Below are 144,179 nucleotides of genomic sequence, written 5' to 3' on the forward strand. Positions count from 1 at the left end.
TATACATGTTGATGATGATGTGTAAAACCTCGAACATCAGTATGAATAGTACAAAAAAAGAGATATGCACGATTTACTAGTGTATAGAGAAGTGTAATAAAAGGTAAAGGAATTATTTCATTTCCCAAGTAATTATTTGACCAATTAAGGATGACATCGTAGATGTTTAATCTAAGTTGGAAAATTTTATTTTGGTCCTAGTCAACCCAGTATCAATTTTTGAAAAGGCATGGTATTTATGCAAGGACATCTTGCAAAGTTATATATGTTGTAATGTGATGCAAATTTATTTGGAAGTTATTTGCAAAAGTTATGAATGTGAAGTTTTGTATCATATACAGAAGTGACTTTTTGATAACTTGATTTTGTGATCCCAGATTGACTTAAGGATAGAGATTAGTTGAGAGAAGTTACAACATCTATACTTTTATATTTGAGGAACTTAAAATTAAATTACTTTTTTGGGCAGTGAGCTCTTCTTGTAATTGAAAGTGCATGTTTGTGTAGTGAGCTCTTCTTGCATACATTGTACCACAACTCCTAACATAGTTGGAATCTCCTAATAGGGATTCAAAGTCTCATAAAAAGGACTCATATGTACTGAATGAGTTTCTAAAATCCTAACAAGGTCCATCCTCTAACAACGAATATTTATATTAGTACATCATCTAGTGGGTATCATCCCCATCAGGGTTTTCCCTTGGCTAGGGTTTTTCTAGTTAACAAAATATGGTGTTATGAGTTCTCTCTGTGCATGGTTACTTTATTGTTCAGCATTACTTGTTTACTTTCTTATGTATGGTTCAAAGTAATAAATAATATTAAGTTGGTAACAAAAGTTTTTAGAATATTGATTCACCCCTTGCTCTTAGTATTCCCTATTTCTAACAACTTCTCCATCTTCATTTAGCTTATTTCTAAAAGCCCACTTTGTACCAATCACATTTTTATCCTTGGGTCTAAGAACAAGCGTCCAAGTCTTATTCCTTTCTATCTCCTCTATCTCTTCATTCCTTGCTTCAATCTAACTTTCATTATCCAAAACATATTAAACATTTTGAGGTTCAAATTTAGTAAGCAAACATGTACCTTTCAATTTTTTTCTTGTCATTGTACCATCAGTTTTGTCACCAATGATCTACTCAGGTACATGGTGCCTTTTGAAATATCTTGCTAATATAGGTACTTTGGATTTAAAACTTATTTCACAAAGCTCAACATGATCTTCAAGCTCGGGTCCCATTGTATGTGACTCAGGTCCTTCTAATGACTCGGTAGCAACTTACTGTAACTCTATTGATTCTGACTCAGGTCCTTCACAATATGACTTAGGTTGCACTAGTTACAACTCAAGTGCTTCTAGAGATTTTGGGGACATGAGAGGTGAGTTTTGGTAACTCCCTCTTGAATTTAGCAATGTATTAGGTTCATAGTACATAAACCTTCTGTAATCCTCAAGTTCTTTGTTTCTCTCTTCGTCATTATTTTTTGTAAACTCATCAATCTTCACATGTGCACTTTCTATGATCTTATGAGTAGTTAGATTCAAACACTTGTATGATTTACTTCTATAGAAGTATCCTAGGAATATTCCTTCAACACTTTTGACATCAATTTTTCCTTTCGTAGAGTCCTTCAGGATATAACATTTGCTACCAAATACTTTCAAGTAACTTACATTAGGTTTATAGTCATACCATAGTACATAAGGTGTTTGATTTTAGTCTTTTTTTAGTTGTACTCTATTTAAGGTATGAAATTTTGTACTGATTGCTTCCTTCTAGTATTTGATTTCAACATTCTTTTCTATCATTAGGGTTCTTGCATAATCCATGATAGATATGTTCCTTCTTTTTGCACTATACCATTTTGCTGCAGTGTACTAGGGGCTGATACTTGTCTTTTGATTTCTTTCTTAATGTAGAATTCATTGAATTCATTAGAGATGAATTCACCTCCTCTATCTAACTTTAGACATTTTAATTTCTTTCCTATCTCTTTCTCAACTCTAGCCAGATACCATTTAAACTTTTGAAAAGCTTCAAATTTTTTTGTTATATACATTATAGTCATAATTCTAGAATAGTCATCAACAAATAACATGAAATACTTAGCTCCACTCTAAATTTCTATTACACTAGGTTCACAAAGGTCTATATAAACTAGCTCCAAGACTTCTTTTGATTTATAGTTCTTACTTTTGAAACTAGTCTTTCTTATCTTTCCAATTTGACAATTTTTGCATAGACCCATATTAGGTTTCCTCAAACTAGGAATACCTCTTACTCTTTTTTTCTTTCTTATCTTGACCAAATTATCAAAGTCCACATGACACAACCTTTTATGCCACAACTGGCTTTCTCCTACTTGATAAATGAAACATGAACTTTTACTAAGATCTAGGTAGAATAGGTTACCTTTTGTTTGATTACCAGACCCAACTAGATTTCCTTTTTCATCTAGTAGCTTGTCTTTCTCAATCATGAATTCTACCTTGAATCCAATTTTATTCAACTATGCCACACTTAGTAGATTATGCTTTAGTCCTTCAACCTAGTAGGCATTGCCATAGCTAAGCTCATTTGTTAGTGAAATACAACCTTTTCCTTTTATGCAACAAGGTTCATATTATTTCCAAACCTAACACTTCCACCATCATATTCTTCCATATGTTCAAACCTTGATTTTTCACCAATAATATGGTGAGAATGACCACTATCATTAATCCATGTATCATTCTTACTAACATCAGAAATAAGTGCTATCTTATATGACTCAACATCTGATTCATCTTTTACAACTATATAGACCATTTCATCATTATCACTACTATCAAAATCTTTAGCCATAAAACAAGATTTCTTACCTTTTTTCTTGTAGTCCTTGTAGCTCTTGAATTCCTTCTTGCCTTTGAACTTACTATTTTTATTTTCATCTTTTCCTTCTCTATTTGGAAACTTTGTAGAAATGTGATCAACTTCTTCACATGAAAAATAGATTAGAGGAATCTTACCTTTGTACTTTCCTCTTCCTTTGGAATATTTCCTTCCAAGTAATGCTTGAATAACTCCAAGACCACTATCAAAACTTTGTTCCTCTTCTTCACTTTCAAATTGTTTGGCTTTCTATTTTCCACCTTTCTTCTTGAGTGAAAGCTTGGCTTCAAATATAGACTCAATACCTTTGGAACTAGGAACATAGTTATCATAGTTATCCAACTCAAAAGTTGACAATCTTCCCACTATCCAAACTTATTTTATTATTTGGATCACTTCTCATCTCTTGAATAGAAGAAACTCTAATTGTATAGATAGGAAGAAAGGTTTTGAGTACCTTGCTTACAACTATTTTATTATCAATGTCTCCTCTAGATGCTTTGATTGCACTTACATTAGCTTTGATTTTCTCAACATATCTTGCAATATTTTCATCCTCTCTCATCTTCATTTGATCAAACTAGCCTCTAAGACTCTTTTCTTTGGATCTTCTTACATTATCATCACCTGCATATATATCCTTTATTTTGGTACACATTTTATCAGCAATAGTGTAGCCTTTAACCTCATCAAATTCAACATAGTTAAGAGAAGAAGCAGTATCAATCATCATGATGTTATGATCTTTATTTTCAACAATCTCTTCAACTATCAATGTTCTAGTAGGAGCCTTGTATTGATTATCAAGATATTTCAAACTTAAATCAATGATGGTTTCCAATTACAACCTCATAATTTCTTTCCATGCTGCAAAGTTGTCTCTATTCAACTTAAGAATCTATCTTCTAGAAGACATCTCGATCTTTAGCTTAGGTCCTTGAAGCCTTCTCTACAAGCACCAAAAGCTCTAATGCCAATTGTTGGAAATATAAGATGAGTAATTGAGAGGGGAGGGGTGAATTAGTTACTATAAAATTAATCCCAGATCCCTTAGATGTCAACACAAATCAAAACATAAACTCTGATAAACTCTATTCTCCTATAACTCACCAAACACGCAGGCACTCAGTTTACACTAGCAAATACTATAACTTGGAAAGTACTAAAAAATAAAACTAACTTGGAAATAACTAAATATATTGATCTTTAGAATGCTAACTATGACTAACCTTAATTTAACTTGGTTGCCTACACATAAAGTAAATTGAATGAACACAAGTGACACCAAGATTTAACATGGAAACCCAATTTGGGAACAACCACCAATTAAAACTAGTTACTAATTTTAACTATTTTTAAGTGAGCCTCATTAGGAGCCAACCTTGTTAAAGGTTACAAAAAACACTGTTAGGTATGACCCTATTAAAGGATTTAATCACCCTATTAGGAGTGGCCTTTTTAGAGGTCTCGAAGACACTTCAAGTAGAAATGCCACCTTGTTAGAGGATTTACAAATAGTTGTTAATACAACTCTATCAAAAGATTTAGATCACTACTACAATGGTTAGAGAGTAACAATGAGATGAATTGATTTCTAATTATAGTTCTCAATTGTAGCTTCAATACTTGATCCTTCTTGGTTGAACCTATCTTTCCAGCTCCACAAGGATATTCTACTTATCTTTAAAATTTGCTTCCTCTAAGCATTCTTTTTCTTCACACTTATCTACATCCAATCCCACAACTTGACTTGACATTTATATCTTATACATTTTCAAGTTGGCTTGAATACAAATTAGAATAATTAATATTCATCTCCTTAGTAGGCCAAAACCATCAAACAAATTCATTTAACTCAATAAACTAAAACAAAAAAATCCTTCATTAGCCAACCTTGCTTAGTAGACACTAACCAAAATAGTTTTTCCTTCATTAACCAAGTGAGCTTGGTTAACACTTTTTTTCATTCCAACTTTATTTTTTCAAGTTGGCTTGAATACAACTTAGAATAATTAATATTCATTTCCTTAGTAGGCCAAAACCATCAAACAAATTCATTTAACTCAATAAGTTAAAACACGAAAATCCTTCATTAGCCAACCCTGCTTAGTAGACACTAACCAAAATAGTTTTTCCTTCATTAATCAAGTGAGCTTGGTTAACACTTTTTTTCATTCCAATTTTATTTTTCTCCTAGGTGAACTCAATAGACACTACCATCTATGAATTCTCTTTGGTAATTGAGTGAGCTCAGTTAACACTCGTTACCTTCCAACTTTCCTTTGTCTCTCGAGTGAACTTGGTAGACACTAACTTCTAAACTTGGGCATATATAGGAATGCTCGATAGCCACAAAGAATAGTCTTCATCACCTGAGTGAGCCCGATAGACACTAACTAATGAATGTATGATATTTTTTGTAACATCAAGAACAATATACAATTGATCAATTATATCAACAAATTTTATGGAATTTCAAAGACATTAATGCCTCTAACAAAAGGTATAGGATCAAACAAAATATTGATTCTATGAAGGTAGATATAATCATGCTTCAAGAAAAAAAATTTCTTAAGAGAATTTTGAAAAGAAAATTACCAGATGGACAAAGTGGTCCTCTTTACATTCAAGTTTCTTAAGAGGTCTTGGTGTCCTTTAGGATGCCCAAATTATTCAAGGACAACTCATTCAGCAACAAAATAATTGGCAGATGATGATGATGTCAAATTTTGATACCTCTTTCATTTTTTTTAATGTGTGTGGTCCCACTTCAATACAAGATAAACTTAGAGTTTGGGAAAACATCACTCATATGATTTAGTTGCAAGATTCCAAGAATGTCATCCTTGGGGGTGATTTTAATGTGGTTTTGTGTTAATAAGAGAAAATAGGAGGTATTAACTCACTCCTAAAAAATATTCAAGATTTTTCTTAGTTTGTGGATAATAACAACCTTATGTATATTGAACCTACTCAAGGGTCATTTATTTGGACAAATAAGAGGGCTGGATTTGCATAAATTGATGTTTGACTAGACAGATTTCTTTTATCACAACATTGGAAACTTCAAAACTTGGATATAAGCTTAGAGTTTCTATCTATACCTTGATCTAACCATTTTCCAATTTCACGTAGTATCTCTCAATCTGATAATGGTGACAACATTCAGTATCATTCATCTTTCAAATTTGAAAGGATGTGGCTTCAACATCCTCACTTTTTGAATCTTCTAAAATAATGGTGGGTAAATGCACCCTATGTAAATGGATCTAAGATGCACCAATTTTCCATGAATTTGAAGCATACTAAAAGCCTCATCAAAAAATGCAATCAACACATCTTCAAGAATGTATTTACACAAAACGAAGAGGTCAAATAGAAATTATATAAAGTTTATAACAACATAATTCAAAATGACATGAATGAAGATACTTATGTAAAATATAAAACTCTTCAATAAGAATGGAAAGAACTGTGTAGCAGAGAAGAAGTATATTGGAGACAAAAATCAATTTAATTATGGTTACAAGAAGGTGATAAAAAATACAAAAAATTTCCATGGTTTAGCTAATCAAAAGAGAGCTGCTAAGACATTCTTTGAAATCAAGGATGTAGTTATGGGGAATCTCATTTCAAATGCACAACAAATTTGTGTAGAAGGGGTAATTTTTTTAAAGAACCTCCTTTCCCCAACCACATACCCTTCACCTTCAGATTCCCAAGTGAATGAGATCTTAGAATCCATCTAAAACTTGGTATCACCTCAAGAGAATGCCATGCTTATGGCCCCCTATACTAGCCAAGAAATTCAAAATGTGGTTTTCTCTTTCCCCCTAGATAAAGCTCTAGGCTTGGATGGACTTATTGCACTCTTTTTTCAAATCTACTGGGATACTATTGGTTGGTACTTATTAGCTATGGTTGAGGAATCAAGGAAAAATAAGAATATGCTCAAGTACTTCAACACCATGAATATCACAATAATACCAAAAGTTAAGGATCCAAAAACATTTGTTGATTTCAGGCCAATATCCTTATGCAATTTAGCATACATGATCATAACCAAGGCTATTTATTTAAGGATGCAACATGTCATTCCTTCCATTATTTCAACTAAGCAAGGAGGTTTTGTCCTAGGTCATAAAACCATGGAAGGGGATTTGGTGGCTTATCAGGTCCTTCATTCCATTAACACTAATCAAACCTCAAATTTTGTGATCAAATTAGATATGATGAAAGCTTATGAAAAAGTCTGTTGGAAGTTCTTATTTCAAGTCCTACTTAAAATGAGATTTTTGAAAGGCTTGTACAACTAGATAAAAGCATGTATATCAGGAGCTTGGTTTTTTATCATAGTAAATGGTAAACTAGCAAGATTATTTTCTTCAGCACAAGGAGTTACGCAAGGGGATCCTTTAACTTTAGTATTGTCCATCATCATGGTTGAAGCATTCAACAAAACTATTAAATTTTAGCATGAGTTAGGTAAGTGGCAAGGTGCACATATCAATGGCAAAAATATCTCTTTCACACACTCCTTATTTTTTGATGACACCCTATTATTGGTCAATCACAAGTCCAAGAGGCTCAACAAATAAAGTATTCTCTAGAACTATATTATGATGTATTAGGGTAGAAAATAAATGTGTAAAAGTAAAAAAAATACCTTTTCAACACTAACAAAGTCCTATTTGATAAGATAGTTTAGATCTTGGGATTTTCAATGGATTTCTTGCCATCTATATATCTAGGTATACAATTCTTCATGGGATCAAATAAAACAAGTTATTGGTTTTTAATCCTTCAATGTATACAAAGAAGAATTGTGGATTGGAAAGCTAGATGATTATCATTATCAGAAAGAATCCTTTTTTATCAAATTGGTGCTTTTAGTAATTCCAAATTATTATCTAGTTGTTCTTAAGGTCCATCTATTAATTCTACTACAAATCCAAAAGTTGATTAGAGGTTTCCTTTGGATAGGAAATATGAATGAGGTAAATAAAATACCCCTCATGTACCTCCAAGATATGGCACACATTCTTGCAGTTGGAGGAGAGGGTATACATGATTTAACAAAAAGAAACAAGGTTTTTGGTGGTAAACTAGTATGCAAAATGTATAGTAAACCTCAATCTACATGGTGTTAAATTATGTAGCAAAAGTATTTGGATAAAATTGACTTGTCTAGAATTTTGTCAATGTTGGATCCCCCAAAGGGCTCGATCATATGGAACTTTATGATATCTTCAAGAGACATTATTGTTAGATACATCACTTGGGAAGTTAATAGTGGGAATATGGTTGAATTCGAAAGAGACTCATGGAATGATCAACCTCCATTATCTAATTGCCATACTTCAAAAGATATCATAGCAATTTTAGAAGCTCATTGGGGAACACAAGTTAGTCATTATGTATCAGCAGTCAATATTTATTTAGGAAAAGTCATCTAGAAGGATCCAAATCAATTACCAGTAACACAACAAGACATAGATTCTCTTCGTAGCATCTTGGAAAATAAACATGCCATTTTTTAAGAATCATGTTTTTTTACCAAAGGAAAGCTACTTTTTATGGTTTGTAATTAACTATAGAATATTGCCAAGTGATGGATTGGCTAGACTGCATATTTCCCCACCATTCAATTATCTACTATGTAATGCATGTTAGGAATTGGTGGACCATCTTCTTGTGACTTGCCCTTTTTCTCATTAGTGTTGGACATTTATCCTAAAAAAATAAAATTATAGTACTCCACTTCAGCATAATATATGGGATCTTTTCCAAGAATGGCTGGTTCTTTAGCCAAATTCTCTATTTGCCAACTTATGGAAATGTGTCCTAGATCTAGTCATATGGGCCATCTAGTGGGAAATAAATAAATGTATATTTAGGAAACAAATTTCTCCTATTGATAGGGTCTAAGAAGGCACTAAAAGATCAATTTTAGAAGTGACTAATGTGAGTTTAGGAAGATGCAAATTTAAACCTATTGTCACTTCATGGGATGGTAGGATGTTGCAAGAATAGAAGAATTTATTTATCCCATTTGGATGGTGTGCAAGTAAGTTAGCCACAATGCTAGTAGATCGATTTGATGTTCATTGGTATCCACCTATAGAGGGTTTTATGAAGCTCAATATTAATGGAGCATCAAGAGGTAATCCAAGAATGTCAAGACTAGGGTCATATATCTAAGACTTCCAGGGCAATGTAATTCCTCTCACTACCTCCCCTATACTTATTGGTACTAATAATATTGTTGAAGCACAAGATCTTTTTGTAGGACTAATTCTAGCTAAATAGGGAAATCATTGTCTCTTGCATATTGAAGGAGACTCCTCAGTCATAATTAACACTTACATCAATAGGTGGACACACTCTAGGTATATTAAATACATTCTAAATCAAATTTGGTGGCTCCTATAGTTGTATCAAGAGGTATGTATTTCACACATGCTCTAGGAAGGAAATAAGGTTGCAAATTTTCTCTTGAACTTGGGATGTGATGGATTGGTCTTATCTTCTCTAAATATGATGAATATGATTGAACAACATGATGATCTTAAAAGATTCATTATAGTAGATAAGGTGATATGTCGTTATGAAATCCCTTAGCTCAACCATGATACGGTAATGATTGGAAATGCTAAACTCATAAAAGTGACAACTTTGGGTCTTTTTTACCCATATCATTTTCCTATGTGATCTATGGTAGTAATAATGCACAAAATTATAGGTATGTTGTATTGAGATTAGAGGATAATCATTACAAAATTTTCACATGGCACTTCCCACTTCTCATGTACCAAATTTCCTATTTTGTGCCACTTCACTACTTGCAATTAATGACATTGATCTTGCATATCAAAACATATTATTGTTCAATTGCCCAAGTACACTCTCTACTTGTAAAATAGTTTTCATGTTATATTTTGGTAACAATATATAAAAATGTTGACACCAATGGATGTTTTTGCTATTTGCAAGACCTTCCATAGGTTACATAGGTTGATCTTTGAAAATAATTACTTAAATATGGATTCCACCAAGTCTTGAAGAACATGTACTACCAGTGCAAGTAGATAATGCAACCATGGAAATGATGTTTATCATTCACTCTCCCTCCGTCCATTAGACAATAAAGCATGTAATTGTGGAGGAAATTCTTTATCCATCTTCGAAGCATTTTCTCTTCCCTTCAAACATGGTGTCAATCTTTCTATCCAATGCTATGGATATAATGCAATCACCCCAACTTATGCTATCATTAGCCACCAAGGTCATTAGGCCTCACTTTTTTGCTAATAATTAGCTTAAAATTGCCATGCAAAATTATGACTTATAAGCAGGGTACACTTTAGTGAGAGACATGTTCTCACATTCCCAACTGTTGCAAAAACATGAAGTTTTGGTTAAATATGAAGTGCTTTAAAGAGCCATCAAAAATCAAATTCCTTCACATATGATGTATACATTACAAGTCATAGCTTGGGCTCTTGGTTTTTAGTTGGAAGACCAAGTTAGAAAAAAGGGTATGATATTTTGCACTTAATAAGGTTTTCAAATGCCCCATCCATCCAATGTTCACAATAATTGTCTTCAGCTAGGTCAATCGATGCTCTCTGTGTAGAGTAGAATGTATGGCATTATCATAAACTGGAACATAAGCAGGGAGGTTTTGGGCTCCATAAACATCCTTAGAGCAATGTAAAGTCTATGTTAGGATGGTCTTTAGAAAAGATGGTTGATCAGTGTAGTGGTTGGGACTCAGTTGTGTCTCCACTAAGAGCTTCTATAGGAGGTTTAGCTATAGGTTTGAGGCAAAATTCATTCACTTAGGTCACCATTACTACTGGCTAGATTTCAGATGTGGGTGACAATGTTCACACAAAGTAGGTCACTTGGGATTGTGTTGCAATGGAAGAATGAAAATTTGAAGCATTGACTTTTTTATTTTGGTTCTTTGCTTAGTTATATGTTTAGAGGTAGTATATACTTCATAATGTAAACTGGTTTCCTTTTGACATCTACAAACTATACCTAGCATGTAATATTCGATGAATAAATTTTTTTTTTGTATTAAGAGATGATTCTAGCTTTTCTTCTTGATTCTTTCCTAGTCGAGCTTTTGAATAAGTTTTATTAATATAATATTATAATGGCTTGCCCGCTTTTGCCTATTAAAAAAGAAACATCATGTTTATTTGTAAATATTACTAATAATTGTTTATATTATATTGATAAAATATTTCAATTAAAAAGCATTATTAAATTAAAAGGATCAAAACTAATATTAATCTTAAAACATAAAATCAAAGGCAATAAAATGACAACCATCATAAAAAAAAAAAAAAAAAATGATAGGAAGGAGTGATTGTCAAATTTGAGGCCTGCTCATAATAATGAGATACAAATGTGAATTCAAAGTATTGAGGATAGAGGACATGAAAAGGGTGAAACCAAAATTATTAATAGGAAGTTTAAAGTTATTTTTCCATGGTAAAAAAAGTGCAAATCAACTACAAAAGACTAGAATTCATATGGAAATGATAATCCAAGAAAGGAAATTTGCAATAAAAATCCTAATTATTGTACACTTTAATTACTAGACAAAAAATACTTCAAAAGGGGGGTATTTAATTGAAATCATAACTCTCTTCTCATAAATTCAGCAAAATAGAGCTTAAATAGAAAATCTTCTCAGGTAAAAGATGTTTTCATGGGCAGAAGAGAGTGATTTCTTATTTTATATAGAGGCAAAGAAGATCAGAAGAAAGAAAAGCCTCACATTTAGAAATTTAAGCCAGTGAGCCTTAGTATAATAGAAGCTTTTTGAGGTTCCGGCTATAGACTTCCATCCATCTTTAGGGTTTTGGCCTACAACCTTTGTGCTTACATGTCTAGGATAGTTGTAATGGCCTAATTTATTTAGAAATATAATTTATATTTAATTACATACAAATTTATTCCTAAGTAAAATAATAAAATATACTACTTTATTTTAAAATATAAAATATTTATAGTTGAACTCAATTTTTATCTTCATACAATAATAGAGCTAGGGAAACCCCATATTTATTAAACATATTCCATTATGAAAATGAATGTGACATGGTATGCTTCACCCAAATGCTTCCTTTGAAAATTACAAATGAAATAAGATATTCTAAAAAAATAAACATGTAAAAATAATTAAACAAGATTCAAGATCATCAATGTGGCATTAAAAAAATGTATGGCAAAATGGGTTGAATGAGAAAAATTCTAGACACCTTATGCTCCATTGAGAAAAGACACATGAAAAAATAGGTGGATGGTTTTGATTGAAGCAATAGACATAGGGAAAGGGGGTGAAGAAGAGAGGGGAAAATTGATAAAGAGAGGTAAAAGGATACCTAAAGATAGAGATATATGAACATAGAAAAGACAGATGGAAAGGAAGAGGAAAAAATTTAAAATAATATAATAAGATGGAAAGAAATAGGCAGAGATGGTGAAATAGATTCAATTTTAAATTCTTGATTTAAAAAAGGCTAGGTTTTTAGTTTACTATAAAAAAAAATCATTAGAGAAATAGGGAGAAGTAGGGAGAGGAAGGGATAGTGAGTAAGATGAATAAGGGAAAGATAGAACAAAATTATATATGTAAAAGGATTGATAGAGATGAAAGAAAGGGATGGAAAAAGAGAGGGTGTTGGAATAGGAGAGAGGATGGGGAGATGAAGAGATTGAAAGATAAAGATTATAAGGTGATAGATATATACATAGATCAAAGACAAATAGGAAATGGAATATAGATATAGATAGGCTAAAGGTAATGAGATGGGAAAGATAGAGATGGGGAGGGAGAAATGTTTGTCTATGTGTATGTATGAAAGATAGGGAGGTAGGTAGAGAACTTGTAAGTTAAATGAGATATATGGACACAAAAATGGAGAGGGATAGAGATGTTGATCTCTAAGTCATCTTGCTTATTATTGTCAAACACTTTGTCATTTCCTAGGTAGATTTGATCTATCATCACTAGGATAGAGCCACCCCATGAAGACCAAACAATCATGGACTTGTTTATATTTTAGTCTAATTCAAACAAGAATTAGGTTATCGAGCACCCATGTATGGATTGAGTTCTTTTTTATGTTGAGTAGAGTTAGTAAATACTGAGCAAAGAAGAGTTAGTTTATATTTCATTTTATAGACAATGTTGAGCATATAGATGTCAAGAGACAACATGAATATTAGTTGTGATCGAGTGTTAAGGTATTCAAGTGCCAAGTAAACTAGTTTTGGCATATGTGTTTTTGATGGCATTAACACTTATGTAAACCATTTTGGTTGACATCTATATATGATTTCATCATTGTAGAGATAACTACAAAGTTGTTTCTACATTTTTTAGAGATCATTGTTCCCTATGCAAGGTGATCAACCAATCAAAAAATTGGAAGGACTAAGTGGAAAAAGGGAGAAATCTAGATCAATTTTTATGATTTAGAACCTTCTCTAGATTTTTATTTAAGGAGATTCCAAACCCTAAATCAATGTATGTGAATGAGATATGAAGGAAGGATTGAAGATTCAAGTAGATGAGAAAAAGAAGGCTATGTTTAATTAGAACTAGAGATCATATAGAGAAACCTAGTTGTGAAAGATAAAACAAGGCATGCTAGATAATGAGATCAGATCAAAATTGAAAGGAGAATATCTATAATCTAGCACTAGAGTGCTAACTAAAGGATTAGGTATTGATACATTCTAGCAAGTGAATTAGGGTAAATCTCTTAATAAAGTAGTCCTAATAGGCCTTTTCAAATCTCCTAATAGTGTGCTTACTTAGTTGTAAGTTTAAATCCTTGAATCAAGGTAGATTGAACAAATATTATAAGTTATTAGAAAGGTAAACCCCTAATAGGTAGATTACTAGAAGTGGTCAAACATTGTAGCCTTAATAGGAAAACTTTATTGTTGTTGTAATGAAGTTGTATGGGTGTCATCCCTACCCTAGTTTTACCTTCACATTGGAGAGTTTTTGGGTAACCAAATCTTTTGTGTTATATGTTTATATTTACTTCCATGTTTATGCATGTGATGGATAGATAGGTCTATGTTAGTTTATGGTTATATGATTCATGTTACTGATATAAGATGAGTTAATGGTGAAAGAATTTTATTTTTTTCAAAGAGTTAAAATATTTATAGATCATGATTCACCCACCCCCCCAGTATCTTACTTTCTCAATAGGCTTCCAAGAATTGGCATCAGAGCTTTTTTCACTTAGAAGAAGTCTAACCACTTGAGAGATAAGAGCTTGGAGATGGAGGATTATAAGTTAGCAAAGACAATTAAAAATAAGAAACTTGACATACAAATCATACTGAAACAACTTGAATCAGCAAGAGAGGAGTTGAAGAAATCCTTAAAGAGAAGAAAAGAATCAGCTATCCAATAGAGTTACACCCTATATCAAGAAGAAATTGAAGGACTACTTGACAATGTCAATTATAGTTAAAGTGATGCAGCAATAGAGGACCTATTGGAAAGAGAGAACACACTGAATGAAGAGGTAAGAGCACTAAAGAGAGAACATGAGATCTAGTTAGTAAGATTGTGTGAAGTAACTGAGAAGAAAAAAAAGCTAGAGAAGATAAAGGTCATATATCTACAAGACTTGATGACAAGAATAGTGAATTGAAAAGGCTTACTCAAAACAAGTTTTATATGGCCAATAGACTACTCCTTACAACTCAAGAGTTTAGTAGAAAGGATGCAAATATTGCTGATTTGAAATTTGAGAATGAGCATCTAAAGAATGAAGTAAAATGTGAAAATGAATTCATTGAATGGTTGAACAAACCTAGAGAGATTGTGAGATATTATGAAAAGATGATTAGATAACAAAGAAGAATTCAAGATACATTTGATCTAGACTATATCAAGTACCTAGCTAAGGAAGGATAATCATCAAAGAGAGGAGAGAAAAGAAATGAAAACTCAAAGGGAAAACCTACATACTATCATTGTGGTAAGATGGGACACACTACAAGCACTTGGAGAAGAAAGAATTGTAAGCAAATCCCTAAACCAAAATTTAATGAATACTATTTTAATTACAAGAAGCAAGGGATGAAGCATGTGAATGAAGGTCAAAGGCTAGTAATACACCTGTTGCACATAGATTTAAAGGTCATTGCTACAATTTTTAGAAATATGGACATAAAGCTCATGTAATGCCCTGCCAAGGGATCCAAAGAATTAATCTAAAATTTCACTAAGTTTGCCAAACAATTTTTTTTAAAACATGAAATATAAACCATTCACAAATTATACATAGTAACAGAAGCAATAGCAACAATTCAAATGAAAGTAAACATAACATACATAATAGTTACATTCTTTAAAGATCCCTTAACGTTGTATCACATCTAAATTAACTATTCATCTAACATCACATCCTTAGCAATGTTACATCCAATGTTCTTAAAAAATATTACAAGTGTCCTTTTTTGTAATTACATTTTAGATTGCTCAATCATCCACTGTACATGTCACAAGGTATGAAAGGCTTGAAAGAATAAACATCCATCATAAAAGATAACCATATATCACAAAACATAACTAACTAAGTGCATGGTTCCTCCCAACCGTAAATAGCATCATTAGACCATCGTGGATCCTAGCCATCCCTCCGTGCATAACATTCCAAATCACTGAAGAGATAATCGGTATTAACATAGTAGGAATGTCATGCCTAAATCATACTACATCAAATATAGAAAGTAATCTAACATGCAAGTAAAGCATAAGATAACATCATCTAACATATACAAATCATCTATGTAAGAAACATACTAGTAAATACATCCAATATAGGGTATATCATCTATCATAATGATCTAAGAATAGAATGAAGATAAATACCTACAAAGAATGCATCATCCACAGTGTCTCAGACAAATCTCAAATGATAAGAGTGGAAATACACTACCATTCGACCACGTGGTACCTAAGTGGTCAACTCCCACCGTGTTGAGGAGATAATCTCAAGTCCCAAACAGGCTATCAAAAATCACATAGCAAAGATACTCTCTAAGTCCAAGAATCCTAAAAGTATACTAACTCAAAGGTTCCAACACAAAATTGACATCTAATTCCTAGAGGCACACAATGACATGTAGGAAACCTACTCTGCAAGCAGGAAAGTGTCATCGTATATATCATGTACAAGTTACCCTGGCAGTTAGCTAAAGTCTACGGGTCCATACTGATCCTCATGCAGCCACTAGTATCCTCTCATACTGACGAGGAATATTATGGAATGCAAGGTCACAACCATGCGTTCTCTCTACTCCCATCCTAGTCTATACAAGCACTCGTGGCATGGGCGAGAACCAAAAAAATTATCTTTTTAAGTTCATTTTATCCCCATTTAGTGTGTAAATGTTATCACTTATTAACAAAACTTACAATGAGTTACCCTGGCAGCCACTTAGGGCCTCGGCCTCCATTGTAAGCCACTTCCCGACACTACAAGTAGATAACCTACCCTAAGCTCATGGAATCATAAAATCACCCCAGTCCTATACAAGCAACTGGAAAGAAATACCAAAAGATAATCCATACAAAGAATCATCAAATATCCACAATAAAAGTATCAAATCTCCATGAGCATCTAAAAAGTATCCATAGAAAATCATGACTACAATAGTTCTCTAGTGGCAACTGAAGGCATCACTGATAATCGTAATAATCATTAGTTCTCAATAACCAAAATATATCTCAAAATAAATCACAATATCCATTGGTTCTTAACAAGCAACCAAGAATATCTCAAAATCATACTGATCGAAGACTCCAAAATGGTTGAGTCAAAACATGTCACAACATGACATCATCAAGAAATAAATCAAAATTTCAGTCCCATCATGGTGACTAGAAAGTAACCCAAGGATAACTGATTGATGACTCAAAAATGATCAGCTCAAGTGTCTCATTCATAATAATCTCAACTATAACAATCAGTAATTACAAACATCTCATAGAGCATTCCATCACATAACCATGGTTGGGTTTATAAAGATTAAGACCAAATAAGATCAATATGCCATCACATCTCATAACCCCCAAGCCTCTGGTAACAACCTAAGACTAGTCAACAATCTAGTCAACCCAAAACCCAAAACAAGAAGCATAGAGAATACACAATGCAAACACATGTTTTGGTTTACTAAAATCACATAGTTGAATTAAGTGTAGAGCTTCAATTTTCGTTTCAAGTATACTTCAAGTGTCTAAGTTTAATCATTTGACCTACAAGTCAACCCATTTGTTCCTCGATAGCATTATTCTTTCCATCATTAAAATAATATTTTAAGAATAGCTGAAGGATAAATATTAAATCATTTGACACTTAACAAAATCATTCACTTAATTTTGCTAAGATCAATGTTACAAATTGAATGACTCTTCTTAATGTTACTTCAACTTTTAACATAAATCAAGGATCATTATTCATCTAAATTATAAGAAAGCCAATTACTAGTCTTCGAATAAGAAGATTATAACTTTATTAAAATAATCAATTTAATCAATCAATTAACATAGGTACACCATCCATGACCTATTAACATTCTAATAGTTCTCAATTAAATATTACTAAGTCTCACTATTGAAATATCTAAGGTCATTATTCAAGTCATGAGAGTACGACTTGTCAACTTTGATATACATACTTCACAACTTTGCTAGAGGAATCGATATTAGCATATCAATTAAAACTTTATTACATAACTTAATTATTAATTAAACCTAATTAACTCTAATTAATTTAATTAATAATTACATATCCATGGCAACGTTCCAATTAATATCAGTTGACTAATAACTAACTATAATTTTATAAGTTAAAAGTCAACTATAATCTAGTACACAAATATTCATATTCATAGTTCAATAATAATAACTTGTTGATATTTAATAACAAGCTATATTGGGAATCTTATTAATAAATTTATAATGACCACATTCGTCATTCTTTCAATGAATACTAATATTCCCTTGATAAAAAAATTAAAACTCTATTATCAATTAAATCTAATTAATTCTATGATTAAATTAACTAATAGCCATGTCAATAACTACATGATTATCAGCTGATAATAGTTCATTCATTAAGAGTCAACTATGTATCATTCCATCAATGTTCAAATTATTACTTTACTAATAAAAAATTATAATAAATCCCCAATATTAATATCTCAACTAAATACCTCCTATGTTGGTTGATAAATAGATTAATTATACTTCTTCTACTATTAACTAATCTTAATTAAATTAGATTAGTTAATAAATCATATAAAACTAATGCATAAAAATAAGATTCTACTAAGGGAGAATTGCAATAATATCTTTAATTCATTCCATGCTTTGATATATTATTTTGTGAATTTTAAGCATAAAGAACTCTTGGTTATGAGAAATGGAGAAATATCTGTCCTTGAATAAAATAGCCCTAGTACGAGGGCCATATCTCCCTAATGAACCATTGGATCGGGCTAAAATTGAAATATGTTGGAGAGTGCCAAGTTTTAGCAATTCTGACTAGAGCGATTGAATAAATTTGATCACAATAAAAAGTTATGAATGACTGATTTCGGGTCTATTCAAGGGGCAGTGACAGGGTAGTTTGGGATGAATTAAGAATTTATCCAAAAATGTAATTGTTCTCTAAATTTACCCATTCATCCATCTAATAGGTTTTTCCATACGCATTTGAAAATATAATTTGATAGAAAGATTACATCTAACCATTCAAATTTTTAACTTAGAATTTCTATTTTAATTTCAAATCTTGTCTATCTAATTTCACAATCTAATTTCTTTCTTAAATTGAAGCTAGGGTTTTCTAATGAGTTCTCTATTGATTTCTTTTGCAACCAAATAAATATATATCTAGATTCCAATTTCAAATTACAGATTCAATCATAGAGAAGTTTCAGACACATATAACAGACACGATGAAGACAGGAAGAGAAAGAGTGCAAATAGAATATGTGATTATCACGAGTGCACCTAGACACTGATGCTAATTTTCCATGCCTCATAAGTCCATAGAAAGTCCCTTCCTTCTTCTCATACACAATTCCTCCAAGATCCAAGCCAACCGAAATTCTCACGTGACTAGAAGTGCTTGAAGAAGCATAGAAGCATGTAGAAACATATGAGCATGTAGAAGCATATGAGCTTACTCAAATGCATGTAAACTTTGAAGCTTGTCCAAACACACTAGGAGAGCCTCTATTTAAAGGCCTCTAAGATGCATCTAGAATGTGTCTAGAAACAACTAGAAGATAAGCAAGACAACTAAGCAAGAGTCTTCTCCAACCTTTTAGATGAGTCATAAGGTTGTAGACACCATGTGCTCAAATAAAATGCTAACTCCTAAGTGTAGACAACTAGTGCATTCTTAGAGTGCAACTTCTGTGTTGTCTACATGACAACTCTCGAGAATTTGCAAACTCCTATGTGAGCAAACATTAAAATAATGCACAATCATTAATATAATATTTACTTTACTCTTTTCAATTTAATTAATTTATTATTAAATCTTATGCACTAACTTTAATAATTCCACTTATTCTTATCTTAATATATTTATATTTTAATCATGTGCACAGATCATGCAACCTTTAATCTTTTAATAATTTTAATATATTTTCCACTTTTAAATTTCATTTTCAAAACTTAATTGCTAAAATATTTATTAGCTTTAATAATATTATTATTTAGTCATTTATTTAAAAATGAACTCCAAATATATTATTATTAAAATAAATATTGTCAAATTCCAAATTTAAACTTATAACTTTTATCTTCAAATTTAATTATTTTATTTAATTAATTTTCTAATTAATTAAATAAAATAAATATTAAAATATCATATTAATTTTCCATTAAATTAAACCATTAATTAAATCTTTTAATTAGGCTTAATTAATAGAAAATACATCAAAGACTCATAAAATAAAATACGAAAAACCCATCATAGCCAAAATACATACAAAATCAAACCAAGGGTTAATATCACGAATTACATCATCTGACGTATTTGAAGGGTACTCAACTCAGATACTTGTCCTAATTTTCAATTAGGACAAATGGCTTAAAGGGGTTGGGATTTGGACTTGAGAATTATCTCCCCTCTCTTATCATTGAGATAATGTGATAGGGTATGCTCATCTTGGCAATTCAGGGAAGTTGATACTTGGTACCTGCAACCTGCATAAAAACCATGCATGTACAAGCACAATATATACTAAACTAAATAGGCAATGGCAGGAAGTGGTGCATCATGTAGATCCCGACTAGCAGGTGACTACGACTCCCTTCCTTAACCACATCAGACACGCCATTCATAAGAACAAACACACACACCATACAAATGCAAGTATGGGGTAAGTATCCATAAGAAAACACATGTGATAATAAACCATCTAACTAATCATCATCAATAACTACAAACACTAAAATAATAATCATGCATACATGAAATATAAAGTCTAAGTGATCTCATCACATAATAAACTGAATCCATAGCACAATATCTGATAGTCTCAAAACAATGCTGCTAACCATCAACATGAGACTAGCCCCAAAAGAGCTTGACAATGATAGAAAAAATATGACCTAAGGGTAGGCACTACATCTCAAGAATGTAGATCCAAGGCATAATCTAACTGGACATCCAAGAAGAAAAGGCATGCACCTAAGAAAGGTAATTCATATAACTAGGATTACAACATTTTGGTACCAAATATAGACCCAATGATCAAATTTTTGATTTTTGGTCTTCAACCCCTTTGAACAATGGTTTGAAGTGGTTTGAAGTAGTTCGAAGTGGCTCATCTTGCAGGTTCAACATAGAAGTCTAGTGATTTGAAGACCAAAGGTTCAAAGTTCAAATCTTGTGTTTTAGATTTAAGATATTAGGATTCAAGTTAAGATTCAAATCCTCAATATGAAAATTTGAGCACCATTATTAGATCCATAAGCATGAGGTTTGAGGTTCAAGGTTTGACACAATGTTGTGGTTCAAATTTAGTGAATTCATGGCTAGTTCAAAAATGTAGTTTTGAGTTCACAAGTCTAAAGGATCGAATGTTTCAAATGTAAAAGTAAAGGTCCAAGGTTTGAAATGCATAGTTCAACTTCAAATTTTAGTGGTTTTCTTTAGTACAATTGGTGCATTCGGGTTTAGGAGATTCTCTTATTCAGGTTGAATGGTTTTGAATCATTTTGATCGAGTTTTCCTCACTTCACCTTGATTCCATAGGGCCCAAGTCAGTTTGAATAAGTTCAAGATTCTAAAGACCAAATTCAAATTCAAATAATTGAAGATGTTAAATCCATGAGTCATGTTTCCTTCTGAAATACATCAGATTGGCAACTCTCTGTGATTGTAGTGCTTCAACCTTGCCTAAAGATCAATACAAATGGATAGAACTTGATGACCCCACCTCCATAAAATGAAATATCATCATAAAAATAGTTTTAAAGGTCTATAAGATGCACTTTGAAAGATAATATGCACAACTTTTGACATGAAGGAATTTCAAAGAATCCTCAAATAATAGTGGCTATACAAGAGGAAGTTCTATCCTCTTAATGGAGCTAGATATGCCTATGATGAGTGGCATCCTACCCAATATGAAACTAGAGATTAAGTCCACAATAATGACATGGTATGGATCTCCTTCAATGAAGATGTCTAATTGATATGGTGAGGCATAGAGGAGTTAGCCACAAATATCCAAAAACATAGACAAAAGTGTGTGCAAATAGTTGTTCTGCAGATCATTAGTGACATCAACATTAAGGATGAAAACTCTACAAGAAACAAGAGTTGAACTACCAAGTATGATAGTGTGGACAAAATTTCATGGTACAAATCCATTGATAGCATAATTGACAAGGTTTTTGAAGTCCAAGATGTGTAATAACTTGTATTTATTGAGCAAATTCTTGGGCTTGTGTATGGAAGCTCTCCTACAAAGTGAAAATGGACTTGTGCCAAAATGGTTGTATGGATGCCTGGGTTTGAAAGTGGATAAAAGTTACAATATGTTAACAATTGATGCTTGGAGATATTAAAAGAAATAACTTCTAACCATATATTCATAGTGCATGGTGTTGCAGAGCTCTCAATGATTGGTAATGTTAGAACCATTAATCATCCTATTCTTTGCCAAATGCAAATACATAAGTTGATGATGTCGAGAAGAAAGAAGTATAGTTGAACATACACTCAAATAGGGGACCATGACAAAGACTTCCTCAAGAGGGTGGATTCTCATACTCCCTTCTAAATGAGACTTATATTGTGTGACCACAACATGTCAAAGGATTGAGAAGAGCCAAGGCATATGTTGCCAACACATGATACACATTGAGGAATCTAAAGCTATTCATGTCTAAAGTGGAGTGGGTGTTGAACAAGTTGAGGTTGATAGTTGTTTATGCTCCTTGTGTATATATAAAGGGATGCTTCACAAGAGCTCCACAGACCCTGATGAAATAGCTCAAGTTGCAGTGGAAAAATAAAGAAACTCGAGCCATGGATCATAAAGTATTGGATATAGACATGATGGTAGAGAAAAGTGGATATGTTGATGCTCGATAGTTCAAATTCTACCCATGAAATGCTATTGATATAAACAAAATGCATCAAAAAAGTTTGAAGCTAGAGTCTATGCAAAAGGATAGAATCAATGATGTCAGAAAGGCCCAATTCTTTATAAGATATCTAGTATTATAAAAAGTATTATATGAAGAAACTTGTCAAATAATTTAGAGAATCTTTAAGGGGATTAGTTTAGTGATTGCCACCATAAGATGGTGCAAATATGAAAGATGAAATTTAGTTATCCTCAAGATTCGGTTATGAAACTAAATCTTGGCCGGTTTGTTAAGTTATTTATTCCAAAAAAAAAATTGATGAAGGGGGGTTTTAGCTTTCAGATCCTTTCTTTCCCAAGACTTTGTGCTAGAGAAGAGATAAATTTTTCTAGTTTTTAAAAACAAAATTGTGTTCTAGAGTTCCACTATTTGGGTAGACTGTGTGCTACGTGAGAGGAGGAATATTGATTGTATGAAATGGGTAGTTTTTTACTATAATTAGAGATGCCTACTTTTATCTTAGTTTTCTTTTCTAGTTTCTTAGAAATAATTTGGTTGTCAGTAGCACATTCAAAAAAAGTATTGTTTTTCAGTTGAATAAGGATTTCATAATTTTGAAGATTGTGTGCTTCAAATTTTTCTCACTCTAAATTTAGGTGCGAATTGACATTGAATAATGGAATTGAATTCTAATAATGTATTCATTTATTGCAAGGGCTATTCTTGTTTGTTTAATCTTTCTTTTTATTCTTGAATGCATATTGGGTGTGAAGATTGTATGCTTCCATTACTATATGCTTCGTATTTCCTTTCTTTCTTAGTTGTAATAATTTTCCCCCTATCCAAGAATAGTGTGGGTAGCCTTTGATTTTAGGTTAAAAGCTTTCTTAAACTTTATTCATTGTAAATCATATATGGGGAGCTATACCTAGATAAATTCAAAGGGTACTTATGCTTTTCTATAGCAAAGTGACCCATCTGTTAGTGCATCTTTAGTCTTCCTATCTAGGCTTTGGGATTAATTTGTGTTTATTTCTTTGGACGACAATCTGTTCACTAATAGATTTTTGGCAACTTTGCTAGGGAACCAGAAATGAAGATCAATATTAATATTTGTTTCCTCAATTTTTTGATTATCTCTATGAGTAGGATATTTGTGACTCTATAAAGACCATGCTAAATATAAAAGTCATGAGAAGATCAAGGTGAAACTCTTCTCTCTTAGAACTTTATCAAATGGATGATAAAGTGTTATGCAAATTTGTGGACAGTTATAAATAAAATATTTCCTAGGTAGTCAAGAATAATATAAGTTTGAAAGATGATGCCAAGTCTTGGCTATTATGGAGAAGCATTTGTGCCAGATTCCACAAGTTGAAAGAGTTAGAGGAAAATAGAAAAATTTTGCAAGTATTTCAGAAAAAATTATCCCAGTTAATTGAAGAGTTGGAGGTTGATGAAGCATAAACTTCAATTATCCAAGTTTCACCCATTTACTTCAATCACCTTTTCATAAATGACCAAGAAGTCTAGCTAGAGTTATTCCAGTATCATGTTGATCTAGTTTCAATAGATGAGAGTATATGTGACAATAGTGGAGAAATACCTCAAGAAAACTAGACATGGGAGAACAATAACACTTGGGCTGAGAGTGAGAATCCTAGAAGCAATGATAGCAAAAGAGAAGGAAATCAATCTTGAAACCAACTTAGCCTATGGACAACTCATTGGGAATGTTAAATGTTATCATTATTGATGAAGAAGAGGAAATGTTTCATAATAAAGAGAATCTCTCCAAATATGTTCCAGTTGTTGATCTACATCTGGTTGAAAGTAAAGAGTTGAAATCTTTTCCGCCATGCATAGAAGATGAGAAAGGAGAATATTCTCCTATTGTCTTTGAAAAGAAAGAATCACTAGTTGAATATGAAGATGATAAGTTTCAGCATGAGACCTTCATTCATAATGATAAGAATGTTGAAACAAAGATAGATCTACACATCTCTAAGGTGGGCAGTTTTCAAGAAGATGATCATCTTGCACTTCTAGTGGAGGAAATCTTGTTTCAACCAATTACAACAGCAACAAGGAAGAATGAAGAAAAGTATGAAAATCTAGAAGGTAAATCTATTTGGAGTGAATTCAATCCACTATTCTTTCCCATGGGGTTTTGTGAGAATACTCCTATCAAAGAAAATCTTCTATTTCAGCCTCAAGATTCACCATTAAATGATGAAAATCTATTCAATTCTTCCATATTAGAAAATATTGAAACTTTGATGGAGGGAAAAAAGGTTGGAATTAGTTCTCAACCTATTGGTGACTTAGTTAAGACATTGGATGATACTCTCATTTACAAGGAAGAAGAAGACATCAAATGCATATTTTTATCACCTCTAGGAAAGGAGATCTCTCTTTGGACAATCAAGGTATGAATACAAAACAAGTAGGTTGCAAGAGTTTTTTGGGCGAATCATTTCATTCTTTTGGATGTGATTCTATGGAGGATATTTTTTTGAAATCTAAAGATGCATTGGGAGAAAAGAAAGATCAAATATTTTACATATTTGATGATGCCCCAATTCTTGATAAAGTTGGAGAAAACTTTTATGATAAATTTGATCCCATGTTAGATGATTTCTCTATGTTTAATAATGTGAAGCATGATCCACACAATGATGAGAAGAAGTAGATCATCGTAGGCAATAGTCCGGAGGCTAATGAAGAATTCCCTAAAAATTGTTCTCCCCAATTCAAAACCTTTCTTGATTTGAGAAATAATGTAGAAAAGCCATTTGAAGAAGAAGAATGCTACGATGAGCTTTGGTTGTTCATAAAAGAGTATTGGGTTGCCAAAAATTTTTATATTGTGAGTTTGAGCTTCAACATTGAAGAGATTACAAGGAGGTAGTGGTCTAGAGCTGCTCCATTAAAGAACAACCTATTACTACAGATGGGCTCTTACTTCTCCTAGATAATAAATGGCTTCACATGAGTTTTTCTTCCTTCTGTTTCTCATGGTAGGTTCTTTTCCTACCTTGGTATACATTTTGTAAATATGTTTTTGGTGTGTGTAGTGCTAGTTTGAATAACATACAAGCTTTGTGCTTGCTAGTAGTTTAGGTATTTTGGTTAACTATCTTTTTCTCTACTCCCCTCTATCCTCTCTACAAGTAGCTCCCAATTTTCTCTTCTTGGTGATTCTATCACCCAATGGACTAGGCACTTGTATTTTTCTAGAGATTGCTAAAATTCTCTATTTTTGCATCAAAAAAAGTCCTCCAGTTAAAGTCCCTATTGGTACCCAATATAGACCTAGTGATTAAATTTTCAAATTTTGGTCTTGAACCCCTTGGAACAATGGTTCAAAGTGGTTTGAAGAAATTTGAACTAGTTCAAAGTGGTTCATCTTGCAGGTTTAGCATGGAAGTCTAATGATTTTAAGACCAAAGGTTCAAAGTTCAAATCTTGTGTTGCAGATTAAAGATGTTAGGTTTTTGATTAATATTCAAATCCTCGACATGAAAATTTGAGAACCATTATTAGATCCATAAACATGAGGTTCAAGGTTCAAGGTTTAACAAAATTTTGTGGTTCAAATTTAGTGAATTTGTGGCTAGTTCAGAAATGCAGTTTGTGAGTTCACAATTCTAAGCGATCAAATGTTTCAAATGTAAAAGTAAAGGTCCAAGGTTCAAAATGAATAGTTCAACTTCAAATTATACTGGTTCTCTTTAGTACAATTGGTGTAGCTAGGTTTAGGAGATTCTTTTATTCAGATTGAATGGTTTTGAATCATTTTGATAGAGTTTTCATCACTTCACCGTGGTTCCATAGGGCCCAAGTCAATTTAAATTGGTTCAAGATTCTAAAGACCAAATTCAAATTCAAAGATTTGAAGATGTAAAATCCATGAGTCATGTTTCCTTCTAAAATACATCAGAATGGCAACTCTCTACAATTGAAGTGCTTCAACCTTTCCTAAAGATCAATACAAATGGATAGAATGTGATGACCCACCTCCATAAAAAGAAATATGGTCACAAACATAGTTTCAAAGGTCTATAAGATGCACTTTGAAAGATAATATACATAAGTGTTGACATGAAGGAATTTTAAAGAATCCTCAAATAATAGCAAGTTTTCAAGAGGAAGGTCTATCCTCATAATGCAACCAGATATGCCTATGATGAGTGGCATGCTATGCAATTTGGAACCAAAGATTAAGTCCACAATAATGACATGGTGTGGATCTCCTTCAACAAAGATGTCTAATTGATATGGTGAGGCACAACGGAGTTAGCCACAAATATCCAAAAAGATAGACAAAAGTGTGAGCGAATAGTTGTTGTGGAGATCATCAGCGACATCGACAATAAGGATCAAAACTCTATAGGAAACAAGAACCAAACTACCAAGTATAATAGTGTGGATAAAATTTCATGGTATGAATCCATTGATAGCATAACTAACAAAGTTTTTCAAGTCCAAGACAAGTAATAACTCAGATTTGTTGAGCAAATGCTCAGGCTTGTGTATGGAAGCTCAACACCATAGTGAAAATGGAGTTGTGCCACAATAGTTGTATGGATGCTTAGGTTTGAAAGTGGATAAAAGTTACAATATGTCAATAGTTGATGCTTGGAGATATTAAAAAAAACAAATTCTAACCATATATTTATAGTACATGGTGTTCCATAGCTCTTAGTGATTGGTAATTTTAGAACCATTAATCATCCTATTCTTCACGAAATGCAAATGCAGAAGCTAATAATGCTGAGAGGAAAGAAGTATAATAGAACATACACTCAAATAGGGGAACATGAAAAAGACTTCCTAAAGAGGGTGGATTCTCATTCTCCCTTCTAAATGACACTTATCTTGTGTGCCCACGACATGTCAAAGGATTTAGAAGAGCCAAGACATGTATTGCCAACACGTGATACACATTGAGGAATGAAAAGCTATTCATCTCTGAAGTGGAGTGGGTGCCAAACAAGTTGAGGTTCATAGTTGGATGTGCTCCTTGTGTAGATATAAAGGGACACTTCACAAGAGCTCAACAAATCTTGATGAAATAACTAAAGTTGCAATAGAAAAATAAAGAGACCTAAGCAATGGATCATAAAGTATTGGATATAGACATGATGGTAGAGGAAAGCAGATATGTTGATGCCCGATAGTTCAAATTTTACTTGTGAAATTCTATTGATATAAACAATATGCATAAAAAAGTTTCAAATCTTAAGTTTATGCAAAAGGATAGAATCAATGATGTCAGAAAGGCCTAATTCTTTATAAGATATCTAGTATTATAACAAGTATTATACAAAGACACTTGTTAGATAATTTAGAGAATCTTTAAGGGGATTAGTTTAGTGATTGCCACCATAAGATGGTGTAAATATGAAAGATGAAATTTAGTTATCATAAAGATTCAGTTACAAAACTAAATCTTGGGTTTGTTAAGTTATTTATTCCAAAAAACTTTAATTAAGGGAGGTTTTGGCTTTTAGATCCTTTCTTTCTCGAGACTTTGTGCTAGAGAAGAGAGAGCCATTTTTCTAGTTTTTCTAATTTCTTGTTATCCAAAGTTCTACTGTTTGGGCAGACTAAGTGTTGCATGAGAGGAGGAATATTGATTGTACGAAGGGGAAATTTTTGACTATAATTAGAGATGCCTACTTTTATCTTAGTTTTCTTTTCTAGTTTCCTAGAAATAATTTGATTGTTAGTAGTAAATTTAGAAAAAGTATTGTTTTTGAGTTGAATAAGGATTTCATCATTTTGAAGATTGTGTGCTTTAGATGGTTCTCACTCTCAGTTTAGTTGTGAATTAGGATTGAATAATGGAATCAAATTCTACTACTATATTAATTTATTGTAGGAGTTGTTCTTGTTTGTTTAATCTTTCTTTTTCTTTCTGAGTGCATAGTGGGTGTGAAGATTGTATGCTTCCATTGTTGTGTGCTAAGTAATTCCATTATTTTTCAGTTGTACTAATTTTCCCCTACCCAAGAATAGTGCAAGTAGCCTTTTATTTCAGGTTAAAAGATTTCTTAAACTATATTCATTGTAAATCATATATGGGGAGTTGTACTTAGATAAATTTGGAGGGTTCTTAGATTTTTCAATAGTGAAATTACCCAATTGTTAGTGCATATTTAGTCTTCCTATCTAGGCTTTGGGGTTAATTTATGTTTATTTCTTTGGAGGAAAATTTGTTCACTAACACAACACATGGCATAACTATCATTATTGTGGTAGGTATGGTCATGGTGTGGTAAATTGCATAAGTACACATTTCAAAGGTAAATCTAAGAGTTGGATGGATGAAAGTTTAATTTTCTATAGTTTTCACAATATTGGAGATATGAGAAATAACTTCAAGACCTAAGCACCAACACCTATAAATGAAAAAAAAAGGGAAAAATAAAAGTTGATGTAGAAGAAACAAGGAATGATATGAATACAACTTAGAGAAAGAAGTAGTAGAACTAGTGAAGATGAGGTCACCAAATCCAATGGATCAGATGATCACCCTACTTCTAACTAGGCAAGAGGTATATAAGTAACTCTACATTTGAATGCTACATTATATACTAGTTTCTAACATAATATGTGTTAAAAGGCCATGTATGCATAAATCAAGATTCACTAGGAAATTTTTGAAGAAAGAACCAAGAAAATAGTTCATATGCATTATTGATGCCAAGGATCACTATTCGTGTCTTTAGTGACCAAGTATTTCTATGTGAATCAAGGTCCCCAAAAAAAAAAAGTTGATATATTGACCAAGGCAAGCATGGGAATGGTAATGATGATTGAGTGGTGGACTTATCTTAGTGATGGAAGGTGTTGGAGTTTCTTTCTATGTTGGAAAGGAGACAACTAATTTACTTTGAACCCAACACTAGGATCCATAAGACATATACCAAGCCTAAGGAATACCTAAAACCTATACTTAGTAGGGTTAATCTTAGCTCTAGACCAACTTCAACAGAATCATAAAGCCTCTCTACACTTTAGGATCTACAAGGCCAAGGCGGGTACACCTTAGGGATGGAAATGACTGATTATAGCTATTCTCCTTTAAAACTCACTCATTTGCCCATATTTGTTTTTTCAAACCTGTCTGCTATAACAAAAAGTGGTCAATGTTCTTCTATATTTTCCAATAAACTCCCTAATCACAATAGCTAACTATAACTTAGAAGAAAGTTATTACAAATAAGTAATGACCAAAATATTGATTCTTCATTAAATAAAATAGAAAAAATATTTTTTTGATTGATATAGGTATCATGCAATTACATAACCATATTAACTTGCATCTAAATTAATTGATCAGTACCTTATCCATTGTTATAGAGTCAAACTAGTAACTTTAGACCTATTTAATTGACTTGCAATTAAATTATTAGTAGTTAACCTATAGTTTTGTTCTTATTATATCCCTCTCATAAATCCAGAACCCTATCTATTCTTGAAAAAAATTACTTATCTCTTTGAATTGAAGCAATCAATAAAAATATACACAACTTATGCAAGTTTCATTGAAATGAAAGAACGGTGTTCATGCAATTCCAAGATTACAGATATACAAAAATGGAGATAAAACTTAGAGACATAGATATGCAGAACTTTCTTTGTATTAATCTTTCTTTAAAACAAATAAAATACTAGTATAACTTGAAATATAATTCAAAATTTGACAAACTAAATCATTCAATGTTTACTATATTCTTTGATTTGAAAAGTTGAATACAACATATGATTTACAATACTGGACGGATTGTGAGATAGTAAAAACAATAAATTATATAGACTCTGGACACTCACTCCACATCTTGGAAATCCTTATATATAGGATTGCAACAAGCTTCGAATGGGAGGATAGGTGTAAAAATCCATCTGGATAAAAACAAGAGGCAAGACCTCTAAAGAATTACATTAATACATTCCTGAGCAGTCGAAGAAAAAGTAGGAAAGTGGTTGCAAAAAGTAGATGACATTTATGGTAGTAGCCTTTTCTTTAAATTTTTTTCTTCTTCCATCTAGTTCTATCTTCTCATAGTTACTCTTTTGTTATCTCTATCTAATCATCTTATTGGGATGGTAGAGCCTTTATAATTGCTACAACTTCTCATATGACTATATTTGTGTCTACATTGAGCCAGGAAACATCCCTAGCAACATTTAAATCTTATATATATTTATTCCACTTAGAATCAATAATTTCCTTTACTTCTCCTAAGACTTTAATCATATCTGATTCTATCCTAAATGGAAAGTCAATCAAATCATAGACATCAGTTACATCTATCTCATTATTGTAATAGGCTACAAAATGTGGATGTCTTAAAATATCCTCAAATGAGGAAGATCATTCCTACCATTCTTTAAACTTTACACTAACATCTAAAATACAAGAAACAAAATTTGGAATCCCCACAGTAATTATTTTCATTTTCCCTTAGATCAATTGTATCTTTCTATTGAAAAAACCATGCAACTCCCTTACCCTATTTACAATTTTTTTGGTATTAATGACTATTACCTTGGGTAATTCCTTTTTTGGGGGTAAAATAATGACCAAATTATCAAAAAATTGTTCATAATGCCCCCAAGTTGTAAATAGAGGGGATCGAAGTGCTAATGGATCTGAGCATTTGAATTTAGCTCCCTACAGGAAAATTTAACTACCATGCACAATTTGTGAAACAATATGTAAGACACCTATTTTGTGCATTAAGAAATTTTGAATTTTTCTAATTTCCACCTCCTTAGTACCATCCCACTCATGAATGTCCATTTGTTGGGCTTCTCCCACAATTTCTATGTCAACTTCTATTTGGGCTTCATGATCTTGTACTTCTATAACAAGCCTAGCCATAATTTTCAGGCTCCTTATTTCTTCCTCCATGTCAAGTATTCTCTTCTCTAGGACATAAGTCCTCTTTAATTCTTCCTTATACTTTTTCCTAGATTTAATGGATATACTGTAAGCTACATACAACTATTCATGTAATGTATCCATTTTTCTCTTCCCCAATAATGATGTTGTATTCATCAAATTATGGATTTTGTCACTTGATATAGTAGTGACATTCTAGAAAATTATATTCCCCTAGGGGCACTCCTTTATTTCTATGAGGGTTGGCTTATTATCCTCATGAGCCATGCTCCATATTGACATTGTCTTGTTAATGTTAAAACCAAATCCCTATAATTCACCAGTGATATTAGTCTCTTCAAAAGAGATTGACCTCTCTTGCCTCCTAATTTGATCCAACATAAAGGAGGAACTAAGTTTCCAACCAGGAAAAAGAAACATTCCACTTCTTATTACTAGGGTTCTTTCTTTTTCAACAGTGGGACTCTCATTTTTTGGATAGTACTCCTATAACCTCTGTACTAATTCTCCAGTCTTCTTAGGCAAGTCTCCTAGTTGTAACTATAGGGTAAGCTCATTTTATTTTACCTTATAGTGGAATGACTTAAATTCATCAAAATTTATAAATTGGTCATCCTTCATAAATTCCTCTACTTGGATTATCCTTTCATGCAACATTTGAATATGCAATTCAATTAGATTGGGAATCTTTTCATGCTCTCCTGCTTGTTTGATCAAAAAATTATGTCTAATGGTTTCAAATAATTTTGATCTTTGAGGAAAAAATTGCAATGACTTTCCTCTGAACTTGTTAGGGATCTCAATTTTATTTTTCTTCTTTTTCCATTTAGCCCATGAAAATATTTCTGGGTGATCATCTTCAAACTCTATAGTTATAACAACCTCCTACTGAGGGGATTGGGGTTCTGCTCTATCTCTAATCTTAGAAGGCACATGTGCCATTATTTCATCAAAACTATTTAGGCACCTATTGTACCTATCTAGATATGGTACATAATGGTTAAAACCCTTAAAGGATTGGTATGTTGCCCTTATGGATTCTTCTATCTTCATTATTCTATACCATTTCTGGGTCCTATCTCTACACACTTCTATCTCTAAGTAGTTCATGATGTAATCCTCTTCCCAATTTAGCTTGCTTCTAGGAAGAGTTTACTTCCTCATCTATTTAAGGGCATGCCTCACCAAATCATTTGGGTCATAGGTCCTAGCTAGGGCATAGGGAAGTTTGAATTTAGCCATACATTGATCTATCTCCTCTATAGCATCATTCCTTATCAAAAAGTCACCTATTTTTGCATTCCTTTCTACAAAGGAGCCTTTCTTAATAGTAGGGCCTAAGTACTCTTTTTTCATCATTAGAAATTGCTAGAAAAATTCTGACTGACCTAACCTCTAAGGGATATATCTAGGTAATACACGAGGGGGCTATGGACATCCAAAATTTCTTATAATTGAAAAATTCTCAAATAAAAACAAACTAGCCCAACCATGGCTAAGTACTCGATGGTCTTATGAACATCCTCACTCCCGTAGGTACACTTTCATTCACATCCATTAACATATTTGTAATTGGAAAGACAAAATCATTATAGAAAGAAACAATACTAGCATAGGGATAAAACCTTTGCTAGAAGTGAGTCCACAACTACATAGGTAAGGTTTCTCCATTCTCCTTAGTGGCCTCGATGAATTCTAGGTTGATATGCCCTATATTCTTAAAAATAATAATATGCATCAACAACAAATAGTGGAAAAACCTTAAGTTTCCCATTTCTCCCTTTTGAGCTGCCATAATATCCTCTTGATGATGTGTTCAGCAAAATCATAATAGACATTATTATTTGAATTGTGGATGTCTAATGCCATGATATATATGTAGCCCAGGGTGCTCATAGTGCCATCAACTCCTACCACCTTTTCAATCCCCAATATGATATTCTTGAAATACTTGCAGAAGAACTCCAGGGGCATAAGATTCCCTACCTTCTTGGGAATTTCACCCTTATCCTTCCTTGATTTAGGAATCTGCCCCTTCATGATGGTCCTAGTAAAGAAATTATTAGAATTCTTGAACGTTTCATTCATCTTCTCTCTCTCAATTTTCTTTGTGAGAGGTCCTCCTAGGTCAAAAACCTTAACAAAAGTCTCCTTGTCCAGCTTGCAAAGGATACTCATATCCTTTTTGTGGAAAGATTTGGTGGTTGGATTGTAAGATTTGAGCAATGCCTTCATTAGATCAACATCAGCTATCACCAGTGGCATTATCAACTTTACCATCTTTCTAATCCATGGGTTATAGATTGGTGACTTTTCAAATCTATTCTAATAGAAATACCAAAATAGATCATTCCCATTCATCGTAGGTACAATGATGTGTCTGCAGAAGGAGTATACATCATTAAAGTCATGGGTATTCAAAATTTGAGTATGTGAAGAACCTAGGAGGAAATACACCTGCTCTTCTACATATAGAGTTTCCAACTTAGGTTTTTCTTGTTCAACGGCCTTTGAAGATTCTTCTATATCGACTTGGGCAATCATCTTGCCTTCTTCCTATGCCACGATGTTTGCAACTGAAAACTTTAGAACAATCTCTATCAATATTGGCTTTGAGAAAACTAAATATCTCTAAAAACTCTACAAATTCTTGGCACTCAAACTCTTATCACTGATTTATGCAAGATGTTGTAACTCAAAAGACCATTATATCAACTATTAATGGGGAGAAGGCAATAGTGGAGCATTTATGTCTCTTTATGTCAACACATGTAAGAAATTTCAAAAGCTATAAAGTGTAAATAAACAACATGTACAACTAGTCTTTCAATAAATTTATGCACTTTTGATAGGACATAACTTTTAAATCATAATGAGGCTTCTTAATAGTTATTTGTTGCTCTAATATTTTATCCTTGCGACCCAATAAGATCTCTTGTTCATCATTCTGTGGTCATTTTCTGTCTTAACATTCAACCGCCAATGATTGGACAATCACAACATTTCATTCTTTCTACCACTTCATGGTCTATCTTTATATTTATCTACTAACCATGCAACTAAGCACCCACAAGATTTGACCCCTTATATAACTTCAATTGCATGGTCGTTGCATCTCACTAACATTTATACTTAATATTAGTGACCATGTGATTGTCCTTACTTCATGAAGTCATGCCTTCACAAGCCCTTATGTGTTTTAGGCCTTTGCTCTTGCAACCTTGTGACTACTTCTTGCATTATAATTATTTGAGACCTTGCAGGGTCATAGTTTGTCTCAATTGATAAAACAGATGCCTGGCGACTATGTGAGTGGAGGGCCCCTTATTGAGTTTTAACTTGGTCAATGCTTCGTGGATTATCCTTCAAACTTTATCTCTAACATTATGACTAAATGATCATCATGTTCTACTTTGATTTGACTACATTACATGGTTCTGGTCTAGTTATAACTTGTACTTACTAACCATGTGACCACACAATCAAGTATCTCTTAACTGCTCTTGCCAGGTCATAGTGTAGTTTGAAAATTTGTCTTAACATCACGACTAAGAAATCACACTAACCTTCCATTATACTAACTATTTTGCTAGGTCACTAAATTAATAACCCTCATCCTTTTTGACAATACAACTTTGTAAAGAAGAATCTTATACTCTTTACAACAATGATCATCAGGTTATAACTTATCCCCTTAACTACTTAGCTAACATCATAGCTATGCAATTTAAAATCTCCTTAACCCTTTCACTTGGTTGTGGTCAAAGAACTAAATACTTGACCTTACTATGTGGCCAAGTGAACAAACATTTTTAACTTCATAATGACCTTCCATGGAAAAGATATTGAATGTGTATTATTTTCTTTTATCGATCAACATTCCTTTGAAAAATGGCCCCACCTACCTTTTGATTTTTCAAAGCTCTTCATTTTTTCACCTAGAGCATGCCATGTTTCAACCCTTGACTAGTCTAACTCTTCTCTATATCCTAGGCCCATCATGCCACATGGAAAATTGTCATGCCCTTACAACCCTAAGCTATGATTACTAATTAACTCCTACAAATACGCGATCAACTACATTTTACCACTTCACGACTTAAATCCAAAGTCAATGTTAACTTCATGTAATCATGTGACTAAAGACTCTTTGTGGGCCTTTAACCATTTTTTCATAGTTGTGGCTAACCTTTAAGCTTTATCATCTAAGTGCCTAATCGTGTGACATAAGCATTTGCATAGTTGCTGCTAAAACTTAACATAACATTTTATTTAGGTGACCACATGATTGAGGCACTCATTGACTACTTCACTCAATATCGACTTAATAAGAGCTTAAGTTCATAACTCTTATGACTTAGTGACTAAAGGGAAAATATCTACTTCGTAGGGTCATGCCATTTGATGCTACAGTTTGATGAAGAGCTTTGACCTTGTGACTAACCTTAGTCACCCGATTGCACACTTAAAGTTTAATGAGCTCTCATCCAAACATAAGAGGTTAAAATAAAAATACTAACCATTTGAAAATTTTGAAAATTTAAAAATAAAAAGGAGCATGGATTTAAAAAATAAGGGTTTTCTAGGGTAAAGCACCTCTTATAAAAATTTAGGGAACCCATAGGTACTAGGTATGGGTAAAAATTTATTAGAATTAAGGTTATCACTAGAGGATGAAAATAGGATAAAACTGACCAAAATTCAAAATATTTTCACAATATTTTTTTAATATAAATTAAGCATAGTGAAAATGAGGGTTAACAAAAGGAAGGTATTGCGAAATTTGTTTTATGTTGAGATTGAGAAAACTATATTGCACCCACCATAGTATGAAGCATTTATTGAAGATATGATTCAACTGTTTGAAATTATATATCAAATTTTGAAGATTATTTTTACTCACAAAGCAATTGGATAACCTACAAACCAATTCAAAGTTGATTAAAGAGATTTGTGTGATTCTATAGCCTATCAACAACAAATTATGGAGAGAAGTACGTAAAGTTTTTGAATTGAGTTCAATTATCTTATGAAGTTGTTTAATTATTTTCAAAACCTTAGTTCAAAATGGCATCATCTATATCCTCTAGTGCAAAGGAATTTTTAAAAGAAAATAAAACATAGATTGTGAGGAATGATCAATGCCCCCTACTAAAATTAAAGGCATATTTGAAAGTTTTGATGAGTGGAGATGCGTTAGGTATATTGTCATGAATTCCTCCTAGAGTTATTATGGTGCATGATATTTGATCATATTATATGTGCAAGATAGGGGAGATTGGTATTTTGAACTTAGAAGTACCTATAAAAAACTATGTGAGAATGGGGAAATAAAAGTGGAGAATAAAATTTTTGCTAAGAAAGGGCTTACCTGAATGGATAAAGGTTTTGTTACGTAGGGTACTATTTGAAATAGATAATATAATTGAGAAGGGGGAAGTGAATAAATATTGTACAAAAAATTCCCCACAATTGAATATTGTTAATTACTTTATAACTTGCATATTAAAGTAAATTATTGGTCATTTTTGCCTTCCCACCAAAATTGTCACATTTTAATGTAAACATATTAACATTGACATATTTGAAAATCCAAATAAAATGGTGCAAAAATATTTCATGATTATGATTTATTTCCTAAGTGACTACACACTTTAATATTCTGTAGGCTCGCAATTTTACCTATCATTAGATCTTCCATCATTGACGGTTGTCATTATGTCACTATGCAAATATGTGAGGGAGTTATTTCATGTGACATAGTGATGATTTGAATCTAAAATCAATGGATCCCCTTTCCTATTAGAACAACCAAGCAGTTGTCAGTGAACGTTAGTATTTTGTTGGTTTCTCATTGGCCAAAGGTATGACTATGCAAGGCATGTGGGACAGTTCCTTTGTGTAACTTCCATGCCATTAGATCAAGGATCATCAAGGGTGGTCACCTTATCATTATGTGTACTTCCACATCCTTTATTTCATGTGACAAAGTGACATCACACCATGTGTCTATGTGGGTCTGAGCTTCTTTGGTGAGTCAGATTGAGCTGGCATATGGTGGAATTTTCATTTGTTGAGCCTATGATGTGTCTATGTCATGGGCCACATATTCTTAGTTTATAACTTCTACCATCTGATGTAAATAGATAAATGGTGGTAATTTTATCACTAAGGTAAGTTGCTCGATACTTAGTCATAGCAAAAAAGTGATGAATGACATGCGATATGGTGGGTCTGTTCCTATTTTGTGGGCCGTGGTGTGATGTGGATGAAGTTTCAAATAGGTTGACAAAGAACCATGTTTTTATTGGTTGGTGCACTTACAGGTTAGATATACCTTCAAGGCCATTAGATGGAGGAAGATCAATGCCTCTCACTTTATCACTAAGGAAATTTGCTGAATATTTAGTCATGGAAACATAGCGAGGTCATGCCACATGTCTCGATGGGCCCAAGTTAAGTTGACATCATAGTTGAGGTTGACAATATTATAAATTATCATGGTTAAGTTTGAAGGTGATGTGGTTAGTTAAACATGATATGTTCAAGGCATAAAGACTCCATGAGGTGGAAAAAGGAAATGATATGGTTGGTCCACATGGAGGTTTTTAGTTATGTAATCTAGTTGACATACTGACCTTGCTAATTTTGTGAGCCAAAAATGAGCAAAGATTGGGTTTTCTTGCATGATCTGATCTTTCTGATCAATTTCAACCACACTGAAGAATAATGCTAAATTTTAATGACATAGAGGACACTCTTCCCACTATTTGATCGTCCATTTTGGGGAGTTTCAACATTGATTGGTGCCATTTTTTCACTTTTGGGTTTGCTCTAGTCAAGGTTTCCATGATTTTTATGACTTTGTAAGTGTACCAGATCAGATCTTTTTAGATCACCTTGATTGTTCCTTGATCAATTAATGACAGTAGTTGTAGAGTCACTTCAGTTAAAAATATCTTAGTTATGCCTAAGTTATAAAGGTAGATTTTGTAGATTGTGTGTTGATCTTTCTTTGATTCTCTAGTATTGCTTCCATGCACACTACTATCATTTCTCATGCTTGTGAGCCATTGTAGTCTTCTTCTAAGTCTCTTTTAGCCATCAACACCTTGTGCAAGATTTCTTTGCCTCTGGATAATTTTTTTGTCCATATTCTAAAAGTTGCATGATTGTATCTACTTTTGAAATTTGAGTACCTATTAAGTGAAGGATCCTATAGAATTCTTTGTTTGTCTAATCTACATGTGGTTATTTAAATAAGAAAGGTTTGAATCTATAATTGTTGAGGTTATAACTAGTTAATGGTGCATTTATGGGTAGAGATAAGGTCAAACACTCTATCTTGGTGCATCACCCCTTAGGTTAGAGTAGGTAGTATTTATTTCATGCTTTCCTTCTCCCTTTTCCTCTCCAAATATAGTTAGGTGCACCTTGATAGTAAAGGAAGCCAACCTTCTCTAGAGATCATGCTCACAGTTCAAGTCCCATAGCTTGGAGGTTATTGCCATGTTTCACAAGGTTGTCCTTAAGTAAAAAATTTGGACAAGGGTACAAACTTTTATGACAACATAAACCAAAAATGTTAAATAGTAAATATAACCATGCACATAAAGAACTCATAAAACCATTATTTGTTAGCTAGGGAAACCCTAGCCAAGGAAAACTCTAGTAGGGATGATACCCACTAGATGATTATCTAAACAATAGGATCCTATCTAAGATATTGACCTTGTTAGGAGTCTATGAAGTACATATAGTGTCTTGAGTCCTTGTTTGAGGAATAGGCCTTGTTCAAAGCCTCAACCATGTTAGGAGTTTCTAAAACTATTTTAGGAGTTTGTAGAACAATTACAATGTATGCAAGAAGAGCCCACTACCCTAACACGCAATTATACAATTCAATTCCTTCGCAAGATAGGTACACATACAATACTTGCTTTGCTACTATAACTCACACATTCTCTAATCTTACATCAGATTTTGCATTACATAAGGCTCACAGATAGATCTCACAATAGCTCACATGTCAGATCTAACCATGCAACTTCCCCCAATATTTGTGCAAGATACTTGATCTTTACTTATACCTTGTACATTTACAAAACTCTACATTGTTAGCCTTCACATCTTCACATGCTTGACATGATATAAAATAAATTATGGAATAATATTCACATAGTTTTCTCAACATAACTTAATAATTATTTCATAACCAAAATAATTCCTAAAGTCACAGAGCTCTATTTATTGCTATGCTTTATTCTCGAATGTTAAATACCTGCACTAGTATTTTAATCATAACTTGCATCATACTATCCATACACACATGCACACTGGTACACACCATCATGATAATGTCACAAAGGTTCCTTCAACTACACATAATATAACCCTTAGTGCATTGTTCATACTCTTAAGATCTGTTCTATGTCCTGTTGCAAACTATCAAATACTTAGACAATTTTCTATCTCTATATGCATAAATAAAATAATGAATACATGTTGCCATAAATGACAACCATCAAGACATATAACTAGCCATATTTCTAACAATATTCTCCTTTTTCATTGATGAAAAGATTTGGGAAAATTGGCTTAGTCCCAAAATGATGTCATACATAACAAAAAAAAGAAGTAACTCCTCAAAAATTACCTTCAAAACATAACAATTTTATTCATGTTTTGATGCATCATTAAATTCCTTAGCACTCCTTTACATTGATACATACATAAGCTCCCCCTTACATATACATTTACATCTATAAAAAATTTCCTCTACATAATACTCCCTCTTTGACATCAACGTCATAGGTGCCAAAACTGTATCACAAAAACTTGTTGCCTATTGTTGATCATCTTGTCATTCTCGATAAGCAATCTAAAAAATCAATATTTAGTCTATCAAATTCCTTCCATTTCCCTTTGACTATATCTGATATATTGATGAGTGCACAATGTGCATGGGATGACATGTCAACTGTGCTCAAGTCAGTATAGGAAAAATTTTCATAGGAATTCTTTGCTGAAAGTAATTCCTCTAATTGCCTCTATAGAATTAGAGCTTTGGGTGCTAGATATTCTTTAAGAATAGAGAATCCTCTAATTACCTTCTCTTTCTCAAATTCAATGCCTTTGATAGCATTGTGGATCTTATCAATCTCAATCTTAGAATCTTCAATTTTGATCTCTAATTGTTGCAATCTTGTAGTGATTGTCTAAAGCTCACTCATATGGACTTCGATCTTTGCATACAAATCTAATAAGTAAGTTTAAGATATTGTGCACTAGCCATACAACTTCTTACCTTCATCTAAGGTGTTCCTTAGCTCCTTTATAGAAAAATCTAATTTTTTCATGTCATTCCTAACATTTGTACATATTGTGTCTAATAATGATGCATCATGCTTTGTCTATTCTTCCATTGCTACTACTTTAGCTAAAGTTGTGAAATTCTCATCAAAGGTTTTCACAACTCTTTTGCCTTGGCCTACAAGTCTAGATTTTCTACAATTGTGGACATTTTCTTCTACATACACTCCAAGACTTCAACAAGAGTTTTCTCCAAAGACTTAACAATTTTATTCTTCTCCAATAACTTGCTCAAGGTGCCCATCAATTATTTTTGATCTTCATCATTGAATGGGATAGATATTGTTGTTGATGTTACAACTATTGATACTACTAATGGTATAGTAGTCTTTATCTTCTATTCCTCTTCTTTCTTCTTTTCCTCAGCCTCTTTCTTCACATCTTCTTCTTTCTTCTTCTTTTCTTCTTCTACTCTCTTCTTTTCCTCTTCTTATTTTGTATTCTTTTACTATTGTTCTTTTCTCTTCATTTTCTCTTCTTCTTTCTTCTTCTTCACCTCTTCTTCTTTCTTCTTTTCCTCTTCTTTTCTTCTTCTTCTTCTTATTTTCTTTTCTTTTCTTCTTCTTCATATTCCCTCTTTTCTTGTTCTTTTTCTTTTTCTCTTCTTTCTCATCATCAAAACTAGAATAGGCACTGATATTACTAATATTGCCAACAATATTTGCTCCATACCCTACAAAAGGATTCTCCTTTGCATCCATATTTATGTGTGTACTATCCACTTGCATGGATTCAATATCCATAATAATGTGAGGTGGTGATAGTGTCTGTTGCGTCTTCTCTACTTCTTTCTCTTCCCTAGAAGGTGTATGGACTTCCACATATACTAGAATAATAGCTCTAGTATGCCACTATTACTCCCTCTGAGGGTCTTGCTATTGCAATATGTGTTGCTTCTAATAATTTAGACTACCCACTATCCTTTATCTCTAGTGTAATTCTCTTCAGCTCATTGAATTCTTATATTGACATGCTAGATTCCTTGAGGATGAAATCTATCTCTTTTTCTAATTTTTTCTTTCTCTCTTTTCTATGGAGCTTAGATTCTACTATCCTTAGTCTTTCATCATATGTTCCCCATGTAGGACATTCTATGTCTTGCTTAGATTCGAGTATGATTTGCACATACCCTTCTAGCAATTCTATGCTCTTCTCATAGCCAATAAGCTCATTATACTTCAATCCAGGTATCACTTCTTCTATGCAAAGTGTTTTTAGTCTCCACCATGAAGCATAAATTATCCTTATATTTTTCCACCATAGAGGGAGGTATCCTATACCTCAATTTCATCTCAAACTAAAAGTTCTTTAGCATCCTATCTATATCAATGTCTTTGAAATCCTTAGGCTTGGATCTATAGCATTGAGTTACCATCTCCATTATGCACTTGTTGCTATCCCAATTAATTAATCCAAGAAAATTTCTTGTAATATAGAAGAACAAATGAGTCAATTGGGACTTAAATCTAAACATTGCACTCTTCATTTTCTTTATCTTTGCAATATTCTCTAATAGTTGCAATATGAAAATGTTGCACAAATTTAATTTCCTTCTTTCAATAGCCATCACATATGCTACATGAAGAAATCTAGTTGGTACAAAGTTAACCCTTGATCCATGGTTCAATTTGCACCCTAAAATCTTATTCAACAATTTGACTCCTCTTGAATAGGATCAACCTTCATATTTCTTCCATGAAATTTGGTTTTCAAATTCATCTTAACCATTTTCCTAGTGATTCTCTCATTAAAAAAAATTACAACCTTCATTTCTTAATCTTTTGACCTTGTGAATTAGGTTATTGTCGATGACAATCTAAACATCACTCAACTAGAACACATCATCATTTATTCTACTCAAAATTATTTGGGTCCACTCATTATTATTGAATTTCATGTAGAACATATACTTTAGTAAATTCAATCTTCAAGGTGTGCATATTCAAACTTCATAGATAACATCATTATTGCACATGACTCCTAAGTCCTTGTCAATTTCATCATCTCCTATGCTCTCAATCTTACAATGTATATAACTCCTTATATCTTCTACATGTAACACATTGTTTGGAACTTGCAAAAATGTGCCTATTGGATCATCTAATAAAGAAACAAATGGATGTTTCTTGAACTCATGTCTTGGTCTATAGGGATAAATTTAAGAAACCCCCTTTAGAAAAAAGTATAAAATTTTGGCAAATCGAACATTAGTTTTGGTTGAAAAATTTAATTTATATTGGTGAATTTTTATTTTTAAGTACAAATTGTTTTAATTTTATTGGCAATTATTTTATAATCATATGAAAAATTCTATAAAATCTGAGCAAATCTTTCATTATTGATTAATTTTTTTGAAAAAGGTACACATACCTAGAAGCAATGATTTTATTATTATTATTATTAAATGGAGCCTAATTAATTATCGAACATTAATGTTAAATTTAGCCCACTTTTATCATTATAGTTTCTCTCCAAATTATTGGATGGTGGTTTGAGGGAAGCATCCCTATTTTTTTTAATCATTGGATGATCCTAGATCAATGGCCTAAATCCTATTTCAAGCCAAATTTTTAAAAGGATACCAAGTTTTAAAGAAAGTTCTCAAAGTAAAGACACATGTCCCCAATCAAATCTATTTCATGGCAAACTGATAAAGGATAAAAAAATTCATGAAAAGTCTTTAGAATAGAGACACGTGTCAAATCTACATACTTAATCTATGCTATAACTTAAATTTTTATCAAAAATTGGTGAATATGACCATCAATTAAGAAAAGCCTTAAAAATTGTAGGCAAATATAGTTAAATTACTACATAGAAAATTAGATTACATTGGTGTCAGTAAAGTATAGATACTTCTATATTATTATTGGTGATTAACCTAAGGATGGGACCCAATTTTGGTAAAGTACAAGTGACATGGACATCCCAAAAGTGCAAAAACATTAGCCAAATCTGGGCTCCCCAATGAGTGAGATTAGGCAATTTGTGAATATTAGCCACTAAAGTTATCCTTGGATGTTTGTCAGTAACATCATATAGTCTTTGACTAGCCATTTCTCTATAACTATAAATACTACAATAAACTAGATTCAATACTCTATAAAATACCTCAAATTCATGATTTAGATCTTTTATAACTTTTGACTTCACAAAATTTACTTCACACTTCAATATATTATCAAATCGCTCTTCAATCCACTCAAGAAACTTCACATGAACAAATGGTACATCAAATCTTACTCGTGATCCTCAAATCATTACAAATTAGATTGTGCATTAAATGTGTGGCTTATAATACTATCTTTGTTGACTAGTGACCTTGTTGTTACAATTCCCACTTACTAAAATCATATCAAGACTTGCACACTAAACCATAACTTCCTCTCTATGTCTTCTACCTTCTATTAACTACACAATCTCTAATTCACTCTCTAACATCAATTCTAACCAAATGAGGCTCTACTACTTTTGGAATAGCTTAATTTAGATAGTTTGAGCCACAAATAATTTGTGACTTCAACTTTCCATTAGGTGCATTAAAAAATTTCTCTTCCAATATTTTATGTGAACTATCTCGATTAGAAGCCTTCACAAATGCTTCTTTGAATTCATCAACATATTTCCTAACTGCTTCTTTCTGACTGTTGTTGCTTCCATTTTCATTCCTTCTATTATTTCTATTGTTTCTCCTTCTATGATTAAAGTTCCCTTTGTCCATTCTACAAAATCTTGTTGTGAGTCCAAATTTATTGCATAATTGACATACAGGTGTATTTCTCCTCTGATTATTTCCATTATGACTTTTAGGTACTCTGTAATTTCTTGCAATTTGTCCAGGATCGTTCCATTTGTAAAAAAAACTACTTACTCTCACCATTAGGTTTCTCTCCATTATTAAATTTTCTTTGAGATCTACCTCTTCCATTACTTTTAGGGTTAGTATTCCTAAACATACTACTTTTATCATTATTATCAACAAATTTAGGTTTCTTGCATTCTACTACCTTATGTCCATAACCATGACAATTATAACAATAGAAATTAGTAATAGGATTAAAAAGCTTACATGTGTAATCTCTCTTCATATGTCCAACTTCATTGCATATGAAACGTCTACCTTTGAATTCATGTCTTAATTCTTCAACTTGCTCTATTGTTCTAAGTTCATCAAGTTTCTCTATCAAATTAATTTTCTCAGCTTCATCAAACCACTTAAACTTATCTTTAGGGATTATTTCTATAGAATCCAGTTCTATCCCAATCTCATATTTCTCTTTTGACTTCTCTACAAGAAGATATCCAAGGCTTATCTTGTCATAAGAAGGTCTTTGATGAAATATTTTTCATCAATTTTCGCAGAACTCAAGTATAAAGTTTTCCTAAGTACTATTTTTCTAGTGTCAGCTCTCCTTTCACAATTATGTTATATTTTTCCAACCCTACATGATCTATTTTAATAGAATCTAATTCATATGTCATTTGACTCAACTAGAATCTAAGATCTACATTCTTAGATTTTAGATTAGGTTCACCCTTATTGCCACTATTCTTAAGAATCAACTTTAGTACAACAATTTTCAACTCATGATTCAAGATCTCATTGTATTTCTTGAGATTTTATATATCATCATTATCACTAGTCTCTACAAATGGTTCTTTGATGGATTTTACAATCATCAATTTTCTCTTTCATTTTTCCAATGTAAATGTTTGCATATTTATATCTATCTTCCAAGTTATCTCTTTCTTTAGTAAGAAGATCAATTTGCTTATGGGCTTCTTCAAGATTCTTCTTCAACTATTACATATTCATGGGATCTTACTTAAGCTATTACAACTCTTAAAAGTAACTAGGCTATGATACCAATTGTTAGAAATAGACAATACTAAGAGGGGTTGGGGGGAGTGAATCAATATTCTACAAAATTTTTCCCACAACTAAATATTGTTAATACTTTATAAATTGCATATGAAAGTAAACCAACAATTTTGAACAATAAATATAAAAATGCACATAGAGAACTCATAACATCATTATTTGTTAACTAGGGGAACCCTAGCCAAGAGAAAACCTTGGTGGGGATGATACCCACTAGATGATTCACTAAACAATATGATCTTGTTAAGGATATTGACCCTATTAGGAGTCTATGGAGTACATATAGTGTCTCGAGTCCTTGTTAGAGGACTAGGCCTTGTTAGAAGCCTTAACCCTATTAGAATTTTCTATAACGCTATTAGGATTTGGTAGAACAATTATAATATATGCAAGAAGATCCCATTGTCTGAACATGCAATTATACAATTCAATTCCTTCACAAGATAGGTATACATATAATACTTGCTTTTCTATTGTAATTCGTGTTTTCTTTAATCTTGCATAAGATTTACATCACATAAAGTTTGTAGATAGTTCTCACAATAGTTTGCATGTCACATCTAATCATGCAACTTCCCCTAATATCTGTGCAAGATAAGATCTTTACTTATACCTTACACATTTACAAAACTTTGTGTTTTTGGCCTTCATGTTTTCACACGCTTGACATTATATAAAATAACATATGGAATAATATTCCCGTAGTCAGCTCAACAAAACTTAGTAATTATTTTGTAGCCAAAATAATTCCTAAATCCTTACAGCTCTATTTACTACTATGCTTTGTTCTGCACTATTAAATACCCGCACTGGTATTTTAATCATAGCTTGTGTTGTGCTATCCATACACACATGCACACTAGTACACATCATCATGATAGTGTAAAAAAGCTTCCTACAATTATGCATAAGCTAACTCTTAGTACATCATCCATACTCTTAAGATTTGTTCTTTGTATTGTTGCTAGTTGTCTAATACTTAGACAATTTTTTGTCTCTAAATGCATAAATGAAATACTAAGTACATGTTGCCATAAATGACAACCATCAAGACATATAATCAGACATATTACCAATAGGAACATGACATGAAAATATGGTTGCAGAATGGGCCACCAAAAATAATGAAAGCAATAATTTATCGAGTGACAAGGTACCCTACCCTAGATCAAGTAAAAATCATGTAATGCTTAGCCATAAATGTTATCAAAGAATAGACAAAGACCAAATGGAATGACCAAGGAATGTTTATAGATGGCACTAAAGATCTTTTTATTGAATTTTCATTCTATTTAATTTTACACAAATACTATCATTCAAGCTAACTCAATAGTGTATCATGCATTGTAGTAGACTTGGGATATAAAATTGTGAAGAAGGACCATAGTTATGACCTTGACAAGCTACAAGTGATCCATCTAGCTGAGAATCTTGGATTTTTCAAGAAGGATAAAAATAGTTCATGTAATTTTGGATCACTCCTAATGTCTATATTCATCTATGTGCAAAATTCATTCAAAACTATTGGAGAAGTTGTGTGGGATATGACCAAACCAGTAACTGAGAAAATCAATGATTTCATTGAACAATTGGGAGAAAATTTTGAAGCTACTTTGATGAGTTCAAAGGAAAAATAAAGAATAGAATGAGGATCCCTAAGTTAGTTTCTAATAAGTATTATGATGGAATGTATTTCATGGTGGGAATTAACTACACTTATGCACAAATTGTATTACCAAGGGTTCCATGGTTGAGAGCTATACAATATGAGGTAAATGTTCATGAGATATCTAAAGTAGTAATATCCTTTTTGTTAGAAGAAACTAATAATAATATCAACCTATTTGACACATATGATAAAACTAAGATCAAAATGCTAAAGAAAACCAAAGTGCCCAAGATGGATAGGAAAAGGAAGAAAAGGATTGCAGGTCTTGTAGGTAAACTTGGAGAAGGACCCCTACAAATTAGTGAAGGGAAATGATAAGATGAGAAGACTAATGAGGATGACTAAAAAGATGAATTAAAATAAAAATATTTAGTGGTTACCGAGCCTAAGGGAACAAAATAGAATAAAATTATGATTGTAGATTGTAAGATAAAGAGGAATTTGAAGAAAGGTGTTATACCTCCCCCCTCTACACCACAAATAAGAGTAACAAGACTAGGATCTAAGGCAACATCTCCTATAGCTACCAAGCCAAAGAAAGGGAAAAAAAAGATAACTAAGCCAATTAAGGGAAAGTCCCCACCAAAGAGAAAACAAGTAACTAAAATGACTAAACAGGGTCAGAAGAAGAAGCCAAGGAGGAAACTCATAGTTATGCTTGATGATGAAGAGTGTTGGTGTAAATAAGTATTTACTTATTACACTTTACTTAATTTTACTTAGGTCAATGCATTATTTAATAATTTATTAGGTTAACACTTAGGAGTTTGCATACTTCTATGAGTTGTCATGTTGACAATACAAAAGTAAGCAACTCTAATTCAATACATGGTGTCTACAACATTGGAGTTTTCTTAATTAATTGAGTTGTCATGTAGACAAAATAGTTATACACACTCTTAATTAAGCACATGATATCTGTAACATAATTTTACATGCTACACCTTTTTAGGCTTATCCTCTCATCATTGCACTTACTCCTATGCTTAATGGAGGATAATCCACTCTTGGTGGACATGTGTTTTGTTTATAAGACTTACCAATGTGCTAACTTCTAGACATTCTACAAGCATTCCAAAGGCCCTCATATATAGGCACTCCTAGTGTGTATGTACATTGTACAGAACATTGAATGATAATAAATCAATTTTGGATATTATTATTCTAGTCATACTGTGAGGCCTTGCCTCGACCCATCGTAGCACAGTGTTACATTACTATTATTTTGATATTCATGACTCAAGATGTTGGGACTTTATCTGATGCTCAGAACATACTATACTATTTCATGTTGTGTGATGTTACTTTCAGATATATTTGATGGTTGTCATTTAATGTTTCATGTATATGTATCTTGATGAAATCAGTAAATGTAGGATTGAGACCTTGATTTAAGAGATTTTAAATGGTTAAGAATTAAGCATGATGAAGAAACCCTTATTGATGTATGTTTCAATTTATGTGAATTTTTGATACATATACATATATGTACATGTGATTTTTGTGGGACTACTAATGTGTGCAATGAGTGTGCAGATATTTTAGCCGAGAAACCCTGTAGAGGAACAAAACTGATCTCTATGTGCTAATTTTTGAAACCTTATTGTTCGTAATTCACGTATTGTATTGTGAGATGTATGTATGCATCTTCTGGTGTTCAGTGAATGTTAGTGTTCATAATTATGTTCTTTTAGTGTTGCTTGACACTCGTAAATTGGTTATGTTCTTCAGTTTTCTAATTTGGTTCTTAATCAAGTTTAGTCATCCCTAATCTGGATTAGTGCTTAATCTACAATGTTAGAGTAGTTAGATGGTCCTATTTTATTCTGAGATTTTGTTTGGCTCTAAACCCTTTTCCTAAGGCTTAAAAATTGAAATAATTATACCCATAGGGTATGGGTATGGGTTAGGGGTCTTTTCCAACCCCTAAGCCCCTCTTTTTGACTTTTGAGGTCACTCAAAAAGTCTCTTTTTTCCTTTGTGCGAAAATTGACCATGGTTATCTTGAGTTACCCCACCTCACCTCCACTTAGTGTTTAACCATAGTGTGGGTAGAGTTAGGAGTTTCTAGAATTGCAAGTGGGTGGGGGAAGTTATTGATCCCTTTGGTGGTTGAGTTTGAAGCTTATTTAGAGGGCCTTCTTGGTCTAGTGGAGGTTGTTACCCAATCTCTACATTTAGAGAGGAGTTCTTGAAGATTGAAGCAAGGAAAGGGAAGCTCTACTCAAACTTATTCTTTCTCCATTACCTCTTTGTGAAGGTAGGAAATTCTCATCTCCCTCATTTAGTTTTCATGTTTTTTCATGCTTATGCTACCTTGTTGTTGTTTCAATGTTTGTATATTTGTGGGTATGTTGGGAAGATTTGAAAACCATGTTATTTTGGACGTTTTCCTTTCATGTTTATGTTTGCAATTTTGAGATTTTTCTTGCATGGGTGTTTTGGTATTACTCACCCTTGGAGAGGGCAGAAGTGATCAATTTTGGGAAAGGTTTGTTTAGTTGGACTCTAACCAGTGTAGAGTCTCTTCTCAGGATGAGAAGAGGGAGAGAGGGTAGGGTGTTATGGGCCCCTACCCGTCAGCGCAAACCTCGTATGAATATGGCATGTTTAAATGGAAGAACGAAAGTTCTTGGTTATAGCCCCGATTGTGCATCTATTGGGTTGTGCTTGACTTCTCCTGGTTGGAAGAATCCACCTTTCCCTAGTGTTGATTCATTGTGGATCTTATTGTGAAAACCTTGTATGTATATGCATGTTTGAATTGTTCTTGGTCATGTTTTTGGTCACATGATCAGATTTTGTTCCCTCCATGGTTCTAGAATGAGTTGCAGAAAACATTATAAATTCCTTGATGAGTGTCATGAAGAAAATTCAATTTAATTGTTGAAATTTGGGATTGATATCCTATTGTAAATTGTATTTCAAACTTTGTTGTAAATGGCAACGAAATCGGGTTTTCTTCCTGGTTCTTTCCTGCATGAGCCTTTGAATCAGGTTTGCCAATAAAATTGGTGGTTTGAGTATCATTGGACATCATGTGACTTAATCGTGATTTAAATTTAGATGGATGAATCTCAAAAAAAAATAGGATGGAATTTATGATGTTCAATTTGGTAAAATTTCAAGTTTCCTTTTATGTTGAAAATGAAAATTATGATCATGGATGTAGATTTAGGTTGCATGATTATTTGAATCAACAAGTATTGCATTATTGAATAAAATGGATAATTTATATTCTTGGTATGTTAAGGTTGTAATTAGGCTTTATGGATTTTCATTTAAAAGAAATTATTGACAAAGGTCGAATTATTCCAATTTAAGATTTATAGGAGATCAAATGATTTTGGTATAAATGTTTTAAACCTATTCCAAAAAAAATACACCTTAAAAAAAAAAAATATTTTGCTTTCCTTGTAATTTCTATACTTAGAAAAAATTTCATCAAAAAAAAATGTGTGTTGCAAGAGAGTAAAACTCTCTACCTTTTGTATGGGAGAAAATTTAAATGCGTCCTTGCAACAGAGAATATTCTCTAGAATATTCTTATTTTTAAAATTCAAAATAAAACAAAATAAAAAGAAAATATAGATATTAATGTTTAAAATATCAAAAGTAATTAAAAAAATATATATCTATACTTATCTTACCTTTTTAACATCTTTCTCACCTACAAAACTTTATGAGTTTATTGCTTACCCATTGGCCATGGACGTCAGTTTAGATTTGATTTTAAAAGTAGTTATGTCCAATCTTAAATCAAGGTTGTCTTGATGGGAGGGTGACATCACCCTGCCACCCTATCCCATCCCCATCTTCCTCCATTTATAGCACTCAGTTTGGATGGTAAAACATTTATGTTGGGGGGAAAGTTTGCTTGTGTCATAAGTTTAAATTGGCTGCCATCTCCTTTCCTTCTGAGCGCTTCCATGTTTTGGATGGGAGTTATATTGTCCTAGCATAAAGTAAGCAAGCCTCATAAATTTTTAAACTTTTTTCATTCCCTCCTTCCTAGGCATTGATGGAGAAGGTGCAATCATGAAATGATGACATCATTCAGCCTTACCCCTCACGCAGGTCGATGCATGTGATTGCCTTTGATTTTGTTAACCTTGCTTTATGTTTTTTTTTCTCCTCCTTTATTTCTTTTCCTTGCTTGGGAGGTGCAGATTTTGTTGGGCCTGTCTTAGTACTGCCCACATACTTTGACTAGGGCTGACAGGACTGCAGTTTGCAAACCTTGGTCCGTGGGTCAGCTTAGGAATTCCGCCCAGGCGTGTGGGAAGGGAAACCCACTTGTCAAGTGGGCTAGGTTAGTTAGGGCATTAGGTTAGTATAGGTGTTAGTATTAGGGTTAGTTTTAGGATAGTTTATTTTGTTAGTTAATTGTTTTATTTAAATTATAAGTTTTTTTTAATTTAGCATTTTAGTTATAAGTTAGTATTAGTTAGTTGTAAATGTATTTTTTTAAGTTATTAGAATAAATTGTAGAATTATATTTTAGTTGTAATGGATGTTAGTTGTTATTTTATTAAGATTAAGATTAGTTTTTTAAAAATTTATAAGATCTAGAATACTGTTTAGATTTATTATTTATTTATTTAGTTAGTTTAGTAATAGACTTAATGTATTAGTTAATTAATTTTATTTTATTTTTCTTAGTAGTTAGCATTTTTTTAATTTTAAGTATATAGTTATAAGGATGATTTAATTATTGTTCCTTTTTTTATGAGACCTTGATCAGATACTCTCAAAATAAATTGGAATGCACTCATTTAATTTGTTGTTTATAAATTTGCACATTTGGTGGAAAGATAATGTAATAACATAACTTTTGTCCACATCAACTTAATAACAAGAGTAAAATTTAACAATGTAGAGAACCTATGCTTTAGCTGTGATCACAACCTTATCAAGTTTGGAGCCTTTTTAATTATTAATCGTTAAAATAAAAAAAATTGTGTTCTTGCCCTCGTAGTTTGGGCATGACACATACCTTGTTGGTCTATTATTGTGCTTGTGCTTGAGTTCCTTGATCTTGGGTGATTTTTCCCTAAGAAAAATTCTTATTTGGTATCATAGCTATACCAAATTCTTACATGGTATCAGAGCTAGGGGAATCTCTCTTCACATTACCATTTGAGACCATTTTCTTGCTTCACCTCTCTAAGGACAACTTGACCTAGATCTAGAGTATTATAGTCATTGGGAGTGTCCATAGCTAAAGTAGACCACACCATTATGTCCAAAATATCAATTTGGTGAAATTTGACTATAAATTTGCCTACCCTAGGCCATAGTTAAATCTAAGGAAAAGTTTTTTTGCAAATCAACACCCAAAGGGCCAATTTGAAAATTTGGTATGATCATTTTAAATCTCTAAATTTAATTTTTAGATTTACATATTTTATTATTTTAGTCTCTGCAATTTCTCTACATTATTTATTGGATTTGCACATTTTATCTAGAAATTTTTTGGCCATCAGGCAAGTAGGAGAGATTTTTTGTAGGTGAAGATTGGAGCTTGTTGGTGAAAATCAAATATTTGCATCGTATTCAAAAGGTCAAAATTCCCCAAAATTGACTTTTGTTTCACCAAAATTGGACATCTAAGGTGAAATCTAGAGTCAATTGATTTTTTGAGGTGCAGTGGTAGCAATTTAAAAATAATAATTGCAGATGTGATTTTCAAACAATGATATCTCTCTCATACAAACTCTTTTTTGCAAGCAATTTTTTTTGTTTTGGGGTAGAATTTTGTGATCTACACATTGGTGTAGGATGTTTGAGCTCTCTATTCGTGAATTTTTTTGCAAGTCACAAATCTCAATTTTTGCAAACTCAAATGCTTAGTACAGGCTCATTTGGACACATTTTTAGGTTTTTTTTTTTGAAAGTGCTTAATTTTTTGTCTACTTTCTAGATCTGCAATCATATTATAGGCTTGTGTGGACAGAAATACCACTTTTAGAAATAGATCCATTTTTTCATTGTATTGGTTTAATTACTTTTCAAAATTGTTGTACATCTAAGCTACAGTGCTTAGTGATAGATTTTAGTCTCAAAAGGTAGTTGTAAACATCAAAATCAAAAGTCCACCTTGTACATTTTGACAAGTGGCCTATGTACAAGCATTATCTATAAAGCACCAAATCTTACATTGTTTTTTTTTTGCATTTTGGGGGATACATTGTTTAGTACATCATGGATGAGGAAGATTTAATTACCTTGTCAACACAAAACTATAAGTAGTGGAGTCAATTTGTTCTCACTTATATTAGTCAGCATAAGGCATTGCCATATGAAAAAGGACTTTCAAACAATGGTGACACTGGTTCCATCATTTGTCATGCCCTCTTTCTACATATGGATATTGAGGTTATGGATTCACTTGATCACATGAAGTCAACTAATTTATATGATATTTGGATCTATCTTTGGGAGATGTATGGAGATCCACACATTCCTCCATTTCCAAAATATCTTTTACCTCCAATTGTAGCTACATCCTCTCTAGATGAGATCACACCTCTTCATGCCCCTATTGCTACTACTAATCTAGTCCTAGCCATAGATGCTTCTAATTTAGTGCAGTAGGAACCTCCATGTCTTCCTACTTCAGCTTCATGGGATGACTTCCTTCCAGATATTGTAGGTCTATTTTTGGAGTCTCACATTGAAGATGTGGGAGACATCATCAATATCATTCATCTTCTCTTTGTTGAGGTGAATACTTCATCCATTGCCATAGTGATAAGTCTAGCACAATAGGGTACACCTTGTCTTCTAATTCTAGCATCAGCGGATGACTTCTTGATAGATATTTTAGGTTTATTTGTAGAGTCACATATAGTAGATTTGGGATACATCTTTGATGATCTACATCTTCTCTTTGATGAAGCAAAAACTTCTTTAGTTGTCATTAGGGCTTGCTCTATCTCTCCTATCCATTCTCTACATGATCAATCTCCATAGGTTGATATGATTGTTCATCCTTATGTACAATAGTTGTAGGAGGTCTCTTTATCATTTGAGGAGACACATGGTTCTTTGGGAAAGCTCTACAGTCATCATTGCTAGATTTTCACTTCCTCTTTTTAGCAATATTAGAAGCAATGACCATTAGCATCAATATAGGGATAGTTGAGTAGGTTTCTAAGACACCATTCATCATCGAGATTCTTTCTACACATAGGGAAAGCATCTCACTTGTACATTTTCCATTGTTTTTTCCAAAGGGGGGAAAATATCATCACACTTACTCCTATGCTTAATGGAGGATAATCCACTTGTAGTGGACACGTGTTTGGTTTTAAGACTTATCAATGTGTTGACTTCTAGACATTCTACAAGTATTCTAAAGGCCCTTATATATAGGCACTCCTAGTGTGTATGTACATTGTACAGAACATTGAATGACAATAAATCAATTTTGGATATTATTATTTTGATCATACCTTGTTGGTCTACTATTGTGCTTGTGCTTGAGTTCCTTGATCTTGGGTGATTTTTCCCTAAGGAAAATTCTTATTTGGTATTATAGCTATACCAAATTCTTACAAAAAGGATGAAGGAGAAAGAACAAAATTAGATGATATTAGAAAGTTTTAAATTGTTCCTAGACAACCTCCTCAAGATATTGATTAGGTATGTGACAATATCAAAAATTTAGTAGAAATTTCAAGATTCAAATAGGTTAAATATGATTCTTTAGAGAGGATTGATAAATAAAAGGTAGATAAAGAAGTGTTTGATATGATGATAAAGTTTAACTAAACACCTATAAATTTAGGAAAGGAAATCTATAAAGAATTATAAAAGATGGACACAAACTAGAAATGGTCATTGTCCACTGAAAGGTAAATCAGAGAAGCTACATTAGCTCATACTACGAAAAATTTAGGGAAGGCACAAATGTCTATAGCCCTAAGGTATTTTTCCAAGAAGTTTGTGCCCAAGATAAGGTCTTATAAATTTTTGAAAAAGAAAATAGAAGATGTAATGAAAGAGATCACCTTAGTTTGGAAGAAGGCATTTGGGTTATTAGTTCCAATAATAGAAGAAGAAAAGGGAGAAGATGAAGTAGAACTAGAACTAGACAATAAAGAAGATAATGATGAGCCATATAATCTGGATTAACAAATAGGAAGAAAGGTAGAGGAAAGTGATCAACAAGATATTGTCACTATTGAAGAAATCCCCAAAGAAACAAAGACAAACATTAATCTCTTGACTGAGGAAGAACTCAAGAATGAAGCATTCATTAATGAAACCTTAAACACTCATCTTCCATGTATCAATCCACTGAGAATGCACCAACTATGGATTCAACACCTATTATTCCATAAAGAAGAAGGAGAAGAACAAGATAAATTAGATAAATTTGTAAGTGATTCCTTGATACGTCACATTTAGGGAACTAAGGAGGCTGAGCCATAAAAGACCGAGTCTCAATAGAAAAAGAACAATATAGAATCCAATCATTAGTAAAATTTCCAAGTGTAGTGCCCTATTATCTATCTAAAACATTAACTACTACCCTTGAACAACATGTTATGTCTACTCTAAAGGGGATTGTAATAATAGGCCAAGATATGTCAAGGCCGAGTACAAAAGTGACACCATTGCAAATCAAATTGTCGAGCACCAACACACCAAGGTAAAAGAAAATGAAGAAGAAGGTTAAGTCACCTAAAAATTTGACAACATTAGATGAGGCCATTTTAATCCCAAAGTATGACCCTTAGACAATAACATGTGATAAAATGAAAATATTGCAAGAACTATTGAAGAGGAAGACAAAGCAAGAGGAACCAAGAAGAGAACATTAACAAAGGTAGTTATAAGATTTTTTTATTGAAGCATTTTAGATTCACAATGTTAATAACCAAAATCCTATCATAGATTGATTAGCTCATATTGTTGAGAAGGTCAACAATGATGATATTGAGGCAAGTAAGAAAATCATAAGGTGGTCTGAGAAGAAATTTGAGACCAAAGTTTTGGAGAAATTCAATTAGAAATTGTTGTTAAAAAGGTTGAACTTTCCACCCTTGTACATAATTTAGAGGAAGTTATACAAAATATTAATTCTTTGTATAAGAATATTTGTGATGTAAAATTCTTCGCCATGGAGAATCAATAGTCTATTGATAAGCTTTAGTCAAATTTGAAGTCAACTAGACATTCTTTGAGCATGGGCACAAGTTCAAGCTCCATTCATTTCAATATATGTAATTTTACACATGGGAGATTAGATGAGTTAATGAATAAAGATTACAACATAAGAACCAAATTGATTTCTATTTATTCTATGTTGATACCTCATTTGGAGGTGATATAGATAGAACTTTCAACTACAATGGATTTAGTCTAGAGAGATCCACATCTATCTATAGTTGATAGTTTAGTGGATCTAGCTACTCAAAAGAGATCAAGATACAAGTTTTAGATTCTATCAGATCATGATGGGATCATACATATTAGCTATAATTTTACAGATTCATAAATAATTTTTGGACAAGTATAATTTGACCCCAACAACTCCAAAGCCATTAGTGACAAAAAAAAAGGGAGAAATAGTAATCATGTCATATATTCAAAGGGCAAACAAGCAGAAGGAAGGAAACATGATTAGATGAAGCTGAAAGATCAAAGATATAACAATGTAATGTTACTAATTTTTGTAGAAATCTACATATGATGCATATAGTGAATTATTTATGGAGATCGAGTCATAGTCTAAGGGGGAGTGCTATTTTGTAATTTTGAATGTAGTGATATGTCTTGGCAAAGTGTTTGGGCTACTAATATCAAAGGGGGAGATTGTGGATCTCTGATTCATGTGGCCTATTAGTGTCAAACACTTAGTCATCTCCAGGGAAAATTTGGTTTGTCATCATTGCGACTAAGCCACCTAATAAAGGTTGAACAATTATAGACTTGTTTATATTTCAGTGTGAGTCAAACAAGTCTTAGGTTGTCAAGCACCCTAGTATGGACTGAGTTTCGAATTATGCCAAGTATAGTAAGTAACCATTGATAAAAGAAAAGTTAGTTCATTTTGAGTTTCATAGATAGTGCTAAGCATACAAAAGCCAAGAGACAACATGAATATTAGTTGTGATCAAGCATTAGGGTATTCAAGTGCCAAGTAAACCAATTTTGGTATATGTGTTTATGTTGGCACAAACACTTATGTAAACCATTTTGGCTGACTTCTATATGGAATTTAATGATTGTAGAGACAACTAAGAAGTTATTTGTGCATTTGGTTAGAGATCAATATTCCCTATGCAAGGTGATCAACCAATCAAAAAATTGGAAGGATTGAGTGGAAAAAGGGAGAAATTTGGATTGTTGATTATGATCTAGCACCTTCTATAGATGTTTATTTAAGGAAATTCCAAAGCCTAAATTAATTTATGTATTTGAGAGATGACAGAGAGATTGAAGAGTAAAGAGTATGAGAAAAGGAAGCTTATGTTTGATTAGAAGTAGAGATCAGACATAGCAACATAGTAGTAAAGGATAAAATAGAGCATATTAGATAAGGAACTCAGATTAGAACTAAAAAGAGACTATATGTAATCTAGAATTAGAGTGCTAACCAAAGGATCAAGTACTAATAAATTTTAGCAAGTGAATCAGGGTAAATCTCTTAATAGAGTGATCTTAATAGGCCTATTCAAAACTCCTAATAGAGTGCTTACTTAGTTATAAGTTTAAATCCTTTAATCAAGGTAGACTAAATAAGTCGTATAAGATCTTATAGGGAAGAACCATCATAGGGTAGATAACCAAAAGTGATCAAACATTGTAGCTTTAATATGCACACTTTATTTCTACAATAGTGAAGATTTGGAAGTGTCATCCTCACACTAGTTTTAGCTTCACCTTAGAGGGTTTTTGGGGAACCCAATATTTTGTGTTACATCTTTACATTTTCTTTCATGTTTATGCATGTCATGGATAGACGATCTATTTCGATTTATGGTTATATGATCCATGTTACTGAAATGAGATGGGTTAATGGTGAAAGCATTTGATTTTTTTCAAAGAGTTAAAAGTTTTATGGATCTTGATTAACTAGCCTCCCTCACTAGTATCTTACTTTCCCAAGAGACTTCCAACAAGACATCCTTTAGTATGTCTTGATATGATCATTTGATATATTTTTTACTATCATACTAACCCTTGCAGTCCTCAAAGGTGCAAGTGCCAGTTAATGAAATTGACAAAAAGTTTCCTTAAAATAATGTAAATTGCATTAGGTTATGTTACCTCTTTTAGCCTAGGAAAATAGTAACATTCTATTTTTTTACATTTATAGACATAAAATAAATAGGGTTCATATTTCCCAACTTATTCATATCCTAGTTAGAGATTTGGAACCTACAAATATTCAATGATTTAGTTGTACTATAAAATCTAATGTAACAATAAAAACAAAATATTTTGGGTTTCATACTAGAATGTTAACTTCATAAATTAATTGTATATAATTCTAACTTTTGTGAGCTGAATTTATTCAATGTTCTAAATATTCAAAAGCATCTAAGATGTTGATCAATAGTTGAAATTATCAAAAAAAAAATTCTAGCTGCTTACAATTAGCACATGAATTCCCAACACTCCAATCTATAATCAATCATTGATGAAAGAATACATATCTACCTATACAAAATGGGTTTCAGATAATGAACTACATTTTCTTAACCATGTAAAGAGAAATGATGTAGACCAAGAGATATAATTAAATTTAGTTCTATATTTAATTATGTTTAAATTTTAGAATAATAAAAGAATAAAAAGAGAACTTGGAGAATTTGTGTGTCCTAATTTTTTAGCTACATATCTTCTTAGGCTTTCTTTTTCCTTCCTTTCTACCTATATATGTGTTTATTTTTCTCCCAATTCTAATTTTTAACCACTCTTCCCCCCCACTATGTCCCCCAGAGGTTAGTTCCCACACCTTCCAAATTGAATGCAAGATTTAGTTGAATTAAACATAAACTATTAGTATCAAGTTTACCACTATTGGTTGCAACAACCACTATTAATGTAGAAGTTGATGAAAGCCAACTTCACAACTCACCAAGATCACCTACATGCAAATAACTTACTAAAGAGAAACCAAAGGAAGAAGGGTAGAGCTTGGAGAAACTAAACAGACTAAGAGAACAAATATTTCAACAATGAAAAAAGAATTGCTATACAGTATGATATGCAAAAAGATAGAAAATTACAATAGTAGAGCCTAAATATAAAGGCCTCTAGGAAGCTTCTAGAACAAGCTAGAAAGTGCTAGGAGATAAATGTGACAACTAAGCATACATCCACAAAAGGTGGATTATCCTCGATCGAGGTGAGAAGATAAGTATGAATTAGATAGGAACAAACTCTTGTATTGCCAACAACTCCTAGATGACTACTAATAAATAAATGCATTTATCCCAAGTAAACTTAAGTAAAACCATAAAAAATAATTATTTACTCTAACACCCCCTATTAAGTGAAACTTAGAGGAACACACTTAAGCTCAAAACAACTAAGATGAAACGTAGAATGGGTCTTGAAAATGAAGCCATGTTAATTACCAAACTAAAAATGAAAAGAAATCTCTATAAACCAAAGACAAAGGAGAAAACCTAGTGGGAAAAAACCCCTCTCCTTGAAAACCTAGTGAAGGACTGAAGAAGCCTCTAAGTAGAGGAATGTCCCAAAAAATAGGAACAAAGAGAAGATCATGAAGGGCATCATTGAAGCATGAAGAAGTTGCAAAATTTATCAAAAAGAAGCTACTGAGCTAAAGATCCTCCATGAAAAATAGAAGGCACGAATTGAGAGTGTTTGTATGGTAGGTGATCCATCTCACCAAAATGCATAGGTAGCCAGCCACTACAATCACCTAGTATATAGGATCAAATACTAAGTACATAGCTAACTCTATCAAACCATCAAACCAAGGAAGTATTAGAAACAACAAAATAACCACACCTCCCCCCCACCCCCCTCAATGTAGATGGGGTGAGGTGACAGGCAACTGAAAAAGTAGGTCAAAATCCTATGCAAAAAGAACCAAGAACAACAAGAGAGAGTAAGAGGTAAAAACACCTATAAAAGCATGTGCCACTAACACATCATAGGGAAAAAAAGGAAGAGGGCACAAAAGCAGCATACAACTATCGCCCACATGGAACTTTATAAAATAGTGCGAGTACAATTGTCTCAAAAAAACATTCATGAATCTAAAATGCAAGAGTGGCACTTTATCTCAGTGCATTTGCATCAAGATGGTTACAAATGATATCAACAATGATCAGAAAGAGAAAAAAGTTGATACAAAATATAGTATAGCACAAAAGAAAAGATCCCATTCCACTGAAACAATCCTCAGTCCTGGAACACCCAAGATATCCACCATAGAGAAAAAATGCCAAAAACATGATAGAAAGAGCAAGGGGAAAAATTTGAAAGAAATGACAACATTTTTGAAAAGATGATAGTACTAGCTTTTCAAAAATATAACATTTTCAAAAAAAATGGAGATGGAATGCATAAGATAAGCTTACCGAAGTGAAAAATAGAACATCTAACTTTGACTATAAAAATAGGAAAAAAAAACTCCATCAAAACCACAAAATACCTACACCAATGTCTCCATCTCATAACTAGCTTTCTAACACTTCTTTCAGATCGGAAAAATACCTCTGTATGCTCAAGTTATGGCCAAAAAATTGTGAGTAGGTCAAAAAGGGACCTGGAGAGCTTACAAATGTTCTTATGTAGTGCTGACATCATGCTGATGTCAAAATTTCACCTGATTAAATTTGATAGACAAGGGGTCATTGCAAAAAAAATGACTACCATGTGGTATGTTGGCATAAAGTTATTTTCCATTAGTGACAACACTCATCTCATAGTTCTAACCAAGAACTGAAGACACAGTTCAAAATCAAGCACTGAAGATACAATCCAAACCGAGTGAAGAAGCACTTAGTGTTAACCAAGTGAAGATGCATTTAGTGTTAACCAAGTGAAGATGCACTTAGTGTTAACCGAGTAAAGATGCACTTAGTGTTAATCGAGTGAAGATGCACTTAGCATTAACTGAGTGAGGAAGCACTCAGTGATGATCGAGTGAGGAAGGACTCAGTGATAACCAAGCTTAGGAGGTTAACGAAGAAGTTAGTTTCTACCGAGTTCTAGGCAATGTTGTATGACTAGTATGAACTAAGCCCGTACCTCTACCAAGTGCATGACGATGCCGAGTAACGTAGTGGATGACGCATATCAGAAGGTCATCAAGTTTGTCTGAAGAACCCAAGTTTATTTTACTATTTGGTTGACTCAGTTATATTTTGTTTACTTGTGTTTGGCTGACCTTGCATTAATAATTATTGGAATGGTATATATATGTAATGTATTATATCATTCAATATATAGATACAAGAAAGATATACAAGATATAGAATATTGCACAAAAGAGGGACATAAGATATGATATGTGAATTCATCAGCAGTAAAGAATACTCAGCAAGGTCTACAAGAAGTAGAAATGATTTCATCAATCACAGAAGGTGATCTACAATAAAGAATCCAATCAAGTTGTAAGTTGATCTATTGGTTCATCCTAACAGGTGAATCATTCTTTTTAATCCTTTAACAGGGTAGACTTAACCGTCTTTATTCAAATCTCCTAACATAGTGCATACTTGTAAAGTATGTTTGTAAATCCTCTAACAAGGTGGATCTAGCAATCCTCTGTGCTCCTAACAGGGCAAATCATCAGAAGTGATCATTGTAAGCCTTAACCGGCCAACTTCATACTGTAGTAACGAAGCTTTGTGGGTATCATCCCCACCCCAATTTTACTTTCTATTTTGGAAGGTTTCTGGGTCACCAAATCTCTGTGCATATATGGTTTAAATGTTTAATAGTTCTTTTATGCAGCAGGCTAGATGAGTGAAAGTTGTATATGGTTATTCTGAATTGACTTAAAAGTTTTATTGTTACTAATTCACCCGTCCCCTCTCAATAACCTATTATATCTTGAATATTTCCAACAATTGGTATCAGAGCTTTTTGGTTCTCAGGACAAAGTTTAACAGCTTGAGCAAAGATCTAAGTTATGGAGATATTCAGACTGGAGAAAGTTATTGAAAATGAAAAGTTAGATCTAGAAATGGCCATGGTTCAACTCAAAGAAGCAAAGGAGCATCTTTCTCAATACCTAAAAAGAAGAAAGGAACTTGCAAGACAAATGAATGACCATCACTATGTTGAAGAAAAGATTGAAGATTTGTTACCATCAAGTAGTTTAGAAGAAGCTGACAAGGCAATCAAAGAACTTCTAGAAAAGAATGGATCTCTACAAGAAGAGGTAAGAAAGCTTAAAAGAGAGCAAGAAATACAGTCAATTAGGCTATGTGAAGTTTTGGAACAAAGAAACAAAGCACAAGAAGAATTGGAAGATAATCAATCCCATCAGTACGAAGACCTTATAGACCAACTCTCTAATGCAAATGAAGAAATCAAGATTCTCAGAGTACAAAATGAAAGTCTACAGAATGATTTGAGAACTGAGAGACAAATCAATGAAAGCTTGGAAAATGATCTAATCTCTAAAAGGAAAGTCAATGAAAGAATGATGAAATCCCAAGTAGATATGAATCAATTAAATCAACAAAATGAGAAAAATCTTTATAGACATAAAGGTAAAGCTAGTCTTAGATACAAGGAAGAAGGTGAATCCTCCAAACAAGGTGAACAAAGGAATCAAAAACCCACTTGTAATCACTATGGAAAGTTAGGTCATACATCAAACAAATGCTGGAGCAATGGAAAAGCAAAATTCAATGGTAAATGCTTCAATTGCAATCAGCATGGTCAAAAAGCAAATGAGTGCAAAGAAAAACCAAAATTTGAAGGCAACTATTACAATTGCAAAAAACATGGTCACAAGGCATTCCAATGCAGATCCAAATCATTCAATCCAGCTAAACAACTTGTCAAAGCCATATTTGGATGGGACTACAACACCTGGTGCAGATGTCACTATTGTGGAGAATATGGACATACTGGCATAAATTGTGCAAGACATCATCTAAGGAAGAAGGACACTACTGTAAGGTGCTATACATGTACAGAACTTGGTCATATAGCTAGAAATTGCATGAATATAGAAAGAATTGAAGATGAGAAGAAAATCAAAGCAGACAACATTCGGAAGCAAATGAAGCAACAATGGATTCCAAAAATTTACCGAACAAGATAAGTCAAGCAATGGCAATATCACTCAAGAAATGAGTGATTCCACCATTTTCGATTAATATTCATAAAAGAAAGTATGGAACTGCATCCTCCAAGAATTATCCTAAATGGTTCCATAGGAAGAAAGATGTTTAGAATAGTATTCAGATACACTTTGATCCTAGACTTAATCGAGTTTGGTCGGGTGCAATAAAGTTTTACTTACTGAGTTATATCAATCGAGCAAGGTTGGTTTGTGACCTTACTGAGTTAGGTCAGCACATTAATGTTTTCTTTTGATCACCGAGTTGATAGTATCTACTGAGAAAGTGGATGACAACCTATCATTTCATCTACCGTCGTACCAAGCATTTATGATGAATTTTTCATCAAAAAGGGCAAAATTTGATCTCATTCTTCACTACGAACTTAGAGCTAAGTTATCTTCTGCGATTCTAGAGAAAGCTTAAAGCAATTTCGAGCAAATTTTAAAAGGGCATAGAATTAGTTCAAAATTTCTCTTCACTTACTGAGCAACAATGGCATCTGGAAGTAGTAGCTCCAAGGCAAAGAGAGGCTCAAAAATGCTAGTTAAAGGTGTGGAATGGAGGGCGCCGAACTTCAAATTGGCACCAGCAATTGCAGAATCACTTGACCCTAACAGTGCTTAGTCTCAAATTCCTCCAAAAGTACTCCTTATAAATGACATTCGCTCTCATTTCAAATGTTCCATTCAAGAACTTGGAAACCTAGAAATTGATAATGCCCTAGGAGAAATGAGCATAGATGGAAATTTGAAACCCGAGCATAAGCATCTTGAAACAAAAGGTTTAACCCACATTTCACATTTGCCAAGGAATTTTCAAGTTAAATGGGTTAGGTATGTACTCAGTCAGGTTCACAATGGGCAATTGTGTTTAGAGCAACCAGTGCTTATCACAAAGAAAATGATTAGCAAGATTACTGGCCTTCCCATGTTCAGCAAATGTAAGACTACCAAAACCCTAGGTTGGGAAGAACTGCAAAGGTTAACCCAAGCAGAATGGGATGGTAGAGGACTTAAGCTCAGTATAGTAGCTGACACTGAATTAAGATTTGGTATTCACGTCATTGCTCATAAAATTTATAGTTTGAGCCATCCAAACAGTGTACCTTGTGAAGCAATAGATTTAGCATATAAGGTAGTAAAGAAGAATGTTGAGTTTGATCTGTCTAAATTGCTTTTGTCCCAATTCAATAAAAATATGGAAAGCATAAGGACGTCAAAGAACAACTCCTGCAAATTTGGTTCACTTTTGATCTATTTATTTTTCTATGTTCAAAAGTCTTTTCCATCAAAAGGATCAGTAGTATGGAGAAAAGATATTCCCATTCTTTATCAAATAAATGAGTTCATTGCAGAGTTAGGTGAAAATTTTGACAGTTTTTTGATAATTACTTTGAAGATTTTAAGGAAAGAATGAACAATAGGTTCCGAATTCCACCTAAACTGGTCGAGGAATACAAAGAAGATGTATGCTTTATGGTAGATTGTGACAAAGTATACATACAGGTAGTCAGGCCCCGAGTTGCATGGGTGAAACCTCTTCCTTATGAGGTCAATATTGATGAAACCAGAGATATCATAGAAGCACTGGTGAATGAACCAGTAAACCCAAAGCAACCAGTCTTTGGAACTTATGATGAAGCTAAGGCCAGAATTGAGCTTTCAATCAAAATCCCTCAAGTCATTAGCAAAGGAAAGAGGAAGATTGCAAAGCTAAAAATAGAACTTGGTCCTGATGATTACTGAAGGGAAAGGAGAAGATGATGAAGAAGAAGAGGAAATAGAGTCAGAAAAAGCAGAGGAGCCTCAATGAAAGAAAGGTAAGGTGATTATCACCAAACCTAAAAAGCAAGCTACTGTAGTCTTCTCTAGGAGAACAAGACAGGGGAAGAAGGAACATGTACTTTTCAAGCCTCCACTCACATTTGAGGCAAGGTTGAAGCAATTAGAAGAAGGTACTAGCTTCACAAACATCAAAGAATTGAAGTTTGAGACAAGAACAAAATAGGAGAAAATGCAAATTGAGGAATTGGTATTGAATAAAATGGGAATATGGAAATACTCTTCGGAGGAGATTGCCTCTCAGATCCCTAAAGAGCTATTGGAGAGGTTGCAACCAAGATGGGAAATTACAATCAAAACTATCAAGGATATCTTTGAGAAAACCCTAAAAAATCTCCTACTGAGTCTCACTGATGCAGAAGTGAAGAAATCACTGAAAGATCATGAATGTAATATGATGATTAGATTCCACACTTGTTTGATACTAATCAAAGACATTGAGCATGTTGTAAATGATGCAACAAACATGTGGAAACATATCTACCATCTACATAAATCCAGTGAGGATATTGTTGAAATCAAGGACAATGATAGCAGTGATGATGATGATATTGAAGATATTCCAGGGGAACTGCATTCAATGATGATAAATGTTGAGGAAGAAGACAAGGAAGATGAAATGGAGGAAGAAGAAGTTGAACAAGCTAAGGAAGAAGATGATCCTGTAAAAATTGCAGCCAAAGTCATTACATCTCTTCCGCACTCTCCACCTAAAGTAGCTACATCAACTGTGGAGATAGCTTCTACTGGTGAGATTGTGTGCACAACAGCTTCATCAATTGCTTAATCTTCACCTGTCTCCCCTTAGCTCCGGGTACCATCTATGCAAGTGTCTACCACTTCATTAACCAAGCTGCAGCCATCTTCATTGACCGAGTCATCATTAGCTGTAGTAGTAAGTTAATCAAGCATATCAACTTCTACTACAGAGTGTACAATAAGTGTACCCACTGGTACTTCAATTTTGACAATTTCATCTGCTCCAATTTTTGCATCTGTTAGTTCTCCCATTCCAACCTGTACATCAATCTTGGGAGGAACATCAATTTTTTATACTGTTAGCACTTCTCTCAGTCTTCCTCTAGTTAGTCCTATTCTAGTTTTGTCAGCCAGTCCAGCCTCATCAACTATTGTTTCAGTTTCAAAGGAAAAAGGTGAAGTCACTGCAGGAAAAGCAAAGAGATGCATGTTTTCTAGCAAGGCAGTGGATGAGGAAATAGACTTGGATAAGGACATTTTCATTCCTAAGATAGATCTGGATAATGCATCAGTCGATGAAATGAGAATGATCAGTCAACTATTAGATCAGAAGTCAAGGCAAAAGCAACTGAGGCATGAAAGAGACCAGGAATATAGTATTATTGAAAGTGCTAAGAATATTCTAACAGAGGCTATAGGTGTTGAAGTAGATTCTACTCAACACATTTTGATTCAGTTAGAAGAGGCTGTATATAAATTCAACAAGGATACCTCCGGCCAAGAAAAATTGATTGAAAAGGTAGAGAAGAAATTTGACAATAAGGTGCTTGAGCACATTGCTCAGCATATTGCATTAAAATAGGTAGAATTGTCTATAATTTTGAGTGATTTTGAACATTATTTTAACAATGTAACTTCACTTTTTGGAAAACTTTGTGATGTTACCAAGTATACTAAGGAAATCAAAGAAAAGTTGAATAAAATTGATGAGGATATGAAAGTCAGTGCCCAAATGTTGCAGCTTGACCACAGTTCAAGTTCATCCCATCATCTCAGAATACGATTTTTGTCAGAGAAACGGGAAGAATTGTTGAGAGAGGAAGCAAGGATCAGGTGTACTTTGATTGACATCCAAAATGTGATCCTTCCTGTCATGGACACAATGCAGAAGCATATTGCCCATTCCAAAACATTGATTCATGACAAAAACTTCTCAATTGCAGATCATATGATTGAACTCTCTACAAAAGTTCAAATAGCACTCTCCACAAGCAAAATTTTGCAAGAAAATTGGGATAAGACATTGGCTCTTATTCTCAAGGTACATTCTGATTTTATCTCTCATTTTGGAATCTTTGTGTAAATATATATTGTTTAATTTGGCATTATTGTCAAAAAGGGGGAGATAGCACACTCCAAGAGATACTTGTGCAAGAAATATGTGTAATGACTTGTAAATACTGTGCATATTGTATGGGGGAGATACATGTAAGAAAGATATGTGTAATAAGACTTGCAAAGATCAATTTTGAAAATTCAAACTTGTATGTCAATTTTTGCACATAAACTTTGAACCATAATTGTTTTTGTCACTAATGCCAAAGGGGGAGATTTTTGGCATAAAGTTATTTTCCATTAGTGACAACACTCATCTCACAGTTCTAATCGAGAACTGAAGACACAGTTCAAAATCGAGCATTGAAGATACAATCCAAACCAAGTGAAGAAGCACTTAGTGTTAACCGAGTGAAGATGCACTTAGTGTTAACCGAGTGAAGATGCACTTAGTGTTAACCAAGTAAAGATGCACTTAGTGTTAACCAAGTGAAGATGCACTTAGCATTAACTGAGTGAGGAAGCACTCAGTGATGATCGAGTGAGGAAGGACTCAGTGATAACCGAGCTTAGAAGGTTAACGAAGAAGTTAGTTTCTATCGAGTGACATTATATCTACCGAGCCACCAATGGTTACCGAGTTCCAAGCAACGTTGTATGACTAGTATGAATCGAGCCCCTACCTCTACCGAGTGCATGACGATGCCGAGTAACGTAATGGATGCCGCGTATCAGAAGGTCATCAAGTCTATCTGAAGAACCCGAGTTTATTTTACTATTTGGCCGACTCAGTTATATTTTGTTTACTTGTGTTTGGCTGACCTTGCATGAATAATTATTGGAATGGTATATATATGTAATGTATTATATCATTCAATATATAGATACAAGAAAGGTATACAAGATATAGAATATTGCACAAAAGAGGGACATAAGATATGATATACAAATTCATCAGCAGTAAAGAATACTCAGCAAGGTCTATAAGAAGCAGAAATGATTTCATCAATCACAGAAGGTGATCTAAAATAAAGAATCCAATCAAGTTGTAAGTTGATCTATTGGTTCATCCTAACAAGTGAATCATTCTTGTAAATCCTTTAACAGGGTAGACTTAACCGTCTTTATTCAAATCTCCTAACAGAGTGCATACTTGTAACGTATTTTTGTAAATCCTCTAACAAGGTGGATCTAGCAATCCTCTGTGCTCCTAACAGGGCAGATCATCAGAAGTGATCATTGTAAGCCTTAACCGACCAAATTCATACTACAGTAATGAAGCTTTGTGGGTATCATCCCCACCCCAGTTTTACTTTCTATTTTGGAAGGTTTCTAGGTCACCAAATCTCTGTGCATATATGGTTTAAATGTTTAATAGTTCTTTTATGCAGCAGGCTAGATGAGTGAATGTTGTATATGATTATTCTAAATTGACTTAAAAGTTTTATTGTTACTTATTCACCCCTCCCCTCTCAGTAACCTATTATATCTTGAATATTTCCAACAGTGGTAGTACAGTCTTGACTAGGTGGCCATGTGGCAGGTGCCAACATGGCACCTATGCCATGTGGTACACATAGGTTGTGCCAACTGTACACAATAGAGTTTAGCCATAGGGGCAGTGGGTTGGCAGCCTGAAGGTGGTGACACTGGTAGAAGTGGTAGCCAACATGCAGATAGAGATGGCACCATGGAGGCAAGTGGCAGGCCAGTGGGGTAGTGGTGGCTATAGAGCGATGATTGTGTTGTGGCTATGTCATGGTTGCACTACCAACAGCAGCAACACTCGAGCTACACACTAGCCATGTGGTGGTAGTGTTGTGGTGGCATGGTGGTGGTCATTGGGTGCTACGCTAAAAAATAATTTTCTATGAAAAAATATCTATATAGTCTATACAACCTCCCAAGAGGGAAAAACATTTTTGTTAGAAGCTACAATCACCAAAAATAGAAAGTTTTATATGGATCCTAATTGTAACATGCCTTTTGAACTCAATGGCTATGTTTGTTTAGGCCTAAAGTGCTCTAAAAAACTGCTCTTCCTCCTGATTGAAGAAAAAAATACAAACAAAGTGGGGTTTGTGTCTCCAAATTGTGGTTTCAAAAATCCTTCAAACCAGGAAGCAGCAGCGAGGCTCTAATACCATCTAGAAGTTGATGAAAGCCATTTTCATAGCTCACCAAGATCATCTACATGAAAATAACATACTAAAGAGAAACCAAAGGAGGAAGGCTAGAGATTGGAGAAACTAAATGAACTAAGAGAACAAATATTGCAACAATGAAAAAAGAATTGCTATACAATATGATATGTAAAAAGATATGAAATTATAATAGGAGAGACCAAATATAAAGGCCTCTAGGAAGCTTCTAGAACAAGCTAGAAAGTGCTAGGAGATAAGTGTGACAACTAAGCATACGTCCACACAAGGTGACTTAGATAGGAACAAACTCTCGTGTTGTCAACAACTCCTAGATGACTACTAATAAATAAATGCATTTATCCTAAGTAAACTTAGGTAAAAATGTAAATAATAATCATTTACTCTAATACTTAATTCTATGAGATATTTTGTTAAAAGAAACTTATCTATCAATATTAAATTTAAATTTCTTGAGTTATTCATAGGAAGTTTACTAATTTAGTGATATTCTATTTAATTTTAAATTAACTCCAAACTCCAACTTTTCACAAGGTTAGATATTAAAATATTTTAAGTAAATAGTATTAGTCTTAAAAGATAATTTATTTTCTTTGAATCAAATAAATAAATTATTTTCTATTACAAAAATATAACAACTATGTGGTGTGTGATGTTAGACCAATGTCTTTGGATAAAAATTTTACTAAGGAGGCAACCTCCTCTACCATGACCACGCCCCTATCTTTTTCTCCTCTTTAACATCCATCAACTCAAATTGGCATTAGTAAGTTAGTCCAAAAATCTACAATTCGATTGAAATAACATCATTTTTCAAACATAAAACTATTATTTTATTTAATGAATATATAAATATCAACATCCCATCTATTTATACATATGATACATATACATACATACATACATAATACCTACACACACATATAAATCACATGTCTAAAAAGAAAGATATATAATCAACATTTCTATATCAGCTAACCAAAATGACTTGGACTAAAAATCATGTGACCAAGTAAAAAGAAGTCAAACAAAGCCATTGAAAAATATTGAAATATACAAGTTTGCATAATCAGGTTCTGGCACCCCTCCTCTCTAAGAGGATACATTGATCTAATATCATATGAAAATGCAACCAATGTTCTCAAATTAAACAATAAAACTAAAAATATAAATAACATAATATATTATATGAAAATAAATGTAGAAACAAGTTATGCATATCATCTACATCCTCCCATGTAGCACTTTCAGTGAAGAATTGGTCAGATTGGACCTTATGTTGCTATATCTCTTTTTCACACACCCTAATGGTATGCTTATCAATGATACAAGATGACTCTACTAGCATCACTCTTAGATCCTTTACCTACAAATAATGTCAATCTAAGATATGAGAAGCATCTAGATAGTAGGTTTCTAATTGAGAAAAATGAAAAACAATGTAAATATGGGCAAGAGAAGGTGACAAGGAAAGTCTATAAGGAACATTATTGATAACCTCTAAAAAATTTAAATGCACCACATATCTTGGTGCAAACTTAGAGTCTTTTACAAATGATATATAACTCTTATGTGACATTATGCAAAGGAGAACCTTATCCCAAGATCAAACTATCATAACTATGGTTCTTTCTAAAATAGCTCTTCAATCTATTTATTCTTCCTTCAACATTTCCTTAATAAGGGTTGTATACTCTTCCATCTCACTCAATATATCAAGACCTATGATGATTATATCTTCAACTCTACACAAAAATAAAAAATGTTTGAAACTTCTATCAGTATAATGCCTCAAATGGAGCCATTCCTAGTGAAGCATGTTACAATTTATTGTACAAAAATTATACTGAAGGAGAATAATCTTCCCACTTGCATTTTTGATCCATGTAGTACATACAAAGTAAGTATGTAAGAACTAGATTTACATTCTCACTTTATCAATGGATAAAAGTACAAAGTTGTGTCACCTTTTAGGCTAACTTATTAGAATGACTAAATTTGATTATTTCTATCTAAAAGTCTATTTTTTTAAATATATGATCTAGATAAATTCATTCTAGATATTTTATATATGGTCTCACTCTTTTCCAATTGGAATTGCCTATTAAATGCATGTTTTATACTAGTTTGTATACAATTACTAAAGAAATAAAATTATTTCAGAAAAGTGGTATTTCAATAACTCTTACTATTTTTTATATAGAAAAAAATTTCATAATATGTAAACACCACTTTATAGAGCTTAGAGTGAAGAATATTCTCTTGTAGAGTTTATAGTATTTTAATTAGATATAGTATATTGTAATTAAAAATTTCTACAACCATGTATTTCAACACTCGAAAAGATGTCGGTTTTGAGAAAGAAAAACATATTAGATCATATCAAAAAAATATATAAATGATATGATATTATAGAGGAGAGATTCCTCTTTTAGAATGCATAATTTTTCTCTCTTGATTAGAATAGATTTGTTTTGAAAAATATGGTGTGAGATGAAAACTATCGATTTCAGGTGAGTGGAGATTTGAATCCTTATAAAAGGGAAACTATAGGTCTAAAGCCAATTTTTAGTTTTGATTCTTCTAGATATATATGTTATCTATAACATAATCTGAGATCAAAGGGAAATAAGTTTATTTCCATATAGTTTTATGGTGGGAACTAGACCCCTAATTTTTAGCATTTTTCAACACCTAAAAATTTATCTACAAAAATTAGGAGAATATATCAATTCTTATTCCAAATAATTATTAATTATCATAATCTTAAAATTCATCCATTTCTATACATTTTATTAGTTTACTTCATTTCCAAATTCAAAATAATAATACCAATTTTATGTCATTGAAGTTGAACAACTATACTTTTGTTAGCCTTTACCTTTATAAAAGGGTGACACAGGTTTTTTTTTTTACCCCAATCTATTTTAGGGTGATAAGATATAATAGAGTTTAACCAAGTATCCAAAGAGGAATTCAAGGTTTTTCAAAACACTGATGTCATTAGAGTGTCCCTATCAAATATAATGGTCTCAAAAACTCTGTACAATCTAACTAACCCCTAAACAAATTTATTGGCCAAAGTGAAGGATTCATCTCTCAAATTGCATAGTATTAAATGAGATGCTTTTGTTAATCTATCAATCAAAACTATAATTCCATTATGTTTCTATTGTTTCATGGGAAACCTTTTAATAAATTTCATTATGATAACTTTCTACTTATAGTCTATAATATCACAGGGATACAATAATATGGATAAGTGAACATGCTCATCCTTAACCTAATAACACTCTAAACATTGTGTTATGCATGCAACCATGTATTTCTTAAGTCTCAACCAAAAATACAATGGTCACATATTAGAAAGCATCTTATTTACCCTTGTATGCCCTAAAAATGAAGTTGAGTGGATCTTGTCAAAAATCAATTTCCTCAACCTTTCTTAGATGAGAATGTACATCTTCCCTTTTTATCTCAATATAAATGCATGCCAAAAAGTAGTAACACTTCTATAAACCCTTATTCCTAAGTGACCCCATTGATTAGGAGACTCAAGAGGCAACTTGTAAATTCCTATTTGTGATGTGTAAGAATCAAAATGATGTAAAGGTGGCTCTCAAATGAACCCAATGATAGAAACCCAAGTGCAAGGTGCATAATATATTAGAAGATTCAAGGAATAAGAGTAATAATGCTTATATCCAAGAACTTCAAATTATAATACAATGCAAGCTAACAAGAATTAAAGTGCAAGATTAAGCTATTATGATATGCTAGAACAAGGAAATAAGCTAAACTAATAAGATTTAGATTACTCTCCTTGTAGCTAAGCTATGAGAGTTAATCTAAATAGAATAAAAGGAAGTACACAACTAATATGAAAGTATGAAAGTGCAAAGTGAGTGCTCTAGTGCTCAAGGATTTAAGGATCAGAGAAAAAAAATAACACAGGAATAAAGACATAAAATTATGAGAGAGTGAGGAGAAAACCTCATTTAAAAATGATTTGGGTGGTAGAGATTCAACACAAGAAGGGGTTGAATAACTAGGGCCATAGGCACACTTGAGTATCCAATCACCTCACTAAGTAACACAATGGATGAAAGCAACATAGAAAACAACACCAAGGAGAGAAGGAGCTTTAAAATGCTTTATTAATTCACCAATTTGTTTGCATAGATGCCTAGTTGTAAGGCCTTCTAGATTATGACCAACAAAATACAACTTTAAATCCATCATCCAACTTCAAATTTTCTATTCCAGAAACATCTTCTCTCCACTCTCCCAGTTATTACCCAACCTAAACCTAATAACCCTATTTATACTTTCCAAAATGACTTACAAAAGATTCTATATCATTATACAACATAAAGGTGAACCTTAAAATGGTTTGCACACATCCCAAGAAAAGATTCAAACATTAAATTCATGATCCAAATTAATTACATAATCTGGCTCAAACTAAGAATCAATAATAGACAAACTTAGTTAAAGAAGGAACGAAGCATCAATAAATATAAGGCTCATGCAGGATGTAAAGGAACACTCACCAACACTAGATAGCTTAGCCAATACTGGATAGCTACATAAACTTGGCCAACACTAGCTATAATAATTCAACCATCATTAAAGAACTTGGTGACACCAGATTGGAAACCACTACCACTTGGATCTAATAGGAAAAATGAACAAAGATGAGAAGGATAGAAAGACAACCCATGATGCTCCTACATCAAACAACTAGGGTTGAAAGAAATGACTTAGCTAAATCATTAAGATGTGACAACCTAAATCCATGATGCATCTTCAATAGGTCTATTTTTTCATTTTACCAAATATTCATTGTAATCATTTCCTTTTGTCCTTTTACCAAATCATTGATCTAATATCTATTCAACATCTTCAATCTACTTCTTAGGATAATCATCATGTACAACAACTTTATCATTTGAATCATGATACTTGTATAAATCAAAAAAATTTAATATAGGATATATATCCATGTCATCAAGTAACTCAATTTCATTAGCATTACCACTATCAAACTTCCTCATATTCATCATACTATATATTACAATAGGAAATCTATCTCTCTTCAAATGAACCATCACCTCATCACCAACTTGAAAAACATGATGTCTCCTAGACTTATCAACATTCTCCTTATACTTCTAATTACTTCTCTCCAACTTCAACTTCACTTCCCCTTGCAAAGATATCACAAAACCAACAAATTCTTTCCCTTCAACACTTCTCTTCTCTTCACCAGAAAATAGAATCATTATATGAAAATGTATCTTGTGCCAATATCATATCCCAATTACTCATCTTATCTCCAACTAAACATATCAATAAATTACCCAAGCTTCTATTTATAACCTTTGTCTATCAATCTGTCTATGGATGGAATGCAGAACTAAATATTAACTTAGTACCCATCTTCTTCCACAAAGTTCTTTCAAAATAAGCAACGAACTTACATCTCTATCAAAAATAATACTTTTTGGTAATCCATGCAATCTAACAATCTCTTTGAAGAAAATATCAAAACCATGCACAACATCTAATGTCTTCTTACATGGTATGAAATGTGTCATCTTAGAAAATTGATCCACAACAACAAATATGGAATCATACCCTCTTGTTGTCTTACATAATTCAAGAAAAAAATCCCTACTGATGCCACTTCAAGGCTTCTCAAGAATAGAAATATGTGTATAAAATCTAGTATTCTGACTTACTCCTTTTGCAACATAACAACTTTGCAAATACTTACAAACTTATGAAAATCCTTATACATCTATGGCCAATAATACTTATCCTTAAGAAAACTCAATACCTTATCAATTTCAAAATGTCTAACCAAACCATGAAATCCTTTTCGTTAATCAAATTAACTCTCAAAGAACTTTTTGGTATACACTACTAAATTCCTTTGAATAACATTCCTTCTTGAATTAGATAATCACCAAACTTACTCATTTGATCTGATAGATTTGGTTCTTTTCACTCTCTCCATGCCTCAAAAAAATTAGGGTCAGTATCATCCAATTCCTTCATTTCATTAAAACCAATAACTTCAACCTTCTTCTCATTCAACAAAGAATGTCTTCTGCTCAATGCTTTTGCAACTTAGTTAGTGACTCCATTCTTATGCTTTACCAAAAATATGCAACTCTACAAATATTCATCTGACTTCATATGTCTCTGATTCAACTTATGTTGACTTCCCAAATATTGTAAAGCTTTATGATCAGTATATAATGTAAACTATTTAGGAATTAAAAAGTGTCTCCATTTCTTCAAGGCTTGAACAATAGCATAAAACTCTTGCTCATGCACAAAATAATTTCTCTTAGAATCATTCAACTTCTCACTAAAGAAAGCATTAATAGGTTTACCTTTTTGACTTAATACAACTCCTTTTGCACTACCACTTGCATCACATTCCACTTAAAATAACTTATTGAAATTAGGCAAAGCCAATATAGGTAACTCAACAACCTTTTGTTTCAAAGTTTTAAAACTCTTCTTATCCCATGTATCCATTTAAAATCCTTTTTATCTCATCTCATTGTCTCAATCATAGAATTACAAATAGAACTAAAATTATTTATAAACTAGCCAAACCATGAAATTATTTTAGCTCACCCACATTATCAATTATAGGTCATTCCAAAATTTCTTTAACTTTCTTAGATCCATTCTCAAACCATCAGAAGAAATCAAAAACCCCAAATAAACAATTTCCTCTTGTATAAAGGAATACTTTTTCAAATTAATCATCAACTTATCCTCTTTCAATCTCTACAATACTTGTTGAACATGCTCAAGATGTTCTTCCTCACTCTTACCAAATATTAGAATATCATTCAACAAAACAATCACAAAATTATTGAAGAATATCTTGAGAACTTCACTCATCAACCTCATGAAAGTACTAGGTGTATTAGTCACCAAAAGGCATAACCAACCATTCATACAAACCATATTTTTGTCTTAGAAGCAGTCTCCCATTCATCACCTTTTCTGATTCTGATTTAATGATAAACACTTTTCAAATCAATCTTTGTAGAATACTTTGGTCCACTCAAACAATCCATTATATCATCCATGATTGGCATAGGAAAACTATATTTCATTGAGATCTTGTTAATATCTCTAGAATTATTACATATGCTCCATTCTCCATTCTTCTTAGGTGTTAATACAATAGGTACAACACACGAACTCAAAATTTCTTTGATCAAACTTTTCTATAATAACTCTTGCACATGTCTAATAAGTTCTTCATTTTATGTAGGTTTCAATCTATATGGTGCTTTGTTTGGTGAAATAGCTCTAGGAATTAGGTCCATATAGTGACTTATACTTCTCAATGGTGATAAAACATCATAAGTGTATCTTCAACAAAAATCTTCATGTACTCATTCAAAAACATCTCAATTTCTATTGTCACTCAGCCTCCATTACCTTCTATCACCTGATCATTACTTTTCATTGTCACTCAGCCACTACTACCTTAAATTGTCCCCTAAGGGATTACTAAACAACACACTTAGTTCTTTTTTAGCTCCCTTTCAAATTGTTTCTCATTTACCACATATACATGAATTGTAGTGCAATTAACCTCATCTAGATTTTCAATCAAAGACAACAATAGTTTCTTTCTTCCATTCACCCAAAGAGTATATTGATTTAATCTTTGATCATGCATAGCATATCTCTCATATTGCAAAGGTCTACCCAAAAAAATATGACAACAATCAATAGGCATAACATCACAAAGATCTTCTATTGGAAACTTACAATTGGAATAATTGTTGGTTTGTTATTGATGTCAAATATATTGATAAGATATAGTGCTACCTAATCCAAATGTCATTTCTATTATATTGATGAAGAGGATTTTTAGAAGTTACTTATAAAAATAGCACTAGAGGAAAGGTTAATGTATGAAAAGGAATTTACAATGGACATTTAATTAGATAGACTTTGATAAAGAAAAGTGATTGTTTATGTCAAGAAAGCTAAGCCAAGTCAAGCAATAATGCAAAAATGCTAAAGAATGTTGAATAATGTCAATGTCACTTGAGTTACAGTTAGTGCTGAGAAAATCTAGTGTTGATTGATCATTATCATAGACCAAGAAAATTAGTTGATGTTGAGCCAGAAAGCCTTATAATGACTAAGTATTTCAGTGATGATCGAGTGTTAGAATTTAGAGATCGTCAAGTGATAGTAAGAGAATAAATTCAAAGAAATTATGGAATCAAGTTGACATAGAATATTTTTTGGGAGTTTCAAACCATGTTGAAGATAATATTGATGAGTTGGATCATTATAAATTCAAGGAAAGGATTAGGTAAAAACCTAACAGAAAAATTCTAGAGAAGTTTCTAGAAGAAGATCAAGACAATAGATAGATACAATGAATTGAGTTGAACATTATTGTAAAACCTAATATCTTTGGTGGATGTAGAAAATAGTAAAGCATGAATTTCATATTTAGAGAGATACACAATCTAATGATTGGTGTTGTATGTTGTGAGTATGTGCAAGCTTGTATGTGAAGAAAGACATACAAAGAAAGGTTGATTAAAAATGCATGAGTGTGAGTGATTGTAAAGCTAATAGAGAAAGCTTCTAGAAATGATGATGATGTTGATAAGTGAATCTAAGAAGACATATAAAGGGTTATTGAGAAGAGTGGACTAGTTGCTTAAAGGGTCTCGAAGTGAATCAAGATTAGAGATGAAAGTGAAGAATTTATCAGCCAGATAGCACAAGGACTGAACAACGATTTGAACTAGTAAAAGTGAGTTGTAATCAAATAGATCAACACTTCTTTTTTATTTCTAGCCATTTTAAATAGCTTTTATTGAAATCCTTTTAATAGAGGTTGACCTAATAGTCATTGTGAAGACTTAATAGTCTATGTAAATCCTTTAACTAGGTGGCATTCTAAATGGAATGATCAAAGTCCTCTGACAAGGCCACTCAAACTAGGGTGATTAAATCCTCTAACTAGGTCACGTTTAATAGTGTGTTTTGTAACCTTTAATAGGTTTGGCTCCAAAAAAATCTCACTTTGAAAGAGTGAAAAATAATGACATGTTACTAGTGGTTTTTCCCAAATTGGGTTTGTGTGTAAAATCCTAGTGTAAAATTGTGATGATTGTTTTATGTATGTTTACATTTGATAATATTTTTATTATGCATTTTAAGTTATGTTTGTAGTAGAGACCAAGAAACAATGAGATAAGCAATTGTTTAATTATTTAAGTGGTACATATTTACCTTGAGTAACTGTTTACCCCCCACCCCTCTCATTTATTCTAAACATTTCTAACAATTGATATCAGAGCCAAGTTTATAGAGAAATTTTTGAAGGAACTTAAAGATAAATATCATGACTAATAAGAGAGATGTGCCCAAGCTAAACAAGGATAACTTGCTTTCATGATAGACCTTGACAAAGTTGTGCATATCTAGTATTAGTGATGTTTTTGTCAATTTTTAGGACAAAGAGTATGTAAAGATAACAACTACTTCTATTCGACTATTGAAAAACTAAAACATAAGCTAGAAAACAACCAAGAAATGTTGGAGATTTCCTCAGCTCTAAGCTATGTTGAGTTTGATGACCTAAAAGATTGCGATAGCAAAAGAATATGTGAGATAGATTGAAGACCATATATGGAACTGATGACAATGTTGTAAGAGAAAAATCATAAAGCTTGAGAAGTAAATTTGATGACATGAGAATGATGGAAGGTGAGAACATAGTACAATACTACAAAAGAGTTAAAGAGGTTATTAATGCTATTTGAGGTGAAAATGGAGAAATCAAAGATGGAATAGTGGTAAGTAAGGTATTGAGGATTCTACTCCTTATCTATGCCATTAGATTCTCTGCAAACCAAAAACTAAGATGCACACCAAGTAATAATTTGACATTAAAAAGTGTAATTGCTAGACTTACTACTTTTGAGATGTCTAACTTTGATAATTACATACCTACCACTGTTGAATCTACTTTCATGTCACAACTAGTTCTTAGCAAGAAGAAAGGTAAACATATAAAGAGTGACAGTGACAGTTCTGATGACAAGATTGATGAACTTGAATCCCTCATTGCAATACGGTTTGGAAGGGGAAGAGGTAACTACAAAGGTAAATTACCTATCATTTTTTTTCATGCAACAAAGTTGGTCATATTGTTGTTAGATGTCCTGATAGAGAAGGTAAGGATGAAAGAAAAGAAAGCAAGTACAAAAGAAGAAGAGATGAAAAAGACTACAAAAGAAAGAAGGATGAAAAACGTAAGAAATATTGTTATATTATTGAAGAAACAACTGATAATGAATCTAAGAGTAATGATGATGAAGTTATCTATGTTTCTATGAAAGAAGATTCCAATGAAGCTAAGAAAACTACATTAATTTCTTATATGAATAAAAGTGATAGGTGGATAATTGATAGTGGATGTTCCAATCATGTGACTTGCAATAAAAATAAATTTGAAGATATTGGTCCATATAATGGTGGATGTGTTAAATTTTATAATGATATCCCATATGTTATAAAAGGTAAAGGTGCTATTCAACTGACTGAAAAGATAACATGTGACAATGTTTACTAGGTTGAAGGACTTAACTATAATATTTTGAGTGTTTCATAGCTAAAAATATCAAGTTACAAAGTTGGATTTCATAATAGAAAGGCCAACATACATGATGGTGATGGTAAGCTAATTGAAACCAATAAGCTAGAGGCAACTTATTCTATCTAGACCTATCAAGTGAGATATGGTTTTTTTACACAACAAGAAGATGTTTGGTTATGGCACAAAATATTATGTCATGTGAACTTTGAAAATTTGGTTAATATTTGTACGATGAAGAAATTAAGAGGGTTACCTAAACTAAAGAAGTTGACAATGCTATGTGTAAACAATATCAATTGGGGAAGATGAAAAAGTCTAGTTTTAAGAGGAAAACATATACTACTAATGGTATTAGTTTATATTGACCTTTGTGGACCAATTGGTGTTAAAAGTTACTATGGAGATCCATTTTTAATTATATTTTTGGATGACTACTCTAGAATAATGATTGTGATAATTTTTAAAGCTAAATCTCATTCTTTTTAGTTATTTAAGTGGTATTTAGCCAGAGTTGAAAATGAAAGAGGGAAGAGTCTTAAGTGTTTGAGATCTCATAGAGGTGGTGAATTCATTTCACATGAGTTCCAATACATTTTGCAATGATAGAGGAATCAAAGGACATATGTCAACACCAAGGACCCCTCCTCATAATAGAATAGGTGAAAGGAGAAACAGATCAATAATGAACTATACAAGAACAAAAATGATGGAGAAGAAAGTATCACAAAAATATTGGAGAGAAGTGGTTAGTACTATTTTCTATACCCTAAATAGAGTACAAGTCAAGAAAGGTACTTGATGCTACACCTTTTGAACTATGGTATGGTTATGCTCCTAATGTTAAATATTTCAAAATATTTGGTAGTAGATGCTATATATTAAAAGATAATACCGGAATGGAAAGCTTGATAGAAATAGTGATGAAAGAATATTCCTGGGTTATTCCACTAAAAGAAAATCTTATTAGTGTTTAAATTCTAACACTAACAAAGTTGTGGAAAGTGCAAATGTAAGAGTTGATGAGTTTGCAGAAAGAGGTGACACTTCAAGTAATGAAGAACCTAAAGACTATAGTACATTCATCTATGTGGATGATGATGCTCCCAACACTCAAAGTGAATAGACAAGTCAAGCTATAAGTTCTCATTAGATATGAAATTATGAAATGCAAATGAAAATTTCCAAACAATAGAGAATGGGTGTCAAGAAAGAGATTGATGATGATGAGTCAAAAACAACAATGTCAACCATCAGATAGAAAATGTTTAGCATGTAGAACCTAAAATAGAACCAGAGAAAGGAAGAGAAATTGAACTTGAGGTTAATTTTCAAGTTGAACCTATAGAAGATCAAAGAAGGAAACTACCTATGCTAGAAAAATACATGAGAAGACATCACAAACTTGAACAAGTCATTAGTGATATTGAATCAAGTGTTATGACAAGAAAAAAATCTTGAAGGTAATACATGCTTACTTTCTAAAATTGAGCACAAGTCAATAAAGGATGCTTTAGATAATGAATATTGGATCTAGGAAATGAATGAAGAAATTGACTAGATGAGAAGAACAATACTTGAACCATAGTGCCAAAACCTAAATACAAACATGTCATTAGGAAAAAGTAGGTTTTTAGAAACAAGCTCAATGAGAATGGAGAAGTAAGATGAAAAAAGGTAAGTTTGGTATGAAAGGGTTATGCAAAAGGAAGAGGAGTTAATTATGGATAAACTTTGTTAGCTATAGCAAGACTTGAAGCATTCATAACTCTTCTTGCATACTCAGCCTACAAGAATTTTAAGGTATATTACATGGATATTAGATATGAATTTTTAAATGGTATACTAGAGGAAGATGTATACATTAAACATCTTGAAGGATTTGTAGATCAAAACAAGAATAACATGGCATGTAAACTAAATAGAGCCCTCTATAGTTGAAGCAAGCCCCAAGCGCATGGTATGAAATATTACATAACTATTTGGTAAAGATTGGCTTTAGAAAGGAAAAATGATAATAGTAACCTATATTTGAAGAATGGTAAGAACAATAAAGTATTGTTATCTAAAATATTTGTCGATGATATTATATTTGGAGGAAGAGAATCATTATGCAAATCATTTGTTGATGAAATGAGGAAGGAATTTAAAATGTCTATGTTTGGTGAAATCAAATTCTTTGTTGGATTACATGTATGTCAAATGAAGATTTATATTTTCACTACATAGGGTAAGTGCACCAAGATGGTGTACAAAAAGGGGGGTATAAGTGGACACCTTTTTTTTAAAATTAGGAAAACATAAACTTGGATGAGACATTTGAGGGTCATCCACTCAAAATGACAAGATGTGTAAAAACTATAAATTGTAGTACTCTAAATCTACTTTTTAAACTACTAGAGTTTTTTTAAATGGATAAGATTAGGTGGGTCAAACTCTATGGACAAAAAAATAGTTTTTAATTTTTTTAGAAAATAGCATTGTTGTTTTTGTGTGCAACACAAAAGACAATTATATTCTTTATTTTGCACATCCCTTTGGTAGGATTATATATAAGAGTCATATCTAGAAGTTTTATATTTTTTTTGTAATTTTATGATGTTTATTTTATTTTTTATGAATTATTGAACTAACTACATCTTGAAATTTTGGTACCTGATAAGTAGGAGATAATTTCCACAGCAAGTCAAATTGTGATATTGCTATCAAGATCTAACTATGTGATTTTGAGTCTAACTCATTGACCCATGTTTCATGAGTAGTGATTCAACCGTAATCCATCTCTCATGAGAATAAATGGAACACTTAACACTCATTAGCTCTAGGTGATGCTCACAGGGGTGAAGCACTAGGACTTCCAATGAGTGCTAAGTGTTTGATTTATTCTCATGAGATATGGATTCATGTTTAATAACTAGTCATGAAACAAGGTCAATGAGTTTGACTCAAAATCACAAAGTTAAATCATGATAGCAATATCACAATTTGACTTACTATGGAAATTATCTCCTACATATCAATTGATGAGCTTAAGGGACTTTCTAATGAATGGTTCATAAAGCACAACACTTGGTGAAGGTTTTGAAAATGGATTTGTAAGATTTGGGTTTAACCATGGTGGAAACTCCATAGTTAAGCATGCTTAGATTGGAGTAGTACTGGGATGGGTGACCTCCTGAGAAGTCCTAATGCTTCACCCCTGTGAGCATCACCTAGATCCAATGAGTTCCAAGTGTTCCATTTATTCTCATGGGAGATGGATTCATGTTGAATCACTACTCATGAAACATGGGTCAATGAGTTTGACTCAAAATCACATAGTTAAATCCTAATAGCAATATCACAATTTTGGTACCTATTCATGTGTTGAGAAAAACATACACCAAAACAATCAAAAATGAATTTTAAAAAAAAATGTCTATAGAATAAATTGTAGAACAATAATATATAGTTTATTTAAATTTTTTTAAGTATATCAAAATTTATTAAAAAAATGGTAGACAAATGTATGTGAGGAATGTCAAGGCATTGGTAAAAGTAATTAAAGTTTACGATGTTAATGTTGTTCAAAAATACAAAAAAATTATGTTATTAAAAATCTAGAAAGACGCGTAAGATTATGGTGGCAATTTTAGAGATACCCACTTCACCATTAGCAAACCTAATGAAGAAAAAATGAGAATTCATCTTAGAAGATGAAAAAATGTCTAAAGGAAAAAAATTGGAGGGAAAATACTCTCCCAAGCCTTTGGGTCATTTCCCTATGCTATCACCAAGTTAGACCCCAATCAAGTTTCTAGGATTCAAATAACCTAATTAGTTTATGAAATGAAAAAGTTCATTCAATACCCGATTGGGTTTTGAAGAACTAAATCTAGGCTTTACTCTGAAGGCCATAACTTTCACATACAGAGTCTGATTGACTTGATTCAAAATGTGTTGGAAAGATATTGAAGAGCTCTACAAAATTATGTAGTTAAATAAATATATATCATCAAAATTTTATTTTTCATCAATTTTAATAAAACATAATCTAAAATAGGTAGTCATTGTTTTCAAAATGCATAATCAATAAGTAAACATGAATTCTAACATATTTTTAATTCTCTCAATAAAAAACACATACATACAGTCATTCATTAACTAAATAACTCCTAATATCACTCTCTTAATAACTCCTAACCTCTCGCATTCTTTAACTAACTCCTAACCTCTCTCTCTCTCTATGTCTAACTTGTCCATAACCATTGTTTCTCTCTAAGTAATCGAGCTAAGCTCTCTCTCTCTCTCTCTCTCTCTCTCTCTCTCTCTCTCTCTCTCTCTCTCTCTCTCTCTCTCTCTCTCTCTCATGTCTGTCCCTCTCCATCACTTCATATCTCTCTCACTCTCTCTTTTCATATCCCTCTATCTCTCTCTATCACACATGCACATGCACGCGCACGCGTGCGCGCGCGCGCACACACACACACACACACATTTCCCCCCTCTTTGTAGTATCCCATTCTCTCCATCCTATCCCCTAATCCCTCTCTCCTATGTCCCTCTCACTCCATCACACTCTCTCTCTTTGTCTCTCTCTCTCCCTCCTCCCTCCCTCCCTCCCTCCCTTCCTAACATTAAACCTAATAAATTATAGCTAACTAAAACTATAACATTGAATGCAATTAAACCCTAACTTTGAACCTAATGAAGCACTAACTAAAACTTTGACATTAAACCAAATTAGACTCTAACTCCTATATTGAGCTTAAAACCCTAATATTGTACACCTCTCTCTCTCTCTCTCTCTCTCTCTCTCTCTCTCTCTCTCTCTCTCTCTCTCTCTCTCTCTCTCTCTCTCCCTCTCTCTCTCTCTCCCTCTCCCTCCCTCCATCCCTACCTCCATCTCCCTCTCCCTCTCCCTCTCCTCCTCCCTCCTTCCCTCCCCCCTCTCTCCCCCTCCTTCCCTCCTATCCCTCTCCAACTAACCCCTAACCTCATCTCTCTCTAATATATCTCTCCTATGTCCCTCTCTCTCCATCACTTCATATCTCTCTCTCTCTCTCAGTCTCTTTTCCTATCCCCTCTCCCTCTTCCTATCCACTACTCTCTCTCTAACACCTTACCCATCTCTCTATGACTCATAATCCCTAAACCTTTGTTATCTATCTATGTGAATTTCCCACTTGAAGGATCAGAGATTAGGAGGAGAGAGAGAGAGGGGGGTTAGGGATTAGGGGTCAAAGGAAGCAAGAGAATAGGGAAATGGAAGAGAGAGATAGAGAGGATAGGATAAGAGAGAGTGAGAGGGTATTGGACATGGGGAGGGAGGGAGGAAGGGGGGAAGAGAGGGAGAGGGATAGAGAGAGAGGGGGGGGGGGGATTTGAGATAGACAAAGGAGTGAGAAATATAGAGAGAGAAAGAGATGGGTGGGGGTTTGAGGATTACTCAGACAGAGATAACGCTTAAAGAGTATATAAAGAGAGGTGGGTGGGGGGCTTGAGGACTACTTAGATAGAGATAATAATTAAAGGGATATATAAGGAGGCTTGGGGATTACTCAGATATAGATAACACTTAAAGGGATATATATATATATATATATATATATATATATATATATATATATATATATATATATATATATATATATATATATGGGAATAGGATAGAGAGAGTGAGATGGGATTGGACATGGATAAAGAGAGTGAGAAATATGGAGAGAGACGAGGGGAAATAAGAGAGAGAGGGGGGAGTTAGGAGTTAGTGAAAGAATGTGAGAGGTTAGGAGTTAGTAATAGAGATATATAAGGGGTTATTTAGTCAATGTGTGTGTGTGTGTGTGTGTGTGTGAGAGAGAGAGAGAGAGAGAGAGAGAGAGAGAGAGATTAGGAGTTAGCTAAAGAATGCGAGAGGTTAGGAGTTTTAAAAGAGATATATATTAGGGTTTATTTAGATACTTATTGACTATGTGTATTTTTTTTTTAGAGAGAAAAAATTAAAAATATGTTAGCATTCATGTTTACCTATTGATTATGCATTTGGAAAGCAATGGCTACCTATTTCAAACTATTCTTAATTCAAATTGATGAAAAATAAAAAAAATTATGACATAGGATTGATTTATCTACATCATGTTGTAGAGCTCTTTAATATCTTTCTAATACATTTTTAATAGAGTCAATTGGACTCTGGATGTGAAAGTTATGGCTTCTAAAGCAAAGCCTATTTTTATTTCTTCAAAACCCAATCGGGTTATTAACATTTTTGGGGTTTTTTTGTGTGTAGTGTCCACTAAATTGCACACCTTCTTGGTGCACACACCCCATAATCCAAATATATTAAGGAAATATTAAACACTTTTGGTACGGACAATTCAAGGTGAGTAAGTACATATATGTCTACTACACATAAGCTATCTAAGACTGATGATTATGTTGATGTAAACCAAACCCTATATAGATCCATGATTGTAAAATTGCAATATGTTGTTCACAATATGCCAAATATTGATTTAGTAGTTGGGGTAGTTGCTATATTTTTCAGAAATTCCTAAAGAGAACCACATGATGGAAGTGACAAAGATAATGAGATATCTAAAATGTACAAAATACCATGGATTGTATTGTAAAAGAAATGATAAGTTTGAACTAAGTGTGTTTATTGGCTTAGATTAGGTAGTAAATATTAATGATAGAAAAAGAACTTGTGAAGGTGCATTCTTTCTAGGAAAGATATTGGTGTCATGGACAAGCAAGTACTAGAATTGCATTTCCTAATGAATAGTTGAATTTGAGTATCTAGGAGCTGTAGTGAACTATTCAAATATTACGTGGATCAAATAGTTATTGAAAAAGTATGAAAGAAGAAATTACAGATGTAGTAGTTATCTATTGTGATAACACAAGTGCTATCAACATTTCAAATAATCTATTGATGCACACTAAGACAAAGTATATTTCTATCAAGTATCACTACTTGAGGGAATTAGTTCAAGACAAAGAATTGAAACTAGAGTATTTGAATACTAAGGACCATAGTGTTGACATATTCACAAAACCCTTACCTAAAGATGCTCATGAATATCTTAGAGGTAAACTAGGGGTGATTCCCCTAATCAAAGCTAATTAAGAAAACAAGGTGCATTGCATCACATATGCTAATTAGAATATCCTACACAGCGATGCAATACAACTCTACTTTGCGAAGTGCCTAAGGTAAATAATTTAGTACAACATAAAAGATCAGTCATAGATAGATGAAAGGAATCAGTCAAGGATGCAAAATCTACATAGTTTAGATGCATGAAAAGTTTTATGCTCATAGAGATAAATATCTTTGGCATAGTTGTCAAAGTGGGAGAATTATCGAAGGACAAATTAAAGAAGGATAAATTCTAAAAGAAGAGGAAGAAATTATAGAAAGAGGGAGAAATTACTACAAAGAGAGATTCAAAGAGAGAAATTCAGTAAAGAAGAATTAGACTGTTAATAAAAAAATCTTTTTAATTGTATGGTAACTAAGCTACAACTAGTATTGAGATGTTTGAGATGTTGCCATCAATGCCAAAGAGGGATATTGTTGGAAACTAACAATTGGAAAAATTGTTATTTTTTTATTGATGTCAAATCTATTGATAAGATATATTGCTACCTAATCTAAATGTCATATCTATTTGAGTGAAGAGGAGGATTTGAGAAGTTGCTCATAACAATAACACCTAGATGAAAAGTTGAGTTATGAAAAGAAAGTTACAATGGACATTTGATTAGATAGACATTGATAAAGTGTGATTGTATGTGTCAAGAAACCTAAGCCAACCCGAGAAATAAAGTAAAAATGCTAAGGAATATTGAATAATGCTGGTTTCAACTGAGCTATAGTTAGTGATGAGAAAATCTAGTGTTGATCAAGCATTAGCATAAACTGAGAAAGTTTGGTGTTTGAGATAGAAAGCTTTATGGTGATTGAGTATTTCAATGATGGTTGAGTGTCAAAATTGAGAGATTGTCGAGTAACAGTAATAGAATTAATTCATAGAAATCATGAGATCAATTCAACATAGTTGATTTCTTGGGAGATGTCAATCGCATTAAAGATAAGATTGATTGATTAAATCATTAAATTCAAGGAAAGTATTAGGTAAAGACCTAAAAAAATAGTTCTAGAATCCAAATGAACTTTATCATAAACCCTAAGATCTATGGTGGATGTAGAAAATGGTAAAGCATGAACTACCTATTTAAAGAGGTACAAAGGTGAATAATTGGTGTAGTGTATTGTAAGTATTTGTGAGCTTGTATGTGAAGAAGGACAAATAGAGAAAGGTTGAATAAAAATGCATGAGTGTGAGTGATTGTGAAGCTAATAGAGAAAGCTTGCAGAGATGATGTTTTTGTTGATAAGTGAATCTAAGAAAATGTCTTAACTATTATTGAGAAGAGTGGACTGATTGCTTGAAGGGTCTCCAAGAAAATTAAGATCATAGATGAAAGTGAAGAACTTATCAACCAGACAACACAAGGACCAAATAGAGATCTAAACTAAAAAAAGTGAGTTTTAATCACATATATCAACACCTATTATTTTCTTTCTATTCATTATAGATAATTTTTATTGAAATCCTTTTAACAAAGGTTAACCTAATAGTTATTTTGAAGACTTAACAGTTTGTGTAAATCCTTTAACCGGGTGATATTCTGAATGGAATGATCAAAGTCCTTTGACAAGGCCACTCCTAATAGGGTGATTAAATGCTTTAACTAGGTCTCATTTAATAGCATGTTTTGTAACCTTTAACAACGTTGTCTTCTAATAGAGCTCACTTTGAAGGAGTAAAAAAGAGTGACATGTTGTTGGTGGTTTTTCCCAAACTAATTTTCCATGTAAAATCCTAGTGGGAAAATTGTGATGAATGCTTTATGTATGTTTACATTTGACAATGTTTTCATTATGCAATGCAAATTATGTTTATGAAAATTTTATAGTAGAGACTAAGCAATAGTAGGATAATAAAAAGAGTACTTCATTGTTTAATTGTTTAAGTGGTACATACTGACATTGAGTAATTGATTCACCCCCCTTGCTCAGTTATTCTAAACATTTATAACAACTTCATTAAATTAATTTCCAATTTTGAACTTCACCACACATTTTTCACTTACTAGAAGCTTATGTCCACCATTAATACATGAAACATGATAGACTTTAGGGTGTCTCAACCTCTACAATTACAACTTTGTAACCAACTCTTCTGATGCTATTTTTTTTGAACTTCTACTGTCAATAATCACTTTACAACATTCTCTAGCCATCTTGCATCTATCATGAAGTGACTTCTCCCTAAGATAGGTTCTTCAAAAATTCCCTTCTTACATAAAATTCTTCTCATCATCATATTTTCTCCAACCTCAAGTCCACTTGATGAACCCTCAAGGTCTACTTGAATCACATATTTATGTTATCTTGTTCATTCTCACTAGATTATCTATACTTAAAGGATCTATGCCCTTCTTTGCCAGATCTAAAACAATCACCATGAAAACCATCTCTAGAATAAGAATTACCTCTTTCTTGATAAGAACTAGTACCTCCTAATTAGTAAGAATTTCCAACTTCCCATTTAGTCTTGCCTTTGTCATCATTTTTCCACTTAGATTTTCCCTTATCTTGCACAGATTGTTAGATCAACCACCTTCTTTGAAAGATCCACCTCTACCTCTCTAGAATCTACCACCTCTACCTCTTTGTCTTTATTCATGCTTCTTTATCAATATTTCCTCATCATTCAAAGCATATTGGTATGCTTCTTTTACACTTTCCAATTTCAAAAAACTTATCTCATCTTGACTTACATATCTCAATCTATTTAGATACCTTGCAAATTTTTTAACCTCATCATTTACATGTCTAGATCTGATGTCCAATCTATAGAATTCCTTAGTATATTCTTTCATAGTCATGTCCTTTTTTCTCAAATTTTACATATTTCTCAAAATGATAACTTGATAATCAACAGGAAGGAACTTCTTCATCTTGTCCACCATTTTCATCCAAGTAATGATCTTCTATTTTCCTCTTCTCTATCTATCAATTTGAAAATTCTCCCTCCATAGTGAGGCATGAGCTTTCAATCTAGTAACTACAAATTTCACCTTTCAATTATCAATAGCACCTTCAAACTCAAAGAACTTCTCCATATCAAAGATACAATCCAACACACCATTGGTGTCTAATTTTAAATCATAATGAACAAATTCTACAATAGACTTTGAATGCACCCTAGAAAATACTCTCAACAATATTTCCTCATCCTAATCTTCCTTAGGTTATAGATTAGGGTTGTGTGCTATTTCTTCATCATCACTCACATCATCAAGATGCACTCCTCTCCTCTGGGATGTCTCCACAATATCTAATATGGATTCATTTGTCTCAACATGTCCATAATAGAAATGTTAGCATCACTCTAAAGTGAACCATATTTACAAACAAGTTCCTACAAGATCATAACCCTCTGCAAGTTGTAAGTCAAATATGCAGATCTACCACCCTACAACCAAATTTAACTTAGGGTTCTACACAATCCAATCTCCTCAAGGATGAACCTCAAGATCTCGTACCACCTGATGCAAGGAGTGATTAAAGAAATAGGGCTAGAGTAACACCTCACTATCTAATCACCTTTCTAAGTAACACAACAAAAGTGAACAACACAAAGAACAATACCAAGGAGAGAAGGAACTTAGAAATGTTTTATTAATTCATCAAATTATTTGCATACATGCCCAACTGTAAGACCTTCTTGGTCTTGGTTATGACCAACAAAATAAAACTTCAAATCCATGATTCAACTTTCAATTCTATATTTCAAGAACATCTTCTCTCCACTCTCTCAGTTATTACCTAACCTAAACCAAATACCCGATATTTATACTTGCCAAAATTACTTACACAATATTCTAGATCATTGCAAAATAGAAAGGATGACCTTAAAATATTTTGTACACATCACAAGATAAGATGTAAATATTAAATTCATGATCCAATTTAATTGCATAAGTCAACTCAAACTAAGAACTAATCATAGAAAAACTTGGCCAAAGAAGGGATTGAGCATCACTAAATATCACACTCACTTGACACATGAAGGAAAACTCGGCCAACATTGGATAGCTTGTCTAATACTAGATAGATATAGAAAATTAGCCAACACTAGCTATAGTAACTCAACCATCATTAAACATCTTAGGAGAAACAACTTGGAAATCACTAGCACTTGGCTCCAACAAGTAGAATGAATAAAGCTAAGAAGGGTAACAAGACAACTCGGAATGCTCTTGCATCAAGATTATTAAGAGGAAAAATCAAGGGTGTAGCTTTATTCTCATTTTGACTTTGAGCTCAAGATTCTTAAGAGGAAAAAGGGATGAATGAGATTAATAGTCAAAAGAATAAGTGGAGGAGATTAAGAGGCAAAAGAGATTCCACCTACCTTAGAAAATTTGCATTCAATGTGTAGACAAAAGTCTTTTTTTCTTCTTCTTTTTGAATTAGAAATTCCTTTTGAGTAAACACATAGGATAAAGGGCATTCATTTAATTAAAATGGGGCATGTTCTTCTAATTAAATAAAACTTAGGAATTTTTTGTTAAACCATAAGATAAAATTGGATAAATAATTATGACATGATTTGATCAAATATTAATGGTTAAATAATTATGCAAAATTGAATGAGCATATTGTATATGTGGAAATGTGACCTCAAATCTTCACATACACTTCAACATGGTCCTTACCTATAGAATCATCCTAGAATGAATATTTAATTGTCCACCTAAGAGGTCTAATAGAGTGACTTGTTGCCTTCTAACTAGAGGGATTTTGCCTATCTACTCTCAGATTGAGAAGCAAGCAACTAGACCCTTTAATATGAAGTATTTAATGCAATAATAAGAAAATGTATTTAAGCTAGATGATGTGAAATTTTAATCTAATAACAAGTAAAAGAGAATTAAACTATATGGATGCATTTAAATCTAATATGACATTAATGCTAATAAATTCAAAAAGCTATGACAATATTGAGTAATTAAGTATGCAATTCAACAATATTTTGATACAATTCAAATTCAAACCCCATAAATGAGTAATTAGAAGGCTCTTAAATAGAATTCCTAAAATCAATTAATGTTCAAGATCAACTCAAATCGAAATAGAGAGATGAAATTGGAAGGTTATTTAATTTAATAAAAATCAGATATGACCTCATAAATGCATATTCCTATTAATTGAATAATTACATTTAATAATTAAAATGAGAGCATTATTAAATTAAATAAATTTAATTCCTTAGTACATAAGCCTTAGGAGATAATTTAATGTAATTAAAGTATAAACACTTCAAATTAGATCAAATATTAATCAATAGGTTTAATGTAGCTAATTTGAGTCAATACTTTAGGAATTAAATAAATGACATGATTAATGAAGATTAGGGTTTTTTTCATTTGATACTTAGGTCAAGTAGCAAGTATTAGCATTATAATTGCCTAATGAAATAGAACCTAGAAATGATTGAATAGACTAGAATCCGTTTAGCATGGCAATGTGCCAATTTTGGGGTATTACACATATAATGTGGTCTAGTATAGAGTTGAAAATATTAAAATATGGGTTTTACAGTTTATTTGACCATTTTTTAATGATTATATTTTACCCTCCTTGATTTAATGTGTGAGTGAGAGAGAGGAAGTGATGGAGAGAGAGAGAGAGAGAGAGAGAGAGAGAGAGAGAGAGAGAGAGAGAGAGAGTAGCACTATTGAGTTAGGTTGTTACCAAATGTCACAATAACAAGGGGTTTATTGAGCTATAAAAGATGAAATTAAATGTCTTTGATTTCACCAAATACTATGTATTTCAATTTTACTAAGAGGAAAAATTTATTTTCAAGATTGAGGAGAATATAAAGAAAGATTTATTGGGATGAGAGATTTGGCTATTATGATCTCAAGGAAAGATATAAACCAATGAAATAAAAGGAATATTAATGAAATGATAAGGATGAATTTGGATCATAGATCTTGATTAGATATGAACTCTAGAAGTTTTTAAAACCCTAGTTAGGTCTTCTATCAAAGAGGAAAAGTATTTATTTACAACGGCCTATGTAGAAAAGTTTAACCTTATTTTTGTTGTCATTTTTAGAAGGTGATATGTTTATGGGATGTAGAGGTGATTAGTCTACTACAAAGAAGAGTATCATGCAACAACAAAGGAAAGGAAGAGGAGAGATCAGTCCTAGGAGGTGATATAGTGTTGAGAATAAGAGATATTTGAGCAAAAATATAAGTTGCATTCAATCAAATCACTTTATTGTTACCTTCTTACCATTATAGCATAAAAATTACTTTAATAGGGTTGACTTAACATTCTTCATGTATAATCACTTATCCAAGTGGACATTTTGCTAAGTGTTGCAAACTCCTTGAGAAAGATGGATTTTGATAGATGCTATTGTATTATTCCTAATAGAGTAAGTCACTAGAAGTGGCACATTTGTAAGCCCTAATAGGAAATCTCTTTTTGCAGTAGTGAAGGATTTTTGGGTGTCATCCCCACAATAGTTTTCCCTCTAACCAATGGTTTATACTATTGGAATTAACAATGGGAAAGTAAGTTCTAATAGGGGGGAGGTGGGGGTGAATCAACACTTCAAACATTTTGCCTCTAAAATATTTCACCATACATCCATCTTATAATTTAACATGTAAACTAAAATAAGTAACCATTCATCACACCTAAAGCATGAAATAAATCAACACATAACACATTATATTTTGGTTAACCATAAACCCTCCAAGGAGAATGTAAAATTGGGGTGGGAATGACACCCATAAATCTTCACTACTATAGTTCTAAAGTGTGGCCTATTATGGCTACAAAGTTTTGATCATAATCTATGATCTACCCTATGAAAGGTCTTCTCTTCTACAGGCTTACAAGACTATTAGGTCTCACCTTGATTAAAGGATTTTAACTCACAACTAAGTAAGAACTTTGTTAAGAGTATTATAAAATCCTATTAAGACTACTCTATTAAGAGATTTACTCTATATCACCTATTAGAATGATTCAAGACCTAATCCTTTGGTTAGCACCTTGCTATGTGATGTCGGCTCTCCTCACATTCAGAGGAAGTTAGTCTGAAGAAGTGTATCTTTGCAAAAAGGGAGTTAGTCTATTTGGGGTTTGTTATATCACTCGAAGGTCTCAAAATAGATTTGGAGAAGGTAAAAGCCATCTTGGAATGGCCTACTCCAAGGTTTGCTACTAAGGTAAGATCATTTCATGGTCTGGTTAGTTTTTACAAGAAGTTTATTAAGAATTTCAGTGGCATATGTGCACCCCTAACTGATACAATAAGAGGGGATAGAAAAGAGTTCAAATGGACTATAGTAGCTGCGAGAAGTTTTGAATTGCTGAAGAAGAAGGTAACAAAACAACCTATGTTGGCACTTCTAGATTTTAGAAAAGTGTTCCAAGTGGATCGTGATGCTAGTGGAAGCGCTATTGGGGCTATATTAAGCCAAGAAGGTAAGCCTATTGCATATTTTAGTGAAAAATTGAATGATGCAAAGAAGAAGTATTCTGTTTATGATCAAGAGTTCTATGCAATAGTTCAAGCCTTAAAGAAATGGAGGCATTATTTATTGCCAAAGGAATTTGTTTTGTATACTCATCATCAGGCATTACAGTACCTAAATAGCCAAGGTAAATTGAATCAGAGGCATATGAAGTGGGTAGAGTTCTTGCAGAGTTATACATTTGTGTTGAAGCATAGAAGTGGAAAATCTAACAGGGTTGCAGATGCACTGAGTAGGAGACAATTGTTGCTTACAGTAATGCAGGTTGAAGTAGTTGGGTTTGATGAACTCAAGAATTTGTACCTCGAGGATCCTAATTTTGCTGAAGCATGGAAAGCTTGTAAAGAACCTATTGCTCTAGATAGAACCAAGTGGTTAGACTATTTGATTCAGGATGGCATGTTTTTCAAAGGTAGTCAATTGTGCATTCCAAGGAGTTCCATGAGGTAAAATCTAATTAAGGAGAAACACAATGGAGGGATGGAAAGACATTTTGGTCGAGATAAGACCATTTCCATTCTTAGAGAACATTATTTTTGGCCTCAAATTTCACAAGATGTGAAGAAGTTTGTATAGAGTTGCCAGTTTTGTCAAGTTGCCAAAGGGTTTAGTCATAATACCGGCCTATATCAGCCATTGCCTATTCCATCAAGGCCATGGGAGGACATAAGTATGGATTTTGTTCTTGGATTGCCAAGGACACAAAGGGGTAATGACTCAGTATTCGTGGTGGTTGATAGGTTCTCCAAAATGGCACATTTCATTCCATGCCACAAAACTCATGATGTTGTCCATATTGTAGACTTGTTCTTCAGAGAGGTGGTAATACTACATGGTCTTCCAAGGAGTATAGTTTCTAACAGAGATACTAAATTTGTGGGGTATTTCTGGAGGACATTGTGGAAAAAGTTGAGAACAAACTTGAAATTCAGTTCCACACATCACCCATAGACTGACGGCCAAACAGAAGTGGTAAACAAAAGTCTGGGCAATTTGCTAAGATGTTTAGTTGGGGATAAGCCCAAGGGATGGGATTTGATTCTACCACAAGCAGAGTTTGCTTACAATAACTCTATAAATAGGAGTACTAGAAAATCACCATTCCAAATTGTATATGGGAATAGCCCAAGGACTGCACCAAAATTGAGGAAGATAGAGCAAGGGGAGAGGACAAGTGCTAAAGCTGAGGAATTTTTTGAACATATCAAGCATCTACATGAGGAGGTTCAAGCACACATTACCAAGATGAATCAAGAGTATAAAGCTAGGGCTGATCAAAGGAGAAGACATAAGGAATTCCAATTAGGGGATCTAGTCATGGTGCACTTACGAAAAGAAAGATTTCCAGCCAGTACTTACAACAAGTTGAAAATGAAGAAATTTGGCCCCTGCAAAGTTTTGCAAAAACATGACTCAGGAAATGCATATGAGGTGGAGCTTCCAGATGGTATTCACATTTCTCCCATTTTCAACATTACAGATTTAACAGAGTATCATGATGATGGTGCAGATGAGGAGCTGGTGTTAGAGCCATGTCCAATTCCTTCTTCTAAGAAGGAAGAGATAGAAGACATTCTAGATCATCGTGTGGGTAGGAGTACCAAAAATAGGCAGTATGAAGAGTATTTGGTCAAATGGAAAGGATGACCGATCGAAGACTCAACTTGGATTTCAATAGCTCAGGTTTCCCATTTGGGATTTCCTCTACCATTCATAAAGTGACAGGGTCCCTTTTCAATCTACCCTAGGTGTCTGATGCAAGAGCATCCAGAGGTATAAGGGCAATCCTGTATTCGTGGTTCCAACTCTCATAGTTCCACTATCAGTGTGTTTGGAAATCTCAAAAAAATAGGAGCATGTAATTGGGCCATCATTTTGGTAAACTAGAAGGTGCAAATTGGCCAGATGAATGTAATCGTGATTTAGAGCATTCCAGAAAAAGAATCAGGTCAATAGGCCCCACACTTTGAAAGTTATTGTAGTTTTTTAGGTTTTGGAGACCTCCTAAGAATGCTTCAAAGTCAGGTTAGGGGCATTAAATGACCTCAAATAGGGTCAAAAATTGGGGAAAAAGCAAAGCTTTTCCATAGGGCTATAGAGCTCTTCAAGAGCTTTCTAAAAATGTAAACGGTTCGTCAATCGGAGCTACGGTTCAAAAGTTATGCCTCCCGAAAGTTTGATTACCATTTTTGAATTCTTCTAAATTTGCACCGACTTCTAATGCAGCTTCTGGAACCTTCTGTTTGGTCAATGGGTGCCTACTAGCACTTTTTAGAATGTACTCCTAGTCCTTAACCCTTCGAGGTCTATTTAAGGAGATTTCTAGCATTGTAAAAGGCAGTTCGGAGTGGAGTTTGAGAGGAGGTACTGAAAGGAGAAATTATCTCCAGATTTATGCTATAGTAAGCCTTTAGGGCATGTTTTGAAGTTTATTTTCCTGTACTATTTGTACTAGCTTATTTTCTCAATTAATATAATTTTCCCTTTTTGTTGTGTCCATTTTGTTCTTGGGTTGTGTCCCCATCAAGTGGTATCAGAGCTGGTTTTCTTTAGTGTGTAGATAGAGTGCCGACTATGAGATAGTTTGCACTAGGATTGTGTGGTTGTGAGATCAGGTTAGAAGATGCCTCCATGAAGAGAGCATGGCAGAAGGGCTAGAGCTATTAATCCTGAGGAGGTTAGAGCCCTCCAAAGGCAGGTGCAGGCATTGCAAGAGGAGCTCCGTAGAGGAGCAAATGTTGCCGCAGGTGACGACAGTGAGGATGACAATGAAGAAGAAGTAATGGACCCAGAAGGGGAATTTGACGGGGAAGTTTTGAATCATGCAAAGGAAAGGCTTTTTAGGGCCATTACTAAGTTTGGGAAAAGACCCACAATTGAAGTGTGTGTATTTTCAAGAAATCTGAAACTAGATGAGTTGTTCAATTGGATCAATGAACTGGAAGAATACTTTGAATATGAGGATATTAGGGACCCAAATAGGGTTAAGTTTGCAAAGGCCAAACTGAAAGGCCATGCCAAAATCTGGTGGCAAGAGGTTCAATTGGAAAGAAACAGAAGAGGAAAGGAGAAGATCACAAGATGGGATCGCATGGTGGACAAATTGAAGAAGCAGTTCATTCCTGTGGATTGCGAGCTTGATTTGTTTAAGAAGATGTATGGGTTAAAGCAAGTAGGAAGATTAGTCCAAGAATATACAGAGGAATTTTATCGAATCTTGATTAGAGTGGGGCATGCAGAAGCAAATAAGGAGAAGGTTGCTCATTATATCAGTGGGTTGCGACCTAGCATCCAGGAGGAATTAAGCCTGGTAAGAATGACTAGCGTTGAAGAGGCATACCAATTTGCCCTACGAGTTGAAGAGAAGCTAAATAAAAGGTTTGAAGGAAGACAAAGAGGGCACATTCAAGGAGGAAGGGGAAGCGGTAGGTCATCTGGAGGCCGCAATGAAACCCAAAAGAAAAATGAAGATGAGGGTACTAGCAGGAACTAGAGGAATGAGGGTTTCAACCACTCCCATGACCAAGACTTTGGAAATCAGAGAGGAAGAGGTAGAGGACATGGACAAGGAAGAGGAGGCTTCCATGGTACCTGTTTCCATTACAATGAAGAAGGTCATCGTGCCTTTGAATGCCCTCAACGAAAAGGAAGGACATATAGGAGAGCTGAGGACCAAGGTAGGGTTGCTCATGTGGATGAGGATGCACAATAATCACATTCAGAGGATGCAAAAAGAGGAGAGACCTTGGTAAATGAAAGAGTCCTACTAAGTGGTGAGATTGGACCAGGACAACGGAGGAGTTTGTTCCGTACCAGATGCAAGTGTGAGGATAAATGTTGTGACGTGATCATTGATGGTGGTAGCACTGATAACTTGGTATCAGAAGAGATGGTCTCTAAGCTGAAGCTCAAGAGGGAGAAACATCCCCAATCCTATTGGATTGCGTGGGTAAGAGATGATCATAAGGTCTTGGTAATCGAACAATTTTTAGTGAAATTCAAAATTGGGAGTTACCATGATGAAGTTCTCTATGATTTTATTTCAATGGATGTTTTCCATCTATTATTGGGTAGAGCATGGCAGTTTGATAGACATGAAGTGCATGATGGACATGCAAACACATACTCTCTGACAAAGGATGGATTTCACCACAAATTGAAGCCCATGAAAAAGGAAGGTGAAAAGGTATGTAGAAGTGCTAGGATTTGTCTTGTTGATGGAAGGAAGTTTTTAGATGGCATGAAACATCAGCATATGTGCTATGCTTTGATTCCTAGGAAAGATAAAGAAGGTAGTAGTGAAATACCACTTGAAGTTTCAGATTTACTAGGGGAGTTTGGAGATATTATCTCTGATAATGTTCTAGATGGATTGCCACCAATAAGGCAAATCAGTCATCAGATAGATCTGATTCTAGGAGCTAGTTTTCCTAACAAGGTTTCTCACAGGATGACTCCTACTAAAAAAAAGGAGCTAAATAGACAGGTTCAAGAGTTGTTGAGGAAGGGCTTGATTCGAGAGAGCCTAAGTCCATGTGCAGTACCTGTAGTACTCGCACCAAAGAAGGATGGAGAGTGGAGGATGTGTATAGATTCTTGAGCTATAAATAGGATAACCATCAAGTACTGGTTTCCTTACTCTCAAAGATAAACTTACTCCATATTTCACTTGCTAGGGTTCAAAAAATGTGAACTAGTAAAATTAGCAAAAGTGAAATACCTTTCAAATCAATATAAAAATGTTGTGTAGTAGTTGCATCTAGTATGCAGTCATTGGGATCTCTTTCTCAAATCTCCTTCATGCTTGTCAATCTATGGTAAATGTAAATGACTCAAAAAAAGAAGTATATAGCCTTCAAAATATTGCAATTAATTCTTAATGCATCTACAATTGTAAGCTCATACACTATAGGGTTCTCAATTCAGTTAGCTAACATAGCTAGCTTGACAGTCACTACAGTACCTCATTACTCAACACTTACTACAATTGTTCCAATACTTGGCAACAACACAAAATATAACATAAAAATAAAATATCTCTTTGTTCTAATCACTTCATTGCATCTTAATATATGCTAATAGATCCTTTTCATTACTTGAATGCTTAGAACTAATGCAAAATTATATCATTTTAGATGTTAGTTCCACACATACCTTTGATTTCCTAGTTGGGCGTGATGTGATCACCTGATCCATTGGATAAAATGACTTCATCTTGACTTGATGTGTTGTAATATTCCCCCTTTATCCATGTCTTGTTCATCTACATCTTTTTCTTTTCAACAACTACCTTTGCTTTTCCTTTGTTGAATTCATTGATTGATGCAAGTAACTAAGTTGGATAGTTTTTGCTTACATAACTAGTCTTAAGACAACTAAAGAATACAACTTCATTTAACCATCTATTGTAATTATACCTGAAATGTGTCCTAATGCAATTCACAACAACATGACCATACTCACCATAATAATGACAATTGTACCTTGTATTGTAATCCGAATCATAAGTATTCCCATGATGATGTACCTTGGTTTTCATGTTTGATTTCCACTTGGGTTTGGATCTAAATTCATATCGCTTGTGTCCATACTTCTAACATTTGTAACAGTAACTTTCAAATCTCTAAGTGTTCATGCTCTTTTTTTTGCATTCATGTGCTTGATGTCCTTGCATGTTACAGTTATGGAAATGTCCCTAAAATTTTTTCTTAGGTCTTTAACTTCTAGTGTTTCTCTTGTAGATATTTACTGTGTGTGATGAAAAGTGGGATTTTTTTCTCTTTCCTTTATAGCTCCTTTTTTCACCACTTCTAGATGATTCTCCTTTCTCAATGGTAGAATATCCCAATCCAGTAGTATCATTGTTTGACCTTGGTGCTTCCATTAGTCTTTCAAAGTACTTTATGGATTTATTAAGCTTGTGAAGATATTCCTTTTCTATCTTCAATTTATTATGTAGTAGAGAATTATGTGTTTCCAAAGTTGTAATCTTAATGTTTTTCCTATTCAGTTCTTTATTTTCAATCATCAGCTAATTCATCATATCTAATTAAATGCTTGATAAATTTTTCACATCTAATGACTTCTTCTCAAGTCTATTAGCTAGTAGTATTTTTTCTTCTTCAATAATGACTCTATCTTCTTTACCTTTCTTTCTTAGTTCAATTGTTTGACAGATCAATACTAACTAAGTTTCTTGTTCCCTTTTCAAATTCCTAACTTCTTCATTTAGGGCACTATTTTTTTCCATCATATCTACAATATATGAATCAAATACATTTGAGTTTTTGTCCTCAAATAATTCAATAGTGTCTTCTTCTTGATATTGAGTGTCATTTCATTTAATGGCCAATTCCTTTCTTTTCTTCAATCACTATTGCAGTTCATCTCTTGCCTCCTTGAGTTGATGTAGGGCAAGCTATATTTCAATCTTCTAATTCTCAATAGTCTTTCCCAATTTTTATACTTCCATCTTCAAGATCTTACATCTAAATTTGCCAAACTTTCCTTTCTAGAGAGAAAATATTTGATACCAAATGTTGAAATCAACAAGAGGAAAGTAGGTTTTGAGAGGGTGGGGAGGTGAATCAACACTTAAAACTTTTTGCCTCTAAAAATATTGGTGTAAATAAGCATTCACTATTTATACTTAATTTTACATAGGTCAATGCATAATTTTATTATTTCTTAGGTTGACACTAAGGATTTTTCTTATTTTTATGAGTTGTCATGTTGACAACATAGTTATTCACACTCCTAATTAAGCACATGGTGTATACAACATAATTTTATGTGCTACACCTTTGTAGACTTATCCTCTCATCATCACACTTACTCTTGTGCTTAATGGAGGATAATCCACACTTGGTAGACATGTGCTTGGTTGTAAGACTTATCAATATGATGATTCGTAGGCATTCTAGAATCATTCTAGAGGCCTTTATATATAGGCACTCTTAGTATATATAGGCACTCTTAGTATACTTGTACATCAATTGAATACGATATTGTTATTCCGATCATACTCTTTTGGTCTATTCTTTTCCTTGTGCTTGAGTTCCTTGATCTTGGATGATTTTTTTCTATTGAAAATTCTTACATGGTATTACAGATGAGGGAATTTCTCTTCAAATAGCCATTGGAGACCGATCTTGCTTCACCTCTTTGAGGACACCTCAACCCAGATCTGGAGTATCGCAGTCATTAGGAGTTTCTAAAGCCAAAACGAACCTCACCATTATGTCTAGAATGTTGATTCAGTGAAAATCAACTATATATTCATCGACCCTAGGTCATAGTTGAATTTGAGGCAAAACCTTTTTTGTAAATTGACACCCAAAGGCACTAATTTGCAAACCCAGTATGATTGTTTTTTTGATCTGCAATTTATTCTTCAGATTTGAATTTATTTTTCTCTACATTTTTTGTCAGAATTTATCTACAAATTTTGGAGGATTTTTTGAAATTTTTTGTAAGAACCAAGCAGTAAAACCTCGATCCCATAAGGAATATTCCTTTTTATTTAGGAATATTCCATTTAAGTTTGGCAAGTACTACATTCACAAATCAGGCCAACAAGTATTGACATATTTACTACAAATTTGGCAAGCAACAAGTTTCTCTCACCTACCGATGACCAAGTTTCCACTAGCCGAGCCTAGCCCTAGTGGACTCTAGAATACTCTGGTAGTATTTGATTTCAAATTAGTAGGTTATTTATTTTATACACCTCACAGGGTGTTTCCCTATTGCATGTGGGATAAATCTCAAAAAATATGGCATCATTTTATTTTAAAGCCCACTGATGGCAGAACATTTTGGTGCCCTACTACTCCATTTCATCCAATCTTGACTTGTGGCTCCCAGTGCTTTAACTTCCTAGCTGGGCATGTCCCTCAGACATGTGGCATTTGTGAACTTGCCCATGTGGAGACCACCTATGTAGTCTACACCATGTGGAGACACATCCTTCTCATAGTGTAGATACTTAGTGCTCTGTCAACAACACATTTGTAGTCATAGCCAACGAGGAGCCTAGTCATGCCATGCAACATTCGATGTGGACACCTCCTCCAAATTCATAGTCCATGTGGACACAAAGTGACACATAGACTTGAACTAAGTGACACATAGATCAACCACATCAACCCTAGTACACATGGCCTATACATCATCCACCACACAAGCCACGTGAACTACTACCTTGGCCATTACGTACATTCTATATAAATCTATACAAGACATGCATGCAATCTATACATTTTCATACCACCACATCATGCTAGCATCACCTAGGGGCTATTTTTCCACTAATGTTAGCAATTCATGACATTAATTTTGATAGTTTTCTGACCATCACTTCCAAGCCCAATAAAACTATTGTGGTGACTATTTGACTGTTAAATTTAAACTCAATTTTTTGCCCAAACCCCTCTCCAGATGTAGTTTTGATTTGGCAGTCTAACTTTGGGAGGCCATAACTCAGTCATCTAGACTCCAAATCAGGTGCAATTTTTTTGATTTTGTGTAGAATCTCTTGAGCTTTTTAGTGGTGATGTTCTTTTCTAGTTTTGGTGCACGAATTGGCTATAAATTGCATTTTTTGGTGACAATACCTATCCAATCGTACATTTTACAACTTCAAACACTCCATATGTGCTCATCTGGACACTTTTTGGGTTCCATTTTTTTTAAGTGCTTAATTTTTAATCTACTTTCCAGATCTACAATCGAATTATAGGGTTGTGTGGACAAAAGTATGACTTTCAAAATTAGGGCCTTTTCGACATTGTATTGCTTTGATTACTTTTCAAAATTATTGTATATCTGAGCTACAATGCTTAGTGATAGATTTGAGCCTCCAAAGGAAGTTGTAAACAACAAAATCAAAAGTTCACCTTGTACATTTTAACAAGTGGCCTATTGTACACACATTACATATAAAGTGCCAAAAGTATCATTTTTGGGGGGGTCTTTTGATTGAGTGAATTGGGGGGTGTCTCTTGTGTTCTTATATCTCTCTTTCATGCTCTTTTTCATTTTCTACATCATGGGTTCACCTAAAGCTCCAATTCTAACTTCACATTATTATACTACATGGAATGATATTGTATGGAGTATATTAATTGAAAAAGGTTTAAATCTATATGTTGATGGTAAAATTACATGCTAAAACACTAGTTGATTAGAAAATCAAAGACAATTAGGCCTTAGGAATTATCAAGAGTTTTGTTCATAGAGCTCTCTTCTTCCACATATCTAGCTTTGAGGAAGCCAAGCCTACTTGGGAAAAACTTGAAGGGTTATATGGTAAGGTGGATGAGGAAAAGGGATACCAAATTGAGGTTGACCTACTTCTCTTAGATCCTAAGAATTTTGACACAATTCAAGATTATATGAACAAAGCCAATGAATTGAGAGCACTAGTTACAAATTGTGGTAATCCCATGAAGGATGATCAATTGATTCATCACATCTTGAAGAGGCTACCTTGGAAGTATGCATCTTGTGTGTCAAGTTACAACACACATAGTTTGACCATGGGAAGTGCTTTCACTAAGCCTCCATTTGATGCATTTGTAGAAATGTTGATTTTGGAACAATCAAAGTTGATAGATATGGGACTTCTCAAGTCATCAAAGACCAAAGTATTGGTGGCTAGCAATGAGAACCAATCAAGTCAAAGTGGCAAAAATACCAACAACAAGAAGTAGTGGAAGCAAAAATCAGAATCTAAGACACAACAATTTACCTCTTCACAACAAGCCAATTCTTCTTCCAACAAGAAGGGAAACAATGGAAAGAAGGACAAACTATTTTGTGCATATTGTAAGAAACTGAATCATGATGAGCATCATTGCAAAACTAAAAGAATCGATGAGTTAGAAAACCTATTCAAGAAGAAAAAAATCAATGTGCTAAATGCTTCCAAGGATTCAACTCCACCCACTTCAAAGGGAAAAGGGCAAGCACTTATGGCTAGTTCAAGTTCTTTAAGGGAATGGATTCTTGTGTCAGGTGCCTCATATCATATGGGTTCTTCAAAAAGAGACTTTTCTTCATTGAAGTAGTCTAAAGTACCCCATATCTTTGTAGGGGATGATACAAAAATGGAAGTTGAAGGGAAAGGAAAAGTTGAGATGGAAAATGAAGAGTTCAAAGAAGTTCTCTATGTTCCCAACCTTAGCTCTAATCTCCTCTCAATCTACCAAATCAATCACTATGGAGATGGCAATAAAGTTGAGTTCCTTCTAGATTTAGTAATGGTGAACAATATTAAAGATGATTCAGTGGTTGCAGTGGGTAAAGTCAATCATCAAAAGAGGCTTTATTCTTTCTTCCACTTTGTGCCTAAGTCTTCTTCACATACCTTGTTGACTCAATCTCATTCACAAAGTACATTATGGCATGAGTGGTATGGTCATCTTGCCTTCCACTATCTTCATCATCTTTTGTCAAACAATATGGTCAAATGTCTACCTATAATCAACTTTTCTAAGGGTGAATGTTCAACATGTTTAGTGGATATGCATCTAGAAGAGTAGATTGACAAAGGGAAGTCTTGGAGAGCATTTGTCACTCTTGAGTTGGTTCACATGGTTCTAGTAGGTCCTTTTGTAGTAACATCAGTTAGCAGGGCTCGCTACATCCTCACTTTCATTGATGAATTTTCATGCTACACATGGGTCTACTTTCTTTATTACAAGAATGAAGTGTTTGATAAGTTTCTAGCCTTCAAGAGTCATGTTGAAAAGCAGTCAAGGAAAGCCATCAAGGGTCCTTATATGGATAATGAAAGAAAATGTGTGAACTCAAGACTCAATGAATTTTGTAAACTTGAGGGTAGTGATCTTCAAAATCTAGTAGCATTCAATCTGCAAAAGATAAATGTTGTAGAAATGAAGATAAGAACTCTTAAGTCTATGGCAAGTTTCATGATTCAAGCTAAGTCTCTTGATCCAACACTTGAAGTTGAAGTTATCAATAGTGCCAATCACATACTTAATAGGTCTCCTCATAATGCCATAGATGGAAAGACTCCTTTTGAGGCATGGTGTGGCAAAAAACTAGTTGTGAAGCACTTTAGAGTCTTTGGTTGTTTAGCATGGGTAAACATATCTTCCAGGGATTGCAAGGCACCACCACCATGGCCTTGTACTTTCATCAGATATGAAGATAGTGTTAAGGCATATAGACTTATGGATCCTAAGACTCATTATATTTTTATAGAGATGAATATTTATTTTGAGGAAAGTTCACCCAACTTATCCTTTAATACTCTCTACACTTCATACATTGTGGACACTGATAGTGACAACAACGATAGTGATTCAATAGATTTAAATATGTGGGGTCCTATTGATAGTTGTAGGGAGAGGTCACAGTATCAATACTTTCCACATGCATACATTTCCATGGTGATAGGTCCAGTACAATAGGGTACACTTTGTCTTCTAGCTCTAACATCAGGGGACGACTTCTTGACAGATATTTAAGGTTTGTTTGTGGAGTCATACATAGTAGATTTGGGGGACATCATTGATGATATACATCCTCTCTTTGATGACAACAATCCTTCTTCATTTGTTGCGAGGGTTCACTCTCACCCTCCTATCCATTCTCCACATGATCAGTCTTCATAGGTTGATATGATGGATCCTTATGTACAATAGTTTTAGGAGGTCTCTTTATCATTCGAGGAGATAGTTCATTCTCTGGGATAGGTTCTACATTCATCCTTGCTAGAACTACACTCATCCTTTTTAGCAGTATTAGAAGGGGTGACCATCAGTATTGACATATGGATAGTTGAGTAGGTTTTCAAGACTCCATTCATCATCAGGAATATTTCTACACATATGGGAAGCATCTCATTTGTACCTATGATATTGTTTCTTCAAAAGAGGATGAACATTATTTAATAGCCATGGATTAGCTTCTACATTAGAGCAACTATCACTAATGGGCATTCTACATTTGGGGTGGGGGGGAGTACCTTGTCTCCTTTCTTCTTCTCTCTTGTAGGGGGTAACTTTTCTTGTATTGGGATTGAGTTCTTCTCGTACTTCTCTATTGTATATACTTGATGTATGTCATAATGGGTCGTCTTGATTACTCCATTCATCCATGCATCTTTTTTTTTCATCTCTCTTTATGGGGGATGGTTTTTCCCATGAGGTTTTCCCTCTTTCTCTGCTTTATGAGAGATTTCATTGCATTTTGTACATAGGTACCTAGCATGGCCTAATATTTGGGATCCATCATGCATTTTCATCCTAGCTTTCGTAAGCTTAAGTGCATTCCCCCAAGTTGCACTTAATCAGGAGTGTTGGTGTAAATAAGTATTCACTATTTACACTTTACTTAAGTTTACTTAGGTCAATGTATTATTTTATTATTTCTTAGGTTGACACTTAGGAGTTTGTGTACTTTTATAAGTTGTCATGTTGACAACATTGGAGTAAGAAACTCTAATTTAGCACATGGTGTCTACAATACTGGAGTTTGCATTATTAACTGAGTTTTCATGTTGACAACACAGTTGTTCACACTCCTAATTAAGCACATGGTGCTAACAACATAATTTTACATGCTACACCTTTGTAGGCTTATCCTCTCATCATCACACTTACTTTTATGCTTAATTGAGGATAATCCACAGTTGGTGGACATATACTTGGTTTTAAGACTTATCAGTACGATGATTCCTAGGCATTCTAGAGGCCTTTATAGACAGGCACTCTTAGTATATGTGTACATCAATTAAATACTATATTGTTATTCTAATCAGACTCTTTTGGTCTATTCTTATGCTTGTGCTTGAGTTCCTTGATCTTGGGTGATTTTTCCCTAAGGAAAATTCTTACAAAAACATTTCACCATATATCCATCTCATAACTTCACATGTAAACTAAAATAAGTAACCATTCATCAGATCTAAACCACAAAATAAATTAACACATACCATATAAGATTTTGGTTACCCAAAAATCCTCCAAGGAGAAGGTAAAATTGGGGATGGGGATGACACCCAAAAATCTTCACTACTACTATAGTTGTAAAGTGTGGCCTATTATGGCTACAAAGTTTTGATCATAATCTATGATCTACCCTATGAAAGATCTACCTTATTAAAGGCTTACAAGACTATTAGGTCTCACCCTAATTAAACAATTTTAACTCACAACTAAGTAAGAACTTTATTAGGAGATTTACAAAAGTGTGTTAGAACTACTTTGTTAAGAGATTTACTCTAAATCACTTGTTAGAATGATTCAACACCTGATCCTTTGGTTAGAACCTTCCTCCTTGGTGTTAGATCCCCTCTTCACTAGTTATTTCTTGATCCTTCTAATCAAATTGGTCTTCTCTATCCTTTTATAGTATGTCTTTGTTCTTCTCAAACTATTTTTGCATTGTAGCTCCATAACATAGCCATTATTTCCACCTTGAAATTCTCTCTTCAAATCCTCCTTCATGTGCATAGTTTTCTTTAGAGTTTACCTCTTTTTGTAGGAACTATGGAGATGGACTAGGTTAAAATCAACAGCTATGGTTAATCCTTATTACTACCTAACTCTTCCCTTTATTTGTTTGGCTACATGTATTAGCATAGGGATTTGTAATATGACTAGATCCTTATTTATTAATATCAAAAATTCATGTTCATGTCAAAAAAAATGATTTACATAGAATTTTGTGCCATAACAAATATCTATGTCAAAGAGTGGTAACTTGACATCAAGAGACCATGATGCTTGGTCTTCAGTGTACTCTATATACTGATACTTGACTTCTGAATGGATTGACACTCACTCTTGCTCAACACCTAAATCACTCAACACACTTTGTTTTTTTTTCTCCTATTTTCTTGGTACACATTGATTTCTTGACACATACTAGTGCTTTTCACTATCATATTACTCACCATGTATTGTCTGGAGGCTTATGCTTGACATATACTATGCACTTGGCTTGTACTATTCTTTGCTGAATAATGATGAAGTGTTTTGTCAATACTTTGTTAAAACCATAATGAGATTACCATCTACATGACCAAAATATTATTGTTATGTATGATGATTTAATGGTCTAATTTTATGTGATTATGATGAATTCAAATAGATATGTTTACTTTCATTCCAATTTTTTAAGTTATGAACATGCATGTTAACTAAGTTTAGAAGTTACAAGGACTAATCTCATTTAAACGGTTTAATATTTTTAAGGATATTTATTCATCCCTCTCTCAGCATCTTGTCTTTCCTAACTATCCCAATAATTGGTGTTAGAGCTTGTTCTCTTGTTAAGGATTTTTACCACTCTAGATTAAAAGACAAAAGAGATGGAAGGGTGTAGACTTGATAAGAGTATTGAGAATAAAAAAGTGAGAACTAAGGATTGCCCTAGGCTAGATCAATGAAATGAAAGAAAATTTTAAGATGTCATTACATATAAGGAAGGAAGTAGTGCATCAAATGAATGACACAACATATTAGGAAGAAGTTATTGAGGAACTATTTGATGGTAATATGTCAAATCAATCCAAAGCTTCTATATCAAATCTAACGAAGAAGAACCAAACCCTAACTAAGTAGATGCAATTAGTGAAGAGAAAATAAGAAACACAATCAACAAGGATGTGTGAGATCTTATAAAAAAAGAGACAAGAAGAGGTTAACAAAATATTGGTTGAATATGATAAGAGACAAATAGCTATAAGAATGGATGCAAAGGATGAGGAAATCATGATATTGACTCAAAATCACTATGATTTGATAAATCAACTACTCAGTGCAAACAAAGAGATTGACAAGAAGATGGAATAAATTGTTGAGTTGAGATATGATAATGAAAAGTTAGGAATGAAATAAATACTAAGAAATACTCAAATGAAAGGTTTAGAAGTTCATAAGAAAGCATAGGGAAACTAACTAAACATTTGATACAAGAAAGAACACTGAGAGATACTATTGGACTAAGTTTTACCAAGCACTCTATGACTGAGCAAGGTGATTTATCAAAGAAAGTTGAACAAAAGAGTTTCTATAAAACTCATAAAAAAAAGAAGCTATATTCTATCACTATGGAAAACCTAGACACATGGCTAATGCCTACAAGAGAAAGGTCGGTAAGACTACCATTACTCATAGATTTAATAGTTATTGTTATAATTGGAGGAAGTATGGTCATAAAGCATATGAATATAGATCCAAGTTGAATTGGTCTCCTAAGAAATATAAGTTTAATGGTTATTGTTACACATGTAATAAGTATGGACATAGGTCATAAGATTTTAGATCACATAAAAAATCCATTGCATACTCAAAAAGAAAGGATTATAACATGAGGATTACCTACACAAAATGTAGAAGATATGGTCACATTATAACCAATTGTATGAGGTTAGACATTGGATGAAGACCATGCAATTGGAGGAATACTAGAATGCCATATTTTTATTTTCATAAGGTTGGTCATTTGAGAAAAAATTGTAAACACAGAGCATCAATACCAAGTGAGGAATATGCAAAAGGAAAGGGTAAGATTGATTTGATGAGATTCAAAATTAAATGGATAATATGTGGAGAAAGAAGAAAAAATAAAGTGTACAAAGTCAAATTTTACAACTAATGACACCTCATCCAATGGATTAGGTTAATCCACTACCACCAACAAAACCATACAAGAAGGTATAGAAACTGCATTAGAATTTTTATAGATTTCATCAGTTCCTTATAATATTAAAATGAAGTCCATATTAACATACTACAAGTTGCATCAAGATAACTCATGAAAATGAGGAAGTTAGTGAAGTTGATGAGTTCTACTAAACATAGTAGTTTCTAAAAGCTAAGATACTTGAGCATGTGATGTAGTTTGCATTATCTCTAAGTATCTTGAGTTGGTTACTGAAGTGTTTCTTGACCAAGTGTAGCATAGAAATCAAGTGAAAATGCTAAGTCCATGTGTAGATCAGTTTCATACTATGAAAAATTTATTATGTGCTACCTAACACATAAATAAATTTTACCTATAAATTAGGGCTCAAACATTTCATTTCTCACTTTGCATTCATGAGCCTATAGGGAAAATTTGTGCAAATTTGAGCTATTATTGTGCATTGTTTACTTTAGATCTAAACAGTGTGAATATTTTGGTGACTTTTATTGTGCAAGAAGTTTTGGTTAAAGGATTAATTAAACTAAATGAGTTCTATTTGTGTTCACCAAAACCCTAGTTTCTTGTACTTCAATAATATCATCCAACTTCGCACTTGTAAAGAGTTCAAAAGTTGGAAAGGTTAAGTTCATTCAAAATAAACATTGTGAAGAACCCATGTATAAGTTACATACTAAAGTAGTTGTGTAATTTGATGAGTCTGAAGCTTTGTGATAGACATTTGTGCATTCATACATTATAAATTTGGTGAAAATGAAGATTACGAGTTGCAACAAACCTACAACGAGTATTGTGTAAATGGTTAGCTCAAGGATAAGAAAAAACACTTAGAGATAAAGGTCTTGACCCATACACTTCATTTCTTAAAGGTTTTCAAGATGGAATGGATAAGGATTGTGTTGAGTAAAGTTCATAACACAAGAATGTGGCTTAATGAGCTTGTTAAAATAATGAAGGATGTTATTCATATGGTTATTAGCTATCCACTTATTGAGAATGATAAAGTAATTAGGGGAACACTGAGGAAGGAGATAGAAGATCACCCTAATTTTGTATGAGATGGAAAATATTTTAAATTTTCCACCATTACTAATCTTGAGACAAGGTTTGGAACCTATTTTTTGGCCTACAAAATCTTTCAGTCAAGTTGACCCAATAGCATTCTATGTGGAGGAGTGGATCTTGAAAAAAATTATTGAATAAGGATCTCAAGCTAGACCTATACCCTATTTAAATAATTTAAAGAAAATATGAAGACTATTTGGGCAAGAAATACCAACACCTACAAATATGGAGTTGCATTGATACAAGAGATGCCCAGTAAACTAAGCAACAAGGCCAAGCTAATCAAGAAGAGGAAAATAATGATAGTGAGTAGAATAATGAAGGTTATGATGGTTTTGATCAAAATGAAGGTGAGATAAATACAAATACAACAAATAATTCTTCTATTAACACAAGTTCTATGCTAGAAGCTCAAGGACCTCTGAGTGAGGGAATTAAGGAGAAAGTCAACCAATCTCAACCTGAGAAAAAAATAGAAGATGAATAGAAGAAATAAATAGTGAATCCAATCAAGGAAAAAATTCATGTGCTACATGAATGTAAAATATTCAATTGGTAGACCTCAAGAAGAAGAAAGAGCAAGACACAAAGAAAGAGAATGAGTCAACAAAGACAAATAAGGAGCAAAAGGCTCCACTACCACCTAAGGTATGACTGAGCACTAACTATGTTACATCTAAGGAAAATAAGAAGAATAAGAAGATGAAGACAAATCCAAAGGATTTAGATGAAGTCAAACTTATAGTCAAGTGTGACCCCCATACTGTAGACTCAAAAGCTTTGAAATAGTATAGTCAATTAAGCTCTAAGAAGGTAGAAGAATATTTAATGAGGAAGGGATTTAAGAGAAAATAGGTATTGAGTGATGTCAAGGACATATTACAACAAATTATGCCTAACACTCCTTTGGATGAGAAAGATCCCATGTTAGAGCAATTGACAATGTTAGTAGAAAAATCCAATGCCCCTGATGTTGACACACAAGAAAAGATAATCGAGCATGCAAACAAAAAATTGGAGATAAAATGTTGGAGAAGGTTTCTCAAATGATTGTTATTCAACAAGTAGAGCTTCCCACAATGGTCATCAAGATGGATTTTGTAAAAACTATAATTGTTTTATCTCAAAATTTGTGTGATATTTCTTATTTTATAAAAAGACATCAAGGAGAAACTATACAAGATTAATGAAAATTTGAAGAAGAGTGTAGATAGTTTGATTGTTGACCTAATTTGTTACCAAGTTCACTACTCCTTAGTGAAATATTTTATAGGGGTCCAACATGAATTGAAAGTAGAATAATAAAAGGTAATGACAATATTCAATGAATTCTAAGCTTTGATATTACCTCATTTTGAGGTCATGTAAAATCATACAAAGAAAGTCAAAGATCTAATTGTTACACATGATCTATCAATTATTGATCACATGTTAGATCTTTCTTCAATTTATGTGTGGAGATGAAAAGAATGAAATATTTTAAGAATGCACAAAACTCCACTATGATTAATCTGAAGAAGGTCCACAACTACCAACTTGAAAAGTTGTGAGTTTATTTTATGCAGAGTTTTCATTTTGGCACTAGTATCAAAAAAGGGGAAATCATATTAATGGGAGATATGTGATGTATTTATATAAAGGGGATATAATGAAGGATATATTTGTGTGTGTGTGTGTGTGTGTGTGTGTGTGTGTGTGTGTGTGTGTGTGTGTGTGTGTGTGTGTGTGTGTGTGTGTGTGTGTGTGTGTGTGTTGATAGGGGGATTTATAAAAATGAATATCAGGAGATATAAGGTTAAAACAAATTGTTCTACAAAAATAGCTCTGAAAAAGTTTTCTCAAAATATAAAGTATACCAAATAGGAAGTGTATAGTTAGGGGTAGTTATATTATTTTTAGTGAGTAATTTTTGAGCATATATATATAGAGGTTTTTGCCACTGATGCAAAAGGGGGAAAATGTTATTCCTATATACATCAAAGTTTTTTCATTAGTGTGAAAGATTAGTTGGTAGCTATTCAAGATATTGGTCTATGAGCATTTTTACTGAACCATAGTATATTGACGAAGTAAAGGGAGAACAAGCATATAAGTATGGTATAAGTAGTTGTAACCAAATACTATATACATCAAGAAGATATGTGTATATCAAGTGAATTTTTAACTGAGCAATTCTAGCATTATTGAGTCATGTTGTTACTGAATGTTAGCATCTTATTGAGCAAGATCAAGGAGTTTACCAAGCTATGTAGGATGAATCTTGAAGTTTATGATTTTACTAAATTCAATGTCTTTTAATTCCATCAAGTGGTAAAAATTATTTTTAAGATAAAAAATAATATTTGGAAATATTTATTGGGAAGAGAGACTTGACTAATGATGATTCAAGGTAGGATATACACCAATGGAATAGAAGAAGGATGAATGAAATGATAAGGATGAATTTGGATTATATATATTGATCATATGCAAACTTCATAATTTTCTAAAAGCCTAATTAGGTCATGTATTAGAGTCAAAAAATTTCTTTGTTAGTACCTATCTAGAACAATTTAAGGTTACTCTTCTTGTTGTTATATTGAGAAGCGGATATGTTGATGGAATGAAGAGGTGATTAATCTACCATAGAGAAGAGTATTGTGTAACAACAAAGGAAAACAAAGGAGAGATTAGTTAAAGGAGGTGAAATAATGTTGAGCATAAGAGAGATTTGAAGAAAAATGTAGGTTGCATTTAATCAGTTCAATTTACCATTACTTTCTTACCATTTTTGTAGACAAAATCCTTTAATAGAGTAGACTTAATAGTATTTATTGTAAATCTCTTAATTGAGTGCACATTTTGTTAAGTGTTACAAACTCCTTGAGAAAGATAGATTTTTACAAATCCTATTATACTTCTCTTAATAGATTAAGTTTCCAAAAGTTACACATTTGTAAGCCCTAACAAACAACCTCTTTTTATAGCATTGAAGGAATTTTCGGTGTCATCCCCAGTGTGAGTTTCTCTCTAACCAAGGGTTTTGATATGACCAAATTTTTTTTGTCATGTGTGCTTATAATGAAGTAGAATAGATATGTTTATGTTTATTTTAGTTTGTGAAGTTATGAACATGTGTGTTAACTAAGTTCAAAACTCATAAGGGCTAGTTAGATTTGAAAGGGTTTAAAAGTTTTTAAGGATATTGATTCAGCCCCCTTGCTCAACATCTTATCTTTCCTAAATATCTCAACAACAATTCCAACTAGTCTAAGTTTCCAAATGAATAAGGTTGATGTATATGTAGCATTCCAACCAAGAGGATTCATTATCATATACACCTAATGCACTAGAACCCAAATGATCATTGAAACTACACCCATATGCAGAAGACAAATAAAACATGTCCCATGCTCCCATTCCTCTAGTTGAGTGACATCCTAGAGAGACTACAAAGGAAACACTAGTGAAAATAATAAATGTGTTGGGAATCTGATTGAAAAGCTCATTGTTGTTGAAGATCAAAGAGGGAGATTATTGTAAAAGATTGTTTTGACATTGATTTCAAACCCGCTATATGTAGGGATGATATTCACTTAAAAGATTCATGCACTATTGCTTAGTTGATTGATGAAGAGGATTTGATCAAGAAGATGTAACAAGAGCACCTAAGGGAAAGTTTGAGTTATGATATTGTAATGAATTGCAAGAATCAATTAAGACAATGGTCAAGTAATGTATTGGTGACAAACTCAAAGATATAAAATTTTGTCACACTTAGATAAATTGGAGGAAGAAGTTGTAACAAGGTTGACTACAAAGCTTTAACTTTGATCATTAGAAGGTGCTGAGCAAGTCAGTTGAAGTTGAGTAACAAAATTTTTAGTTAATACTGAGTGATCTTCAAGTGCTGAGTAAAAGATCAGGTGTCGAGCATCAAGAAAATTTTTAGTATGTACCAAGTAACCTTCAGGTGCTGAGTATCAGCAAAACATAGTTAATGCCGAGTAACATAGTATGTGCCGAGCACCAGTATTTCAATAGTGTCGAGTTGTTGTATTATTTCAAATGATGGAGATTGGCCAAATCTAACCTAACATAGTGGTTGCATTAAATTTTGTGAACAAGTTGGAAGATAAGGATCATTAGTTGTTGGCACAGAATCTTATGTGAACCATTTTTTGGCAAATTCTAAAGGATTATTCAAGAAGTTTCTAGAGGAAATAGAATATGGAATAGATATAATGTATCCTACCTAATCCATGTGAATTGAAATTGAAAATTGAAAGAATCAAGCGAGAAAAGGAACTCCAAGACTTCTATTTAAGAAGTCATAGATGAAGAAGCAAAGAGCTACTAATCCTATTGCTATAGAAGTGCCAGAAATCTATGAAGTGATTAAAAAGGGTGTCAAGGAGGAGACATCTAGGAGAAGGAAGAGCATAGAGGCTCTACTTATAAGAGTGGTCATGAAGAAATGATTGCACTGGTACATTGAGTATGGAGTCTTAAAAAGACAAAGCTTTAAAGAAAAGGCAAGCAGTTAAGTATTGTAGAGATAGAAGGCCAGGCAAGGATATGAACTGAGAAGTGATATGAAATTTGCAAGATAAGTTGTATGTCGTAGTCAAGTCAAGATTTTCTAATACTCTCTAGCAATTGTACTAGAACTAAAAATCCTCTGGACTTAGGTTGGCCTAACAACCATTTGTAAATCCTTTAATAGGGTGACATTCCAAGTGAATGTTCTAAAGTTCTTTTACCAAGCCCACTTCTAACAGGCTGGTTAAATCTTCTAATGACGTCACATTTAATAGTGTGTGTTGTAAGCCTTTAATAGGGTAGGCCTTTCATAGGGCATCACTTCAGAAGGGTAATAATTGAGTAGCATGTTACTAGTGGTTTTTCCTAAATTGGGTTTCCACATAAATCACTATGGTATGTGTTGATTTCTTATGTGTCATGCTTGCATGTTAATTTACAGTAACTTGCTAATTAGACAAGTTAAAATTTGGAAGAGTGAATGCTTGAAATAGTTCATTGTATTAAGAGAAAAGTTTGAATAGGACATCTGGACCTTGAATAACTAATTTTCCCCCTACCCCCCCCCCCCCATCTCAGTTATTCTAAAGAAATTCTAACAATAGGTATCAGAGCTGTTTGCTGATTTAGTTTCGAGGTACTAGAAGTAGGAAGATCAAGATGTCCAAGAGAGAAGTTCCCAAGCTTAACAAAGACAACTTTTTTGCATGGCAGAGTTTGATGAAATTGCACCTTGGATCAATAGGTGACTATACATAAACTTCCATTGGAATAGAGCATGTAACTCTAGTAGGACCCCTTACTGTAGATGACTTAAACAAAAAGAAGGAACATAATCAAGCAATGCTGGAGATTGCCTCTACACTTAGCTATGCTGAATATGATGATGTCAAAGATTGTGACATTGCATTCAATATGTGGAAAACCCTATTAGAAATCTATGGAGGAGATCAGAATGTCCAAAGAACAAAAAGATAAAGTCTAAGAGGAAAGTTTGATGACATGAAGATGGAGGAAGGTGAGAATATTGCCTAATATGCTGCAAGAATAAAAGAAGTGGTGAGTGTAATAAGGAGTCCAGGTGGTCAACTGGAAGAAGAAACACCCATCAACAAATACTTGATAACTCTATTTCCTATCTATGCTATAGGAGTTTTAGCTATTCAAGAGTTGAGGTGTGTACAAGGAAAGACACTAAATTTTGAAGGAATAGTTGGAAGACTGACTACATTTGAGTTATCCAATTTTGACAACTACAGACTTGAGAACCTTGAATCTACTTTCAAGGACAAGATGACAATAAAAGATACTAAGCAGGACATATCAAGCAAAAGAAGAAGAATAGAAAAACATGCATCTAGTGATAGCAACATAGATGAGGAAGATGTGGAACAATTAGGAGCACTACTAGCCAAGAGATTTCATAGAGGTAAAGGTAAATTCAAAGGTAAGATTTCTATCATGTGTTTCAATTGCAATAAAGTAGGTCATATAGCTGGAAGATGCCCTTAGAAGAAAAATTTCAAAGAAGGAAGCAAGTTCAGGAACAAAAGAGAAGAAGATAACAAAGATTATAAGGAGAAAGGCAAGAGATACTACATTGTTGAAGAAGATTCTAACAAAAATGATGATGAAGTAGTCTATGTAGCCATGAAGGATGAATCAAACAAAGAAGAAGATGAAGCAAGAACATTGGTTGCCTATGTAAACAAGAATGACAAGTGGATCATAGATAGTGGATGCTCACATCATGATAGGAGATAAAAGTAAGTTCATTACCTTTACTCAATATGATGGAAATAGTGCTAGATTTGGTAATAATGCCCCATGTCAAATCAAAGGAAAAGGCTCTATTAAACTTACAGAGAAAATTTCATGTGAAAATGCATACTATGTTGAAGGATTGAACTACAACTTGTTGAGTGTATCTCAATTAGGAAATGTAGGTTGCAAAGTGGAATTTGGAAACAAAACAGCCAAGATCTATGGTATTGATGGAAATCTGATAGGAAAAGGCAAACAAACTAGGAGTTATCTATTTTACCTAGACATGGAAGAAGCAACATGTCTTTTTGTTAGACTTGATGATGTGTGGTTGTGGCATAAAAGGTTGTGTCATGTTAATTTTGATAATTTGATCAGTATTAGCAGAAAGAACAAAGTTAGAGGACTGCCCAAGTTAAAGAAACATAAAAACACAATGTGTGAACAATGTCAACTAGATAAGGTGACTATATCTAGTTTCAAAAGCAAAGCATACACCTTAGATGAAGTTCTAGAGTTAGTTCATATAGATTTATGTGGTCCAATAGAAGTACAAAACTACCTAGGAGATAGATACATAATTCTATTTGTAGATGATTATTCCAAGATGATGACTACTATGTTCTTAAAACAAAAATCTGATGCATTTCAAATTTTCAAGTGGTATTTGGCTAGAGTTGAGAAGGAAATAGGAAAGAACCTGAACTGCCAAAGGTCAAATAGAGGAGGTGGGTTCACATCAAGAGAATTTGAAATATTTTGCAATGACAGAGGTATCAAAAGGAAAATGGCAACACCAAGAACTCCACCATAGAATGGTATTGTTGAAAGGAGAAATAGGTCAGTGATTGACTGTGCCAAAACCTTGATGATGGAGAAAAATGTTGCACTTAAGTACTAGAGGGAAGCTGTAAGTATTGCAGTCTACACACTAAATATAGTTCAAGTCAAGAAAGGTACAAATGCAACACCTTTTGAATTATGGTATGGTCATTTACCTAATGTTAAACATTTCAAAATGTTTGGTTGTAAATGCTATATTCTAAAAGACACTAGAAATGGCAAGTTTGATGCAAAAAGTTATGAAGGTATATTTCTTGGATACTCCACTAGAAGTAAAGCATATAAATGTTTGAATACTAACACTAACAAAGTTGTGGAGAGTGCAAATGTAAATTTTGATGAGCATGCAAAATTTCAAATTGATGAGTCAAAGGAAATAGAGGATTATAGATCCTTTGTATACTCCTACGAAGGAATGACATTTGAAGACAATACTACAAACCAAGTTGGGAATCAACAACAAACTTTAGTATCTATCGAGTCTCAACTAGTGAATGCCGAGTTGCATTCAAAAGCCAAGTTGCAGAATATGGAACATGCACACTCTAATTCTGAAAGAAATATACATGAAAGGAATGATAAATTACCTAATGAAGAAGAATGAAACGACTCTGAAGTTGAAGGATCAAATGTAGAAAGAAGAACTGAACCTAGATTAGCCAAGTATGTAAGAAGACATCACCCTGCAGATCAAATCATTGGTGATAAGGATGTTGGACCAATGAAAAGGAATAGAATAAGGAATGAATCATGTCTACTAAGCAAGGTTGAACCCAAAACAGTCAAAGATGCACTGCAAGATGATGACTGGTATAAGGCCATGAAAGAAGAGATAGATTAGATTGAGAAGAACAAAACTTGGTCTCTAGTTCCTAGACTAGTTGATAAGAATGTAATTGGTACCAAATGGGTGTTCAACAACAAACTTGATGAGAATAGTTAAATAACAAGAAACAAAGTCAGATTAGTTTGCAAAGGCTATGCACAAGAAGAAGGATTCGATTATGGAGAGACATTTTCTCCTGTTGCAAGAATGGAAGGGGTAAGAACATTACTTGCATATGCTGCATATAAAGGTTTCAAAGTCTATCAAATGGATGTGAAGTTAGCTTTTCTGAGTGGTATACTAGAGGAGGAAGTCTATATAGAACAACTAGAGGGATTTGTTGATGAAAATAATAAGGACATGGTCTGCAAGCTACATAAAGCACTTTATGGATTGAAGCAAGCACCCAAAGCATGGTATGAAAGGTTGCACAAATACCTCATGAAGATAGGATTTGAAAGAACAGATGACAATAGCAACTTGTACATCAAATCTGAAGAAGGTAAAGACATTTTGATTTTAGAAATATTTGTTGATGACATAATATTTGGAGGAAAGATGTTTTCTGCAAAGATTTTGCTGACCAAATGAAGCATGAATTTGAGATGTCAATGTTTGGAGAAATCAATTTCTTTGTTGGATTACAAGTACATCAGTTGAAGCATGGCATATTTGTGACCCAGTCTAAATACATCAAGGAAGTACTCAAAACATTTGGGCTAGAAGACTCAAAACTAGTCAGTACACCAATGGCAACAAGTCATAAACTATCAAAGAATGATGAATCCACTGAAGTAAATCAGACATTATACACGTCAATGATTGGAAAATGGCAATATATTGTACATAGTAGACCAGATATTGCATTAGCTATTGGAATAGTTGCTAGATTTTCTACCAATCCAAGAGAAAACCACTTAATGGAAGTAAAGAGAATATTGAGATACTTGAAAGGAACTAATGACTTTGGCTTGTACTATAAAAGGAATGAGAAATTTGAATTGGGAGCTTATACTGATGCAGACTAGGGAGGTAACATTGATGATAGAAAAGGCACTAGTGGAGGAGCACTTTTCTTAGGAAAGAGGTTGATCACATGGACAAGCAAAAAGCAAAGCTACACCTCACAATCTACTGCTAAAGATAAATATGTGGCAGCTGCTATAAATTGCACCAATATTGTGCGGATTAAACACTTACTACAAGGTATGAAGGAAGAGGTAATTGAGCCAGTGACACTTTATTGTGATAATACAAGTGCTATCAATATATAAAAGAACCTAGTTATGCATGCTAAAACTAAGCACATAGCAATCAAGTATCATTATGTAAGAGAACTGGTGGAAGAAAAATAAGTGAAGATGGAATATGTTAGCTCAAGGGAACAGATTGCTGATATCTTCACAAAAGCACTACTTAAAGATGCTTTTGAGTATCTTAGAGGTAAGTTAGGGGTGATACCCCTAGCAAAAGCTACTTGAATCAAAAAGCAAGTATGCTCTGTATCAAACAAGTAGAATGTTGAAGATTTTACATATTGATGTAGAGGATGTTTACTTTGGGATTCATTCCTAAAGTAATAGAAGTAATAGAGGGAGAGACTCACTAAATCTACAAAGAGCTACATCTACATATTAAAGATGCTAATATGTCTTTGGCATTGTTTTCAAAGAGGGAGAAGTGAAAAACTAATCAACAAGATTGTTAAAAAAAAGGGATCAAAGAAGTAGAGGGAGATTTTAGAGGTTGATCAGAATAGCAAAAGAGGAATAATATAGAGGAAGAAAGATAAAGATAAAGGATACAAAAGCAAAGAGGGAGAAGTGAAATAAAGATTCTGATGGCTGATTAGTTTGGTTTTCCATCAATGCCAAAGAGGGAGATTCTTGGAAATCTAATTGAAAAGCTCATTATTGTTGAAGATTAAAGAGGGAGATTTTTGTAAAAGATTGTTTTCAATCATTGTTTTGCCATTGATTTCAAACCCACTATATGTAGGGATGATATTCACTTAAAAGATTCATGCACTATTTCTTAGTTGATTGATGAAGAGGATTTGATCAACAAGAGCACCTAAGGGAAAGGTTGAGTTATGATATTGTAATGAAGTGCAAGAATTAGTTAATACAATGGTTAAGTAATGTATTGGTGATGAACTCAAAGATTCAAAGGTTGGTCACACTTAAATAAATTCGAGGAAGAAGTTGTAACAAGGTTGACTGCAAAGCTTTAACTTTGATCATCAGAAGGTGTCAAGCAAGTTAGTTAAAGCCAAGTAACAAAATTATTAGTTAATGCCAAGTGATCTTCAAGTGACAAGTAAAAGATCAGGTGCCAAGCATCAAGAAAATTTTTAGTATGTGTCGAGTAACCTTTAGGTGCCGAGTATCAGGAAAATATAGTTAATGCCGAGTAACATAGTATGTGCTAAGCACCAATATTTCAATAGTGCCAAGTTGCTACATTATTTCAAATGATGGAGATTCGCCATTGAATCTAACTTGACATAGTGGTTGCATTGAATTTTGTGAACAAGTTGGAAGATAAGGATGATGAGTTGTTGGCACAGAATCTTACGTGAACCATTTTTTGGCAAATTCTAAAGGATTATTCAAGAAGTTTCTAGAGGAAATAGAATATGGAATAGATACAATGTATCCTACCTAATCCATGTGAATTGAAATTAAAAATTGGAACAATGAAGCGGGAAAAGGAACTCTAAGACTTCTATTTAAGAAGTCATAGACCAAGAAGCAAAGAGTTGCTAATCCTATTGCTACAGAAGTGCCAAAAATATGTGAAGTGATTAAAAAGGGTGTCGAGGAGAAGACATCTAGGAGAAGGAAGATCATAGAGGCTCTACTTATAAGAGTGGTCATGAAGAAATGATTGCACTGGTATATTGAGTATGGAGACTTAAAAAGACAAAGCTTGAAAGAAAAGGAGAGTAGTTAAGTATTGTAGAGATAGAAGGCCAAGCAAGGATATGAGCTAAGAGGTGATTTGAAATTTGCAAGATAAGTTGTTTTATATGGTTTTTTCCAAATTGGGTTTCCACGTAAATCACTGTGTTATGTGTTGATTTCTTATGTGTTGTGCTTACATGTTAATTTATAGTAACTTGCTAATTAGACAAGTTAAAATTTGGAAGAGTGAATGCTTGGATTAGTTCACTATATTGAGAGAAAAGTTTAAATAGGACATTTGGACCTTGAATAACTGATTCACCCACACCCCCCCACCCCCCTCTCGGTTATTCTAAAGAAATTCTAACAAAATGTTGAACTAAGGCAAGGAACAATGTATCCTAACATAATATGCAACATATATTTATTTACTATGTGTATATCTATCCATTAGAACATATCCATAAAATACCATGTATAAGTATACTACAAATATAAAAGATGTACTAGTTCAATCATAAGTTTAGATTAGCATTGAAGGATTTATCAAATTAGTCTAAACCCATTAATTAAAAGCTCATGAAGATAAAGTTTAAGTGGATGCATGGTGCTAACCACAAATTAGTAAATAAGTATTTTTGAAACATAAAATGACATATAACTGACAGAAGAACATAATGTAACAATAATTGGAGTAGACACAACAAATTTTGCTAAAAATTATAGGTTATAGATAATTTTTCTCATCACTTGGTCTTGACATGAAATGTTAGGTCCTTTGCTAGGTAGATTGCACTCTGATAGTCACTATAAATATCAGTGTGCCTTATTTGATCTCAATATATGAACATAATATTTTGAGCCAAATGGATTTCTTGCAAGCATGAGTAATTGTGATATGCTATGCTTCTGTAGTGGACAAAGAGACCACAACTTGTCACTTTCTCATCCAATGGATTACACCACCAAATAATGTAAACATGTACACATTGGTATCTCTAGCATAGTTTGAACCCACATAATCACTATTATCCAAGGAATTCTCATTTCCTATTCCATGAAACCAAATAAAATACATTGAGGTTCCCTATGAGTATCTAAAAACTTTTTTAGTACATTCCAATTTTCTCTTCTTTGATTAGACATGTAAGAAAAATTAGTCCCACTGCTTGGTTAATGGTTGGTCTTGTATAAACCATAGCATACATCAAACTTGCAATAACACTTTGATATGGTGCTTATCGCATGTCTTCCATCTTTGATGTGTATGTGAGACACTGTAAGTAGTAAGCTTTGCTCCCATTGTAGTAGAAGCACACAATGGTCTAAAATCTTACATGTTGAATCTTTACAATATAGTGCAAACATACTTGATTTGGCCTAACCAAATATTTATATCTTACCTATCTCTTGTAATCTTTGTCATTAGAATGTATCTTACTATGCTAATATCTTTTATTTTTAAAATTTTCTTTGAGTTGATAATTTAATTCTTTCACCACATAGTGCATCGATTGCATCATATAAATTTATTCCTCCAAATCTCCATGAAGGAGAGTTTTTTTTACATCCATTTTCTCAATCTCTAGATCAAAAGATTCTTATACAACCAATTATGCTTTATACTTCTCATTACTTCCATTAGAACCAATACTCCTTTTGATCACCCACTTAAATCCAAAGGCTTTTATCCTTGAGGAAATGGTACAATCTCTCATGTATATTTCATTTCCACATCCATGATACTAAGAGTCTCTTCTAAAAATCTCAGTTCATCAATATTAAAATTCAAAGAAAATATGTATCTCCAAACATTAGGAGATTAACCATACCTTTTAGGTTGTTATCTTTGTATAGTAGACCTTTGAACAAGCTCAAGTTCAAATTCCTTGTCTTCCTTTGATGATTTTGAACTCCTAGAGATCTTCTCATCTTCTTATCTTTCCAAGGGCCTCAATTCAACCTTCTTAGGTGAAAAAAGTTTAATCACATCTTTCTTTTCTTCAAATTTTTATGCCTGCATTCAAATAAAAAAACTTTTAGATTCTCTAAAAATAACACTTCTTTCAAATAAAGTACTTTTTGTGCAACAAGATCACAAATCTTGTATCTTTTCACACCTTAACTATATTTGATGAATATATAATTAACATATTTTTTATTGAAAATTATTCTCACTTCTCCTTCAACACATGAGCATATGCCTCACAACCAAAAAACTCTTAAATGATTAAGTGAAGGTTTGTGTTTTGTCAACATGCTTCCATTGGTGTCTTATCAATAAGAGCTCAAGTAGGAGACTTGTTTATTAGGTGGCAGATAGTGGCTATAGATTCATCCAAGAACTTTTTTCTAGTCCAACACCACTCAACATACTCATAGCCTTCTCCATCAAGGTCCCATTCATTCTTTCTATAGCTCCATTATGTTGTTGAGAACATAGAGTTGTCTTATGTCTCGTAATACAATCGTCTTTAAAAAATGTATCAAAATCATTGGAGCAATATTTATTGCATTATTTTTCCTTAAAGACTTATCTTCCTTCCAAACTCCAACTCAACCATTGCTTTAAATTCTTTGAAATGACTAAAATACCTTTACTCTTAAGAAACTAAACCCACATTCTTGTACTAAAATCATCAATGAAAGAAAACATATACTAAACTAATCCATTAATTGAAGGAACATCAAGTGGACCAAATACATCCAAATCAATTAGCTCAAAAATAGATGCAAACTTACAAAAACTTGAGTAGAATTGAATATGGTTTTGTTAACCATAAAGATAATTCTCACTAAAATCAAACTCAATATTGCAATCATTCAATAATCAACCAAATTCTTATTTTCCAAGGTTTTAGACCCTTGTCACCTATATGGAAAAGAAATATGTGCCATAACATCTTCTTCTCTATAGGCAACTTTGATTTGCTAGACCTAGAATCCATGTGTAACCAAAAGTGATTATCATATGTTGAAATAGTAACCATTGCTTTTTCAGATGGAGTATTATAATTTTATTAGAAGTGATATTGCACTAAAATTGTCCATGCATCAAGTTGGTACACTCTACCCAATATGCTTCCTCTTTCTATCACCGTAGAAACTCTTTCCATTTAAACTTTCTTTAGAAACCTGTACAAGTGCAACCTCATCTATTATCTTGCAAACATGTAAGAAATTTATTTAGATACTCTTGACATATGTAAGAAACCATGAAATTATCTATTTCTACCATCATTAAATTTCATATTAACGCTACCATAATCAACAATACTAAGAAAATATTTACTAACCAAATACACTTTATGATCACAGTTTCCATACTAAACTAGTTTATTTTAGGAGTCATATGGAAAGAGACACCTAAGCCTATCAACCATAAATTGTCACCTGCACAAGTGATCAAGGCTACAATAAAGGAATATATATCTTACTTCTCATAATCAAATTCAAAATATTTCTTCTTCTTCTTTTCTTCTTCTTATTCTTCTTTTCTTCTTTCTAGTCCTTTCAAAAGTGATTGGGTTTCCCACAATCCTTGAAAATTTCCTTAAAATTACTAGGGAATTTTGATCTCCCATTATTCTTGTATTTAGAATGACCATGCTACTTTTCATTCTTGGCTCTTTCTCTTGATCTTCCTCGAACACTTAAAGCCTCTTTGGCATTAACTAAGCTCTTCCTTCACATCTCCTTGGAAAGTAGAGAACATCTGTCATCCTCTATCTTCAAGATACTTATAGTTATGGCCATGACAAAGTTGTCCCATGAGTCTGGAAATGAACATGGGAATATTTGAAACCTTTTTTCTTCATCCATTTACACCCCTACTGAGGTCAACTAAGTCACCAACATATTAAATCTTATTAACATTATCAGATTTCCACAATCCATTTGTAAATCATTTGTCTTCTGGATTTGATTGTGTGCACTTTTTTTACCATCATCAGGATGAGAAAGTGCAGGAATAGAGAAGTTGATGGTAAAAAAAGTGCACACAATCAAATCCAAAAGAAAAATTATTTATTTATATTAAATCTTTCCAAATGCTCATATATTAGTACACCTTCTTCCCTTATCAATAAATCCAACTTCTTCCTCAAGAAAATCTTATCTATAAGTGATTTTTATTTATGGGTTTCGCTCAGTTTATTCCAATCTTCCTCAACATGAATTCTTCATGGACATTTATCAAAATGGAGTCTCGAGACACAATCTTATGAGACCTTTATCTTTACTACCCATTACATCATATCCTATAGCTAAATTTATATTTGTAGGCCTAAGGACATGTTGATCCACTACTTCCCATAGATCTTGGTTAATCAACAAGTCTTCCATATTCAACTTCTACATTTCAGAATTTAAGCCAAAAAACTTCTTTACATCAATCCTTCCAAACATGTTTTCCATGTTTACTATCCTACAATATAAAAAAATTAAACACTCTTCACAAGCTCCCACTCAAACCTTGAATAGCTCAAAAAATTGTTTACCAAACAAAGAGAACAAAAAATGGGCAAGCTCATATACCACTTGTAAGGAAGTTAAGGTGTCCAAAAATGCATCCTAAGCTGATCTTGAGAAGATGAATATGCACATTTTGACTTAACTAAATTAAAAATATTTCAAGAGATAAATAAGAGCATAAATAAAATAGAAATAAATACATAACATAGTGATTATCATGGAGAACCCCTATGGAAAAAACAAACCCAAGACCAGATAAAAACCACATAATGTATTATCAAATCAGCAATAGATTACAACATACTTGCAACACAAGTTCATACATGAGTATGACCTCTACTCAAGCTTGGAGGAACTTCACTAACTTCCTTCTAGCATGTAATCTTCCAAAGAGAACTAAATGCTCTCCTTTTATGGGCTTCTCACAACATGAAAACAACTTGTGATTTTACAATTTCATGTGCAAAACCTCTTTTACTTGTGTTGTCTAAGATAGACATGAACTAAGTTTAAAATAGTCTCTTACATCCAAAGTCTTGTCCTTTTCTTTTTACCCTTATAGTTACCATGACATGTCACATATAATCTCCAAAAATGGCCCTCCTATATTATACCATGGATAGGACATATTTTCGTCCAACTAATTTTACCTTTTCAAAGTCATTGACATGTAGATAACTACCAACTAGATTTTTGGAAACATCTAGAGAATATTGCAAGGTTAAGGCACATGTTTTCTCAACATTTACAACCATAGTGGATTCAACTCTTAAACTCTAGACCTTGGTGTAGTCAATATGCTTGATGACATTATCGGTCTTGATTCATCTATGTATAGGGATACTTTTTTTTTTGGTCATGTACAAATATTGTTTCAACTTAGAATTAGTGGTTTTAAAATTTGTTGACTCAATTCTTTACGCACAAGAGTTACTTACAAGTTGCTAGATTGTGTGATTTGGTTTGAGACACTTCTACATTGGGATTGTGGGAGTGTGATTGATAGATGTTGGTCCTTATCATGTTTACATTAGTTTAGAGAAATAGAGATTCAAAGAAGATGAAGTAAGACTTCTTTGGTAAAAGAAATAAATGGTGTAGTTGATGCAAATCAAAGCTGATTTTGGTGATTGTTTGGAGTAAGTAATATTAGGGTGGGAAGACTTGTAATGTGGCCAATATGAAGCAAAGGAATTAAAAAGGATTTAAAATTCTAAATTTCCAGTGATTGTTGTAGATGTAATAGCATTGCCATTATATATGATATGTGTTTTCCATATGGCAATAACCTCTTCTATATATAAGGAAAATAATGGATGAAGAGACATGTCACTTCATTGGACATGTATAATCATTAATTAGACAATTGATATAATATAAACTCTAACTACACACACAAACACACACAATAATAATAAACTTATATCTCACACATGATGAACACACATATAAAAGATAAATGCATCTAAATTGACTAAAATTTTAATAAAAATGAACAATTAAGTACAAGGAGGGAAAAATTTTAATAATAAGTTTGCACACTTAATTTCCTAAGACTAGAAAATTAATTTAATAGTAAGGGAATGAATGAATGATCAAGTAATAGCCAAAAAAGGTGAAGTTTTTTAAAAATTTATTTAATAATTTGTTATGGACTAAATTGGGGACCACTTTTACTTAGAAATGATTTTACTAGTGATAGATTAATGATAAGAATTCTAATAATTAATCATAATGTTACTGCTTGAGTCAAATTACCTAAAATCAAAGATTTATTAAGGATTTTAGAACTTTTTGGAATGGAGAGTCTTTCATTAAGAGGTCCAATGAAAATTAGAGCCTATCATTATACGAGTTATTGCAAGAAGTTGGGTCTCACTTTTGGCCAAAAAGTGGATGTGTTTTTCCTATTTTTGAAATATATTGTCAATCGATGCCAAAATTTGAGTCATTTAGAGATTAAATATAAAAACACTTGACAAATAAAAATTTTATTGCCTAGGATCTTCTTTCTAAATATGTAATTTATTTGTATACCCATATGATAGATTTTTTTGGTATAGATATTTAAAAACCACTTTTTCAAAATGCCTGTTTTAGGACCATACCATGCTCATGTATGAACACCATAATTTGACACAACTAAATGATTTTTTGTGAATCAATTTAAATGAAGTTACTTGACACACCAAAGATTAATGAGAATAAATTTGTTGAATTTTTTAGTGCATGGTTTTTTAAATTAATTTTTAATTGATGATTAAGCTTATTTCTAAAACCTCTCATGTATGGATGCCATAATTTAATAAGAATTTTTTTTGGATTTTTTTAGCTTTAAAAGAATTTTGTGAGGATTGATGACATGTAAATTAATTCACAAAATATGAAAAAATTAAAAAGTTATTAAAGTTTTAGTGAATGCCACTATTTAATGTTTAAGAGATACTTTTGATTAAAAAATAATGGAAAAATAGAAAATGAACTCATAACACTATAAAATTTACATTTTTGAAATCAAAATAGTAAGACCTATAGTGGGTTTTTGTTTTGTCAAAAAATTCAATGAGGACGACCATATAAAAATTACGACAATACCTAAAATTGTCAATTAAATGCCTTAGTCAAAAATTAGTACATAAAGCCATAGGCTTGGTGAGACCAAGCCTATGCCATGCCTTTACCCAAGGCAAAACCCCATGCAAATTTGCTCCCATGCCAAATTCTTGCCCATGTCACTAGAATCAAGCACCTGATTTGCAATTCAAAAATTAGGTGCCTGATTTGTATTTACCCGTTAACCAAATTGGGCACTTGATTTTTAAAAAATTGGGTACCTAATTCTAATCTAACCATTGGCCCCCAAAAGATTCCCCATAGACCATTTTTCAATGATTACAATAATTGAATGACAGTTTTGAACTACAAAAATGAATTTTTGTCATAGTTATTCCATTTTCTTGTGTTCTATAATTTGTAAGCTGTTGATTTGAATTCAAAACTAGTGCAAACATGGGATCAAAACAATGAAGAAAGAAGAATATAAAAAATTTTGACAAATGAGGAGATTGCAAGAAATGAAGAGAATGAAGCACAAAAAATTAGAGAGTTGAGCAATGTTTCAAAGGAGAAACACATTTAGGATACCATGATGGATGAAGAGGCTAAAGAAGAGAACCCAATACAAGGATATTTAGGTGCACATTCTAATCAAACATTCAATATAGGTGTGTCTCCAAACCCTTAAGTTTTTTCTCATGATGAAATTGGTGATATTTTAGAAGCAAGTTACGGTTTAAAAAATTTAGATTTTCTTCATAAGAATAGATTGCCAAATGATCATGCACAATAAACTCCAATGGAAATGCATGCCCTAAAAGAAATACCAAGAAAAAATGAAAATGAGATTCAATTTTCAAATAACAGTAAAAATGAAATGCCAATTGAAAATAACAATTGTATGAATATAGACCTAGAAACACCAATTACTAAACAAACATGTTAGAATGATACTAGAGTGCTTGAACATAATTTTTATTTTCCTAATGATGTGTTAGATAATCTTGAGGGATTGGTTTCATGGAGACAAATTAGGACACATGCTAATATATTATATAGATTTTTTTTATAATAAGAAATTTGGGTTTCAATATCAGTTGATGTTGCAACTAATTAAAATGTCTACAATGTGAAAAGTAATGAAAAGGTTAGGAATGTATGCAAAACCCAAGAATAAAAATAATTCTTTAAAATAAGTTGTATCCATTTTTGCTAGTGCCTTTGATGTTATCAAAAAGATAAGTTGCTCTAAAGATAAGAATGCAACATGAAGAGAAAGAATAGTAGCTTTAGTTAATAAATCAACAACTAAAAAAAGATTTATTAGTAACATAAGTGGATATCTTAATGTGAATCATAAGAATTTAGAAAGAGATGTAAAGAGAAGGGTTAACATTGAATGTGATCTAGCAAATATTTTGTGGACTTCTAGTGGTAGACTCTCAAGATGTGATATGAAACTTACTAGTGAAGTCAAAAGATTGGTTAAATTTTTTTGGCATGATAATACAAGAGTATCACCTAATTCAAGAAATGTTCTTATATTGAGAGTTGGCTCAAAAATACGTGATCCATATCCTAAACACCTTTTGGACATGACTCAAACTAAATTGTTCACAAAATTTGTATATGGTAAGGTGTTAACTATTACCGTTAGTTAAAGACCTTTTGAAAAGTGTAAACCATGGTACGTAAGGACTAACAAGGAAAGAATCACATGTTGTGTAAAAATCATGTTCAATTTCATTACCATTATGATGTATTTTGATCTGTATGTGGTACCATGCATAGTAAAAAAATATTGTAGAAATGTGGTATAAAAATGCCACCTCAAACTATAAAGGATTTCATATTAGGTTTTTTTTATAAGCCACCTAATGATAAATACTTTCTTTTCAATGCATGTCTTTCTAGTACATGTGACATGTGTGGCAATCTTCCTTTGTTAGATGAATGTTTGCATGAAAATGCTTTGACTACTTTTGGACAACAATTAGTTTATATAAAAAGATTCAAAACTATTCAATATCCATTGAAGGATGGGAAGATTGGAAGAAGGTGTGATCTAGTTACAGATAAAGCTAGTTGTCATGCATTTATGGATGAGTTTAAGAGAGTGATCATACCAAAATATGTTAAACACTCTCAATATGGTAGATAACTTGATGGACAATTTTGCATATGTAAGAATACATTTCCAATTGGTACTATATTTTTAGTTGTTGACTTTGTAGAGAACTACACACTTGCACCACAAGGTGAGGTATAACCACAATATTAAAATTTAGTGCAAGTAATGATTTATGTTCATATAGTTTATAGGCATGCACCTAATAGTACAGAGGAGGGTCAAAAAATATTGAGAGAGTACCATTTCTATATGAGTGATAATAAACTTCATTCATCTAAGTTTGTCCAATATTGTTCCAAGGTTTTTTATGATAATCTAAAAGAGAGACAAATTCAAATGAAACAACATTGGGTATGGTCAGATAATTGTATAGAACAATTCAAGAATGCTAGAGCATTCTATTGGCTGAGTAAGACACATAGACAAACTAATATCCAACATGTGTGAAGTTTTTTTGAGGATGGACATGGTAAGGGAGAACATGATGGTGCTAGTGCATGCATGAAGAGAGCCCTTAGTAGAGAGTAATTAAAATTTGAGGAAAAATCCAAATTCAAAAATGCACATGAGATTGTTGAATGGTGTTATAAATATTTATACATAGGATCAAGTCAGAACTCTATAATCAAACATTTCTTCTACCTAGTTGAAGAGAAGAATATCCTTTCAAGATATGACTGTGATACAATTGGCAAGTCAGCTAAATGGCATTCATTTAGGAGTTTAGATTCTAACACTTTGACTATATGGAATAGAGAGCTTGTTTGTTTTTGTCAATTTTGTCTTGCAGATGAATGGGAAGAATGCAAGAATATAGAATGGCTTGAAGATTGGAAACAAAAATCATTAGTACCTACTAACACACATTTTCAAGATGATATAGTAAATGAAGGCCAGAATGTTACTTTTGCATCAAAAGACTATGGTCATATTTCAAACCTCATACAACCTGGTATGCATAATTAAATTAAAAAATTTTGTGATCATGCTACAATTTACATTATTTATTTATGTACATGTCATTAATATAATTCAAGTACATATCTTTAATATATTATTTATATTTGTACACATGTGACTAAAGTGTTTATGTACTTTATCTTATCTTGTAGGACATGTTTATGTTGTTATTGCATCTAATGATAATGATGAACAGACTAAGTATTGGCTAGCTAGATGTGTGGAACCTAAGAAAAAATTGATATGTCTTGAAGTAGACGATGATGGTTTTGAGTATCCAATTGGGTCTATCATTGTAGCTGCCACCTAGCTACGTACATACCTAACAAGAAGAAATGGTTTACTAGCATTTGAAGACTACCAATCCATAAAAAAGATTTTACACTATTCTCATTTGGTTGTGGCAATGAATATCAAATTAGAAAGATACAAATAGAGACCCACCAATAAGATATTATGGACAATTTCAATGGATGAGCACGAGACAATTATAGATGATGGTATAGTGAGATGACCACTTTTAAATCAAACACATGTAATTTTTTTCTTTATTGTTCTATTTTTATATATGTACTTATATAATTTAATTAAATGTATGTATGTGTTGTCAATAAAAAATTAGAGAACTTATATATACCTCTTATTCAGGTCTTAATTAAAATTTATGTAAATTTAAATGTTAAGGTGGATTGAACATTGACATCTTGTGCAATTACACATAGTGAGTACATATAAATTACACATATTTACATAGTTTAGATAGCTCATATTAATTTATTCTTTTATTAACACATGTTTTTGTTTTACAATCTTATTTTGTAGGACCTCATTTGAAGAAATGTGTTGAACTAATTTTATATTTTGAGTTCACTTCTATTTATGTCATTCACATTGTCTTACATATATTGTGAAACATGTTGTAAACATTTAAAAAGAGGAGCTTACTTCTATTTGAATGTTAAAGGTGTGCACTTGATATTATAAATTAATTGTCAATCCAAGTAATGACCTCCTATTTTTTTCCACTACTTTTACATTCAAACATGTTTAAATTAATGTTTCTAGATAAATAATTAAAATTATTAAAATTAATGTTCATGTACCATATACTTACAAAATGTGTCATAACATGAATAAAATATGTCGCAATAAAGAATATGGTTCACTTACAACATGATAATATAATAATCTATACTACATACACTAGCATGATAAGAAGTCATTAAAAAATAGTACATGGTCCAACATGCCATAATATGATCTATGAAGTCAAAAAATACATATAATATAGTTAAATTTCCTAATACAGAGTGTATCAAAATAAACAATATGTGTCATAAAAATACAATCTAAAGGTGCCAAAAAGACATAATCTATCTGATCTGCAATCCTCTTTAGTCCATGCAAAGAGGAGTCAGATGGATCATCCTATATAACATGATGTCTCTCATCATGTGGGACACCCTGTGAGGCAGATGCATCATCCTATGTAACATGAGTTGTCTCATCATGTGGGACACCCTATGAGGTAGATGGATCATCTTGTGTAACATGATGTGTCTCATCATGTACATGCTTAATTGAAATGGGTTTCAAAATCTAGCTTGTAAATAAATTAAATATTCACTACATAATAAAAATAATACCACATGAGATGGATGTCCCTCTACAATGGGAGGAGGTGCACTATGAAAGCTACCAAATGTGGCAGTGGTGAGGTCCTGTAATTTACAATACATACATTTTTAAAATGTGATAAAGAGCATAATGAACTATGTATGTACATAAATCATAATACTAACCTCAAAGGATGATGTAGGTACCTCAATCTGGTTTAGTCCTATAATCTTAGCAACACTCATGGTGACATAGTCCTAAAATTATGGATACACAAATGTTGAGTCAAAATTATATATACATGAATTACAAAGTATGTAAACTAAAAAGTACATAATTTACACTGCATTTTTTATAAACTATAAAAACAAGTATATATATCATACCTGAGTTGTAGGTAATATCACAAATGTGTCTAAAGATATGCTACCACAATGATCATCGAGATCTCTCAAATGGTCAAAGATGGAGTCAAAAATAAACTATACTGAGGCCTATATGGATAAGTACAATATATCTCCTATTCATAAAACCAAAACACATAAAATTTTACATGAATCAAAGTTGAAGATTATAATTTAATAATAATGTGTACATAAAAATAGTAAAAATAATTTTTCTTGAGTCAAAAGTTCATACCATAGGTATTTGAGGTTGTGCCTCAGTGGTCAATGGATTAGGACCTGTACAAACATCAAACTGTGTAGCAGACGACAATCACTACAAAATTAGATAAAAAGAACATATGAGCACATGTTATTAAATTTGAGTTCAAATGTACATTATTTATAGCATAATTCAAAGTGCATACCATATGAGGGATGCCAACATCTATTGGTCTCAAAAATAGAATATACTGCCTCCTAGGAGGAGCACTATCATCCATCCTCTATTATTTCAAAATCAACATACATTAATATGGTTAATACAATTACACATGCATGTAGAAAGTATATAATTATGCACTTAATTTAAATATTAATTAAAATTTTACCTACTGGTCCTAACTGTCTCCAGGCCCTCCTTGCAGAAGGTCAACAAATGATGACACATCAATATCATCACTTCCATCACCGTGGGCAATGTATGTGTCATCATAAAAATCAGCACCCTTAGAATAATGGTCATCATGTGCCACATCAGCATCACTCTAGGGTCTCTGCATATATCTCCAGAATTAGTACAAATGTCTCCAAGTGGACGGATATCTCTCGCTTGTGTCCACTGCTTGACTAAATTGCTTGAAAGGGCACTTAATGAGGTAAGATAAGATGACACTACTCAATGATGGTGTGGCACTGATACAACTAGTGCAGGAAGAGGTACAAGAGGCTAAGCCCATATGTGATTCCTTGTATTATTGCTTAGCTTTACCCTAGGCCTATCCTGAGGCATCCCTCCACCAACCCCCTGAAATGGTCTAATATCAAAATAATTGGGTTTCAAACCCAATTCAAATTCAGCCCATAGCTTCCTAACAAAGTACATGAGCACCTCTTGATTTTTGTGTGGTGGATGGTCAAATACCATCCACCACTACTCCCAATAGTGTGCTGATATACGTGGATGCATGCACCATCTAATAGAAATTTGAGGCTTCCTCTCACTAATCTCAAGACCCATCTTAGGGTTTATAAAATATCTTGTAAAATGTTGTTTATTTATTTTGAGGTTATGGACCTCTTTATAGTATAGGCCATCAGAATAAAAGGCATGCATGTTTTGCCTCCATAATCTAAAGCTATTGATATCACAATCCAAATGCTTGATAGAGTGAACAACACCTTGCATACTATCTACAAGGTGAAGTAGGTTAAGGGGGTGGGCCTCGTGCTTAATGGTCTAAATATCACATGTGAGGTCGTGAAGGTTACACCTCATTCTCTCCCTCATATCCTCTACGATAGGTCCTAGAGGAGGACTAGGTGGTCATGGAGGTGGGGGTGGAGGTGGAGGTGGAGATGGAGGGGGTGGAAGTAGGGTGGGGGAGGGGGAGGAGGTGGGGGTGGGTCCATCAAATATAATCTACATATATGTTTAAACAAGATAAAAAATCACAAAATTACTATTTAATAAAATAAATCTAAAATACAAATTATATAAATTCTCAGTTCTTTAAAACCATATCAATTAAATAAATAAAGTTAAACACTTAAGGAAACTTTAATGTTAACGATAATTGAACATTATACCAAATTAAAGCCTAATCATAAAATAATACTCAAAAACTATATTAGTAAATCAACTTAAATGTGAATTCTAAAAATATCTTATATAAATATGTTTATGATTATGCCTTAGAAAATTTGTATGATTAAGGTTCAATATTAAAACAATTAGGATTGAACGTATTATAAATAAAATTGTGGTTTGGGTTAGGATTTAGGGTTATCCATTTACAATTGGATTAGAGTAATTAGCATTATGATTGGGGCTAATCTTTTGGGGTTATAATGCAAGATTTTCCTTAATTCTAAGTGTGTGCATCTTGAATGAGATTCTCTTATCACTACTAATTCTATGTATTATAATATCACAGATAATTATTGTTTTGGAAAATGGTTAAGACTAATCACATAGATAATAATAAAATGTAAAGATATTTGCATTTTTCATATATACCAAAAGGTAATGGGAGTTGAAATGTCCTAGAAAAAGGGTTGCAAAAGTAGTCATAAGAAACAACATGGACTAAGAAATCATGGCATACCATCTTAGAAATCTAGATCCAATGATCAATATCATTACTCAAAAGTGGATTTAATATGGTATTTTACTTGCCTTAGTGGCCATATTGAAAAGTGGAAGGGAAGTATGCATTGGTAATGCAAAGATGGAAATGACAATTCCATTTTGTTTATTGTTATAGAAAACATGGCTTTATAAAAAAATATATATAAATTTTAACCCATGAGAAGGGAATTATCATTTTTGTAAGGGGGTAAAAAAACAGACCTATGTCACCCTTTTACAAAGGAAAAGACTAACAAAAGTATAACTATTCACCTTCAATGACATAAAACTAGTATTATTATTTAGAATTTGAGGAGTAAACTAATGAAATGTGTCAAAATGGATGGAGCTTAGGATTATAATTTTTAATAATTATTTGGAATAAGAATTGATATTATTTCCTATTTTTTAAAGATAATTTTTTAATTGCTAAAAAATGTTAAAAATTAGAGGTCTAGTTCCCACCACAAAACTATATGGAATTAAACTTATTTTCCTTTGATCTTAGATTATGTTATAGATAACATAGGTAGCTAGAACAATCAAAAACAAAAATTGGCTTTAGATCTATATATGTTTTTTTATAATGATTCCAATTTCAACTCACCTGAAATTGATAGTTTTCAAAATAAATCTATTCCAACCAAAAGAAAAATTATACATTCTTCAAGAGCACTCTCTCCTCTAGAACATCCTATATTTAAAAATATATATATATGTGATTTAACATTTTTTTCTTTCTCAAAATTGACATCTTCTCGAGTTTTAAAATACATATTTGTAGAATTTTTCAATTACAATATACTATATCTAATTAAAACACTATGAACTCTATATGAGAATATTCTTTACTTTGAGATCTATAAAATGATATTAATATGTTATTAAAAAAAGTCATAAAAAATAGTAAGAGTTATTGAAATGTCAGTTTTTTCAAATAATTAAATTTCTTTAGTAATTGGATATAAACTAGTATAAAACATGCATTTAATAAACATTTCCAATTAGAAAAGTGTGAGACCATATATAAATTAGCTACAAGAAATTTATCAAAATCATATGCTTGAAAAATAATTATTTTTATATAGAAATACACAAATTTAGTCATTTTGATAAGTCATCCTAAAAGGTGACACAAGTTTTTACTTTTACCCAAGGATTAAGTTTAATAATCCCAGGTGGCTCACTAGGTTGATCAGTACCTTAGGAATTAATAATGGGACTTTAGAAACTAATTTAATCATTATTGTCACATGGTGAAGGTTAGATATATCATGGGTTAGGTAGAAATATTAATTTCCCTTTGCATTCCAGGAGTGATACTCTACACTTAAGGTGCCATCATATGGATATGTTGATCAGGATTACTCATATAAGACAAAAAAAATGCTTTTCTTAGGGGTGATTTTGGAGAATAATATTAAAAAGGTTGATTTTTGGACATGATCTAGTAATACATACAATACATGTGAACACTATCATTGCCACATTTTTTGTAGTCCTATTGGATCTTAGTAAACCAAAGGAAATGACATGTGCTCTATGAATTAAACTATTCAAAAGGGTTTCTCAAGAGGTTTAGATGTTAAAGAACAATCAAGTGATATGTAGAAAACAAAAGGAGGTGAAATTTTTTCCCTTATCAACTAGGTGATGTTTCAAGAATTGAATAGAGGTATCCATGGTGGTAAGATTTAGTGCATTTTTCCTTAAGAAATTGTTGGACCTATTAATGGATGATAGAAGAAGGTGGTCCCAAAAGTAATGGTTTCAGAAGGTCTTTTTAGTAATCACAATCTACCATTGTGTTGTAGGCTCTTGCCCCATTCTAAATATAGTTTTAGTCAATTATGTATTAAACAGTAAAAAAACATGTCCAATGTGAACAAACCTCATGCTAAAAGAATCAAACACACATCTAAAGATAAAATCCATATCGATTGAAATGTATTATCTACATAAATTATGGTGAAAAGTTAAGTCCTACAAGTATTTTGTGGAAAAATTAAAAGGATATAAATCATAAAATATCATTATCAAGAGAAATATTTACAAATTAATATAATTAAATTATAAGTGTACAAAATAAGTTTTTCTTGAAGTACTCTTTTATAGTTTATCATTTAAGATTTCAATATTTCTTCAACCCAATTAAAAATCATTAAATAATGTTTTGAAACCTAGGATTAAGATTACTTTCCATTATGGACCTACTATTATGGTTACCTGGCTAGGAATCAAGTGTTAGGTTTAAGATTTGAAGTTACAATTAGAATTAGGGTTTAACATTTAGGATTAAGTTTATTAATCATTAGGGTTAGGTTTCTCAATTTTAATTATATAATTTGGTTAAAATTTTAATCAGTGTTAGGGTTAGGCTTAGAACTATGGTGAGGGTGAGATTTTACATCAAGGTTAATACTATGTTTATGGTTAGTATGTAGTTTTATTAAAAAAGATATGTTCATCAAATTATTGAAACTTTTTTTGTAAAACTTATCTAACTAAATAATGAAATGATAAATGGATATAATGGTCTAGATAATTTGAAGTAGGGGATTTAAAATTACATTTGATTTGGACCCTAAAACATTACTTATTGAAAATCACAAATAGAATTTAAGAGCTCATCTATGTTTAAATGTCATAATTAGGGCTAAGGTTGTGTTAAGGATAAATGGTTATGTATGACTAATTTAGTTAATGTTAGGATTAAAGAGTTGAGCTTATGATTAGAGTTACATGAATCTAGGGTATAGAGTTAAAATAATGGTTTTAAGGTAAGGGAGCACATTAAATACTTAGTTTTATGTTTATAGTTTAGATTAAATTATTGTATAGTTATAGTTAGGTTGAGGTTAGACTTAGGAATATAGTTGGTTTTACTTTCTTTGTTATACGGTTTACAAACTAATTTATAATTAGTTACTATTTAGTTGAAATAAATTTAAAATATCAATATAATTACGTGTTTAAACAATCTAATTGACATCTATCTAATCATTCAACATTGTAATTTTTATTAAATATATCAAAACATCTAAAATAATAATTTTTAAATGAACATCTAAAAAAATTTTAAATGAACATATATAAAACTATTTAAATGAACAAATACAATAATCTAAAAACAAAACTATTAGCAATGGAAATTTACAATTTTACATATTAAAAGTAAAGAAAAAATAATAAATTGACGGAATCATAAAGTGTAAAATTCAAAACAATGAAAGAAAATAGTAGAAAACAAAGCAAAATACTTGGTACACCAAAAAAGAGCAATAGGGGGTTAGTAAAAATCTAAAAATGGGCTTCCTTTTCTATGCTAAAATTTGGCCCCCATTTTGCACTTAGTGAAAATGACCAAAAACCCCAAGAAAAGTGGGTTTTGTAGTTTTTTAGATTCAGGTACCGAATTTTTAAAATGCGCTTTGGGCACCTAATCCATATTCAAAAAATTGAGTACCTAATTTTTTGAATATGGATCAAGTGCCCGAACCATAATGGGTACCCAATTTGTTAAAATCAGGTACCAGTTTCTAGAAAAGTCTCATCCCGCAGAATTGACTTCCACAGAATTATGACCCAAGTTTGTGCTATTACCAATACATATTGAATTTTTTATTTTTATTCTCTACATGAAACAACTAAGATTGTTTTAGGAAAAAACCCTTGGAAAATCAAGAGCTCAAACACAACCCTGGGGTCTCATGAACTCTGAATTCGTCAATCTATTGGGAAGATGATCTAGTCTACAAACTAGTATCAACTTTTTAGTTTCCTACCAACATATTTCTATTAAGAATTCAACACATGAAGGAAGAATCATGATTGGTACATAAGATCTAATGTACAACATTGTTTATAGAAAAATCAATAGCACTAATTATCTATTTTGTAACAAATCCTTACTCTTTATTTTTTGAAATTAATTTATAGTTTAACAAACTTTTGATTTGAAAATATTTACAATTTCATTTCAAAATCCACTTTATTTGTTCCATGGCATTAAATGATAAATATTTATACTAAATAGCTGCACAAGATGTTTATTTGAAAAATATCTTATAAAAATTCATTTGCAACTACACCAATCTATCTACTAAACAATAAAGCTAAAAATATCACAATTTTAGATCTTATATTCTTGGGCTTGAGACATGATGGTTGTAGGTTAAAATGGACACCTCTAACCTTTTTCAATAAAAATATTTATTATAATAATTTATCACTGCATACTCTTCTTGTACTTTCCATATACTATTGCATTCACTTTGTCCTATTGTTGAATTAGTTTATTCCAATCAAAATAATTATTTTTATATAATTGGAATGTCGAAAGTTTTATAATTTATTTAAAAATTTTATGTATTATAGAAATTTTATGATTAAATGAATTGATATTGTGTTATGGGATTTTGAATGGTTTACCGTATTGCATTTTGGTCAGCTAGATTTTTGCTACAGACAAAACAACTTTAACCAATGTTTCTATTTCTAAATGTTAATTATCTCATTTTTTAAAAGAACTATTTTCTATTACATGAACTCCTTATTACAATTTAAAAACTAAATATCACACTTCAAATAAATTTTAAATTTTAAAATTAAAATAAACAATCAATTAATTGTTAATAATATTTAAATAAAAAAATTTAATTTATAAGACTAGATAATGAACTTTACAACAATTCTTAAATATTTCTAAAGTATCATTTATACGAATACAAAGTACAAAACAAAACAAAATAAAATCAATTAAAAAAAAATCAAGTTAGACAAGAGTCTAGTGTGAGCCTCTTAAGTGGGAGGTCTTTGATTCAAATCTAGTCAAGATTAAGATATAATTTAAATAATTAATTATAATAAATAATAATAATTAATCTACTCAAATATTTACTAGACAGTCATTAAATTAATTTGACCTCCTTTAAATAATATTTTCTAAAATATCATTCTCTATAACACCATTAACTAATTCCTAAACTAAACTAGTGTAACTAAGGGCCCATTTGTTTGTTGGCATAGCAATAAAAAATTACAATAGGAATGGAAATGTGGAGTGGGAATGGAAAAGAGCATTCCCATTATTGTTTGGTTAACTTGGTATTTCATTGGGAATATGTTACTGCCTTGTTTGGTTGTACAAAAATGAAATAGGAGTAAGGTGAAGTTCCATTTTTTCAAAATAAATATAATAAAAAAAATGTTTTTAAAAAAAAATTCAGATTGGGAATAGGAATGGCCCATTCCAATAACAACTATTTTTTGGAATGGACATATGCTCATTTTAGGGAAATATGTTTGCATATTCCCCATTCCAATTTGGGGTGCCAAATAAGAATACATTTCCTATTCCTATTCCAACAAAAAATAGGCCCTAATAGAAATGTAAGAGTTGAGATTGATCCATCCATCTCTCTGTTCATTATTGAATACAATAAAAATAAACTACAGTTAGTCAAAAAATTTATATAACCTCCTATATATTATTCTCCCAACAATAACATTTATCATTTTTTCACATACTCTTAAACTATCATTTATGTATGTCTCAATGTATAAAGTTTGACTTAAATGGAAAACAAAATAGAGAAAGAAAATATTAAGCTAAAAACTCCTCACCATAAATTAAATTTCCATGAAGCCATATTCTTAGATGCCAGGTTGACCCATACTACTATTAATATACTATGCAATAGAACATAGACTAAATATTGATTAGATATAAGTTATGGTTTATCCATCCATCCAATGAAGAATACAATACAAACCTAACTATTAATATATAGTCATACAATTGATTTAAGTTAAAATATTAAAGACTGAGATTTCAAATTTCATAATTACACTCATCAATTGTTAAAGTTAAAATCAACCATTCATGACTTATATTTATTTTTTCAAAAATAACAATTACTCTGATATTTCCATTTTGTTAGAATATTATTTCTCTATTTTGTTTAACAAATAGAAATTTGATCACAAAATTAATTTATATTGAATACAAAATCATTTTAATCTTCTAACAATAGATCACATGGTAGTTTACATCTAAAAAAATCTTGGTTCATTTTTCTTTACCAATAATATTAATAAGAAATATTAAATATCAAGTCAAACTTCTTTCAAAGTTAATATAATCATTTAAGTAAGTAAATGTTTTAATTTAAAATAGAGAAAAAAAGAAGAAAGTAAAAGTTAAGTTTCTCAGTCAACTAATTTATAAACATTGGAGAACAATAATAAATAATTTTAAAACAAAATTAACATTTATTTTATTTACTTAAAATAGTAATAATTTTTTTTTGAGTAATATTTAATAATATTGATTTGAATTTGAATGTATTAATTGTTAAATACAATAATTAAATTGTATTATATCATAATTAAATACAATTTACTATGACAATAACTATAAGTACACTATGTGACACTTATTTACGTAATAAGTTCAAACTTTTTCCTGAAAATTGGATAGAAATGCTTTGTAAAAGTGGCAATAATGCCTCCATCCCTAGTCTTTGCTCTGCTCCTCTCACAGCCAACCCTCTCTCCACTCCTCTGTGTGGTCTGCCACCTGGAACGGTGTGGCAACACAGCTATCACTGCCCATCTACGCTCTCCAATCCCCCACATCCAAGATAGTTCAGCAAAAGAGGCCGCGGCCACACGCTTCTTTAAACAAACATCCAAATTTCCCCCACTAGAAGAAAACAGAGCATAATGGCACTGCCAGCGGAGGAATGGTTCTGCACCACCAATTCCGATTCGGCCAAAGTATCATTGGAGGAATTGTTAGAGAATGAATCATCCACTGACAGATTCCCAGACAACCCAAGTTCGAAGCGCTCCACAACTGAGGACGCCTCAGGGACCGCTCGCGTACATATCACTGTAACTTCATCTGCCCATTTCTGCACAATATTAACATTCAATCAGTGCACATATATTTCTGATGAAGATAAATTGAATCATTTCTGTCCCTAGAAACTAGTATTTTATTACCTGTATCTTTTGAATGCAACCTTGAATAACTGATCCCCTCTTTGCTTTCAGTTTCAGTGTCCTCATATT

The 144,179-nt window shown here is 32.6% G+C and overlaps 1 pseudogene; it reads right to left on the reverse strand.

Moving 5' to 3' along the window:
* Positions 1 to 143,543: 143,543 nt before the first annotated feature.
* Positions 143,544 to 144,179, reverse strand: part of LOC149579624 (disease resistance protein Roq1-like) — a 4,732-nt pseudogene continuing 4,096 nt past the window's right edge.

Source organism: Cupressus sempervirens, chromosome 1 (genome assembly GCF_028749045.1).
Source record: "Cupressus sempervirens isolate cs-2001-9-10 chromosome 1, ASM2874904v1, whole genome shotgun sequence".
In the NCBI taxonomy this organism is placed as follows: domain Eukaryota; kingdom Viridiplantae; phylum Streptophyta; class Pinopsida; order Cupressales; family Cupressaceae; genus Cupressus; species Cupressus sempervirens.